Source organism: Cavia porcellus, unplaced genomic scaffold, assembly GCF_034190915.1.
Source record: "Cavia porcellus strain 051 isolate PalLab524CR breed Dunkin Hartley unplaced genomic scaffold, mCavPor4.1 scaffold_16, whole genome shotgun sequence".
NCBI classification, from domain to species: domain Eukaryota; kingdom Metazoa; phylum Chordata; class Mammalia; order Rodentia; family Caviidae; genus Cavia; species Cavia porcellus.
The window spans coordinates 57,637,525-57,781,703 of record NW_026947499.1 but is presented as its reverse complement, the minus strand read 5'-3'; the positions used below and the strand labels follow the sequence as shown (position 1 = coordinate 57,781,703).

The window sequence follows — 144,179 nt, the reverse complement described above, 5'->3', positions numbered from 1 at the left end:
ACAATATCTGGTACTGTTCAGACGATTGAATGCAGATTTCTTGTGCTCTGGGTGAACGACTTGGGGATGACAATGGGGCAATGTATGTACCATTGTTGTCCCCTGATTGATGTGTTTTTGAAATTTAGTTTTGAGTTTTTTTCTTCTTTTTCTCCTTGAAATAAAATGGATTTGGAAAACAAACAAATAACACAAGACAATAGGAAATCCTCAATAATTACTGCACATTGTTATTCCCAAAATAGATGCTCAGACTATAGGCTTTAGGTCTTCAAAGTCAATCAAAGAATACAAACATTGAGTTCTTTCTTTATATCAATTGCTATCATTTCAGATGGCATTCTTCCTAATCAGCCAGTGACTTGGGGTAGGGGCTGGGGTAGCTTCTCTCCCTGCCTGTGCACTGGCCAGCCCCAGCTGCTGCTGGTCTTATGGTAGGGTGCTGCTGCATTCTGGGTCCCTCCCTCCTGGCCAGCACAATCACTGTTGGAACATGGGAGGGTGCTGCTGCTTCCTGGCAGACTCATTAATCTTGCAGAAGAAATTTCAAGACAGACTGCTGTTGGGGTAGCAGTATGACTACTTATGTGGGCTTTTAGTCAGATAGGTATTGAGAATCAAGAGCAAAGAGTTCAGCAGTTATCAGGGACCTGGCCAAAGTCCCCAATCTCTCAAACAAGTTTATGGCAAAGGCTTAAATAAATGAGACAAGTGGTATGATTTTAGGGCTCTAGGATGATCAAAACCCTCTAGCAGAGTTTGAGACTCTGGGGCTGAGACAAAGAGCTTCTCTGGGTGGCCCATATTTATTAGGTTTTCAAACAAAGAGAAGGGATACTGAAGAAAGCATGGGAACTGAGCAGGACTTTGGGAGTCACTTTTCCAAATAGTAAGTCATGCCAATTTAGAAGAACAATCTAATATCATCATCTCAATGATGATATTTATGGTGGGAATGAGACAGCAGAAATCAGATGCCTGCAGCTATACAGTCTCTACTTAATTGGGGTTAGAGCCAGGTGTCCTCAGCTGTAGCCTTACCTTGCCCTGTGAGGTATCTCTGGCATCACAGCCCACTACAGGTCTCAGCCAGGACCAGTGACTCACAGAGGTTCATTTACTATGAATCAGCTTCTGTCACCAGGCAAGGGGCCGAGGCCTAGGACAGATTCACAAATAAACACAGAAAGCCAGTTAGTTAATTTTAAATCCTGCTCAGAGCCACTTTGTAATGGTCTCCAACACAGCAGGATGATTTAAAACATTTTGAGTTTGATCAGAAAGGCAGCTCCAGTAGAGCTGTGGACTGTAGAGATAGAACAGAGGAGACCTTGATTACTGAGAAGGAACAGGAGAATAAAAAAGATGGCCAGAGGGAATCACAAAAACAACAGGATGCTACCCTTTTCAGCCTCAAAACTGCAAACATGAAAGAATTTATTTCAAGAAGGGAGCCCAGAATGGCTGCAGGTAAGGGAGTTTGTTTCTTGGGATTTAATTCATAAACACTTGACCTTTTTAACCAAGAGAGAAGGAAGCTGGGTTACTGCTACAGCTGGCAGCAGACCTTGGCATCATCCATGTGGTGCTGGTTTTAGGTGCATGCACAATTCAAGAGTTGTGGAGTCAGGAAGGCTTCCATCCAGATTTTGGAAGGTTATCTAGAAGTACACCTGAGAGGGCAGTGTATGAAATTGTGAGGGTGAAACCAAAGGCACAGTGGAGACCGCCAGAAGGCTGGAGAAGCTAGGAACATGGATCATTCAAGGAAAACTGCAAGCAGTGAGCAAAGCCAAAGAAAGAAAGAAGTCATGGGAGCCACAACCATCATAAGTGCCATAGGGTAGAGCCACCCAAGCCCTTTGGAGTTCACAACTTGCCGTAAATTGCTGGAGATATTGAAAGTGAGACTGTGGAATTTAATATTTGCCCTACTGGATTTTGGCCTTGCTTTTTCCACATTCCTTGATATTCTTTTGTCTGTAACTTCAGAATGAAATGTCTGTCTTGTGCCATGGAACATCGAAAGTATTTAACTTTTTTTTTTTTTTTTTATCAGTACTGGGGATTGAACTCACGACCGCCTGCTTGCAAGGCAGGTGCTTATGTTGCTGAGCTAAATCCCCAGCTCTGGAAGTATTTAACTTTATTTTCATTTGTATAAGGGTTTGAAGCTAAGAATTTGCCTTAAATCTCAGAGGAGAATTTGGACTTGAACATTTTGGCAAAGCTGCAAGTGTTAGGATTTTGGCAATTCTTGGAGAAGAACTAAATGCCTTTTGCATAGAAGGACATGTATGAGTATTTGGGCAGCTGGGAACATATGTCATAGTTTGTATGTCTCCCCAAAGCCTCATGTGGTCATAGGTGGGGGTTTTTCAGAGATGACTGGATCTAGAGTGTGTGACCCTGGAATTGATTCATGGTGCAATACTAGGATCAAGGGCACTAGGATTAAGGGTGATAGTACTACCTGTCTTAATTAGTCTGGGTGAGATATAAGGGATAGAAGAGCTATGATTGTCCCTTGTTTCTTTTGCTATCTTCTGCCGGTAATGAGTCATTTCTCCTCTGTGATATCATCCTTCTTTGGAAACAGTCAATGATGAACTGAAACCTCTACAAACTGTGAGCTAAATAAACCTTTCCTCTTTTAACTTGGGGTGTTGAATATTTTGTCTTAGCAAGGAGACAAAAGTAACTAAGAGAGTCCTTATTCTCAGAATTAGCTTGGTCTACTAGCAAACAAGGACACTCAGGCTATAAAAGGACTGACCCCAGAGATGACTGCCCAAATTACCGTCCTGGGAAGCCCAAAGGCTAACAAAACTACAAAAAGAATACAGAGGGAGGAAGAGACTATAGAGCAAGAGGTGGAAATGAAATAACTCATGCAAATAATTGCAGGAGTCATCAGTGCTCAAGTGACAGGTGAAGCCAAACATGCGAATGAGATTGACTAGAGAAATAGTAAATTAACAGACAGGACCTACATCAGTTCATTTTCTTTTTGCAAATGTCTTTAATATCTGTTGATTTAAATTATTGCTGTGAATTGCTCAGGAGCAGCATGGATCAGTTTGTGTTAAGTGCATTTTGTAACAGCATCTCAGGAGGGAAACACGACTTCAGATGTGTTCTTGGAAACATTCATGTGGTTACTCAAGGGAAGACTTGTATATTTTTAATACTTATGGCTTCGGAGAATTTCCTAATAGGCTTATTATGCTCGCTGTCAAATGATATACAAGACTGAGTAAAATGCATGATCCCTGAGTATGAAAAAAAGTCAGTATAATATTGTTGACTAGTTGAGTGTAAGGAGATTGATAACACATTTATTTATTTGACATATGGTCATTAGTATTGCTTTGTCATGTTTTTATTTGAATGTTATACTTTTGTAAAATGTCAGATGTACCTCAGTATAACAACATACACCCTGTAAACTCAGAACTCAGGAGGCAAAGGCAGGAGAATAAAAAGTTCAAGGGTACATGCAAGGCTAAAGGCTGGGGATATAGCTCAGCTGTGTAAGCACCTGTCCAGCAAGCGCAAGGTTGTGAGTTCTGTCTCTGGTACAACAAAACAAAACATGCAAGGCTGGCCTGAACTATATAATGAGATCCTTTCTCAAGCAGGAAGTAAACCAAAAAAGTTTATTTATACTCATCAATGTTTTAAATTTAGCACGTGATTAAATGATGTTCCTTCTCAGTTTTTATGTCTTGTGCTATTAAATTTCTTTGTTTCTTCTTATCATCTTTTTGGCTTTTTGAGACAGGGTCTCAAAAAGTTCAGACTGATCTTGAACTCATTATGTAGCCCAGGCTGGTCTCGAACTTACACAGATTTTCTTGCCCCAGCATCCTGATTGCTAGGATCACAGGCATGCACCACCACACCCAACCTAAAATTTATCTTTGCATATGGTGTTTCTTGTCACATTTTCCTCAAATTGGCATCCAGGTATTACAAACAATTTCATTTTCCTGTACTGAGGATGGAACAGAGACAGAGAAATCTCTGTGTTGGGACAGTAATGGACAGAATAAGACTGTGATGCAGCAAACTCTCACCCTTTGTAGCATGGCCTGTTTCAATAGACCCATCTTGATAAATCACAAAGGCAGAATGTTTGCATGAAAGGAGAAACTGTTACTGAGAAAAAAGAAAGCTCTCTAACTTCACTTGCTGTTAGCTTACAATCACTAATTTTGGAGGTCACACAGCAGACCAGTAGTCATTAGTTTCCCACCAGCTTTGCTGTAGACAACACTGTAAGCACACGGATTCTGATGACAGCTGCCTGGATTACTTCCTAGGGACCTGAAGGCTGCTTCTGCTGAGAACTTGATCCTTCCCTCAGACTCCTGGATGCCTAATAAGTGCATAAAATGAGATGAAAAGCTTCACATTTCTGCCTTTCTACTGTGCCTGTCCTTTCTGCTGCCCATTCTTGAGTCAGATTCTGCTCTGCTCTGCATACAGAGCCATCAACCCTTTAAAAACGCTTTGTCCAAGACTCTGATACAGGATGAGTTTAGTCTGATTCCTGTCAGAGTTGGGCTGTGCTTCTTCAGTGCTCAAGCACTGAAACTCATTCAGCTCTATCATAAGACAGAATGTTTCTGCAAGATGATACTGTCAGATTACTGCAGCAGTGCCTGAGCACAGCCAGCCACCTGTTAGGGCTGGAAGTTTGTGCAGACAATGGCACCGGACACAGCAAAACTTGGCATTTTCTAGGACAAGGCAAGTGTGAGCACTCCCTGGTTCAAGTCCAGGAGGAAAAGGAAGAGGAGGAGCAGAAGGAGAAGGACAAAGAGAAGGAGAAGAGATATTTTGGACTATACTCCTGGCCAATGGAAATAAATGCCTGTCATCCCAGAGCTCTGAACCTGAGTCAGAAAGACCACAAGTTTGAGCCTGGACTAGGCAAGTTAGCAATAAGTTATCACCCGTTAAAAAGGAAAAAAAGTTTTAAAGGGCTGAGGAGGTAGCTCAGTGTTACAGTACTTGTCTATCATGTGGGAGGCCATGGATGAGATTCTCTGGCACCATAAATAATAAATGAAAAAATAAATTCAAATGATCCTTTGTGTTGTAGTCAGGAGTTGCAAGAACAATTACATAAAGGACACAGAATCAAAGTATTATTTTAAGATAGTAACCCAGAGTTAAACACAAAAAAGTACAAGAAATTTGTCCACAGCACTAAAGACCTAGAAAATCCAGCTAAGGGTCTGCATCCTATAGTAATGTCTTCTTGCAGGAATCCAGCTGAAGACCTAGGGTCCATTACAATGCCTTGCATGAGTGTGACTGGAAGCCTAAAGCCCACGACAATGACTCATGCAAGTCTGTTTTGTGGATCTGCACTGAGAAGGCCCAAAGGTCAGTGGTGGAAGCTAGAAAGTCTGTGCCAATGGGGTGGAGTTGTGCCAACAGGTTGAGGGTTCTACAGTGGAGTCAAGAAGCAGTGCTCAAAATAAGGACCATGGCTCCCCACAGCTATCTTTAGTGACAATGAGGTCCCGAGCTCCTCCGATGATAACAGTCGAATACATATCAAGAAGCCAGCATGACAAGCTTCTCCTGGAGATAAACAGCACACACCTTCCCCTCCAGAGCCAGAAAGTGATGCTCAATGTAAGAAGCAGAGCTCTCCCAAAGTGAATCTCAGCCATTCTCAGTGACAAGGTCCCAACCTCCTCTGATGATAATGGCAGAATCTGTACTGGGGAAGCTAGCCATGATGAGCTCCTCCAGGAAAACCAATGGCTTCAAAGAACAACACTCACGAGAACCCACAATGCCACACTCTTCCTCTCCATATCTCTTTCTATGCTGGCAAGTTTCCTCAGGTAGGCCATCTACACTCAACACCATGCTGACTTAATTCAGCTGGTGTTAAATTGATATGGATTTAAGTTTTAATCCATAACACTTTGGAATACAGTGAAGCATTTGTTCAAAGGACAGAAGGCAAGTGTGCAGGCACATTCCTGCCATCTTTGTTACTCGAGAGGGAGAGGCAGAGCAGCACAAGTTTACTGCCAGCCTGAGTAAACTATTGAGATCCTATTTCATAAAATAAAATAAACAGAGTGTCAGCTAAGAATAGATGTCCACAAAAAACATTCATGAATGTTTACGGCAGCATTATTCATAATGGACAAGTAGAAACACCCCAACATCCTCAAACTGAAGAACAGCTGTCCAGAATGTGATCCATTCAGACCCTGAAATATTATTCATCCATAGAAAGGCATGCTTTCCTGACAAAAGTCACCACAAGAATGGTCCTTGGAAATCAATGGAAAGTGAAAGACTGGACACAAAGATTCCTGCGACCTAAATACCCAGAGTGGCAAATGCAAAGAGATAGCAGTTCCCTGATTGCCAGGGCCAGGAGAAGGGAAGCAAGGGGATGGGATGTCTTAATGTTTGGGATTTCCTTCCAAGGTGATGAACATGCTCCGGTGTTAGTGTGATGGTTGTACAGGTCTGTGAATCAATTACAAATCAGTCAGGTATACACCTGAAAAGGTAAATTTTATATAAATCTTTCAGTTCACCCATTATGAGAAAGATTTATACCTGCAGCACCAACTTAGAATTTGTCACTTACAAATATAAAGTCATTGTATCTGCAGTTTTATATAAATCCAATATTTATTCTCTCTTAATACTGTACATATGTATTTTTATTTTTAATTTTATATTTTTTGAGACAAGGTCACACTGTATAGTCTAGGCTGGTCTTGAACTTACTATGTAGCCCAGGTTGACTTTGAGCTTGAAGTGATCCTCTTGTCTCAGCCTCCCAAGTAGTGGGATTATAGGTGTGCACCACCATGCTCTGCTCATAATATATTTAATTTTATCATAATTGTATATAAATAAGATGTCTTGAATGGTCCCAGAAATCTCACATGGAATGCCTCTATTACAAGTTTATACTCATGTAGCACAGAAAATTGAAATGTTTTTAAAAGGCCTGAACAGGGCTGGGGATTTAGCTCAGTGGCAGCACCTGCCTTGCAAGTGTGCAGTTGTGAGTTTGATCTCCGGTACTGATAAAAAAAAAAATTTTTTTTTAAAAAAAAGCCTGAATAGAGAGGTGTGGTAGCACACATGTGGAACTTTAGTACTATGGAGGCTGAGGCAGAAAGATCACCTCAAGTCTGAGGTCTCCATTAAGAAATCATACCTGTTTTTTGTGGTGCTGACAATTGAACTCAATGTTCACACAGGCTAGACCAGTGTGTGTGTGTGTGTGTGTGTGTGTGTGTGTGTGTGTGTGTGTATGTGGGCAGTTGACTAAGCTCTCATTATATTGCCCAGGCTGGCCTCAAACTCCTAGGCTCAAGCAATTCTCCACCTTAGCCTTCTGAAGAGCAGGGACCACAGGTGTGTGTCCCTATGCCTGGCTCTGCTGCTAAATACATTTTGAATATAATCTTCTCTGTTTAGTCTAAAAATTAGTAACTTATAACAGCTGTAGTCCTACCTTAATTAAACATAATCACAGTTAATATTTTATTTAATTAGCTATTTTTGTTATGCTGGAAATTGAATTCAGTAATCTCACACTAAACTATATACCTTAGTCTTTTTCCATTTTTTTTCTTTTAAGATAGTTTTGCTAAGTTGTCCAGGCAGGGCTGCACTTGCAATTCTCCTGTCTCAGCCTCCCAGGACTGGGATTTCAAGCATGCACCAGCAGCTTGGCTGCAGTGTTTTCATACAATATTTCATGCAGAACTTCTAGCCCACATTTTCTAAGATTCCTTTAATGAAATTATTTGACAATGAACAAATACCAGGCTTCACAAGAAGCACAGAAAATGTGCAGAAATCCAGGTTGGCGCAGGTGAAGTCCCTGAGCATTACACCCTCAGCTCCCACTGCAGACCAACTTGGCTGGAATCAGACTCAGGGACCTACAAATCTGTGCAAAAATTTAGCAAGAGCCCTGGTGTTTCTTCTGCTTTGGAGGATGGGGAAACATGGGTTACAGGGTATGGCAGCTATAAGTGACCTGCGTTCACGAGGGACATCTTCACCACATGTTCAGCAGGTGACCCACATGTGAGAGTCTTCAGGGTGCATAATATCTCTTATTCCTGTTTATTTGAATTTTTTAAAAACATAGGACATTGTCTTTAAACAGTCTTGTTGGCGTCCCTCCCCTAATTTGTAATTTTATAAGTAATGTAGATAATCATAAAGACTGAAAAAAATAGGACATTGTAGTGAATGTAATTGTGTACATAGACTCCCAATTTCTACTTATTACAGTATTTATGAAAGTCTATAACTGGACGGAGGTATTTACATTGGATGAATTAAGGAAAATCCTAATCCGAGGTGTGGAAATTCCTCTTGTGAGAATCCAGTTACCTTTCATTACTCAATCAAGAGCCTAATTCCTATAAATTCCACCTATACCTTTCCTGACTGCTTTTTTAGCAAGAACATTTCCTCTGAGAGAGCATCTTCCTGGTTTTTAGGGGAAACTGTTTCTGACATTTACTAAAAAGCTCCCTGTTGTACCAGGTGAGACAAAGAAACTTTTTTCTTACAAATGCAGTAGCTTGTTTTGTTTGTTTGTCTGTTTCTACAGGCGCTTAAAAATGCTGACATATGATAGGTGAGCTGCATGTGTCTTTGTGTATTTTATGTTATCCCCTGCATTTCTTCAGGCACAGGACTCTTCCTTGTAGCCCTTGACTATTGTTTTGTCCTTTGCTGAATTTTTCTTCTTAATTTGTAGAAGTATCTTACATTTGAAGGATCTTACCACTTTGTATTTTTGTCCACTGAAATATGACAGTTGTCTTAACTTACTGACATCTGTGCTAAAATTTTTTGCCTTTTCTGTTTCTGGGTTTCAACATAGCTGCCAACTTAAAATTCCATTCACTTGGGACTAAGTATTGGGTCTTGACTACCCTGTAATTGTGATTATTACATTCTAATTGGTCATTTGAGATATATTATGGATTCTATATATTGTATTTGTGTGTGTGTGTGTGTGTGTGTGTGTGTGTGTGTGTGTGTGTGTGTGTGTAATTGGGAGGATTGAACCCTGGGCCTTTGCACTGAGCTCCATCCCGTTCTTTTATTTTAAGAGGCTCTAAGTCACTAAATTATTCAGGCTGGAATCTATCAGATTTGTGCTACCAGGAGTGGGTAAGAAAATTGTACATGCATTTTGATAACATCTGTTATTCCAAAATACATAGCCGTCAGATGTGCCAGGGGTATTTCTCCTTGTGCATATTTCCATGACTGACTGACTTACTGCCTGATAGAAGGAGCCAGGATGCAGGCTCCATTCCTTTGGTTTTTTCTCTGGGGTGCCGGGAAAGGAGCCGGCTGCCCACACATCACTGAACCCTGGGCCACTGAGCCGCGCCCGCAGCCCCGGCCTCCATTTGCTCCCTCTGCATCTTTCACACAGATTTCAACACAGATTCCTCCCATCAGCAGACAAAAGAGGAAAGTGGCTCAGCACCACAGCGTGGCCGGTTGTGGTCACCCGCAGGCTCGGTGGCACAGTGCTGTGTCGCGGAGTTATTTCTGCCGAGCTGGAAACACCATGAGTTCCTGTGTTGCAGCTGGGGAAGCACAGAAAACGGGGAGGCAGGGGCAGGACCCCGCAGGACCTGGGGGTGAGGGCAGGGGAGCGCAGCACCGGGGCGGTCCCTTTCTCAGCACCGCTGCCCGGTGTGCCCAGGGCCTGCCCCTCCCCAAGGCCCCTGTGGACTGGGGATGCGGCTTTGATCCCCTGCTAGTCAGCTGGTCTAGTCCAGATCCAACAGAAACCCAAGCTCACATGGGTGCGCTGGGCTGGGGATGGCAGGGGGAAGTCAATTTGTGTTCGGGAAGTGGAAGTAGAGGTGGTGAAGCCTTTACCCGAAAGGCCCGGGACACACAGGATTTCAGAATTGGTTTTTTGGAATTTGAAACATTTGTGTGTCCTTAACGGAACAGCTCTAATCTGAAAATCTAACGTGAGATAATTGCAAGTGGTTTGAAGACAAACAATTTTCAAATCAGGCATGTGCAGCCTGTACGTGAAAACAGCCGGATAATCCCCCAAATGATGGGTGAGGACAGTGTTGCCAGCCACATCTGAAAACCTGCCACAGACCCTCTTATGTTGTACAGTAATAGTCATATGCAAAATAACCACAAGAATTAAATAGGACAAAAAGCAGCATAACAAAGAGATGCAAACATTTATGCACATTTAAGCCCATTTGGGGCCCACGCTGTAATTTTGGTAGCCTGAAGCAGGCGGATCACAAGTTCAAGCCCACTCTGGGCAATTTTGCAACTCAGTGAGACCTGGTCTTCATATAAAGCATAAAATGTTTAAGAAAATGAGTAAGGTGGCAGAGAGGCCACAATGAATGAAGCAGAAAGTGAAATGAAGAGGACAAACTGACAACTAAGGACAGAAAAAGAGCTCACCAGAAATGAGGCAGAGAAGGTTAGATGGTAGGAACAGCTATTTTGGAGAAAACAAGACGTTATAATAGCTAGTGCTGATTTAATATCATCTTGTTTTGAAGTCCCATCAAGCATTTGTTCTTCTGTCTCCATAGGTCTTAACATGTTGTATCTTATTGGATTTTATTATATGTGATAATATAAACAAAGACAAGGAGATTATACAGAAACCATTGCTCATTTTCTGTTAGTTGATTCTAAATACCCTGTAATAATGTCATTCCCTTGAACGGTTTTACATTGTTTTGATGTGTTTGATGCTACAGTATACGAAGTTATACCCAAAGATTTCAAGGAAAGAGACAACATGGTAACTACCTTTAAGTCGGGATTATCTTGTGGTGAAACACTATTTTGCTTAAATGGTTATGTTCTTTTTTTTTTTTATTTAAGAGGAAAAAGAGAAAAACACAAAACAAAACAAAGCAGTGTAAGGTTACACATAATACAGAACTACAAAAAAAAACATAACAGTAAGAAATCACCTGTTAATAGATTACATATTATCATCTTGGAAATAGTTGCTCAAATCACAGTATCAAAGAATACAAAGTAGACATTCAAACAGAGAGACTGCAAACCGCTGTGTTCAATGATCCAAAAACATTAATATAGTCAGCTATTTGACACCCCTAAACACACTTGCTGTTATATCCGTTAGAGCTCTTTTTTTTTTTCCTCCCTCTCTTTTTTACAACAAAATTTACACATTTTGGATTTTATTACTCCTTAGTTCTTATTACTTTTTTTGGGGGGGAGAGAATAAAGTCAAATATGGCAAAACAAAGCTGTCAGTCAAAACCAAGGATAGACATAGCACATGATGTAGAACAGAGTACAAGGTTATTAACAATGGTTATCAACGTTGTCTCTTGTTTCCTTAAAAAGAATTGTCTATCTCATTAGATATTATAAAGTTGGACAAAACAGTAGAGAACAAGACCAATAAAACTTAGGCATTGTAAACATTACAGGACTTCCAAAGGAGACAATAGTCAAACCAGAATGGGCATCTTTGTGAATCTTATTGCCTTCAAATTAGTTGCCTATACCCTCAGACTTGATACTATTGCACAGAATGGAACAGAGTCTAATCAATCAAAACAAGATCGTGGGCGTATTACAGGACTTCAAGTTAATAGGAAATCAAAAAGAGTTACTATTATATATCCTAATTTTTAAAATTTTTCCCTTAAATAAAATAAACATAAGAAATAACTAAATAATTTTTTTAAAGAATAGTAGTTACCATAGTGTCTGTCTTTTTCCTTGAAATATTTGGATAAAACTTCATATACTATAGCTTCAAATATTTCCATATCAAGAAGCCCAGAATAAAGCCTTTCTAATTAATAAGTGAAAATTTTATAAGGCTTCAAGGCCACATAATGGGGAATCATGATTACCACATATTTTTATATATTTGAATCATTACTTACATTAGGGAAACTGCGGTATTCATACATGCGAGATTGATTTATTTCACTTATGAGTATGGTCTCAAGCTGCGCCCATTTATTGATAAATATCTCAATGTGATCCTTCTTTATAGCTGAATAATACTCCATTGTATAGAAATACCACAACTTTTTTATCCATTCCTCAGTTGATGGACACTTGGGTTGTTTCCAAGATCTGGTGATTACAAATTGTGCTGCTATAAACATAGGTGCACATATATCACTGTGGTATGATGCTTTCAGTTCTTCTGGGAATATGCCTAGAAGTGGAATAGCTGGAATAAATGGGATTTCCAGTCCCAACTTTTTGAGAAACCTCCAGACAGACCTCCACAAAGGCTGTACCAGTCTACACTCCCACCAACAGTGCAGGAGAGTTCCTTTTTCCCCACAGCCTCTCCAGCATTTGTTGTTGTTGGTTTTCTTGATCTTGGCCATTCTTTCAGGAGTGAGATGGTATCTCAGTGTGGTTTTAATTTGCATTTCTCTAATGACCAATGATGATGAGCATTTTTTCATGTATTTATTTGCCATTTGCATTTCTTCATCTGAGAATTGCGTATTCATCTCAGATGCCCATTTTTGGATTGGATCTTTGAATTTTGGAGGTCTGAGTTTTTTTAATTCTTTATATGTTTTAGACAAGAGTCCCTTGTCTGAGAGAGAGTTCACTAAAATCCTTTCCCAGTTTGTGGGTTTTCTTTTCACTATGCTGGAGATTTCTTTTGACATGCAGAAACTTTTTAATAAGAAGTGGTCCCAGTTATTGATTCTGGGAAGTATTTCCCGTGCGGTTTGAGTCCTGTTCATGAATTCTCTACCTACTCCTATGTCTCCAAGGTTTCTACCCAATTTGTCTTCCAATAGATTTAGTGTTTCTGTTTTAATATTCAGATCTTTGACCCATTTAGATTTTAATTTAGTACATGGTGATAGACATGGGTCTAGCTTTAGTTTTCGGCAAATGGAGAGCCAGTTTTTCCAGCACCATTTATTAAAGAGACTGTCGTTCTTCCAGTGAACCTGCTTAGCTCCTTTATCAAAGATAAGGTGGTTGAGTGTGTTTGTAGTTGTGGTTGTATCTTCTAATCTATTCCATTGATCTTCAGCTCTGTTTTGATTCCAATACCATGTTGATTTTACTACTGTTGCTTTGTAGTATAATTTCAAGTCAGGGATTGTGATGCCTCCTGCTTTGTCTTTGCTGCTTAGAATTGCCTTTGCGATTCTAGGTCTCTTCTGGTTCCAGATGAAATTTAGGAGTGATTTCTCTAGATCTATAAGGTATGTTGATGGTATTTCTATTGGGATTGTATTGAATCTGTATAAGAGTTTTGGGAGAATGGCCATCTTCACAATGTTTGTTCTTCCTATCCATGAGCAAGGGATGTCTTTCCATTTTCTGAGATCATCTTCAATTTCCTTTTTCAGTGTATTATAGTTTTCACTGTATAAGTCTTTCACTTCTTTCATAAGAGTAATTCCTAAATATTTCATTTTTTTGCTTGCTAATGTGAATAGTCCAGTTTCCCTTATTTCCCTCTCTGTGATTTTGTTGTTTGTGTATAGGAATGCTATTGATTTCTGAGTATTGAGTTTGTATCCAGCCACATTACTGAATTTATTTATTGTATCTAAGAGTCTTTCAATGAAGCTTAGGGGGTCTTCATGTAGAGTATCATGTCATCTGCAAACAATGACAACTTAACTTCTTCTTTTCCTATCTTTACCCCTTTTATTTCTCTTTCTTGCCTAATTGCTCTGGCTAGTACTTCCAGTACTATATTAAATAGGAGTGGTGATAAAGGACATCCTTGTCTTGTGCCTCATTTTAAAGTAAAGGCTTTCAATTTTTGGCCATTTAGTATGATGCTGGCTGTTGGTTTGTTATAAATGGCCTTTATTATATTGAGGTAAAGACCATCTATTCCAATTTTCTGTAGAGTTTTTATCATGAATAAATGTTGGACCTTATCGAAGGCTTTTTCTGCATCTATAGAAATGATCATGTGATTCTTATTTTTGGCTTTATTGATATAGTGGATTACATTTATTGATTTGCGTATGTTGAACCATCCTTGCATTCCTGGGATGAATCCCACTTGGTCATGGTGTATAATCTTCTTGATGATTTGCTGGATCCTATTTGCCAATATTTTATTGAGGATTTTTGCATCTGTGTTCATTAGGGAGATCGGTCTATAGTTCTCTTTTTTAGTTGGGTCTTTCTCAGGTTTTGGTACTAGAGTAATATTTGCTTCCAGGAATGACTTAGGAAGGATTGCTTCCCTTTCAATTTCATTGAATAGTTTGAGGAGTGTCGGCATTAGGTCTTCTTTGTATTTCTTGTAGAATTCTGCAGTGAATCCATCTGGGCCTGGGCTCTTCTTGGTGGGTAAGGACTTAATTACATTTTCAATTTCAGTAACAGAGATTGGGTTATTCAACAGTTTTACATCCTCTTGATCTAGCTTTGGCACTTCATATGCTTCTAAGAATCTGTCTATTTCTTCTGTGTTATCAAACTTTTGAGAGTAGAGGTTTTCGAAATAGGTGTTGATGATCTTCTGTATTTCTATTGGGTCTGTAGTGATTTCTCCTTTTTCATTTCTTATTGCATGAATTTGAGCTTTTTCTTCCCTTTTTTAAATAAGGTTGGCTAGGGGCGTATCGATTTTATTTATTCTTTCAAAGAACCAACTCTTTGATTTGTTGATTCTTTGGATTGTTTTCTTAGTCTCTATTGCATTGATTTCTGCTCTGATTTTTATAATTTCCTCTCTTCTTTTGGCTTTGGGCTTGACTTGCTCTTCTTTTTCTAGCTGTTTGAGGTGTAGCATCAAGTTATTTATTTGTATTCGTTCTGTTTTCCTGATGTGGAACTCAGTGCAATAAATTTTCCTCTCAGGATGGCTTTCATTGCATCCCACAGATTCTGGTAAGTTGTATCTGCATTTTCATTTTCTTTTAGGTATTGTTTGATTTCTTCTTTAATTTCTTCTGTGACCCACTGATTACTCAAGAGTGTGTTATTCAGTTTCCATGTGTTTGTGGGATTTTTGCAGTATCTTTTATCATTAATTTCTAATTTCAGAGAGCTATGATCCGATAACATGCAAGGGATGATTTCAGCTCTTTTGCACTTGTTTAAATATGTTCTGTGAGCTAATATATGGTGTATTTTAGAAAATGATCCATGTACTGCTGAGAAGAATGTGTATTCTGATGTTGTTGGGTGGAACATTCTGTATATGTCTATCAAACCCATTTGTTCACAGGTATGATTCAGTTCTGTTATTTCTTTGCTCATTTTCTGTCTGGTTGATCTGTCCCTTGGTGTCAATGGCGTATTAAGGTCTCCTGTTACAATTGTGTTACTGATAATTTGAGTTTTCATTTCTGTTAATAATTGTTTTATATAACTGGGTGCTCTGGAGTTTGGTGCGTATATATTTAAGATAGTTATCTCTTCCTCTTAGAGTTTTCCCCTTACGAGTATGTAGTGACCTTCTTTATCCTTTATGGTCATTGTTGGTTTAAAGTTCACATTGTCTGCAAACAGAATGGCTACTCCTGCCTTTTTTTGGATTCCTGCTGCATGAAGAATTGTTTTCCATCCTTAGACTTTCAGTCTAACTCCTTCTGGGTTAGATGGGTTTCCTGTAAACAGCATATGGTTGGATTTTGTTTCTTGATCCATTCTGCTAGTCTGTTTCTTTTGGTTGGTGCATTGAGACCATTTACATTAATGGTTATTACTGTTAAATGCTGGTTAATTGTAGGAATCTTATCTCTCTGCTGTTGCATCTTTATCTTTCTGTTCTGTTTAATTATTTGCTTTGCTTAGTGGTTTTTTCCTTTGTGTATCTAAACTGTCTTTCATTATTTTTTGCAGGGTTGGTTTGGTGTTCATGAAGTTCTTCAGCTGTTCTTTGTCATGGAAGTATCATATTTCACCATCTATTTTAAATGATAGTTTTGCAGGATATATCAGTCTAGGTTGGAAATCATTTTGCTTTAGGATCTGGAATACTTCACTCCATGCTCTTCTTGACTTTATTGTTTGTGATGAGAAGTCTGCTGTGATTCTGATAGGTTTTCCTTTATAAGTGATCTGTCTTTTCTTTCTGACAGCTTTTAATAATCTATTCTTGTGTTGGATTTCTGGGATGGTGATTATTATATGTCTGGGTGTAGTTTTATTTTGGTTATGACTATTTGGAGTTCTATATGCTTCACTTATCCTGATGTCAGTTTCTGATCTCATGCTTGGGAAATTTTCAGCTATTACTTCTCTAAATATCCTCTTGATATCCTTTATGTTGTCTCCTTCTTTTTCATTAATCCCTATCATTCTTATGTTATTCTTCTTTGCATCGTCTTGCAGTTGTTGAATTGTTGTTTCCTGATTCCTTGTTATTTTTAACAGATCTTTCCTTTCCTGTTCACTAGCTGTGATCCTGTCTTCAAGGTCTGAAATTCTATCTTCACTTTCATTAAGGCGGTTTTTACAACTTTCAGTGGAGTTTTTTATTTCCTGTATATCTCTGTGCATCTGCATTATGTATTCTGTTTGTTTCTTATATTGCTCGTCTAGGGATTCTATCTTTTTGTTTAGTTCCTCCAATTTTTTATCTGTGTTTTCTTTAGATGTATTTAGAATCTCTTTCATTTCTTTTATCATTTCTTCTTTTATCTGGGATATTATTTCGAGTTTGAATTTCTTTAAAGCTTCCTGGAGTTGCTTGTCAACTTCAGTAGCTATTGTGTCTGATATATGAGGTGGATGGGATATATTTTCTTCTAAATACATCCCTCCTAGGGTTTCCTGAGATGGGCTGGAGGTTTGAGGTTGTAATTTGGTCTTTCGTTTTGTCATTTTCCTACATTTCTGTGTTTCAAGTGTCATTTGAAAGCTTCCTCAGGATCTGTTGAAAATCCCCTTCTATGTTTGCAGCTACTGAGACTCTGACACCACACTACCCCAAGCCATTGGGCCTGCAGAACCAATGGCCCTCCTCTGCTTGTTCAGAACTCCGGGGTTCCAGACAAGCTGGGCCTCAGGGACACTGTGTGCCCACCTGCCCCTTGGAAGATCCACAGCTCTTCAATTGCAGCCGGGTTAGGGTACTCACCACAGGCCGCAGTGCCTCAGGAGCCTGTGATCCCTCCCTGCTTGCAGAGATATCCACAGTCCTCCAGACAAAGGAAGGGGCTTCTGCAGGCACTCCAGATCCGCCCAGCTCCTCCTCTGCATGCCGATGGCTAGGCGTGGCTGGGCTCGGGGGATAGTGTAGGCCCGCCCACCCGTCGGGAGCTCAGCAGACCTCCAAGTGTAGTCGGGATGGGGAGGCGGCTGTAGTGGCCTCTAACCCACTGCTCCACTTCACTGCACCCAGAAACCTGGGGGGTCCGGAACAGTCTGAGATTTGGGCAGACTGTGCTGGGCACTCACCACAGGCCGAGGTGCCTCAGGAGCCTGCGATCCATCCCTGCTTGCAGAAATATTCAGTCCTTCAGACACAGGAAGGGGCTTCTGCAGTCACTCCGGATCCGCCCAGCTCCTCCTCTCTTAAATGGTTATGTTCTGACCTGTGCTGTTTTGTCATTATGTCCTCTTTTATCTCAATCTCCTTTATTATTTTTTTATTTTTATCTTTTTAATTAAGGGAAAAATAATAAAAATAGCAGGATATATTTTAGTAACCCACTTTGATTTCCTATTAACTTAATTGGAAACCCTGTATTGCTCTCACCATCTAGTTTTGACTGATTTTCCCCTATTCTGCTTAGCTTGATAGTACCAAGTTCGAAAGTATAGGCAACAACTATGAAGACAATAAGATTCATTATGACGCCCATTCTGGTTCACTATTATCTTCTTTTAAAGTCCTGTAATGTCTCCAATGTTTTGGGTTTTTTGGTTTTGTTCTTTACTGTTTTGTTCAATTTTATTATAACTGATGATATAGGCAATTGTTTTTAAGATAGCAAGAGGCATTATGGTAACCATTGTTGATAACTTTGTATTATGTTTTTACATTATCTGTTATGTCCATCCTTTTGATTCGACTGTTATGGCACAGTTTGTGCCATAACAGACTGTGTTCTGTTATGGCACATTTGGTTTTACTGTCTTCAAAAAAAAGTAATAAGAACTGTGGGAGTAATAAAACCCAAAATGTGTAATTGTCATTGTACAAAAGAAAGGAAAATAAAGTGCTCTAAACGATATAACTGCATGTATATTTAAGTGTATAAGATAGGTAACGATATTACTGAGTTTTGTTGTATCATTGAACAGAACTGTTCGCAGTCTCACTGTTTGAATGTCCACTTTATATGCTTTAATTTTGTAACTTGAACAAATATTTCTAAGATGATAATATGTAATCTATTAACTAGTGATTTCCCACTGTTTATTTTTTCTGAAATTCTGTATAACTTGTACCCTTTTTCTGCTTTTTTTTCCCTTTTTCTCCTTAAATAAAATTTTTAAAAAATGAGTAAGACATCCTAAATAGCATCAGCATTTTGGCGTTCTTACCTGCAATCCCAGCCCTCTGGGAGGCTGAGGCAGGAGGATCACAAACTGGAGCCCAACTTATCAATTAAGTTACTTGATGAAATACCGCCTCAAAAGAGAAAAAAGAAAAAACATTTCTATTAGTCCTTTTTTTCTACGTTTTTGTCTTTTTGAGATGGGGTCTTGTTATGCAGTTGAGGCTAGCTTTGAGTTCACTGTGTAGCCCAGGTTGGTCTTGAACTTGCAATGATGCTCCTGCCTCAGCCTCCTGAGCGCTAGGATTACAGGTGTGAGTCACCGTATCCGGTTTATTAGTACATGTTTTCAGTACATGAAGTTTACATTATACTGGGGAGTAGGCACATGTATATAACACACCTTGTCTCTTTTTAAACACCTTCATGGCTCCCTCATTCCCTCCATCTCTGAATACCCTGCCCCCGGTTATTATATGAGTTGTTTTTGTAGTAAATAAAATATTCAATATGGAACTCAGGGTGCTTGGTAATTCTTTTCAGGAAGAATATAGATCCACCTTTTAGGCATATAGCAAATAGTAGAAAAATATCTGATCATTTGGAGAGGGGAAGGACTTTTCCTCCTTTTGTTGAGGAGGGCAGGTCTTGTCTGTGTAATTCAGGCTGTACTTGAACTGAAGGCAGTCCTCTTGCCTCAGCCTCCCAAATGCCTGCAGTCAAGTGTGTGCCTCTCGGGCTTCTTTTCTCTCCTCGAAATGATAAAGAGCCATAGGGCAAGGCGTGCTCAGGTTTTCTCTCAGGAAAGGGATTTTTCTGTTTGTGTGAAGGAAAATGGCACATTTGTGAGCTTGCCTTTCCCTGCCTGTTCTAAGCCAAGCCTTTTTATGTGGCTTCTGATGGGTTGATAAAAAATGAAAACACCTGAGGTTGGAGTCCCACACCTGTCATCTTAGCTATCTGGAAAGATGAGGCAGGAAGGTCAGCAGTTGTGGCCAGCCCAGGCAAGTGGGAGATTCCCTGTGTCAAAAGAAAAAATCAAAACAGCTAGAGACGTAGCAAAGTGAGAAAGGGCAGAATTCAATTACTGGTATCTCTGGGAAAAAAAAATTATGAGCACAAAAACAACGTTTCCAGGCCTGGGTGTGATGCAACAAGAGTATAATCTTAGCACTTTGGGAGACTGAGGCAGGAGGATGGCAAGTTTAAGCCCAGCCTGGGCAATTTAATGAGACACTGTTTTTTTTTTTTTTTTTTTTTTTGGTCTTTTTCCTTTTTATCGGTACCAGGGATCGAACTCACGGCTGCCTGCTTGCAAGGCAGGTGCTCATGCCGCTGAGCTAAATCCCCAGCCCCGAGACACTGTTTTAAAATAAAAAATAAAACAGCAGGTTTAGTCTGCCTCTATCCAGGACCCCCAAAATCCTGGCAGATAAGTGAAGTCTGACATTCTGACCGAGTCAAACAGCACCAGACTCCTGATGGAATCCGAAAGCTCAATTCCAGAGGACAGTGGCTGGCCTAACATGAGAGAGAAAAGCCTCTAACAGGCCAAGGAGAGGAAAGAGCTGCTCGCCCTAGAGGAGCAGTGCAGGTACTCGATCCAGGTCTTCATGTCAGGATGCTGGAGGACAAGGCACTCGAAAATGCTGTGACCAGCTCCACCTCTTGGTACCTCAGCTCCAAGGTGGTAATTGTAGCCAGGCCTGCTCCTCAGGCTGCCACTTCATTCAGCGCTAAGACACCTGCCAGGTGCCAGCCACATGCCCCAGCAGCTCCTCCATGTATGCATACTTGTGACACAACTGCTGGACTCCTGGCAAGGCTGTCATAATCCAGTCCCAGATGTGTCCGGCATGGCTGACTTGGCAGTTTATCATTTCCATTTCTGCATGTTTCAGTCTGAGTGTGATATTTCCATAGTCTACACTGAAAGCACACTTGTATATGGATCACGCCCTTCGAATCTCCTTCAGACTTTCTTCCCACTGGGCATATGTTATCAGTTACTGATCACAGTTCTGTTTTTCTTCATGTTGTCTTTAACAATTTTCCTTTTCCTAAGCTCTAAAGCATTGGACTCTTTTGCATCTGTGGTCTTCTGCTGAGGTGGAGGCGGGGGAGCTGAAGTTCTTTCTTCAGCGTTCAGCAGTTACCCGTGTACTCCAGCCCGGCCTTCCTTTTTGGCCTGCTTGTGTGTGTGACCCTGCTGGTGTGTGTGCCTTTAGAGACGGTGTTTGAAAGTTTCTTTGTTGTTGCAGAACTCTAATCTTTGACTTGTAGAAGTTTCCTGAATGAACTAATCTTGGACCAAACAATTTGGGGCCGATAACATCCTAGCACAGGTTTGTTGAACATATTAGCATCTTGCTTTGGTTTTTCTGCTGTCATGTGTTTCTTTTTAAAATAAAATGCCTGGTTTAATGTCATATTTTGATTGTGAGGATCATTTTTAATTGGTAAGACCTAGAGAGTTTGATTATCATCCTCAAGACTATGTTTCAATTGCTATAGAATTGGTTAATTCATGCAAAGTTTTTAAGGGAATAAAATTCTTTTCCATTGTTGTATTTGTGCTTTCCGTATGTCTTCTGATAATTTCTTTATCAGCCATTTTTGTTTTAAGTTTCAGAAGCTTTGTCCCTTCTGGGATCTGATTTTCAGATGTCATCACTCTACTACTGGAGATGTGATTTTCCTATTTGTGTGTCAAAAGGGATTTTCATTTTAACAGATGTTCTTTAAAATTTTATAGTCTTTGCTCTTTGAACAAAGGCTGGGCTCTCTGACACAGGAGAGGGGCAGCTGGAGATCTTGGGGTTTGGCTGGGGTGTTCATAGCCGACTGTTGCTGGGGAACCCAGAAGGCTGGCAAGGTCACTCTGTGTCTTTCTTTGAACAGTGTGCACATTGGTCAAGGCCATTAGGTTCTGGGCTTCCTGCAGGATTCTGTTATCAGGATCCTGGTATCAGGAGGGGGGGGGCTTGATACTTCTTGATTCCTGGTATCAGGACTGATGGCAGGGAGAAGACCAGCAAAGCAAGGAACATCCAGAAAACAAGGTAGGAAATATACTTATGATGACAGAAAAACACAAAGCAGAATCCAGTAAGGGTTAGGATGAAAAATAAGTCATTGTGTGGAGGTCACTGGAGATCAACAATTCACAATTTTCCAAGCTTCTCAATAATGTCCTTGTGACCTTGTTTCTGTTTTTGTTTTAAAGAGAATAAAACCAAACAAAATAAAAAAGAATAAAGCCAATCAAAACAAAACAGTGAAAGTGGTACAGAACTTCAAAACAAGGTAATAGAAAATCAACAATAGTTACCATAAGGCCTCTTATTATCTTCAAAATATCTGCCAATACCATCAGACATAATCAAATGAAGCAAAACAGAACAGAATAGAACCAATCAAAACAAAACAGTGAAAGTGGTACAGCACTTCAAAACAAGATAATAGGAAATCAACAATGGCTGCCATAATGTCTCTTGATACCTGTGAAATAGCTGCCCATGCCATCAGACATAGCAAAATCAAACAAAATAAAACTGAATAAAACCAATCCAAACAAAACAATGAAAATGATATAGTACTTTAAAATAATAGGGAATTAATGATGGCTACTACCTTCAGTAGGAAATCCCCATAGTTACTATAGTGCATATTGTTATCCTCTCAATAGATGCTGAGACTACTGGCTTTGGGCCTGCAAAGTCAATTAAACAATACAGGCATTAAGTTGGTTGTTTACTTCAGTAGTTATCATCTCTGCCGGTGTTTCCCTGAATCAGCCAGCTGCTTGGGGAGTGGGGGCTTGATACTTCTTGTCTCCCAGCCTGTGTACAGGCTGGCTCACAGGAAGGGGTTGGCCTAGCCCACGACTGCTGCTGGCTCACAGGAGGGAGTTCTCTTCCCAGGTTCTCTTCCCAGGCCACATGGCTGCTGCTAGTTCACAGGAAGGGATGGGCCTGGCCCATGATTCGACCCTGTTTCTTACCATTGTGTCTACAGTGAAATCAAACAGACCAATACTCAATTTATAATTTCACATTTTATACATTTCTTTGTTTTTGATCTACAGAGGTTTGCATTTTAAAAAGATGTGGGTTTTTTTTGTTTTTTTTTTTTCCTTTTTATTGGTACCAAGGATTGAACTCACGACCGCCTGCTTGCACGGCAGGTGCTTATGCCACTGAGCTAAATCCCCAGCCCCAAAGATGTAGTTTTTTTTATGTGTTTTAAAGTCATACAGTTGTATCCCACTATGCATGTTCTCCTAGAATTTGCTTTCTGTTATGTAAATTTACTGCTCATTAAAAATAATTTCTTTGAGTACTGGAAATCAAACTCAAGACCTCATGCTTGCCAGACAGGCACTGTGCCACTGAGCTATGACCCCAGTCCCCAAAACAATTTTTAAATAGGACACAGGACCTCACTGTGTTGTCCAGCAGGAGAGGAGAGGCTGTGCATGGGCAATCTCTCCCCACTGACTGTCTGTGTAGCCATCGATTGACCGAGCCCACAACACCCCCAAACTCTGGGTCTCCAGGGTCCTCCAAGCTCCCTGCCCTAAGTACACAGTTGTGTACCACCACCACCAGTGCCTTGGCCTTTTTAAATTCTTTTCTCTTTTTTAATACTGGGGCTTCAGTATTTTCTCTTTTTAAGTACAGAGTCTTACATATGTTGAGCACATGTTTTATCACTGAGCTATGCCCTTAGCTTGCTCAATTTTTGAATGTACTTTCCGCATTTCTCTAATTTACTTGAAGGATTTCTCCCCATAGCCTCTGGATAATATTAAGTCATTAGTTGCATGTAATGGAAAGATTCTTATTCTGCTTTCTGCCTTTTTATCTTTTTAAGTTTTAAAAAAATGTCTAGAAGGCTATTATATATTATACATACATGTATTATACATAATAAATATGTATTATATGTAACATATTAATAATTATCATATGTTATATGTAGTATATAATTATATATATGTATATATACACTACATATATTATACATACGTAAATACTATGTATTATATGTATGTTATTGCCTTCTAGATGACATTTTATATATATAGTGGTTCTGGGGATTGAACGTAGAGCCTTGCCAATACTAGAAGTGCTTTGTCACTGAGGCACATCCTTAGCTTCAAAGGTTGGATGTTTTCTTTCCTTTTTTTTTTTTTTCTACTGGGGACTAAACAGAGGTCTTTCCACTGGGCCACATTCCCTGCCCTGCTTTTATTTTGAGCAGAGTCTCACTAAATCACTATATTGCCCAGAGTCTCACTAAATCACTATGTTGTGATCTCCTTGTCTCAGCTTCCCAGAGTAGCTGGGAGGCACACACCAGCAGTGGTAGCTCTTAGTATGCACAAGGTCTTGGCTTTGCTTTTTAAATTTTTTTTTTCGGTACTGGGGATCGAACTCATGATCTCGTGCTTGCCAGATAGGTGCTTATACCGCTGAGCTAAATCCTCAGCCCTTTGCTTTGTGATACACATATGCTCACCTGTGCAGACAACACACACACACACACACACACACACACACACACACACACACACACACAGAGAGACGTGTGTTAAAACCTGATACTGACACTGGGGAAGAAGAGCTTGCCTACTGAAATAGTTTCCTAGTTGATCAGCAAGTCATTCTAGAGACACAAGTGGTGTCTAGGACAGCAGTTGGTGTTTCAACATGCCCCAGATGATTTCCAGGCTCCTAACATTTACAGGACGAAGAGACTATTTTCCAATTAACTCCTTCGGTCTTCAACTATAAGTTGAACAACAACAACAACAACAAAATAAAGCATCAGATTCAACAAAAGATAACAATCAAGAGTTTAATAAATTCCTAAACAGGAACAATCATATTTACAAAAAGATACTCCAAGACAATTTCTAGCCAACAAGTGTGTTAATGCATGCCTATAATCCCACTGTTCTGGGAAGCAGAGCAGGGAGGATTTCAAACTGGAGCCCAACCTGAGCAATTTAGGGACTTTAGTGAGACTGTCTCAAAATGAAAGATAAAAGCTAGGAATATAGCTCAGCGTGAGGGACCTGGTTTCAGTCCTCACTGCGGCAATAACCAAATAAAGAAATAAATAGAGTTGAAGATATAGTTCAGTGGTAGGGCACTTGCCTAATATATGTAAGGCCCTATGTTCAATCCCCAGGATGGGAACAGCATTTAGACATCCAGAGTGCCAGTATATTTATCTCTGGAGAACAGGGTAGTATATTCCTCCAAAAATAAGTAAAGGGTTACAATGCTTGTTACACAGCCCATGTCTTCCAGTCACAGAAAGGAGCTATATTAAAAGATGCAGGCCTCCACGGGTAGCTATGCTTTTCCACATATTTATACTCATTCCCTCTGCATCTTGATTCCTTTTGAAGTTTTTACCACAGCTCCATAGGAGTGGTCGTCAGAAACCTACCACTCACTGCAGCCTTACCCTGGACTCAAGCCTGTCGTCATCTGAATGGTCTTTATCTCCTCACAAGGTAACGGTGAGTCAAAAACTATTAAAAGTATGTGATGCATACAGTAGGTGATCATTCATCTGTACTGGCCTTTGTAGTTTTGAATTTTTGAAATGTCCCACAAAAAGGATTTAAATACTTTTAAAATGTCAGTATCATCAAAGACTAAATCAACTAGGAATCAGTTTAGGTTAAGGGACGAGGGATGTAATATTGAAATGTGACAGGCTAGAAATTCACCTTAAAGAATGTTATTGGACACTGGAATACAGCATCATGAAGAAGATAAGAAGAAAATAAGTGGGTCTCCTGGACCGAAGAAGAATCTGAAGTACGAATTGAAGTTCACAAAGAGATTAGAAAGAAAAACAATGAAGAGGAAGGTGGTAACTAGAGGCACCTTCACCTTGAGACAAACTCATGGCACAAGAGGAGCCATTTGAACCTGCGACTGCACAGTCATGATGACGTGATGGCTGGCAACCCCAGCAGCCTCTGCAGAGATAAAGCAGTGAAAAGGAGCAGTGGGCATGGAGGACAGCACTGGGAGGCGGTGAGTGCAGAAGACTTTGTCCTCCCACAGGGAGAGAGCAATTAGAAGGGAACCATTTTGGAGATGGGCTGGATAAGCCCAGAACCCAGAATGACTGCTGGCTTCCTCTACCAGCTCCTAGCTGGGTGCAGATCTGTGGAAATTGCTTGGACTGTGCAAGGCCGATGAGTCTGATCTCAGGGCAGGCCTGCTGAGATTATACAGTACTCCTCCATAAAGCAACTGCTGGCTTGCTGGGATAGACTGGCACAACGTGGGACTCTGTCTCCACAAGTTGTCTGACAGTGAACCAAGAGAAAATCCTGGAAGTGGATTGTTTATTTTACTTTTTCATTTTTTCCCTCTTCTTCTTCATTGTTTTCATATGAATGTAAAAGTGGTTCTTAATCATTGTGGGTGTGGTTCTATTCTGCTCTTCTTTTTATCTTTTCCATTTCTCTTTTCCTTTAGTCTTCTGTACCAGTTTCCTAGAGTTGGCATAACCCCCCTTTGTCCTCCAATTTACTTCTAATATCTTTCTCTTCTTCTACTTCTCTATTTTCTCCTTTATCCATTTTGAATTTGAAGCCTCAAGGGCAAAATTGACACATTATGGACTTATAATTGCATATAATTATCTGGTTTGTTTTATATCTGGTTATATGAGCACAAATCTAGTTCACACCATTAAAAGTTGCAAATTAAGGGTTAGCTTAGTTTGTTGTTTTCTAGGCTATGTTTGGTGCTAATGGTACCACTACAGCCAAAACTGACATAATTGTTCTAAACAGCTGTTGGTCCTGGTATTCCGCTACTGAGATTACCTAAGGGTCACAGAAAACATTGTGACACAGTGCCGAAGAAACAGGGACTAGGCCAAAAAGCAAAAATTTTTCATCTCCAACAAACTGAAGAGGTAAGCTCTTCCAACAGACTCAAAACCCAAAAACCACCTATATATGGAAGATACCTCAGAGAAGTAATCATCACCTAACAGTCCCAAATGCTAGGAATCAAGAAACCCATGATAGGCAACTTACAAGCATCACCCCAAGAATTAAACTGAAAAAAAAAATAGAGAAAAGAAAATGAGAAGACATTCAACCAAATGCAACCTCAGACATCCAGTTCGCCCAAGGCAAATCCAGGGGACCATGAGGTGGGACAATCTGAAAGCCCCCCACCAGATCTCTCTGAACTGGAAACAACAAAGCAATTGAATGGGGCTCTGGGAAAAATGAAATGAGAAATAATCTCTCAGATAACTACAGAGATTACCAACACACACTCACCAGGCTTAGTGATGTTAGAGCAGACACAGATCAAAAGAGTTTAAGAAAATTACGGATCAGCACAGGAAAGAAGTGGAATCCATAAAGCAGATTCAAGCAAATATCCAGGAGAATAAAAGCTCCACTGAAAGTACTGGAAGCAGATTTGGCCAATGTGAGGATAAGATCTCAGATACTGAAGATAGGCTTGCAGTTAGTGACCAGAAAAAGAAAAATTTCTCAAAACCAGCAAGGGATCATGAGAAATCAATCCAGCAGCTGCAGATGAGACAAAGAAGAATAAATTAAGACTAGTTGGAGTCAATGAACAAGCAGGAGACATCACAAATGACATTAAAAAATGTTCACAGACATGACAGAAAACTTGCCTGGTAGAGAAAAAGAAGTTGACATTCAGATAAGCGAGGCCTGTAGAACTCCAATTAGTAATGATCAAAACAAATCTACAGCCAGGCATATCATAGTCAGGATTCCAGAAATTCAATACAAGAATAGAAATCTAAAAGCTGTTAGAGAAAAGAGACAAATCACCTATAAAGGAAAGCCCATCAAAAGTACAGCTAACTTCTCAGCACAAACTCGCAAGTCAAGGAGAACTTGGAGTGAAGAACTCCAGGTTCTAAAGTAAAACAACTTTTAATCCAGATTGATGTACACTGCAAAACTGTCAAAACTGATGGAGAAATAAGATACTTCCATGACAAAGAATATCTCAGAAAATTTATAACCACCAAACCAGCACTTCAAAATGTTGTGAAGGACATTCTAGAAATAGATAATAAGGACTACAGCTCCATGAACCCCAGCAGAAGAAATCCTTCAGGAAATGTAAACATTTAGAAGGGGGGGGGCAACAATAGGAAAATAACATGACAAGGATTAGTCAATACATTTCAGTTATAACCATCAATGTTAATGGTCTTAATTTACCAGTCAAAACCACATAGACTGGCATAATTGTTAAAAAAAAACACAAGATCCAACAGTATGCAGCATACAAGAAACACATTTAATTCAAAAAGAAATTCATAGACTGAAATTCAAAGGATGGAAAACGATACTCCATGTGATATGAACCAAGAAAAAGGAAGGAGTAGCTAATCTATTTGCAGACAAAGTGAATTTCAAGCCAAGGCTGACTAAAAGAGATAAAGAAGGTTACTATATCCTCAATATTCCACTGTCACAAAAGACAGGCCAACTAAATAAAAAAAATCAATAACCAAATATTATAACTAAATCAAATTTTAAAACAAATGAACTTACTAGATATCTATAGAGTGTTCTACTCCCACAACATCAGAATACACATTCTTCTCAGCTGCCTGTGAGACATTCTCCAAAACAGATCATATACTGGCTCATAAAACACGCTTAAGTAATTCAAAGGAATTGAAATTATCCCATGCATATCAGATCACAGTGCAATTCCACTGGAAATCCATGCCAAAGGAAACCACAAGAACTTCATAAACATGGAAATTAAACAGTACTCTACTGGACAGCCAATGGGTCAGAGATGAAATTAAAGAAGAAATTAGACAGTTTTCACAATTGAATGATAATAATGAAAACAGTCTTAAGGGGGAAATTTACAGCAGTAAATACCCATATCAGGAAAACAGAACAAGCACATATAAATAATGTAATATTGAACCTCAAACTTCTAGAAAAAGAAGAGCAGGCTAAGCAAAAGGCTTGTAAGACTGAGGAAATTACAAAGATCAGAGCAGAAATTTACACACTGGAGACTAAAAAGTAATACAAATAATCAATGAAGAGTTGGTTATTTGAAAGATTAAATAAACCCTTAACCAATCTTATCAAAAAAGGAAAGAAAAGTCTCAAATCCATGAAATTAGGATGAAATCACAACACACCTTACAGAAATCCAGAAAATCACCTATACTTAACTTTGAAAACTTGTATTCTAATAAGATGGAAAATACAGAAGAAATGGACAGATTCCTAGACACATATGAATTACCAAAGTGGAATCAAGAGGATATAAAAATTCTAAGTAACCCAATATAAATAAATGAAATTGAAGATGTAATTAAAAAACCTATCAGCAAAGAAAAGCCCAGTCCCTGACAGATTCACTGCTGAATTCTAAAGGAAATTTAGAGAAGACCTAACACCACTACTCCTCAAACTCTTTAATGAAATATAAAGGGAAGAAATACTTCCAAATTCATTCCTGGAAGCAAGCATTACCCTGATACCAAAACCAGAGAAGGATCTAACTAAGAAAGAGAACTGTTGGCTAATCTCCCTAATGAACATTGATGCAAAAATCCTCAGTAAAATACTGGTAAACAGACTGCAGCAAATCATCAAGATTATACACCATGACCAAGTGGGATTCATCCCAGGAATGCAGGGATGGTCCAACATACATAAATCCATAAATGTAATACACCACATTAACAGAGCCAAGGATAAAAATCATATGATCATCTCAATAGATGCAGAAAAAGCTTTTAACAAAGTCAAACACCAATTTATGATAAAAACTCCACAAAAATTGGAATAGATAGTCTTTATCTCAATCTGATAGAAGCCATATACAACTAAGCAATAGCCAACACCATACTAAATGAATGAAAACTGACAACTTTCTCTCTAAAATCAGGAACAAGACAAGGACATCCACTGTCTCCCCTCTTATTCAATATAGTCCTGGAGTCTTTAGCTGAAGCAATTAGACAAAGAAATAAAAGGAGTAAAGAAAGAAAACAAATTAAATTATCATAATTTGCAGGTGACATGATATCCCACTTAGAAGACCTGAAAAACTCCACCAAAAGGCTACTAAATTTTTTCTTTTTGCTATTAGGGATCGAATACACAACCTTGTGCTTGTCAGGCAGGTGCTTATGCAACTGAGCTAAACCCTCACCCAAGATTATTAGGTTTAATAGGCAAATTTAGTAGCATAGCTAGTTACAAAGTCAACATTCAAAAATCAATAGCTTTCCTATAAATAAAAACTCAGAGAGAAATCAAGGAAATGTTGCCTTTTACAAGAGCATCCCAAAAGTGAAATACCTAGGAATCAATCTAACAAAGGATATAAAAGACCTCTACATTGAAAACTATATAACTCTGAAAAAGGAGATTGAAAAGAGTATTAGCAAATGGATCAATAGCCCATGCTCTTGAGTAGTAAGAACCAATATAGTGAAAATAGTCATATTTCTAAAATTGTTATACAGAGTCAATGCAATCCCACTCAAAATTCCAATAGCATATCTCACAGATTTAGAGAAAACAATCCTAAAATTCATCTGGAATCAGAAGAGACCTGGAACAGCACAGGCAATACTGGGTAACAAAGACAAGACAGGAGGCATCACAATCCTTAACTTGAAATTATACTATAAATCTACTGTGATAAAAACAGTATGGTACTAGCAAAAAGATCCAAAGATCAATGGAACAGATTAGAAGATACAGAAAAAACTCCAGACACACTAAGCCACCTTATCTTTAACAAAGGTACCAAACACATTCATTGGAAGAAAGATAGCCTCTTTAATAAATGGTGCTGGAAAAACTGGCTCTACAAATGTCAAACACTAAAACTGGACACATATCTTTTATTATGTACTAAGCTAAAATCAGAATGGATCAAGGATCTTAATATTAATACAGAAACATTAAATCTTCTAGAAGATAGAGTAGACAAGACTCTTAAAGAAATTGTTGTAGGCAAAGAGCTTATGAACAAAACCCCAGTTGCATAGGAACTATCACAAAGAACCAATCACTAGAATCTCACTCTACCAAAAAGCTTTTGCATAGCAAGAGAAACCACAAACAGAGTGAATAGACAACCAACCACATGGGAGACAATGTTTGCCAGCTGTATCTCAGACAAAGGATTACTATTGAGAACATATGAAGAACTAAAAAAATCAGTCCTTCCAGATTTAAAGACCCAATTCAAAAATGGACATCTGAGATGAATATATACTTCCCAGGGGAAGAATTACAAACATCAAATAAATACGTGAGTAAATGTTCAACATCACTGGTCACTTGAGAGATGCAAATTAAAACAACACTGAGATTCCACTGCACTCCAGAAAGAATGGCTATTATCAAGACATCAACCAATAACAAATTCTGCAGAGGCTGGGGGGAAAAAGGAACGCTTTCTTCACTGTTGGTGGAAATTCAGACTGGTGTAACCTCTATGGAAATTGGTGTGGAGATTTCCCAGAAAACTAGGATTAAAGGTCCCATTCAACCCATTTCCCTTCTGGGTAGCTTCCCAAAAGAATTTAAAACATCATACCAGAATAATATATGTGCACCCATGTTTATGGCAGCACACTTTGTAATAGGCAGATCTTGGAAACAACCTAATTGCCCAATGACTGAGGAATGAATAAAAAACATGTGGTGGTTTTTTTTGGTGGTACCAAGGATTGAACTCATGACCTCATGCTTGCCACACAGGCGCTTAGGCCAGTGAGCTAAATCCCTGTCTCCAAGATGTAGTATTTTTACACAATGGAATATTACTCAGCCACAAAGAAGGATAAACTGGAGACTTTTATAGGTAAATGGATGCTTCTTGAGAACATAGTCATTAGTGAGATAAGCAAGATGTGTGTAAACATTGTATTGTTGCATTATTGTGAGAAGCGGAAAGAAAAAAACATGTTTATGTGTGTGTATATGCATATGAAAATAGTTAAGATAGTTATACTACTGATTTCTCTGAGTTCACCGAAGAGAAAGATTTGTGCTGACATTATTTGGATAATTGAATGCAGATGTCTTGTCCTCTGGGTGAATGATTTAGGGATGACAATGTGCAATGTATGTACCATTGTTGCCCCCTGATTGATATGTTTTGAAATTTAGTTTTAGTTTTCTTTTCTTCTTTCTTTCTTTCTTTCTTTCTTTCTTTCTTTTTTTTTTTTTTTTTTTTTTTTTTGATACTGAGACTTGAACTTACCACCTCGCTCTTTCCAGGCTTGAGTTGCTGAGCTAAATCCTCGGCTCTCTTTTTCTCTTTCTACTTGAAATAAAATGGACTTGGGAAAAAATAATGTTATTGGAATGACCAGGGAAACTGAAATGGGACTATACACTGGACAGCAGTGCTAGCTGAATGTTAAATTTCCTGAGTAAATAATTATGATGAGCTCCGTAGGAAAATGTCCTAAGGAGTTTAAAAAATGGCGACTTGCTAGGGGATTGGGCGGAGAGTCTCTCCGGAGAAATCATATTAGATGCTAGAATATGACAACAGGAGAGGGGCAGACGAATGGATGATTCTTATTAACCAAGACAGCACAGCTGGAGGATTTAAGGTCATGCTGAGACTGCGGCGGCTGCTAACAGAAGTCTGCAAATTCCGCACCTTTAATGCAGCACACTGACCAGTGGGTCCAAGAGGAAAAGCTGTAGTGGCTTTTGGTGACTGCTGGAAATTGAGACCCGGGACCCCGCGAAGCAGCCAGGATTGCCCAGCTGCACTGGAGGAGATTGTGAGAAGCTCTGGAGGTCCAAAGCCAAACACTGTGGGGTTTTCTGACCATTCCGTGCTGTGTCAGGAATACAGTGAAGGCAAGAGGCGCAGTGTGCAGTAGACAAAAGAGGAAGACCTGCACTGAGTCCTGGTGAGTACTAGGGACTGGGTCCCGCGGCTGCTGTGGCTGGCTGGAGGACGGGAATAGGAATTGGGCAGAGCCCGCCACCACAGCAACATCAGTAACACGGAGAGTCTGGTGGAAGACATCTTGGAGTTGGGCAGAGCCCACGGCTCAATGACATCAGACAGTCGCCCTTGGCTTAGAGAGGTCTGGTGGAGGACATTTTGAAATTGGGCAGAGCCTGGTGCCATGACAGCATCAGCAATATAGAGAGAACTAGTGGAGGACATCTTGGAATTGGGCAGACCTGGTGCCTCGGTGACATTAGATAGTCGCTCCTGGCACAGAGAGGTCTGGAAGAGGACAGCTGGGATTTGGGCAGAGCCCTGTGCCACGGTGACATTAGTCAGCCGCTTCTGGTGCAGAGAGAACCGGCAGGATCTGCTGAGGCTGAACCAGGCCTCTGGTTGCGACCCAATGAGCAGATACAAAATAGTTGCAACTCTGTGACATCCACAAAGTACAGCCTAACTTGCGGATTGACTGGCACAGAGGCTGGAGGCTAGCCTGCACCATCCCTGCATCCCTGCCTACCTCAGATAACAGCAAATTGGGGAGGACAGCAAAAACTCAAGTCTGCACGCTTCTGAAAGGCCATAGCAATATGGAGAGGATCAGAGACACCCAGGACACTCCAGTCTGAAAGAAACCAGAAACATGACAAGAGATAGAAATTTTAAAAAATCTCTAGCTGCCCAACATGAGAAAATAAGCCCAGGAGAAGTAAATACAGAAGAGAACCAGCACAGTAACCATTCAATACTGGACACAGCATCAGCCATAATAAAAAAAATACCTCCATGACCTCAAGATGAATTTAAAGCTGTACTCCTGATCCAAGTGAGGCAAGATATAAAGAGATTAATTAAAGAAATGATAAGCCCCACCCAAGAGAACACAGATGGAAGAACGGAGGAAATCAGAAAAGAACGAGAAACTTCTGAAGAAGAATTTAAAGATAACTTAGAATACATGAAACAGATCCAAAGAGATTACCAGGAAAATAAAAACTCCATCAAACACTGGCAAAATGCCTTGACAGAAACTAAAGTTAGCCTTTCGAAACTTGAAGAGAGATTTATGATATATGATCGTGAAAGAAAAGATCTCTTAAAAATAACAAGGAACCAGAAAGAAACAATTCAAAGGCTAGAAGATGACAAAAGGATACATAACTTAGGAATAAAGCATGTGAGTGAGGAAGCAGGAGCAACCAAAAGTGAAATACAAAGAATATTCACAGATATATTAAAGGAAAATTTTCCATGTATAGCAAAAAGAAATGATATCCAGATAAAAGAGGCATACAGAACACCAGCTACCTACAACCAAAACAGATCTACACCCAGACATATAATAATCAAGATTCCAGAAATCCACCAAAAGAACAGAATATTAAAAGCAGCCAGGGAAAAGAAGCAGATTACCTACAATGGGAAAATTATCAAAATAACAACAGACTTACCAACACAAACCCTTAAATCCATAAGGGAGTGGGGAGAAATATTCCAAGTCCTGAAAGAAAATAATATGCAACCAAGACTCATATACCCATCAAAACTCTCTCTCAAAATTAATGGAGAAATAAGATGCTTCCAAGACAAGGAGGAACTGTGGAAGTTTATGGCCACCAACCCCAACCCTACAGAGAGTGCTGAAGGACATTCCAGAGAAAGAGAGGAAGGGATACCAGGATTCCAGCAACAGTGGCAGAGAGGCCTCAATGAACGGGGCAGACAGTGGAATGAGGGAGTAAGGTGGACAAATTATAGCAGTAAAGTGGAGTAGCAGACATGAGGCAGAGATGGTAAGCTATAATCTTTAGCACAGATAGCTTTGATACACTATAAAAAAAGGCAGAGGTCATTGTTAATAGTGTATCAGGATTTAAAAGACACAGTAGTCTTATCGCCCTGTTTAGTTTGAATTTAATTTGTTCTGGTCTGTCCATTCATATCAGATTTGAGGACACAGACATCTGACCCAAAAATAGCAGGTTATACCATGGTAACTATCCTTAATTTCCTATTAACTTAAACTGAAATCCTGTATTACTTACATTGTCTTACTATGACTGATCTTATTTGAATCCGATTCATAAGACCGCGGTTTTGCCTTGGCTGATTTTATTTGAATTTGGTATGCTTGATAGTATCAACCCTGAAAGTAGAGGCAACTACTCTGAAGATGACAAGATGTAGAAGATATCCATACTGGCATTGATTATTAACAGCTCTCAAGTCCTACAGTTTTCAAAGTTGTGTTTTTATAAAAATAGCTAGGTAATACTATGCTTAACTATATTAAATCCGATGATGTGGACAAATCTATTGAAAATAACAAGAGAAAGCATAGTAACTATGGTAGATCACCTAATATTGTGGTCTGATGTGTCTTTTTCACTGCATGTTTTTCTAGGAATTTGTTTTGCTGTCTTGTTATGATTTGTTTTTCCCTATAATACAGAGAGGATAGATATACATGTAGGAATTCACACATGAGAAGATTTTTAAAAAACTATTTATGGGGGGGCTGGAGGTTTAGCTCAGCGGCATAAGTGCCTGCCTTTCAAGCAGGCAGTCATGAGTTCAATCCCCGGTAACGATAAAAAGGAAAAAGATAAAAAAAAATGCAAAAAACAAAAAGACTATTCATGGGAACAGATTATATAATGCAAGATGTAATGAACAGCTACTCTGAAGAAGAAGAGACACTAAGAAACCCAATGCTAACTTTGTAGCATTATGATATAAAATCTAGCAATACTATTATTTACTGATCAGAGTGATATTAGTCTAGACTCTTAAGTTCAATTTCAGCATACATAAAGATAAGGACAGCTACTATGAAGAGAATGAGAGATGCGATGGTAGTTATTGACTTCCCCAATGTCAAGTCTTGAAGACCTAAAAAGCCTTCATCATCCTGTAGTGATTTGATTAGTTCTATAATATGTAGTATGTATTCAATGTGTGTGAAGATGGGGACAATTATTTGGAAGAAACTAGAGACAATTAGATAAACAGTGAAGATCTCCAGTGGACTTGCTTTGAAATCTGTATTTCTTTAAATTGTTTTTTTTTAACTGTTTGGTTCTGTTTTGATATGTCTAATCTTACCCTCTTTAAGATAAAAAACAAGTGTGTAGGACTGATAACCATATTACTTTTTGTTAGATCATTGAACAGAACTGTTGGCAGTGTCCCTATTTGAATGTCATTTTACATACTTTAATTTTGTAACCTGAACAGCTATTTCTAAGATAATATGTAACTTATCAACTGGTGATTTCTTACTGTTTATTTTTCTGTATTCTTTCTACTCTCTTTTATCTCCATGTATTTTTTTGTTTCTTTCTCTTTAAATAAAAAAAAAAGAAAATGTCCTTATTTTTAGGGGACAGAGTCGAAGTGCTTGGGATAAGGTGTCATGATGTTTGCAAATAGTTCACAAAAAGGCCTAGGAAATACCTGAACAGATCACATAAAATGTAGCAAAATGTTAACAACTGGTGAAACTAAATGAAAGGTATAAAAAAAAGGTATTCCCCACAGGTTTAAGAATTTTCAAAATAGAAAGTTAGAAGTAAAGGAACGCAGTAAAATACATGTGATAGTATTTAAAATAAAAGCAAAAATCCCAGATTCCTAAGAATATATTTTAAAACTAATACTACTAAACTTTAGGTGAGAAGAGAGGATGGATAGAAAAGCAGTGACTGAAGAACTAGATTGTTCAGAACACACATCATGTGCAATCAAACACTTCGCAAATGCGATTTGTAAATTATTCTTATGTTGTAAATAGGTTGTCAGTCATGATTTTAATTTTTGGTTTCTCTAAGTATTATTGAGTAGTGTGACTTAATGCCTGTTTATTTACACACTGGCTCCCACCCATCGCGGAACAACTGTTGTGTGCTTCCTAGGGGTTTGGAGGAATGCTGCTCAGAACTCTTCTCAGAACTGTTCTTTTTCTGCATGATTGCTCTTGGCCTGACAGATTATTTTTCTTATTATAATCATTTTAAAGACAGTATTACGCTGATTAAAAACATGCTGTACTGCCACTACGCTTTGAGCGATTTCTCATTACATAGAAGTTTAGGCCAAGAAGTTACGAAGGATGGAGTTGCTCATCAAGAAATTATAGAAGCAATGCACCCAACTCCACTGGTTCCTCTAGGACTGAGCACACATAAGGGAAGCGTGTGCTCTTCTGGGCATCTTGTTCCCTTCAGAGTTGGCTTTGGTGGGGTGCGGAGGGCTTAGAACCCAGGGATTAAATCACGCAGAGAGCGTCACTGAAGTGAAGTGTCATCCTTACTTCCCCCTCTGTCACACTCAAGGACCCCTGCAGGTAACAGAATGACAAAATTGATTAATTTGGAAGATTCTGTGAAAATGCTAAAAACATTTAAAATCTGTTGGAAGCTGGCATGGAGCTAGCAAGTAAAATTTAAGGAATTTGCTAAATGTAGGAAGCACAATAAATACCCAAAGGACTCTATGGTATTTCCAAAATAAAACAAAATGGGAAACAACCTGTCACCTGGGGGAGCAGGACAAAGGAACTGACCTTGATCAGGCATCCAGACTATGAATTCCCACAAACTGGCCCTGCAAGCAACTCAGTTTCTGGCACAGAGTCTGAAAATGTCCAAGGCGAGCACCTGACGTGGCCTCAGATTGGAGCATCCTCAGGAGAACGGCTTTATAATACAGGAACAATTTGTGACAAGGAGAAATTATACGCTGCCTCACGCACAAGGTTAAAAAGATCCTTCAAGAATTTCAATTTTAAGACAGAAACTTCAACATTCTTAGTAGAAAGTAGAGTGGATTCCCTTAGGGCTAGGGGCAGGATTTCCTGAGACAAAGGGAAATATTATTTATATTAATTAAATTATATTTTTATATATTATATAATTATAATTAATATAGACTGATAAAGTCCTACAACATGAAGATTAAGAATGTTGTTCATGGGCTAGGGATTTAGCACAGCGGCATAAGCACCTGCCTTACAAGCAGGCAGTCGTGAGTTTGATCCCCGGTACCGATAAAAAGGAAAAAAGACCAAAAAAAATTTTTTAATAAAAAAGAATGTTGTTCATCACAAAACACCTTAAAGAAGATGAGAAGACAAATTACACTGGAAGATGTAATTCACAGTATATATAATTCAAAGAGGAGGAGAAAGGCAATGAGAGAATATGTGAAATTTTTCAGTGACTTTATATCTTCAAGATTTTATCTTTTACAATATTCGTCTGTCATGTTGATTTTAAAAATAAGATAGAAATATCCACTAAAATTAGATGCAGGATCCTCTTTACAAATCTATTTATTTTTGCAGTACTGTGGATTGAACCTTGAGATTAGCAAGTATGATGCATGGTGTGTCTGCTACTCAGCTGCATTCTGAGCCCTCCCATCATAGATATTACCCATGGAAAACTGAGCAAGCCTAGAGGATGTGGATGAGCAAATTCACTACAGTAATATCATTCCCTCTAGTCAAATGATTGAAATTTTCCACTGGGATCCTGTTGTGGTGCATGCCTGTAGTCCTAGCACTTGGGAGGCAGAGGCAGGAGGACTAAAGTGAGCTCAAGGTCAGCCCGGGTTATATAACAAGTTCAAGGGCAGCCTGAACTGCCTAGTGAGACCTTGTCTTGAAAAAGAAAAAAAAAAAAAAAAAAAAAAAGCAAAACAACCAAAAAGAAAAAATTTCCATTGCAAAGTTTTAACGCAAATGCATTATACCTAATCTGAAGCACAAAGTAATTTGTATAGCACATCCTATCTATCCTAAAATTATCACCAGTATTTCTAGAAATGTGGTAGAAAATGTATTAGAACTTGTAAAGTACAACACATACCAGCCAGTGGCAGGGGGATGGTGTGGAAATACCTATTTTGAAGAGATATTGGAAGCAAAGATTGGAAGTGCATTGTTACCCTGAAGGAGAGGACGTGAGTGTGTTACACAGTGTTTTCAGTGGGCAAAATCTCCCATGATTAAGTTTTTAATTAAAACTAAAATCATTGGGAGAAGTTGTGGGCTGCAGGGAGGAGAGACAAGAAGCCAGCCTCTTCCTGTGAGCTGGCTGGCGTGCAGGCTGGGAGACAAGAGGAGCTGAGTGCCCCATCCCCATCCCAGCATAAACCACCAGCCTATCCGGAGAAATACAGGGATGATAGTTACTGAGGTAGAAAAAACCCACTTAATGCTTGTGGTGTTTAGTATGTGATTGACTTTGCAGGCCTAAAGCCAGTGGCCTGAGCACCTATTTGGAGGATAACAATATGCAGTATAGCAACTGTGGGAGATTTCCTTTTGAAAGTGGTAGCCATTGTTAATTCCCAATAACCTTGTTTTAAAGTCCCGAATCATTTTCATTGTTTTTTTTGGTTTGGCTTTATTCTGTTCTGTTTTGTTTGATTTTATTATATCTGATGGCATGGGCAGCTATTTAAAAAATAACAAGAGGCATTATGGTAGCCATTGTTGATTTCCTGTTATCTGTTTTGAAGTCCTGTATCACCTTCACTGTTTTGTTTTGATTGCTTTATTGTGTCACTTTGTTTGAAGCATGATACAGTGGCTTGTGTGATTTTGAAGCAGTAATCTTCGGAGAATAGCAAGAGAACCGGAGCGGGAGGGAGGGAATTCACAGGTTCCTCGGTAGTGTAGTGTTATCCTGGCTCTTATCCTGACGCCCTCCTCATCCTTGGGCCTGTCGCCACCAGGGGGCACTCGCGGTCTTAGGACCCATCTGGGTTTAACCTATATTGGTGGGGAAAAAAGTTTTCCTGCCATTTGTTTTTCTTTGTACATCTTTTAAAAATTTAAAAACTTTTTAAAATTAATACAATGACAATTCACCTGAGAGTTTTATCAGAAATGTCCTAAAAATAACATTTGCCTAAGCAAGCACAGAAGCATTAAGACAACTTGAAAACAATTCAACATATAGTTCATGCTTAGATTTTCCCAGTTGCCCCTTGCAATACGGTCAAGGTTCACACATTTTATGTGGTTTCTCTCTTACGTCTTACTAGTTACCCTACTTTTTTATTTTTCCTTTATGAAAGTTTTAATGAAAAATTTCACTGAAATAAATGTGGATTCATCCAATTAAAAGACATAACATTTGTGCACTCAGTGTGTTCTATTAACATTTTTCAAAACTACAGTAAAATATTAGAACCAGGATATTGACATTGATACAACCCACCCATCCATTCATCATATTTACATTTCTCCAGTTTTGCTTACAGTTGTCAATGTGTTTTAAATTCTACATACATTTTATCATTCGTGTTGTCTGTATCTGCCACCAGTTAAAATCCTGAAGATTTTCCTGTGTTGCTCTTTACCACCCACATCTCCCTCCTGCACACTTCTTCCTGCCCTTCAAATGCTAACCCCTGAAAACCATTAATCTGCTTTTGGTATCTTTCCATTATACTGAATAAATTGAATCATACAGTGTATAATCTTTTGGGATTGGCTGCTTTTCTGCTTAGTGTAACTCCCTGGGATCCTCCCAGATTCATGCCTTTTTCTTCCTGAGTAGTATTCTAAGGTATTATATTGAGTTTGTTTTACCATCCATCTGTGGAAGGACATTCGGTTCAGTCCAGCTTTCATTATTTAAAATAAAACTCTCATAAACACTTGTGTACAAGTTGTTGTGTGAATATTAATTTCATTTCTCTGGAATAAACACCAAAGTATACAATTAATGACTTTATGGTATTTGCATGGAAAAGTGGCTGTATGTTTTACATTTCTATGATAATTTTATTTTTGGACTGCCTGATTTCCTTCATAGTTTTGTTCACTCTTTTTTCTCATTCTTTTGAATTTTCTGTACAGTGAAGCACAGGTAAAGATGGTCAATGAAAATGGATTAATTTTTAAACAAGATTATTTCCTCCATGCTATTGTATCCTTTATGTTGTGTAACACAAATCACAAAGAAATCACAGCAAGTCTCACTGGCACAGTGATTAAACAACACGTATGGAACACCCAAGATGAAAACAAATACCTATCTAGGGTCTTGAGATACTATATCATGCGTCCTGAAAAGTGAAAGGTGAGGATCAAGTACCTTGCCCCAAAGTACTGTCTTTTGAAAACTAATAGCGTGAGTCCACTAATAGGGAGGGGTGTGCCATGTAATGGGTTGGAGATGGCAGTTACTTTTGCCTTTGGCATTCATATATGTGAGGTTAAAAGTCTTAACTGAATCTGATTTTTGAGCTGACCCTTGAATAGATTAGACCTCATATAGAAGAGGAAAATAATGGTTTTGAGGTAGCAAAGTGCATTTAAAATTGAGACCAACAAAGAAATCCTGAAAGTTTCTGGGTTTGCTTTGTGAATATAGTAGTGGTAAAATTGCATTAACACCGAGACAGTGAAAGGGTTTGATAACAGAAGGCTGGGCACCCCCGCCAAGTAAACCATTGCAGTCATCTGAGATTCACATAGTTGGGTCAAAAATTTTATGACTTTTTACATGCAATATTACATCCTGTGCATTTGCGCATACTAGAGATTCGGAAGGAAAGATGACAATGGTTATACTACTGTTTTGTGCTATGTACCCGCGGAAGTGTAAGGTGAGGATGTCCTAGTAGGCTGTTACAGACATAACATGTGGAGGACAACTTGAAAGAAACGGAGAGGTTGCACCCGGCACTGGATTAAAGTGTTAACATCCACCTTTAGGACGCTTGCTGAACACTCACGTTCAGGATGACTATTTTCTCCTGAACAAGACTGTTAAGGTCTGGCAAGACCTTGCACCCAACCCCTCTAAACCCTGTGCCTCTGCTTGCGGTACAATAAGGAACAGGTGTGGGCAAAACTGTGGTTATGAAGGAAGCAGGTATGGTAATGGAGGGTAGGGCAGTCACGTGGGCTGTACGTCACAGTGGAAGTCAGAAGTCACGTGGTTGACGTCACAGAGGTCAGGGGAGTCACGTGGGCTGTACGTCACAGCGGAAGGCGGAAGTCACGTGGTTGACGTCACAGAGGTCAGGGGAGTCACATGGGCTGTGCGTCACAGCGGAAGGCGGAAGTCACGTGGTTGACGTCACAGAGGGCAGGGAGTCACATGGGCTGTAGGTAGCGGAAAGAGCGCGAGGGCAGGGGAGCATCGCCTTGCGCGGAAGTGGCCTACTCAGCCGACCCTTTGGGGAATGAAGGGATGGACCGAAGTCAGAAGGCCCACAGGCCTTCTGATTTCGCCACCAGACGTGTCCTGCCCGTTTTCGCGGCCTCGCAGAGCACCCGTGTCAGCCGGGAGAGCATGTCATCCTCTTTGGCTCGCAGTGCCCTGGACCGAAGCAGGGTCGAGTGGGCCCAGAGAAAGAGCAAAGACCAGGACCATGAGGGCTTCGGGTACCGGCTGCTGAACGTGAGCAGAGCCAGAGGGCATCCACTGGGTTGTGGTTCCGGTGCATGGGGACTGAATGTCGCCTTCTCTTGAAAGATGGTCATTCAAGAACAGGAGTTTCAGGGCCTGTAGTCAGTCAACTTCTTGAAGCTCATTTTATTAACTGCTAAATGAAGGTGGTAGTTACTACCTACCTTACTCAAGCAGGACTGAAGTGGGGATAATAAAAATTGTGCGAGCTGAGCATAGTGTAGAGACAAAGGATCAGCTGCTTTCATCACAGTCGCTTTTGAGATTGTATTTATATGGTGATAGGACTAAACTCCAGAAACTTTTCTTTGTTTTCATTCCTGAGGTACTTGCATAATGAACCTGTAGCAGCAGCTCTCCATCATAATCTGCAAAGTGAAAGCTCTTGAGTTTTTAGCCTATTTTTAATGCTACTATTGCATGGAGATCTAAATGGCAAAGGAGAATAAAATTGAAGTTCACCCTTTTGAAAGGCCTTAGGGATTGGTAGGACATTTTATATAACCTTTTCTTGGTTTTAAATTGATTGATAACTAATACAAATAAAAGTGGTTATTAAGAAATAGTTGATGTGCAAAGAGATGGAGTTTAAAGAGTTAAACTGCTTAAAGATACCCTCTTAACTCCAAGAATTTAGGAAACCCTTGAAGCATTGATATAAGTTGAGAGCATATTAGTACATAAGTGTAGAATAGTGTTGGGGAAAAATCTTACCAAGTTCGTATAAGAGATGTGCTTGGAAATGTAGGCCATGGAAGGTATTTGTTGTGCATCATGTTAAGGAATTTGGACTTTACTGTATACTATAGCATGGTGGCTTTCAATATTTTTTGAGTACTAGATACCCTTTTAATATAAAAATACGGTGTTTCCCCATATAAAAGTAACTGGATCATTATTATTCAGTGATTGGAAATTACAAAAGCTGCCAAGTAGGCATAGTATTATTAATTAAATTTGCTACAGACCAGTGTTTTGTTTTTTTAAGCGAGATCCTCTGAATTCAAGTCCATTGAGATACTTGTTAAAGTGTAAATTTCTGAACCTTCACTATAGACCTCAGATGGTAAAAAGGAATCATTTGTCTTGAGGAAAAGACTAGAAAATATCTTGAGTTAGTAATTCCATGTAACTGTAACCTACATAAATGAATGACAAGTTCTTGCCAATCAAATGTTAATGTTTTTCCCATGTAGAAAAGTTGGAGGAGGCGGGGCTGGGGATTTAGCTCAGCAGCATAAGCGCCTGCGTTGTAAGCAGGCAGTCGTGAGTTCGATCCCCGGTACCGATAAAAGACAAAACAAAAAAAAAATTTTGGAGGAGGGGAGAAGACAAAATATTCCTTTCTTGGCAACTATTTTTTATTATAATGAAACCGTAATTGTTGTTTACTTCTTTGCAGACAACAGTCTGAACCTCTTCAGGGATCTAACACTTAAAGGTCGTATTAGCCTGATGCCAGGCAGTGATTGTGCCAGTATATTAGTAAATGTTAAGTAATGTAAGGATAGTGAGGATTTAGTAGATTTAGTATATGTTTTTAATCCCATCCCTCCATGTCTCTCTGGTATCTGGTGAATTTGGAGCATTTACATTTAATGTAATCACTGCTATATTAAGACTTTGATTTATCATCTTAGTTCTTGTTTTACGTATTGTTTTTCTTTTTCCTTTCTATTGGCAATGTGTTTTTAGAATTCCATTTTTATTTCTTTATAGTGTCTTTTAATGTGTTTTTGAATATGTATGCATGCTTGCTGTAGGTATCATATAATTTGTTACATATATAGTTTATCAGTCTATTTACATCATTTTGCCAACTGAAATCAAATATAGAGACCTTATGTACCTTCACATCTCTTTACCCTGCTCCATTTATAGTATAATAAAAAATTTCCTTAGTATTCTTATAACCATATTGGACAATATTATAATTTTTTATGTGGTGCTGGGGATTGAACCCATGACCTTTGAAGTGCTGCCAATGCTTTACCAATGAGTTATGCTGTTTAAACTTTCAAACATAATTTAGAAAATTCAAGAGGAAAATAAAAATCCATTGCTTTTATACGTATTTTTGTTTTAATGTGTTCTATTTCCATATCTTCAAAGGGTCTTTCTTGTATTATTGCTTTTCTATTTAGGGTAGGGTTAATAAGGAAAATTCTTAATTTTACTTCATTTTATAGTATCCTGATTTCCTTTCATAGTTGATAAATATTTTCACTGAGTATAGAATCCTGGGTCTTCATGTCCAGATGCAGGTGGCTGCAAAGAAGCTGATCTCTGGGATAGCTGAGGAGTGCAGTTGAAGCCTCTGGTGTGATTGGCTTGATTCATCTAACCCAGGCTGGCCTGCATAGCTCAGCTTGAAGATGGGCCATGTTCATGATGGTGTATAGTAGCTTGTTATACAGAAGTTGGCAGCTGGTGCTTTCTGTTGGTAGCTGCTCCATTGTACATGCAAAACACAAGAGAGGAGGCTAAGATGAACTTGTTACAAACTTGAGAAACTTAGCATTCATGGACTGTGGGGGAAGAGAACAAGAAGTCACCAAGAAGCAAGCCCTCCCTGTTAATCAGTGCCATTAGTGGGCCAATGGGGGCCCAGCCAGACCTCAGTGTCTGGAGCACATGGGCTGGGAAATAAGAAGAGGCAACTCCCCCCACCCACACCCCATAAGCAACTGGCTGATCTGGAGAAACACAGGCAATAATGATAGGTATTGAGGTAAAGTACAGTTTGATGCCTGTGGTATTTGGTGTTTCACTGACTTTGCAGATCTAGAGCCAGTGATCTGATCATCTATTCAGAGGATAGTGGTATGCATTGTGGCATCTAGGGAGGATCTCCTGAAGATGGTAGCCATTGTTAATTTCCTACTATCTTGTTTTGAAATCTTGTATCATTTTCATTGTTTCATTGGGTTGGGTTTTATTCTGTTTTGTTTTGCTATATATATGATGGCATGGGCAGCTATTTCAATGATAGCAAGATACATTGTGATAGCCATTTTGGATTTATTGTTGTCTTGTTTTGAAGTCCTTTATTACATTCATTGTTTTGTTTTTATTGGTTCTATTCTGTTCTGTTGTTTGGTTTTTACTATGTCTGAAGGTATCTGCAGCTGTTTCGAAATGGCAAGAGGTTTTATGGGTAACCATTGTTGATTTACTATTGAAGTCCAGTGTCACTTACACTGGTTTGTTGTGATTGGCTTTGTTCTGTTTTATTTTGCTTGGTTTTATTCTCTTTAAAATAAAAAAAAATTGAGAAACTTGTGCTATTTTTCATCAGTGAAGTATTGTACAATTCTCCAAAAGTCGTGAATGACAGGATAATGGGCAGAATCACCTCTAGAATAGTTTGTAAAGGATTTTAGGTCCTCCAAATTAATGAGAACCTGTGCACCAGAAATTAAACATGACTTTGATGCTGATCAAATATCCACAGCCACTCCAGATAATGACACCCGCCAGACTCTGTCCGAAACTGACGGAGTTGGAAAATCTGCTTGTTCAGCCTGTGGTCGGCCACCAGGTGGATGTATGCAATGCAGTTGTTACTGGTGACAGGGACATCTTTTCCACCTAATTTTAGTTCAGGCCCCTGATCCTCCCTCAGATTGTTGTTCACCATGGTGAAGTTGAACCCCAGTTCTTTCACACATCCCCCTTGTAGCTTTTGAGAAACCCCAGGCTCTGATAAACTTCAAGATCCAAAGAAGCCAAGTGGTAGATGTCCACATCTGTACTCATATTCAGCAGCTTGGAGAGGAAGAAGCTGGCAAAGGAGAGCTCCACCAGCCTGTTTTCATAGCTTTTCTCAGCATTTTACTCAGGAGAAACAGTCTCTCACAAGTATCTGAAAAACAGGACTGGGCACAGAAATCTGGTACTAATAGTCGTGAAGAATGGTTTATATTATAATTTGTATTTGGATGTCCCCCCAAAACCTCATATGATTGTGGGGCAGTGAGCCTTTCAAAGGAGGCTGAGTCTAGTGTTTGTAATTGGTTTGTTGTCTGGCACTGGGATTGGCAGTGTGAGTGCTGCAACTGCCCAAGTGCAGGTAGCTGGTGTACGTGTAAGGGAGGAAAGGAAGTGTGTTCTTCCTTTTTTTCTCATGTCTCCTTGGTACCTGCTACCACCATGAAGAGCTGCCACTCAGTCATGCCACCCTTGCCTGGGAGCAGTTGAATATGGACTGAAACCTCCACAAATTGTGAGCTAAATTGACCTTTCTTTCCTTCATTTTGGGTATCAGGTATTTTTTCGGCAATGAGAGAAAAGTAGCGAAGACAGATGTACATGAGTCTTTGGGGGGTGCAAAGGCAGAATGTTATGATTTGGGTCTGGATGTCTCCCCAAAGCTTCATGCAGCCTGGGAGGCTTTTAGAGTTGTGAATGATTGATAGTCTAATCTGGAGTTGTGGGTATGAGTACTACATCCAGTTGGGTGTGACCTATATACAATATAAGGGATAGAAAGTCTTTTCTCTGTGTTTCCTTTTGCTTTTTTTGCATGTGCTATTTTCCGCTGCTGTGAACTGTTGCCCTTAGCTCTGTGCCGCTCTGCCTTGGAGCCAACTGATTATGGACTGAACCTCCACAAACTGTGAGCTAAATAAACCTTTCCTTTTTAAACTTTGACTATCAACTATTTTGTCTCAGCATCGAGGAAAAAGTAACCAAGACACCCGGCGTGGATTAAATCTCAATTTTAGGAGTTCATTTAAAAATTCTTTGAAAATTCTACCACCATTGATGCCATCTTTGTCCAGGCTGTGGGTTTTGAGCCTGGACATGTGGGAGTCACATATATCTCCTTTTTCAAATCAGGCTCATTTGAGGAAAGTTTGTTAGTATAGTTTCCTCTTATTGTGGTGTTGATTCCTTCCAGAAAGGGCCATCTTGAATTTCTTGCTTATCTGAATCAACCTTTGAAAGGTCTTCACACATTACTCTCCTCAGACAGGATCATGAAGGGCAGTTTCACCAGGATGGTGAGCTGCAGCTCCTCAGACAAGGGCAGCAGCAGAGCAGAGTGGGCTGCAGCAGACACGTGTGGAGGTTCTGGCACATGGTTCCTGCCTGCTGCTGGTTTGTTGTCTGGCACTGGGATTGGCAGTGTGAGTGCTGCAACTGCCCAAGAGCAGGTAGTTGGTATACAGTGTAAGAGAGGAAAGGAAGTGTGCTTTTTGAGTCTCCTCATCTGATCACTGGCAAGTGAGGCCAGTAACTGGGAAAGAAATGTCTGGAGCACACACATGTCTACCAGCAGACCATCCTTGGAGAGGATCACCAAATAATTTTTGCTAGCAGTTAAAGTAGAAAAGCCACAGTGCTCTACCATTTCTGTTTGAACGTCTAACACTCTGGTAACAATAGTGCATTGAGAAAAGGCACATCAGGGAAAGTGGTCTGCATAGTTCCAAATGCCAGCATGACAAAATGAAAAGTCTAATCTATAAAAGTTGTTTCCAGAAACTCCCCTGTGAACTTGCTACATTGCACCTTTGTATGTAGAGTGCAATGATTCTAGAACATTTTCCAACAAAATTTTTGCTATAGGAACTTAAGATAAATCAGAATGTTAAATACTTGAAGGAAGCTTGCTGTTAAGTAACAAATCCAGAAACGATAATACCCACTGTGAATCCTGTAGTGCAGAATCTGTTCTGACACCACATAGGTAGCATCCTACAAAACAGGCAAGTAAGTGTTCTCAGAGAACACCTCAAGCACTCACATGGGAAGTGCACCAAACTGTCATCAGTATAATTTTGTAACAACCTGCTGTACAACCTCTTTATCTGAAATAAACCTGCCAGTCTCTCGGATTCGTCCAGTTGTTTGACAGAGAGCTGTGTTTAATTAAGTGCTGATGCAGCAATGTCAAATGTTTTGAGTCTTCATTCTACTCAGAACAGAAGCTGCCTCATCAGGAGGGTTTTGTTGGGGCTGCCAGCAAGGGCAAAGGTGCCGCTGCCAGTGCTGTGATGGCACAGGGATTGAACGCACTTCTTTGGAGGAAGTGTGCTCTTTCCTTTCTCTGTAGTCTCAAACAAATGACTGGATAATTACTGCGTTTTTCATCTCTTCTCCTTCTTCTCTCTCCCTGAGTGAAAGGTTTAAATAGAATTTAGAACATAACCAAAAAAGCCTTTTCTTCAGGCCTGATCACACTGCTGAGGAACATTTTGGACCGCGTCTTGGAATCACCCTTGAAGCTGAACAGTATTACACGGTAACAGCTGTGGGTGCTCCCCTGAGCCAAAAATGGCGCCTGGACAAAGATGGCGGCTGCTGTGTCTCCTGCTCCTTTCAGATGTTGTGTCTTTAGTTTTCAGAAGTATGACTACTATATGTCTTGATGTGAATTTCTCTGAAATTAAGCTGTTAGAGCCCGCTTACCTTACTGTGTCTGTTATGGATTCTTTTGCCAAATTTAGAAACTTTCAGCCATTTTTTTCCTTTGAATTCTTTTTCAGCTATGAAATGTTTCTGTTTTCCAAGACTCTCTTAATGTGAATATTCATTTTTTTGTATCTCCTTTCTGTTTGTCCCTTAGATGATGAATTCTTTTGTTCTGTTTTGTAGTTTACTGGCTCTTTCCTCTGTTCTCATTATTTTTCTATTGAGTTTGCTCATTGAGCTTTTTACATCTATTGTATTTTTAAATTCTAAAATTTTTGTGTAGTTCTTTTCTTTTTTTGCTAGAATTTTCTAGTTTTTTAGTTTTAAGCATGTTGGCAACTGTTGGAACATTTTTTTATGGTTAAAAGCTTTGTGAAATAATCCTCATATCTATTTTCTCAATGTTGGCATCTTTTGTTTGAAATTATTTGAATTGGTTCTGTCACTATGACAAAATACCTTAGAAAATCAATTTAATAAAAGAAGAAATTTATTTTAAACTATGGTTTCAGAGATTTCAGACCACAACTACTTAACCCTGTGGTCTTGAGCTTTTGGCAGCTTGATATATCATGACAGGAGCATGTGTCAGAGAAGGTTGCTCACTTCATGGCAGCTGGGAAGTAAAAGAGACAGACAGGAAGTGTCAGGATCTCAATATCTTCTTCCCAGGCATGCATGTAATGATGTAGCTATCTTCCAATAGGCCACACTTCCTAAAGGTTTCATAACTTCCCCAGTTGGGCTACAGACTAGTAACTAAGTTTTTAACACATGGACCTTTGAAGGACACTGAACATATAATCTTTCTTGTTGTTGTTGTGATAGATTATTTCTTAAAATCTATATTTTTTGGTTATGTTCTAGATTCTATTTAAACCTTTGGTTTTTCAGACTTTCTCTAATATTGTTGCAGCAGAGGAAGGTGCTGGTACTCCCTCATTGATGCCAAGGAGAGGTACAAGTCTAAATTCCCTACTTGGCTTCTGTTGAACCAAAGTGGGTGTTACTTTTCACCAAGTAAGGATGAGAGATCTCGCTGTTTGTGTGGTCTTCAGTGACACTGCAGTAGAAGTAGACTTGTTACTGCTGGCTGATGGATAAAGTTCTTAACTGCACAGTAGACTTCCTATGATGACACCTTTGGAGGAGGAGAGTAATAACTTTATTACTGCTAAGTGTGAATAGAAACCCAAGGTCTCTTTATGGTGTCTGTTGACACTATTGATAGCAGAAGGTGGTGGCATTTTACCATGGAGATGAAGAAGAGTTCCTGGCTCCCTACTTGGTTTTTCTTGTACCACTCTAGCAAGAATATGTGGGCATCCTTTAGCCTCTTGTGGTAGGTTCATTGCTTCTGAAGAAATTTTAAGAGGGCCAAGGATGGTGGTGCATGCCAGTAATCCCAGCTCTGGAGAAGTACTGTGAGTTTGAGGCCAGCCTGGGCTACACAGTGAGTTCAAGGCCAGCCTGAACTGAAACTCTGTCTCATAAATAAAACCAAAACCCAAACCAGACCAAATCAAACCAAAACCAAAAACATATGTGTGTGTATGTATATATATATATATATATATATATATATATATATGAAATTATAGGAGGAATGCAAAAAAGGCCATCTATGACAGATCCATAATATGCTGCATGGGAAAAAGTCGAGTTTTCCTTCTAAGATTTGGAATAAAACAAAGTTGGTCCCTTTACTATTTCTACTTAAAATAGGATTGGAAGTTCTAGCCAGTGCAATTAGGTAAGAAAACAAAAGACATTCAAGCTGGAAAGGAGGAAGTCAAATTGTTTTTGTTGCATATGACAAAGGTAATTATTATAGCAAACCCCAAAGATTCCACCAAATAACTATAGAACTAATGAAATAATTCAGTAAAGTTAAGGGACACAAAATCAACTTAGAAAAGCCAGTAGCATTTCTATACACCAAAAGTGAACTGTCAGAAAAAGAAATCGAGAAAACGCTTCCATTAATAATAGTTATAAAAATAAAATACCTAGGGATAAATTTAACCAAGGTAAAATGTCTCTATACTAAAAACTACAAAATGTTAATGGAAGAAATTGAAGGGGTGCAAGTAAATGAAATGCAATCTCATATTTATGGATTAGAAAATTTAACACATTACCCAAACTGTTTACAGATCTTAATTTGAAAAAAGTTTTATAATAAAAACTTAGAGAATAAGAATAGTTAGTACACTATTTACTATAATCTTAGAAGAATGGCCAAAGTGTTTCTCAGAGTATAAGCCCTAGACAAAAAAGTCTCTTACAAAAAATAGATGATAGTCCAAAGTTTTCTTTTCAGTGAACTAAGAGAAACTAGTAGTGTGAATGAAACAATTTAGCATATATGTTGAAATATTTTAGAAACAGAATAGAAAATTTGGGGAATTTTTTAATTTCTTCCAATTTCTATCTTCTGATCTTGATCTCTCTCTCTCTGTCTCTATATATATGTATATAATTTGAATTTTTTACATGAGAAACTACAATATTTAAGCTTGTGTGACTGACTTATTTCACTTAACATTATATTCTCAAGTTGCATCCATTTACCTATGAATGTTTCAAGTTTGGTTCTTTATGGCAGAGTAGCACTTCATTGTGTATAAATACCACATTTTCTTTCTCCAGTCATCTATTGATGGACATATATGTTATTTCCAAGACCTAGATATTATAATTTGTTCTCCTGTAAATGTAAGTATACAGGAGTCTGGAAGAACATGGCAGATAGATAGCAGCAGCCTCAGAGGCTCTCTGAGAAACCGCACTTGAAATCTAGGAATCATGCTGGGCAGGAAGTCCTAGGCAATGGGGGATATTCTTTGCCGACCCAGGAACGAACTAAGTTAAGAGAAACCAACTAGAAACGCAATCCTGGTGATACAGCAGAAACAGATAAGGTCTCAGCATGGAAGCCGGACCTTGCGCCACTGGAAACTGCGATCTGAATTTCCTGCAGTTGCTGTTGCGTCCCGGTCGCACAGTGCGGGGAGAGGTACGAAAATTCGGAGAGTGGGAAGCGTTGAATGGAGTTGGGAGCGGGGCTGGCCGGGTGCCCTGCACTGACCTGCGGTAAGTGAGCAGATCAGGACCCTTCCATAGAGAAGGAGGCTTCAGCAGAGGACATACTCGGACTGGGCAGACTTCTCAGAACGAGATGCTGTAGTGACTTCAATCACATATCCCCCTCTCAAGCAGGATTGGTAGGGAGTGCCTGGCCTGCAAGACGCCGCTGGCTAAGATCCAGTAGGCCAGCCCAACCCAGGTCCCAGTGCCTGGAGGTGCACCCTAGTGGTGAAGCCTTTGGTAGGTTGACCTGGAGGGGTGGGCCCAGCATAGATTGCCCAGGTCTGTGTCTCCCTGGTGCGCTGTGGTGGGTGGGAACACCTAGTCGGCACAATTCAAACAGACTGTGGCCAACAGGGAAGGAAGCTGGGCCTCCTATATATGCTTATATATAAGGAACAAAGAATATGGGAAGAGGGAGCAACAAGAAAGGGTCCTTGGCCCCCAATCCTGAGAAACATGCAATAGCAGACATGGCACCAATAGACATAAAGTGCTATCTCCAGAGCCTCATAGACGAGTTCAGGAATGAAGTTATTAATGACCTGAAGCAAGACATAAGCAGAATAGTTAGAGAAATGCTAAGCACCACCCAAGAAAAAAACAGATGGTGGAATGGAAGAACAGAAAAAAAGGGGAGAATTGTTTGATGGAGAAAATAGAGAAAACATAGAATACGTGAAGCAGGTTCAAAGAGATTACCAGGAAACTAAAAACTCTATCGAAAACTGGCATAACAGCTTGAAAGAAACTAAGGATAGATTATCTGAACTGGAGGGCAGATTTGTAATATGGGAGCATGAAATGAAAAACTTCTTAAAAATAACAAATAAACAGCAATAATATAAAAGCTAGAAGATGATAAGAGGATCTATAACTTAAGAATTAAGAACATAAGAAGTGGGGACACAAACAAATGGACTATAAAAGCTATTCACATAAATAATCCAAGAGAATTTCCCTAATTTAGCAAATGGTAAAGATACTCAGATATATGAGGCATACAGGACTCCAGCCACCTACAACCCAAACAGAGCTACACCCAGGCATATTATAATCAGAATTCCAGAAATCCAATATAAGAACAATATTAAAAGCTGTCAGAGACAAGAAACAGATCACTTACAAGGGAACACCCGTCAGAATTACAGCAGACTTCTTAGCACAAACCATCAAATCATGAAGAGCATGGAGGGAAATAATTCAAGCTTTGAAAGATAATAACCTCCAGCCAAGATTGATATATCCTGCACAACTATCTCTAGAAATTGATGGAAAAACAAGGTGCTTCCAGGATAAAGAGGAACTAGTGGAATTTGCAACCACTAATTCAACTCTACAAAGAATACTGTAGGATAGTCTAAAAAGGAAAATACCAAGATTCGAGAAATAGTAGCAGAGAGGCCACAATGAATGGAGCAGAAAACGAAATGAAGAAGACAAACTGACAACAAATGACAGAAAAAGAGCTCAACAGAAATGAGGCAGAGAAGATCAGATGGTAGGAACAGCTATTTTGGAGAAAACAAGACATCATAATAGCTAGTGCTGATTTAGTATCATCTTGTTTTGAAGTCCTATCAAACTTGTATTCTGTCTCCATCGGTCTTAAAAGGTTGTATCTTATTGGATTTTATTATATATGATAATATAAGCAAAAACTTTTATAGACAAGGAGTTTATATAGAAACCATTGTTAATTTTCTGTTAATTGGTCCTAAATACCCTGTAATAATGTCATTCTCTTGAATGGTTTTATAGTGTCTTGATATGTTTGGTGCTGCAGTATACGAAGTTATAATCAAAGATTTCAAGGAAAGAGACACTATGGTAACTATTTTTGTGTCAGGATATCTTGTGGTGAAACACTATTTTGCTCAAATGGTTATGATTTGACCTGTGCTGTTCTGTTTTTATGCCCTCTTTTATCTCAATCCCCCTTTTTTTGAATTATTTATTTTTTCTTTGTTTTAAATTAAGGGAAAAATAAATAAAAAATAGCAGGGTACATTATAGTAACCTACTTTGATTTCCTGTTAACTTAATTTGAAACTCTGTATTGCCCTCACCATCTTGTTTTGACTGATTTTCCTTTATTCTGCTTTGCTTGATAGTACCAAGTCCGAAAGTATAGGCATAACTGTGAAGACAATAAGAATCATTATGACGCTCATTCCGGTTGACTATTATTTTGTTTTAAAATCTTGTAATGTCTCCAATGCTTTGGTTTTATTCTTTACTGTTTAATTCAATTTTATTATAACTGCCAATTCTTCTTAAAATAGCAAGACACAATATGGTAACCACTGTTGATCACCTTATATTTTGTTTTTACATTATCTATTATGTCCATCCTTTTGATTTGACTGACTCTCTTCTGATATGTCGCATTTGGTTTTACTCTCTTCAAAAAAAGTAATAAGAACTGTGGGAGTAATAAAACCCAAAATGGTAATTGTCATTGTACAAAAGAAAGTGCTGTAAAGGTTATAACTGCATATACGTTTAAGTGTATAAGATAGATAACCATATTACTGAGTGGTTTTTGGATCATTGAACAAAACTGTTTGCACTCTCACTGTTTGAAAGTCCACTTTATATGCTTCAATAATGTAACTTGAACAACTATTTCTAAGATGAGAATATGTACTCTATTAACTAGTGATTTACTGTTTTTTAAAAAAATTTTGTATTGTACCCTTTTTCTGTTTTTTTTCCTTTTTCTCCTTAAATTAAAAAAAACCAAAGGCAAAAAAATGTAAGTATACATGTATCCTTGTAATCTGATGACTTTAACTCTTTTGGGAAAGTATCTAGGAAAGGGATAGCTGGATCAAATAAAATAGGGTCTTGCTATGAAATTTAGGCTGGCCTTGAACTCACTATGTAGTCAAGGCTGGTCTTAAACTCTCAGCAGTCCTCCTGCCTCATCCTCCCAAGTGTTGGGATTACAGACATGCAGCATCATGCTTGGCATAATTTTTACTTTGAGTTATTTGAGAAATGTCCGCATTGCTTTCCATAGTAGTTGTACTAGTTTACATTTCAATCAACCATATAAAAGAGCTTCCCTTTCCTCACATTTTTTGCCAGCATTTTTGTTATTAGATCTTTTGAGAATAGCCATTCTTTTTGGAATAAGATGTTAACAAAGTGTAGTTTTATTTTGCATTTTTCTTATGGCCAGGATATTGAATATTTTTCATTGTTTATTGGCCATCTATACTTCTGAGAAGTCTGTTGTTTTGGGTGTCGAGTTTTGATTGGGTCCTTTGGGGGATCTGATTTCTTTATATATTCTAGATGTTAGTCCTCTGAGGAAATGCTGGCATAAATCTTTTTCTGTTTGTATATAGTATTTCTTCACTCTGTTGATTGTTTCCTTTGATGTGCACAAGTTTTTTTTTTTTTTTGATACCAGCAGTTGAACTCATGACTTCACACTTGTCAGGCAGGCACCTGTGCTGTTGAGCTAAATCCCTGGCCCAATGTGCAGAAGTTCATTAACTTTATATGATCTATTTATTGCTTCTCAGTATTATTTCTTGTGCCATCGGAGTTCTGTTCAGAAAATCCTTGCCTATGCCTCTACCTTCAAGTGGTTTATCTATTTTGTCATCCAGAAGGTTGTTTCTGTTTTAATACTTATATCTTTGATCCACTTTTAGCTTAGTAGATGGTAGTACATATGAGTCTAGACTCAATATTCTGCATGTGGATAGCCAAATTTTCCAGCACTATTTATTAAAGAGGCTGTCTTTCTTCCAGTGTGTTTTTGACCTCTTTGGCAAAGATCAAATAGTTAAATGTTTGAGGTTACTTTTGTTTCCTCTATTCTGTTCTGCTGATCCACATTTCTGTTTTTGTGTCAGTATCATGCTGTTTTTATTATTGTAGCTTTGTATTATAACTTCACATCTGGGATATGATGTATCCTACTTTGCTGCTGTTACCCAGATCTCTTTTGGTTCCATATGAGTTTTGTGGATTATTTTCTGTAGTTCTGTGAGGAATGCTGTTGGTATTTTAATTGGGATTGTGTTAAATCTATCAGTTTTGGAAGTCTAGTCATTTGACGGAATCATTTCTGCTTATCCAAGAACATGGGGTATCTTTACATTTTCTGATGACCTCTTCAATCTCCTTTTTCAAAATAATGTAAAAATTTTGTTGTAAAGTCTTTCACCACTTTAGTTGGGTTAATTCCTAAGTATTTACTTTTTCTTAGTGCTGTTGTGAATGGTATTGTTTTCCTGATTTGTTTTTTTAGTGTGTTCATTAATAGTGTATACAAATGCTATTGATTTTTGTGTGCTTATTGATATTCTGCTATATTGCTGAATTTGGTTATTAATTTCTTACTGCTTTAATTTCATTACCTATTAGATTATTCAAGTTTTATAAATCTTTTTTGGTCAGTTTTGGTAATTCATATATGTCTAGGAATTCCTTCTGAGTTCTCCAGGTTTTTGACATATGTTTATGAACTAGTTGCTAATGGTTTTCTGGATTTCACTGGTGCCTATTTTGATTCACCCTTTCTATTTTGATTTCGTTTTGGTTCTTGAGACAGGGTCTCAATATGTAGTTCAGACTGTCCTTTAATTCACTGTGTAACCCAGTGAACTTGTGGTGATTGTCCTGTCTTAGCCTCCCAAATGCTGGGATTACACTATGTACCAGTATGCTGGCTCACCCTTTTCATTTCTAATTGCATTGATTGCCTTTATTTTTGGGCAAAATTGGCTAAGGATTTGTCCATTTTATTTATTCTTTGAAAGAACCAGCTCTTCAACTCATTGATTTTTTTTTGTATATTGTTAGCCTTCATTTCATTTATTTCTATGCTGATCTTTATAATTTCCTTTCTTGTACAAGCTCTGGATTTGTATTGTTCTTTTTTTCCCAGGACTTTGAGATGCATCATTAGGTTATTTATTTGTGTTTATTCTGTTTTTCTGATGTGGGCATTCACAGCTATAAACTTTACTTGTAGGACTGCTTTAATGTGTCCCATAAGTTCTGGTATGTTGTTCTGACATGTCATTCCAGGAAGTGTTTTATTTCTTCTGTAATTTCTTCTGTGACTCATTGATTGTTATTTATTTATTTTTGGTACTGGGAATTGAACTTGGCCTCATGCTTGCTACACAGGTGTTGTGCTGCTGAGCTTTACCCCTAGCTGAGTCATTTTCCCCCAAAATTCATTCTATTTCAAACAGAAAGAAGTAGAAAAAAATTTCAAAACATGACAATCAGGGTACAACAATGGCGCATACATTGTACATTGCCATCCCCAAATCAGTCACCCAGATTGACTCATTGATTATTAAAGAGTGTATTAATTTCTATATGTTTGTAAGATTTCTGTGGTTTCTTTTGATATTGATGTATAGTTTTATTGCAGTGTGATTTGATAATATGCATGGAATGACTCTGATGCATTTGCATTTACTTAAGCATGCTTTATTAGCTAGTATTTGGTCTGTTTTGGAGAAAATAACACATGCTGCTGAAAAGAATATGTATTCTGTTGTAGTTGGGTAGAACACTACATATATTTTAAGTCCATTTGTTCAAAGGTTTAGTGCAACTGTCTTTGTTGACTTTTTGTTTATTTTAGTATTTATAATATTGTGGGGTATTGAAGTCTCCCACTAGAATTGTACTGATGTTTATCACATCTTTTATGTCCATTCGTATTTGTTTTATGAACTTGGGTGCACTGTGGTTTGGTGCATATATGTTTATACTTGTTATTTGTTCCTGTTGAATAGTTCTATTAACAAATATGTAATGTCCTTCTTTGCCTCTTTTGATCAGTTTTGGCTTCAAGTTCACTTTATATGAATATAGGATAGCTATTACTGCTTCTCTCTGGGTTCCCATTGTGTGGGATATTGCTTTCCATACTTTGAGTTTAAATCTATGAATTTCCTTTTGTGTTAAGTGTGTTTCTTACATACAGCACACCATTGGATTTTGTTTCCTGAGCCATTCTGGCAGTCTTTGTTTTTAGCTGGTGAGTTGAGTTCATTCACATTGGTATTTATAATTGATAGGGTATTGACTTATTTCACTCAGTGTATTATTTAGCTTTTACTTTTGCTTTCTTTCCCTTCTTACTTGATATCACTACATGATTGCTACTGGATCTTTGTATTGGATATTCTGGCATTGTTTGCTTCTTTGTCTCTTTCCAGGCTACCCTTAAGAATTCTTTGGAGTTCTGATTTGGTGGTTATGAATTTCTTTATGGGCTCCTTATCATGAGTGTATCTCATTCATCAGTTTATCATGACTCTATCTTATTTCTTCATCAATTGCAGGACACATCAGTCTGGGTTGAAAATTGTTTTCTTCTTGAAACACTTCATCCAAGCTATCCTTGTTTACTTTAAGGTTGATGTTGAGAAGTATGTTGTAATTCTGATGAATTTTTCTTTATAAGTGATTTGTTGCAATCCAGGGAGCTTTGCTGCCAGAGGAGGTGGGTTCCTGCACGCCATCCGAGCCCCAGGACAGTTTGAGATTGTTGCTTTCAGTGGTCAAGGACCCACCGGCTTGCAGCCTCACTAGACTGGGCTCTGCACGTTTCAGGCCTGCCTGGCCCAGCCCAGTGACCTTATTTCAATCTGGGGAGCTTTGCTGCTAGAGGAGGGAACTGCGCTGCCAGAAGAGTCCCAGGAGCCCAGGACATAGGAAACAATTTCCAACACTCCCAGGGGAAGCTTTGGAACAACACTTGAAACACAGAAATATAGGAAAATGACAAAATGAAAGACCAAAATGCAATCTCAAACATACAGCCCATCCCAAGAAAGCCTAGGAGCCATGTACATAGAAGAAAATATATACCATTATACCTGAAATACCTGAAATAATAGCAGCTGAAATAAAGGAGCAAGTCTGGAAAACTTTAAAGGAATTCAAACTACAAATAATCTCCCAAGTAAAAGAAGAAATGATAAAAGTAATGAAAGAGATGCTGAACACATCTAAAGAAGACACAGTTAAAAAATTAAAGGAACAAAACAAAAAGATAGAATCCCTGGATAAACAGTATAAGAAACAAACAGAATGCATAAAGCAGATTCAAAGAGATATACAGGAAATCAAAAATTCCATTGAAAGTTGTCAAAACCACCTCAACAAAAGTGAGGATAGAATTTCAAACCTCAAAGACAAGATTTCAGCTAGTGAACAGGAAAGGAAAGATCTTTTAAAAATAACACGAAACCAGGAAATAGTAATTCAACACCTGCAAGATGACGCAAAGAGGAACAACACTAAACTAAACCTAGCTTTTGTACTTCCTATGTATCTAGGAATCTATTTCTTCTGTGCTATCAAACCTTTGAGAGTAGAGGTTTTTGAAATAGGCATTGATGATCGTCTGTATTTCTATAGAGTCTGTAGTGATTTCGCCTTCTTCGTTTCTTATCGCATGAATTTGAGCTTTTTTCTTTTTAAAATAAGGTTGGCTAGGGGCTTATCAATTTTATTTATTCTTTCAAAGAACCAACTCTGATTCCTTGATTCATTGGATTGTTTTCTTAGTCTCTATTGCATTGATTTCTGCTCTGATTTTTATAATTTCCTCTCTCTTTTGGCTTTGGGCTTGACTTGCTCTTCTTTTTCTAGATGTTTGAGGTGTAACATCAGGTTGTTTATTTGTATTCATTCTGTTTTCCTGATGTGGGAATGCAGTGCAATAAATTTTCCTCTGAGGACAGCTTTCATTGCATCCCACAGATTCCGGTAAGTTGTATTTGTGTTTCCATTTGTTTGTAGGTATTGTTTAATTTCTTCTTTAATTTCCTCTGTGACCCACTGATTACTCAAGAGTGTATTATCCAGTTTCCATGTGTTTGTGGGATTTTTGCAGTATCTTTTACTGTTAATTTCTAATTTTATAGCGCTATGATCCAATAACATGCAAGGGATAATTTCAACTCTTTTGCATTTATTTAAATATGTTCTGTGAGTTGATATGTTGTCTGTTTTAGAGAATGACCCATGTACTGCTGAGAAGAGTGTGTATTCTGTTGGGTGTAATACTCTGTATATGCCTATCAAGTCCATTTGTTCACAGGTGTGATTCAGTTCTTTTATTTCTTTGCTGATTTTCTGTCTGGTTGATCTGTCCATTGGTGTCAATGGTGTGCTAAGATCTCCTGTTATAATTGTATTACTGCTAATTTGGTTTTTCATTTCTGTTAATACTTGTTTTATATAATGGGGTGCTCTGAAATTTGGTGTATATATATTTAAGATAGTTATTTCTTCCTCTTGAAGTTTTCCCCTAACCAGTATGTAGTGACCTTCTTTATATCTTCTGATCATTATTGGTTTGAAGTTCACATTGTCTGCAAACAGAATAGCTACCCCGCTTTTTTTGGGTTCCTGTTGCATGAAGTATTGTTTTCTATCCTTTGTCTTTCAGTCTGTGAGTATCCTTCAGATGGGTTTCTTGTAGATAGCATATGGTTGGATTTTGTTTCCTGATCCATTCTGCCAGTCTGTTTCTTTTAATTGGTGCATTGAGACCATTTACATTAATGGTTATTACTGTTATATGTTGGTTTATTGTTGACACATTATCTTTCTGCTGTTGCATCTTTATCTTTTTGTTCTGTTTAATTGTCTGCTTTGTTTAGTGTTTTTTCTTAAGTGTATCTAAACTGCCTTTCAGTATTCTTTGCAGGGTTGCCTTGGTGACCATGAAGTTCTTCAGCTGTTCTTTGTCATGGAAGTATCTTATTTCTCTGTCGATTTTGAAGGACAGTTTTACAGGGTACATCAGTCTAGGTTGGAAATCCTTTTGCTTTAGGATCTGAAATACTTCACTCCATGCTCTTCTTCTTTTTTTCCTTTTTATCAGTACCGGGGATTGAACTCACGACTGCCTGCTTGCAAGGCAGGCGCTTATGCCGCTGAGCTAAATCCCCAGCCCCACTCCATGCTCTTCTTGACTTTGTTTGTGCTGAGAAGTCTGCTGTGATTCTGATAGGTTTTCCTTTATAGGTGATCTGTGTTTTCTCTCTGACAGCTTTTAATATTCTATTCTTTTGTCCGATTTCTGGGATGGTGATTATTATATGTCTGGCTGTAGTTTTATTTTGGTTATGGCTATTTTGAGTTTTGTATGCTTCATTGATCTTTAAATCGGTTTCCAATCTCATGTTTGGAAAATTTTCAGTTATTCTCTAAATATCCTCTTGACATCCTTTATGTTGTCTCCTTTTTCATTTATCCCTATCAACCTTATGTTGTTTTTCTTTTCGTCATCTTGCAGGTGTTGAATTGTTATTTCCTGATTCCTTGTTATTTTTGAAAGATCTTTCCTTTCCTGTTCACTGGCTGCAATCTTGTCTTCGAGGTCTGAAATTCTATCTTCACATTTATTGAGGCCATTTTTACAACTTTCAATGGAATTTTTGATTTCCTATATATTTCTTTGCATCTGCTTTATATATTCTGTTTGTTTCTTATATTGTTCATCCAGGGATTCTATCTTTTTGTTTAGTTCCTCCAATTTTTAACTGTCTTCTTTAGATATGTTTAGCATCTCCTTCATTTCTTTTATCATTTCTTCTTTTACTTGGGAGATTATTTGTAGTTTGAATTCCTTTAAAGCTTCCCGGACGTGCTTCTTTATTTCGGTTACTATTATTTCAAGTATTTCAGGTATATGGCATATACTTTCTTCTATGTATATAGCTCCTAGGCTTTCTTGGGATGGGCTGTATGTTTGAGATTGCATTTTGGTCTTTCGTTTTGTCATTTTCCTGTATTTCCGTGTTCCAAAGGTTCCCCTGGGCCTGTTGGAAATTGTCTCTTATGTCCTGGGCTCCTGGGACTCCTCTGGTAGTGTAGCTCCCTCCTTGGGTAGCAAGGCCCTCGGATTAAAAGCAGGTTGCCAGGCTCCTCTCAGGTAGACCTAAAGCCTCCTCAAGCTACACAGCTCCCCCCTCTAGCAGCAAAGCTGCCTTGAGGGAAAGAAGGCCACCTGGTGTGGTTCAGGCAATCCCAAATCATGCTAAGCCCAATCTAGTGTGGCTGCAAGCCCAGCGGGCCCCCAGCCCCCTAGAGCTTGGATCTCATACTCTCCCAGGGATTGGATGTTGTGTAACCATCCAGCTCCTTGGATGGCAAAGCTCCCCAGGCTGATAGAAGGTCCCCCTATGGCCTAGGTAGGCCTCAAACCTCCTCAGCAGGGCTGCTCCCTCCTCCAGGCCATGGCAGTAGTGCTGGTGCTCTCCAGGTTGAAAGAAGGTAGCAGGCAATGCCGGAGCAGGTTCCCGCAGCTTGGCCCAGTTCCCTCCTTCAGGCGGGACAGCTGCCATGTGCCCTCCAGGTGAGAGAGGGCAGTGAGCAAGGCTGGAGCAGGGTCCCGTGACTCGGCCCAGCTCACTTCTCCCAGTGGGCAGCTGTGGTGTGCACTCCATGTGAGAGAGGGTGGTCAGCAAGCCGGAACGGGGTCCCGCGATTGGCCCAACTCACTCCTCCTGGCAGGCAGGCAGCCGCGGTGTGCCCTCCGGGTGAGAGAGGGCGGTCAGCAAGGCTGGAACGCTGTCCCACAGCTCCGCCCAACTCACTCCTCCTGGCGGGCAGCTGCCAGTTTGAAGCCTTATAATGATTGCATTCATTAGTTAGAATGGGTTTATCCTGGTTTGTGATTTTATTATCTGTGATGGTATGAATAGCTGTTTTGAAGAAAACAAGTCATTATAATTGCCAGTGCTGATTTAATGTCATCTTACTCTGAAGTCCTACAATGCTTTTGTTCTTCTGTTTCCATTGGTTCTATCATGTTGTAGCTTATTGGACTGTATTATGTGTGATAGTATAAACAATTTTCTATGGAAAATGAGGTAATAGAGTAGCCATTGTTCGTTTTCTGTTATTTGGTTCTTAATGCCCTGTAATACTTTCATTCTCTTTAATGGTTTTATACTATTTTGTTATGTTTGATACTATTCTATATGAAGTTATGCTCAACTATTTCAAAGAAAGAGCCATTATGGTAGTTACTGTTAATTATGGGTTGTCTTCTGGTGAAATACTGTGTTGCTTACATTGTTCTGTCCTGATCTGCTTTGTTATGTCCTGTTTGTCTTAATCTCTTTAAAATAAAAAATAAGTGATTTGTTGCTTTCTTTTGGCAGCCATTAAGGTTATGCTCTTTTGTTAGATTTTTAATGCTTAATTATAATGTGGCATGCAGTGTATTTTTCTGATCATAGCTGTTTGGAGTTCTATACGTCTCACTGAAAGGTTTTTGCCCCAGATGGGACACTGTAGCCCGTAAAGCTTGGAGGTGGAATGAAGGGGCTCTGTCTTTCCCCGTCCCTAGGAATTCACCTGTGGTGCAAAATGAATACCAATGGGCTACCTGTGCATCACTAATGCCCCTTAGGCACCACCACAAACCTAAGCTACATGTATTCCCCCACACCATGTGTCTGGAGGAGAGAATTCCAGACCACAGAGGGTCAGGGGGTCTCTCCCCACATTCTTAAAATAAAGGTCCATTTTAATTTCATACTTCCTATCTTTTCAGCCACACCAAAATCCTATCAGATGGTTGGTTCCCTTCCGCACTGAAAAACTCTTATCATTCACGTATTGTGTATTGTTACTTTTCCATGTCTGGAAAGTTTTCTGCTTTTACCTCTGTAAATAGCTGTTTTGTGCCCTCGTGGGATCTTCTGTTTCCCCCTTTATTCCAATTCTTATATTAGCCTCATTTGAGTCATTTTTATGGTTTTTTTTTAAATGTCCCCCCAAAGCCTCATGCAGTTATGGGGCAGGCTTTTGAAGGTGGCAGAATCTAGTGTTTGTAATTGGTTTTTGTCAAGCACTGGGATTGGCAGTGTGAGCGCTGTACCTGCCCAGGGGTGGAGAGCTGGCATACATTATAAGGGAGGGAAGGAAGCGTACTTTTCCCTTTTGCCTTTTTGCTCTGCTCACTTTTGGTGTCTGCCACAGCTACCATATTGTCCCTCAGCCATGCTACCCTCACTTGGATCCAACAGATTATGGACTGAAACCTCCATGAACTGTGAGCTGAATAAATCTTTCCTTACTGCATTTTGGGTGTCAGGTATTTTGTTTCAGCAATTAGAGAAGTAACCAAGTCAGTCATCTAGCTGTTGGATCCATTTTTCACTTTCTCTTGTTTTTAAGGTATCTGTCATTTTCTGAACACTCACCACAGCTCTGTTTTCTAAATCTGACACTCTGTCCTCACTTTGGTTGCTTTAGCTGCGTATTATTTTCAGTTGTATTTTTTTTTATTTTGAAGGTTGTAAAAATACAATAGAATAAGACAGAACAAAGGTAATCAAGACAGTGCAGTGAAATTGGTACAGAACTTCACAGCAGGTTACCGTGATAACAGTAATCATAGTGTATCTGTTATCTTCACAGTAGTTGTCCAGTCAGTTAGGTGTAGAGAAATCAAACCAAAAACAGAACACTATAAAACCATTCAAAAGAAAATACTAAATAGAGTAAAAATAGTCATAATGGAACAAAACAGTGAAAACAACATTTGCCTTCAAACAGAAGATGGAAGGAAATCCCCCATGTTCACTATACTGCATATGGTCATCCTCCTAAGTCATGTTTACACCTCTGTCCCCGGTTGCTAAGGGGGGTTGGGGGGTTGGGATGTTTGATTTCCAGCCCGTGTGCAGTAGGCTCGCGGGAGCTGCTGACTGGATCTCCTCCTGGCTTGTGCCTGAGGGTGGGGCTTATCAAGAGGGCAGGCGAGTTGCCTTCTCAGCTGCCTGGATTCCACCATGGCCAATTCTCAGCAGCTGCCGACTCTTTCACTTGTATTTTTAACACATTCATGACGGGGCCATAAGCTGTATATCTTGTTGCTGGGTGGCTGTGATTTGATTCAGTGCAGTTTGTTTGTTCATTTGTTTTGGAACCATGGATTGAACTCATGACCTTGCATTTGCCAAGCAGGCACTTATGCCACTGAACTAAACCTCTGGCCATGGCTCTAATTTGAATTCAATCATTTTTGCCAGTTTGAGTCACCAGTGGTGGCGCATGCACATGGGACAGCTTGTACTACTTCTCAGCAGGTCTTTAGTTACAATAGTGCAAAGAAAAGAATTGATTTAGAAGACCGTATATCATTACTTTACAGTTCCTTAAGGGAAACATTAAAATGGTATAAAAAATTATAATACAGCTAATTTGTGACACAGCAGTTGCGAATGTATAATATATGCCAGCAAGGGTATTTGTAAGATTAAAACTTAGAGAATTATTGATAAACTGTTCATAAATATAAATACTTTTAAATTTAATAAAATAATTTTTTGATTATTATATTTTAAAAATTAGTATGAATAGTGTTACTTGATAATTATATTTGAGAAGTAATTATTCACATTCAAGTAACTAATTGGATTCAATCCATTTAAGACTATATTAGTAAAAAGACCAGGGAAAGTGATTAGATACATTTGTACTATCAGTGTACAAGCAGCCTAATGCAGAAGTCATACATGTATCACCAGTGGTTGGTCATGCGTGTACCATCAAGAGATATGATATGGTATCTTTAAGTGAGTGGTCACTAGAATTATCTCTGTCTTCTAATTCTGACACTTTGCCTTCACTTTGGGCACATCTGTTGCCTATATTTTCAATAGAATTGTTATTTTGTAGATTTTTTTTTCATGGATTCTTATTTGCTAACCTCATTTGTGTTTTGTATCATTTTGTTTAGTGTCACTGGCCTCTGTCAGTATCTTCTCTAAAATAATAACTGTTTTATTAAGTCTGTTATATGTTTAGTGACATCATCTGTGAGTTCTTTGAACCAGAAACTAGTTACCGAAAGAAGGATAGAGAGTAAGATAAAACAGGGAATGATACTTCTTAGCATATACCTTGTATGGTTTAAGTTTTCAAAGTATGTTAATGTTCTGTGTACAAAAAAAAAATAAAATTTAGGTGGAGAGGTTAAAGTTTGCTCTTCTACATTATTTCAGGTACATGCATGCATTACTTCCTCTGCCCTCTAACACAAAAGGTTGTACTTTGTCTTTTCATTTAATATATCCTTTAAATTACCATTATAAAAATGTACCCTTTTATTTTTACAGCTGTATAGTATTCAGTTGTAAGTATATGCTGTAGTCTATTCAGCCAGGCTCCCATTGGCCTTTAGTTTGCTATATTTTGCAATTGCAAACCATACTGCAATAAAAACATTGTAATACATACTTTCCTTTGTGGGTGTGAATCCTCAAGGGAGATTTCTAGCTCTTACATCTTTATACCAGATTATGTCTTTTAGTATTAAAAGTATTCTTGTTTATCTCATGCAGTGGCTTTTGATGTGAAGTCTGTGCTAACATCAGCCTCTGCTTTTTTTTTTTTTTTTGGTACTGGAGTTGAACTCACAACCTTATACATGACCTTATACTTACCAAGCAAGCGCTTAAGACACTTAAGCTAAATCCCCAGCCTGCTTCTGCTTTCTTAATGTTTTCTTTGCATCCAAAACATCTTTACATATTCACTACTTTAGGTGACTAAATGTTACAATTTTCTAGGACTATTTTGATTGTGGCACTGAAAATTCAGATTCCTAGGATATCTCTCATTCTGGTATACTGAAATGGTTGGTCACCCAAGGTATTAAGCATAGGTATAGGTTTGGCTGTAGAGGGAAAAGATCAGAATTTTTTTTTCATAGGAAGTGTCCTTTGTGAATATAACAATGCCTTATTAGATCTATTTCAACATTCTTTTAATTTAGTGTATATTTTAAGCCTATACTGCTACTAATACTACCACTACTTTTTTTTAAGATAGGGTGTCCCTATTTCTCAGACTGACTTCAAAGTATGATCCTCCTGCTTCCTGTAGCTGATTTTACAGCTCTCTGTAATATCTGGTTCCCCATACATATTTATTGGTATTACTGATACATGTTATCTCAGTGTGTCATGCTTCTCTGTGTTGTTAAAGTATGTTATATTTATTTTTCTGCTATTTAAAAATTATTTGGTATTTAGCAAAGTTTACATTTTTGTTCCAATGTTTACCTTTGTATTTATACTTTGCAACTCTCAGTTTTCTTAGTCTTGTACTAATCTCATTGAGTTTATTAGTTTTAGCTGGAATTCTTTATCTTCCACTTGTTTACACATTGATCTATGATTCATTCTAACTTTCCATTTCTCTCATTTTTTGAGGATTACATTTTTCTTCATCACAATTTTAGCATTTATATTTTTCTTCCACTCATATTTACTCTCTGGTCTCATCTCTATAATTAGATATATTAGCTGCTTCCCATAAATATTATGTTCAAGGTTTCTTCCACTATCTTTTGATATGGGTGAAGCTCATCCTTTAGTAGATTGCTCAGGAAGAGCTCAAGAATAAAATATTCCCTGAGATGTTTCCTGTTTCATACATTCTTTTATAGCGTTGGTATTTGAAGACTGCTTGGTTGGATAAAGTTCCTTAACTTGACCTTTCTTGCTTTGAATTTCATGAAAATGCTGCTCTATGGTTGCGTTATGGAACTCTCAAAAGAATCTGAAACTAGTCTTAGTGCTTACCTTTTGCTATACCTAATTTTGCTATTTTACTTGTTTGAAAAATGTTCTAAAGTCTAGTAATTTTGCTAGGATGTATCTTGGAATTGATCATTATGTGTCAATTTTCACGATATGCAGTGCACCCTATAGATGTGTAGATTATTTTCATTGCCTAACAGTTTCTTGAATTGTAACTTTAAATGTTAGTGCTTTTGTATTTTTCTTTTTCAAGGATTTCTTGTTTATCTATTGTCTTGGTTACTTTTCTCTCATTGCTGAGACAAAATAACTGACACCTAAAATTAGGGAGGGAAAGGTTTATTTAGCTTACAGTTTTTGGAGGCTTAAGTCCATACTCAGCTGGCTCCAAAGTAGGCTGGTGTGGCTAAGAGGCAACTGTGCATGGTTGTCACAATACACAAAGGGCAAAGCATGCCTCCTTTCCTCTCTTAATAGTATGCTGGCTCCCGTGTGGGTGCAGTACTTACAAACGCCAATCCCAGAGCTAGACAACAAACCAATCACAAACACTAGATGCAGCTGCCTCCATGACTGCATGAGGCTTGGGGGGGGCATCCAAACATAAACCATAACACCTTTTTTCCTGTTGAATCTATTTTTCTTTGGCCCTTTATAATTCTTTATCTCATTTTCATTTTCATTCTCTTAGTTGGTTTCATATAATTTTAAATGGCCATTATTAATTTTCATTTGAATTCATGCTACTTTGAGTGCATTACAATTTAGTCTTTATTTCTGAGATGTTTTTGTCTTTCTTGAGTTGGTCAAAACTTGTTTCTTTTTCTTTCTAGTTTATCATTGAATTTGTGGTTACAGGTTTTTAAAAATTTCATTTTAAAGGGACTAAAACAACAGTAAAATGAAACAGTAATAAGATACTAGGAAATGTACAGTAGTTACTGTATTACATGTTGTTGTCTTCTAAATTGTTCAGACTACTGGCTTTAGGTTTGCAGAGCCAATCAAACAATACAGTTCCTTGGAATCAGCAGGTTACTCACAGGGCGGTTGGGGGATGGTGGGGAGGGGGAAGAGGACTGTTTGCTCTTCCCAGCCTGTGTGCCCGGCTTAGCTTCCTTCCTGGCTCTCCCCAGTTCATGCTGTGTGGTTGCAGGTTTTTAAAAAAATCTTCAAATGCTTGTTTGAAGATGTTTAATTCAGTTTAAAACTTTGTGTCACAGTTTACTTTTAATTTGTTAGTATTTTTAGGTGCAGTATCTTTAAATGGATGAACTTGATGAAAAGTGAAGAAATAAGATGAGCATAACCTGTAGATCTCTCTCTCTCTCTCTCTCTCTCTCTCTCTCTCCCTCCCTCCCCTCTTTCTTCCTTAAGTTTCCTTTCTCTTATTTTTCTCACACTTCTGAGGAAGCAACTTCTAGTCCTTTTCCTCTATAGCCATTGCTGTATCACCAAGTTCCACACCTCTGCCCAGAATTTTTGTACTTTTGTTGACCTTTCTTGCTCAGAATGATTTTGTTTTTTGAGAAATGGTCTCACTATACAGTCCAGGCTAGTCTCGCCCCAATACATAGCCCAGGCTGACCTCAAACTCATGGCAGTCCTCTTCCTTAGCCTACCAAATGCCAGGATTACAGATGTACACCATGATACCCTAAGTTGGGATAATTTTTGTCTATGCTTTGTTTATGCCCTACTTTTTTCTCTCTTCCATAAAGTTTCTTAAGGTTTCTGTTCCTTGCTCTCTGTATATATTTTAATGCATCTTGCGGTATGTTGAATTTATTAACAAACTGAATGGCTTCTCATACTGATGTGCACTTTTCTTGTCTTTCATGATTCCCTGTTTTTTATTTTTAACTGTATTATTGTTCCTCTACTTGATTATTGATAAATTTATTGGAAATAAATTTATTGGAGGGTTGAGTTCCTTCTTAATATTTAAATCTAACTGCCTATAGTCCTGACACTTGTTAGGTAGTCACAAAATGATTTTTGATTGGATTAATCTCTTATCTAGTTGTGTTCTCTCTTGCTCTCGCTCTCACTCTGTGTATGTGCCTGGTCTTGCAAGTCACTTAAGTTGCCCAGTCTGGGCTCAAACTTTTAATCCTCCTGCCTCAGTCTGCCAGACTGTTGGGATTATAGGTGTGTGCTATCATTGTTAAGTCTTAAATTTATTTATTTACATTATAGATGATGAGAAAAACTCTCATAGAGACTGAGAATAAAGAGCTGACTGCAACACCTGAGAAATCAACTTTGGTTCCATTTGGGGATGTGGTATGTAAGACTAGCCCTCAAACTTGTAAAATTGTTTAGAATTTGTTATGAAGCATAGTTGATGTTTATTATTTGCCAATCAAAAGGTACTATAGAAAATGACTTTTCTAGTAACATTCATGAATTTTTCCATTTGTGTGTGTCACATAAACATTGTATTAATACCAAATTTGTGGAAAACATCTTTCTTCAGTTTTAAAATTAGAGATTCCCTAGCTGTACAACTAGGAATTACTAAAGGAAGTTATATCAGAATCATGTGAAATACTTTTTTAAAGTGTTTATTTTGAGGCACTAACTTTGTCCAAAAGAGGGGCCTGGGAATCAGTATTTTATGGAACTCTTCAGGTGTCATTTATTGACAGATTGATTTACAGTTTGAAAATTGACTCCACTCTCCACCCCATGCAAAGAACTCTCCCATAGAAACAAAAGCAAACATACACATCATATCATTTATATACGTTTGTGCTCACATACAAGCACAGGTACATACATCACACTTAGGACCAGATATCTAGCCTGAGAGGCAGAAAAATCTGTTACTCTATTTTGGATGCTTTAATAGGGCATGAGGATCTAAACACATTTGCAATTGTCAAATATTATAGTGTGTTAACTTTCTGTTACTCTGACAAAATACTTGAGAATAATAGCATATTGGAGGAAAGGTTTACTTTGGCTCAGTTTCAGAGGTTTTACTCCTAGTCTGCTGGCTCTATTACAGTACTTTGGGCCTGGGGAAGGACAGAGCATTATGGCAGAAAGAAGGTATAGTGAAGCAAAGCTACTTACTATGCAGAGGCCAGGAAGTGGACAGAAAGAGCCTGTGCTGGCAGGCTTCCTCTTTCTGCTTTTGTTCCTTCCGGGTACCTAGCCTATTGGCCAGTAGCACCACATTCAGAGCTCCCACTTGGTGTAGTCTCCTGCATGGCAGTCATCTCTGGAAATATCCTCAGACACCCCCGAAAGTGTGCTTAATCATTTCCTAGGCTTTGTCTTAATCCAGTCACATTGAAAATCAAGATTAACCATTTTAATGGCATTCATTTTCAGTTACCTTTAGCATTATTTTTTTATATTAGAGCAGTCCATGAACTCCTACTAAGTGCAACCTTTAGTATTTAATGGATCTGCTAATTTGAGTTGGCTTTTAATATATTTGGCTTTAAACTATATTTGATTAATGTTTCACATTAGAATCTTAAGTGTTTAAAACGGGTATGATGGTGCACACCTCTGGTCTCAGCAGCACTTGGGAAGCTGAGGCAGGCAGACTGCTGTAAAAGTTTGAGGCCATGCTAGGGTATGTAGTGAGTTCAAGGCCAGCCTGAAATAGATAGTGAGACCCTGTCTTAAACAAAATAAGACAAAAAATAAAAGTTTTTATACTCATTTTTGTGTTTGATTTTATGGTTAAGCACAGTTACAGTTTTGTTTAATGCTTAAAAAAAAAAACCCCTAAGAATGATAATGTCCCAGCCCCTGGCATATTGTAATCAATGCCAGTGATTGATTGATTATTGAATGAAAGAAGTGGTTTTAGGATAAGGGATATGAGCTTAACTGAAACCAAACGTACTTATTTTCTTGTCCATAATGTTACATTTCATTAGTTTTCGTTCAATATAAAATAAAAGTGATTCAAACGGTGATGTTCAGAGTTAAGTGAATAATGAACCTATTTCTTTGCTTGTGTTATTATTCATTTTAGGTTTACTTTAAACTCACTCTGCCTTTTTTCTTTCATGTTTTTACTTTTTGATGCTTCCCATTAACTAGATTATTTTAAATAAGAAGCTATTTCTAATGAGAAAAAAAGTGACAAAATGGAGAGTTTTTACAAAATTAAGTATATTTCAGTGTTAAGTAGAAGAAAAGTGTTAACTTCTCAGTGTTTCAGTGTTAACTTAAAGAAAATGCATTTACCATCTGTGTTTCTGTTTTGATCATTGTAGGTTGGCTGCCTGGCTGTTCATATAAAGAATTGCAGACATTTTTTGCCTTTGAGTATCCTTTCTTTGTGTTGATAAATCATAGTATGATCATACCTTCCTGTGTCAGTTGTCCATTGCTAGCTACCTTACAGACCTCTCTACAATTTAGTGACCTCAAAGATTAACCATTTTATTATATATGCACCTGCTGGGTGGTTGTTAGGTTCACAGTATCACAGCTTGGGGTGCAGTTGTCTGGCAGTTTCAGTATATAGTCTGACACTTCAGAGCTTAAAAGACTGGACTTAGCTGATGATGCTGAAGTGGTTGAAACATTCGTTATTTCCATGTAATTTCATCATGGTTTTTTTCTTTTTGATGCACAGGTCCTAATTTTGAAAGTATATCATGTTAATACTATATATAATACATTTATACATACATATAATGTATATATTTATCACAATTATTGATCTTTTAATGTTCCCTTCGATTTTGCACCCCAGGTGAGCCCCTCTCACCCATCCTAGTCCTGGCTTTAGTCATGTGCATTGCATTTTATGGGTTAAGCACAAGGCCAGCTCAGATTCCAGAAGCGGGAAAATAAATACCACTTTTTGATGTGGAATTGACAAAAGGTGTTTGGCCATTGTAAATTTATCCCATCATGTAAGTTAAAGAAGCAAATATATATCTTTTTGGATATAACAGCTATTTATTTGTAAGTAATACTTTAAACATTTGAATATTTTAAAAGGTTTTGTTTTATATTGGCATCTTAAATAAGTGGAAGGCCATGTTAAGACTTAGTAGAAAACCAGTCTTATTATGGAGACTTGGTGTTTCCTTCCAAAAAAGTTTATATAGAAATTTTTGAAGATAATTAAATCATGAAAAAAATTGTCTTAATACTATGAAAGATAATAGTATAGGTTAATATAGTATATATAAAATATATAGTGAAGTAAACTAGAGAGTAGAACACTTTGCTCTAAATTCTATTGTCTTAAAATTTTCTCAGGTGACATATTTTTTAAGTTTCTATATAATTGCTTAGAATCTTAAAATTGTATATTATATAGTCATCTTAAAATTAATGTATAGAAAATTTGCAAAATGGTTATGGTTGAGGTGTGATGATAAAAATACAGTAAGTGATCCAAATAATAAACTACTTGCTATTATATGTGGCTAGGGATAAAAATATTTTTAAAACTTTTTTGTGTGGTTTAATAAACTATAATTATCTTCTATATCTACTTGATTGATTTTAGGTTTTGACCTGAATTATTTAATGGATTAATTTTATAATGTGTTACTTATTCATTTACAATGAGACTTGTTTCCTAAATACTCTGTTTTCAGTCTGTTTAAAGTATCACTCAAATTTATACATTCGCATTTCTGTAAATAACCTTGTAAAATATACAAAAAGTTTCAGCTTGCTCTTTGGAAACACTGAAAAGAACATTGTAATTAAATTTGATGAAATGAAGTTCTTTTCCATACAGGTAATGCTAGAATTCTATTCTAGATAGAATAAGCTTTAAGTTTGAAATATTACACCCTAATTATAATTTTTTAAAAGTAGGAAAAAAACAGTGTGTTTTCATTTGCTATTGTATGTTATTTCTATTCTATGGGCTGTAGCATTTTAATTATTTTTAATAGACTGCTTATTAGAAAATGTAAGCCTGGGATATAGCTCAGCAGTATAGCACCTGCCTGGCAAGCATGAGGGTCCTGAGTTTGATTTCTGATACCAAACCCCCCTCCCCCAAAACCCAAAAGTATAATCTTAGTGAACTTTTTTCTTGAGATGTTCTTGTCTGTGGTTTTGAGTATTTATCATGCATATATTGTTCTCTATCTCGTTTTTTAAAATCTATGTCTTCCATTTTTTTGGCCTCAATCCCTTTTTTCTTTCTCTGTATTATGTAAACTCCTTCTTATATAAACTGAACTTATTTCTACACAGATTAATATCCCCAAAGACATATATCTAGCGGGTGTATGGCATACGTTCTCTTATTATTATCATCCTTGTTTTACAGGTGAGGAAACTGAGGTCTTGTGTATTAAAGAGCTTCACTTCATAGCGTTAGTCTGCAGTGGAAGTGGGAATGTATGCGGTTTGCTTCAGGCCACTCTTCATCCAGCTGCCTTTCATGTCAGAGCTTCCTGTGTTTCTGTTTACAGCTGAACTTACTAGAATCTTATCTCAAAGCTTTCTTTAAATTCCTTAGAGTTGCAGGACTCACTGATGAGTCCAATTATTTTGTAATAGTTTTTACTGTATTTGAATTTTGGTTAAATTTTAGGTCATTTCCTCTATGCTCCAGATGTTTTTACAACTTTATTTAAATGTTGAATATGAAAGATAAGTCTTTAAGCATGGGTTAAATAAGCAAAAATAAAAACAAGGCATGGTTATGGTAGAGGTATTTTATACTGTTTTGCTTTTTGTTGTATTTGGCAGATAGTTTGGCTAGCTTTATGGTACGCTCTCAAAAGTTTGGGAGATACATGTCCATTCAAGTGGAACATTAAAACTTGAAAGTGTAGTAAATTAATAAGTACGTATCTTTTTTTTCTGTACTGGGAATTGAACTCAGGATTTCACGTTTTCCAGGCAGATGCTGTAAATTTTCTGTTCTAGTCCTTTGGTGAGTCTTGTTTTTATTCCAGAATCATTCTGTTTTTATTACAGGGGCTTTGTAGTATATTTTGAAATCAGGAATTGTGATGACTCAGCACTGTTCTGTTTCCTTAAGAGTGTTTTGTCTTTCCAGATCTTTTGTGCTTCCATACCGATTTTTGAATTATTTCTTCTAGTTCTGTGAAGAATGGCATTGGTGTTTTAGCAGGAATTGCATTTGAATCTGTAGAACTCTTTTGGTAGTATGAACATTTTAACAATATGAATCATTCCAAGCCATGAATATGTCAGTTCTTTCCATCCTCCATTGTCTTCAGTGCTTTTTCAGTGGTTTTATAACTTAGGGAAATCTTGGGAATGGGAGGAATGAAATTTGTTTCTAAATAGCAAAAGTGTGCATAAATTTTGGAAGTTATAATGACATTGTTCTACATTGCACAAGGTTGAAAGAAAGTTTCAAGTTTAGGTAATGAAATTCATTTTATCAAAAAATTAGAGACTAAAAAAGTTATTGGGTACTCTTTAATAATAGATACTATATTTCAATAATCTGTATTTGTATTACCTGGATTATTTGTTTTTTTGTGTTAGATACTAAATTATTTCTTTTTTTTTTTTTTTGTCTTTTTCCTTTTTATCAGTACCAGGGATCGAACTCACCACTGCCTGCTTGCAAGGCAGGTGCTTATGCCGCTGAGCTAAATCCCCAGCCCCTTTAAATTATTTTTTTTGCTAGTATAGTTTCAGTAGATTCTCAAGGTGAATTTTTGTAGACTTGAAAAGAGAATATATCCTAGTACGTGTAAGACCCTGTGTTTGTTCCCAGTGCTGAAGAGAAAGAAGAGAGATGCAATAGATGATTTTAAAAAGTCCTAATTAACAGTGGACAAACAAGATCTTGATTTTCATTAATATTAAGGTAGATGGAACTGTGAGACTAAAAAGTTATGAAGTCAAAACACATAATGTAGCTTGTAGATGCATTTGGAAGTTGTATCTGAAATTCAGACCACAAAATATAATGCTTCTTTTTATGTATATTTTCATATTGAGGTTCCCAGACATCAAGATGACAAGTGGAATAATATTTCCTTGGAACTAGTACAATATAACGAGACAGAAAATTATCTGCTTCTCTTAGGAAGTGCTACAGTACACCTTTATGAAGTAATTCAGGTATGTATAGAAACAGCGTTTTTCACCTTGGTGCCACGTTGTCCAGTTGATGTTTGTTGTGATTCTTTATACCCGATGGGCTCCTGTTGTTTATTTTCTGCCTTCAAATCCATGTGCTTAGGATTCAGAGTTCTTACTAAATAAGGATTAGTGACTCACGTGTCTGAAAAAATAATAGAATTATCAGCCAGCAGGAGGCTTAAAAGAGGAACTCTTTCTTAAATGCACATGAAATAATATGATTTGGAACTAACTAAGCATTGCTACGCAAGTCAGGTCTCAGGTAAAGCAGAAAGGTGGGAAGAAGGTTTAGTGAGGCGTGAGTAGGGGAAAATGCTAGGAAGAAAGGGGTTCCTGGGGTACTAGATTGGGTAGAAAAACTCACAGGACAGCAGAAATGACCAGAGATGGTCACCAGGTTCCAGAGTTTTACTGTTTTAATAGATGTCAGAAGTCCCCGGAAAATGAAGATGGTACTCTGTGCTGCCGGGGGTCGCCTACCCTGTAATTCTGTGTTTGTGTGACCCCTCAGGAGGAGCAGCAGCAAGGCTGTTGCTCTGAGAATTCTGACAGAGGGGAAGGAATTCTTAACTAGTGGAAACTTTTTTAGTCTAAAACAGGAATGCAAATGTTAACGTTCATTTCTGTTATTTTATATTTGGAGTGCTTTTCATCTTCTGAATATTCATTGTTTGTATTTTAGCTGTTTGATCTATATATGGATTTGAAAAATCAATATTTGATTTTTTTTACTGTTACATGGTTTAAATAATATGAAGGTAAATATGTGAGTAATTTTGTATTTAAATATTTTATTTATTGCTTTATTTCTAGAAAATGTGTTTTACTGAAGAATTACAAATGTTGAATGAAAACACAGTAAGAACTTTACTGAAATTTCCTAACTTTTGTACACATGTAATAATTTCTTGATATTTCATTGAACTTTACTCTGCTACTCTTTGTGTCTACATATCCTTTGTCATTTAACAGTTACTGTTTGAATTAATAAAAATGTACTAACTAGAAAGTAGTTTGCTCACAAAATCTTCATCCACTCAACCTTTTAAAAAAATCTGCTATATGGCCGGGGTTAGTGGCACATACCTGTAATCCCAGCACTCAGGATGCTGAGGCAGGAGGATTGGTGTAAATTCAAGGCCAACCTGGGCTACCTCGCTGAATTTAAGGCCAGCCTAAAGAACTCAGTGAGACCCTATTTCAAAAAACCAAAACCAGACAAATAAACATTGCTATCTTACTGCTGAATTGTGAAAGAGAACATTGGAAATCCTTGGGGAGGGAGTCCATTGCCTCCTGCCACTGTTTTGCCATGGAAGCTGTGTGGTGTCCCATCGGGCACCTCAGCACTGAATTCAGGGAGCAGTGCTTTCCTCACTGGGGAGTTTCATGAAGGGCTGTTTACAGTTCTTTTTTTTAAGTAGTTACAAATTAACTTGACTTGTTGATTTTTCTGTTTGGAGAGACTTGTGCTGTCTCATGGCTAAAACTGGGGCAAGAAGCATGAGGTCTTTATCTCCCAGCCTTGCCCTCACCTCACACACAAGCAGCCGGGTACAGAGAGGTGAGAGCATGTCAGATCAAAGCCTTACCTGAGAACAAGAGTGAGAAGATGTGAGTAAATAATGTAACAGTATACACATGCGTATGTGTATGTGTGTATATACGTGTCACTGTCCCAGTGTGACCATACTAACAGTTGTTTTGACAATTTTTACATTTTGACAATATAATAATACTTAATTTTAACATGAAACTTCTAATATTTCAGAAACTGACTGAATAGATTCTCCTATAATAGGAGCTCTGTGTGTAAATGTGTCTCTCTCGTTTTTTTTTTTTTTTTTTTTTTTTAACAATGAGGAGATTCAGATTCCTATTTTGGTATTCTAATATAGAGATTTGGGAAGTAAAAAATATCTCCTGCTATCACTGCTCCAGGAAAATTTCTTTCTGATCAAACAATAAGTAAGTTTACCCTGTGTTTAGTGTGTCTGCAGGTTGGATGTGGAGTTTATGTTTGCATATGGATCCTTTGGCTATGGATTTTCACATCAGGTTAGTTCTCTTTTAAAAAAATTACTCTCTTTTAGCTTTTCAGCCACATCATTCTATTTTGAGCTGTTTTTTACAATTTGGTAAATTCTTCAAAATAACTGTTTTTAAAAGAATTCTGATTTACCTTCTCACCTTAAAGCATGTGATGTTTTCTTCAGTCTAGAGTAAGGCTTTTACCATTACTTAATTGTACATTTTTACATGATGACCTTTCATTCAAAATGTTACCTTTGTGTTGTGTCTACATATATTTCTGTAACTAAAATTCTTTTGATCATTTCACTTCTGAAAGAATGACTAACATCAAGAAATCAACATATAACTAATGCTGGAGGGGCAGGGGGGTAAAAGGAATCTTTGTCCACTGTTGGTCAGAGTATAGACTGGTACAACCACTGTGGAAATCAATGTGGAGATTCCTCAAAAAATTAGAATTAGAGGTTCCATTCAATCCAGCTATTCCCCTCCTGGGTATTTTCCCAGAAGAATTGAAAACATCATACCACAGTGATACGTGTGTACCCAAGTTTATGGCAGCACAATTTGTAATAGCCAGATATTGAAAACAACCTAAAAGCCCACTGACTGAGGAATGGATAAAAAAGACGGGTATTTTGATACAGTGGAGTACTACTCACCTATAAAGAAGGATAAAGTAGAGGCTTTTATAGGTAAATGGATACAATCAGAGACCATCCTCATAAGTGAGATAAATCAGCCTCACATATGTAAACACCATATTGTCTCATTGGTGTAAACTTAAAGTAAATAAGATCCAAAATTATAGTAGATATAGTGAAAGGGAAAGAAACTGTTCAAGGGCAACTATATTGTTTGATGAACTTTGCATGCCTGTGTCTGGCAACTTGAGCAACTATTTGGAAGTAAAAAATACCCAATATAACACCCATTGTTAAATTCTTACCTTGTTTTGAAATCCTGCATAACTCTTTTTTTTTATGTTGTTGTTGATGTTGATTGGCTTTTTTTGGTTTTTTTAATTGCTTTTTTCTCTTTTAAAATAAAAAATTATTTTAAGTATTCAAAAAATGGCTTTTTACGTCTAAAAATACTTGTTAGAAGTGTAGTCCTAGATGTTGTTTAGATATTTGTACACTGATCTTTCCCACATGATCATTTTTAAGATGACATTTGAAACCTCTTTGATTTAATCAAGACAGCAAAACACTTGAAGAAAAGTTTTATTCCTGTTGGTTGCCCCTTTATTTTACTGCCAGTATATATTCTTGCTATCCATGAATTTTTTTTGTACTAATCTCTGTTGTTTTCATTGTCTTTAGGCTAGGCTTCTAGGGAAGAATAATGATCCTTTCAAGGATTTGTTTGATGATTGTATCAAAGAATAATGCTCATCAAGTGGTTGATATAATTCTCATAGCCCTGGGTATTATCATTGCTTTGGGACATATAAAAATTTAGTTTCATCAGTGCTGCTACAATATAGGGAAAATAATCTCTACATTTTGTATATAAACTTTCATTTTGAATTTTTGCTATTTTTATTAATAATCCTGGAATGTTTTTAAATGAGTAATCGAAGATGGGAACATTAGTTTTAGTAGATAACTCTACTGTTGTGTTAATTGAGAAATTCCTCTAATTTAAATTGTTCATTGATGCAGTTTAGATACATGTAATGATCACATAGGAAATTTCCACCTGTACATGATATATTTTGATTTGCTTTTTTCTTCATTCCCATCCCCTCATTTCTTTGACTTATCATACAGTAAAACTGGTTTGTGAGTGTAATTCACTCCAGAAATATGCTTGTAATCCCAAGCACTTGTGTATAAAAACAGATTTCCCCATAGGAAATAGTGGAAACTCAGATAAATCATTCCACGACCCAAAAATATTCCTATAAAATGATTACAATACTGTAACATAATATATAAAGAAAACTCAAATATAAAGAAAATTAACCTTCCCTCAGCTTTGAAAGCCTCTGTGGCAGTGTGAGGGAGATGAGAGAGAGAGAAAGGTTATTGTATAGAATCACTGAAGGAATAGCTGCTATCTGTTGACTCAATGGAATCTTTTTTAATGTGACTTTAACAAGGAATTTATTCAATGTCAGTTGTTTTTACCTCCTTTGAGGATTTCACTGAGTACAACATTTCATTCTTATTAAACAGATGAATTGCTTGCACAGCTATAGCCTTGTTCAGATGGTGCTTTTCTATGAAATCTTGCACTGTTTCCCACATTTTACATTCCCTCATCTCCCTAATCTCATTTAGAGGGAGGGTTTCCTATATCTTTTTCTCCTCCTTTGCTGACAAGATCTCCACAACCTCTTGCTGTTGCTTGTGATGCAGATTCATCAGTTTATTGGTGGTCAGCTGCTGGCCATGTTCCTCCAACAGCTCTTGAACATTATTCCTCAGTCACCTCCAGTCCCATGGTCTCACCCAGGACACAGTTTCATTGATGACTTGGTGGCTCCTATTTATGAGCAAGCTCCTCATATCCAAGAATTCAATCAAGCCACAGTTTTCTCCAAACAGAACTGAGGTTCTTTTGGTGAAGATTTATTGATGATCTTGGGGCAATTAACGTTGTGGAAATGACTTTTTCAGAACTCTCAGAAGGTAAGGTTTGATTCTTTTGTCACCTCAAAACATCACTAAAATAGTGCTTTGCTGTAAAGTTTTTCAAAATTCGAAATGGACCTAGTGATCTGAATACTTGAGTGGTGCTGAGAGGAAGGAATTTGACCTTAATGAACTTGCATTGCTTCAGTAAGTTGTCTTCAAAGCTTGGAGGTTGAGCAGGGGCACTATCCCAATCAGCAATGGCAGGTTTTCCTCTGCTGCTTCTTTCTTTCTTTCTTTCTTTTCTTTTTTTTTGATACCAGGTATTGAACTCATGACCTCTTTACCCAGGCAAATGCTTGAACTGCTGAGCTAAATCCCTAGCCAGTATGTTCTCTTCTAAAAGGTATTTCTTCACTGAAGAACTGCAGAACTTATGGATCCACTCAACAAATAAGATATGAATGACTTCCACATAATGTCGGTGGCACTTCTGTACCTTGCTTTCCTTGATGGCTCATGGGTTCTCAGGAGGATAAGTGAGCAGGGGCTTGACTTTGAAATCCCTGCTTGTACTAGCACAAGAGGCTGAGACGATCTTTTAGGGGCTTGTGAGTGAGTGTTGCATTCTCTTCATCTGTAAAGGAAGTCCTCTTTAGCATCTTTTTTCAAAAAAAGCTCCTCATCATGGTTAAAAATTTACTCGAACAGGTAACCCTTGGAAAGCATGAGCTTCTGGAACTCAGTAGTGTGTACGTCAACTTCCATGGTGCCTGAACTCAGCCTCTCACAGCCACGTCATGGACGCCACTTCTTCTCATGAAGCTATCACTGCTTGCCTTGCAGCCTTGTTTTCCATTGACATCCCTGGCAGTTTATTTTTGAAGTCAATGTATGAGACTTTTGCCTTCTTGCTGATAAAAGTTCTCAGGCATAGTATTACATGCTAGTTGCTTCTCATTTATCCGAACCAGAAGCAACTTCTCTAAATCTTCCAGAACTTATGGTGGTGGTTTTGATACTCTTGTGACATCTTTTGCTGTTTCTCGCTCCTTTATTTTTCCTCTCTTCTTTAATACTGTACAAGTGGTAGACTTCTCATAAAATCTTGAAATTTCTGATTGTACTGCTCAGTGATTTCCTTTTTAACTTCCACTGTAGTCATCTCCTTCTTACTGCCTTTCTTTTCAACCTTTTAAAATATGGAGGCCGTTGGATACATGCCTGAATGGATGTTGACTACAGGAAGTCCAGTATTAATAAACTTTTCATTTACTGTATTGGATATAACAGGCAACAAGGCAGCAGAGGAAAGGGTCTGTATCAGTGGGCAACCCGACCTACCGTGAAGCAGAGCCTTCGTAACCTAATTGTATGGAAAAGCAAAGCCCTGTCCGGAGGTGCTTTGAAGTAACAAAAATACATTAGTGCCAGTTGTGGGCTCCTTCCAGTGTTCTAAAAAATCATGATTTCTGCCAAATAACAACCTAAGACTGAGCATTGGAGCATGGGAAACACTTGTGGTCTCACGGTGAAGGGGGAGGGGAGGAAAAGGGGAGGGAAGGGAAGAAAGAGGAATCACTGACCTAGGTTTGATCATGTGACAGTTGGCATCACACACTACTTGTATTGCAAGACATCAGTTAAAGTTTAAATTTCTTAGAAATGTTTGCTCGTCTTGCAGAATACTTGCAGAACAAGTTACTGGCAATCCAAGGTTTTCCTGTAAAATGATTTTAATACATTTTGGATCAGAAATCAGTAATACATAGATGAAAGCATAAGGAACAAGCTTTTTATTTCTTTCACTTTTCTGGCTTGATTTTTTTGCTGTATATTTTTTTTATGATGAATTAGACCTTTTCAGAACCCTTTATTGTTCAGCCTTTTTTGTGGTAGTCATAGCAAATATTTAGTGCCCAATAAATTTAGTTCTCTCTTCATTCCTTTTCTTGTGTGTGTTATTTAAGGGCTAGCCATATCCTGGAGGATAAGTAATACCAGTTTAAATTGTAACCAAAATGTGTTAAAAATATGTTTGTATTTTTCTTTAGTTAAAACCTCTTCAAAGAAATATTGAGCCTACTATGTTTCTGAATGTTGCATCACATTCAAAAACTAAAGATCTCCCAATGTAAGTTTTTTAAGTCTTGTTTATATGGTGAAGTTGTGTGGCATCTAAAAAGTTGACAGAGCGTCTTAGTTACCACAAGTTCTGAGAACATGCCCCGGGTAGGCGAGATGCCAAGGCAAAGAGAGCACTGAATTAATTTGCTTAATAAGATAGAAGAAAGTTGAATTTCTGGGTACAGCCCTGGAGAAACAAGGTGACAAAGTCTGGAGAAGAGAAAAAAAAAAAAGAGGGAGTGCCTCGCTCAGGGCTGAAGGAGGGCTGGGGAAGACGGCTTCAAGAAGGGAGCTGGCCAGTGAGGTACTGCTTCTTTTGGGGAAAGAGATGTGAGGGTCTTTGAAGGTTCATGTCCTTTAGTAGTTATTTCTAAATCAGCATTAAAAAGTTCATGGCAAAGAAAATTATTAGCACATGATACATAATTTAAAATGTATGCTAATCAGTTTTGAAATTCAATTGTAAAAATAGACTAAAGAAAACTGAGCACCCAAGAAAGCAATTTAGTCAGTGGTGTATTGAAAGAACCTGAAATGGGATTCAAAGAAATTAGATAGTCAGGTATGGTGGTGCATACCTATAATCCTAGCATTTGGAAGGCTGAAGCAGGAGGATTGCTATTAGTCCAAGGTTGGGCTGCAAAGTGAATTGAAAGCCAACCTGAACTGCATAGCAAGACCCTGTCTCAAAAAGAACCAAAAAAAAAAAAAAAAAAAAGAAAGAAAAGAAAGAAGCCCCTCAAAACACAAAGAAATTAGGTATAGAATAGAAAACTGTGCCCTAAAGTGCTTATTGAGGAGAGGAGAGAGCCTTCAGACCCAGCAATTGCAGATTTTTAAATCACACAACCCACTTAAATCCCAACTATTGGCCAAATGCAGCGGAGACCAAGCGGCTTTCCACTACAACTCACCCAAAGCCTCAGTGCACACACAAAACAAAACAAAATCCTTAAAGGAAAAGCCACGAAAATGCCTATAAGAACTTCCAACTCCCATGGAGCTGATCCATGTGGCATCAAAGGGGAAAATCTCCAAAAGCCACATATCCTCATTATTTGAAAAAATGTTGGGAGGTAATAAAACAGAGTAACAAAACATTTGGTAAGCCCCCAAGAGATATAAATAAAATGATGTTGGACAAAATAAAATGATTGGAGAATTTAGAGAAGACACTAATAAAGATAGAAGAGCTAAAATAAGCAATGCAAAACATGCATGACCAGCATAGAAAAGAATTAGAGTCCATAAAAGCTTCATACAGATTCACATTAAAATTTCTATCAAAAGTATGGGCAACAGAAGTGACCAATGTGAGGACAGTATCAGAACCAGAAGACAGGGGTATTAGTTAGTTAATAGGAGATAACTGCAAAACAACAATGGAACATGGAAAACAGATTCGACTACTAAACAATTCAAAGAAGACAGATTAAGTGGAATTGGTGAAAATTCAGAAGATAGCACAAACAGCATAGAGAATCTCTGTTGAAAAAATACCAAAAGTACCTAACATACAGAAAAGTGAGGCATATAGAATTCCAAGTAGTGATAGTCATACCACACCATGACACATCATACCATAGCAAAATCTTAAGGAGTCCAGCACAAGGAAAATGTTAAAGGTGGTCATAGACAAGTGATGAGTCACTTATCAAGGCAGACCCATTAGAATTACAGCAAGCTTTTCAGCACAGAGCTCAATAGGCCAGGGTAACTAGAAGTGATTCAAGCCCTAAAGGAAAAATAATCTCCAATATAGGCTGATATATTGTATCAGTCAGTGTTTTAGTAGAGAAACAAGATATATAAATGTATAAGAATGTACAAGTTTGGCTTACAGCCACCACCCACAGAGTCGAATGAGGAAGAGTGCAGAGGGCATCTACACACTGGAGATGAAAAGAGTCTGTCCAAGGTCTGGAGCTCACTGCACTGACCCGTGTGAGTCAGTGTCAGGAGGCCAATGGGCCTGTGATGGAAGGCCTAAGAGTGTACCCTGGAGGCCAGGAGATGATGTCTGAGGTGAAGGCAAAGAAACAAACAGATGCATCCTTCCTCATTTTCCCTTTGTACCTACCATCCAGGTGATGAGCCACTTTAGAGTGGGTCGTCTATACCTTAGACATGTGTGTAATTGCTGAGCCATTTTGGTTAAGCTACTCTAAACTTCTCAAGTTGACACAATCAGCTATCACATATATCCTGCAAAACTATCCTTCAAAATTTTTGGAGAAATAAGATACATTCATGATAAACAGCACCTACAGAAACTCATAATTACAAAATCAGCACTCCAAAAAGTTCTCTAGGACATTCTAGAGAAAGACAAGCTACCAGTGATAAAAGGCCTAGTACAATGAGAACATCAGGGAGGGTAAGCTGTTAGGTAGGAGGAAAATGGAATCAGAAGTAGGAAAATGAGGCAATGACAGATATAAGTCAATACGTAATGGTAATAACTCAAAATGTAAGTGGTCTCAGTTTCCTTATCAAAGGACACAGACTGGAAAATGGATCAAGAAACAAAACCCAATTGATATGCTGTATAAAGGAACACATTAAATAAAAAAGAAACAGACTAAAAATCAAAGGGTAGAAAGAAACATTCTATTATGAAGGAACTTCCAGAAAAAGTAGGTGTAGCTATCCTGTATTTTCATACAAAGTGGACCTTAAGCTAAAAGAGGAAAAGAAGGTCACTACATATTGGTTAAGGCAACAGTCCAACAGGAAAACAAAACAATTGTTAATATATATGCACTAAACAGTGGTGCACTCAACTTTATAAACAAGTACCAGATAAGCATAAACAAAATTATAATGGGGAACCTCAATACTGCACTACCACAAATAGACAGATCAGGTAGACAAAAATCAAATATAAGACTTGAACAAAAACTTCAAACAAATAGAACATATATAGTATATATAATATTATATATATAAATGTAATGTATATATATATATAATTTTACCCAACAATAACAGAATGTATATTCTTTTTTTTTTTTTTTTTTTTTTTTTGGTGCTGGGAATTGAACCCATGACCTTGCGCTTGCCAGGCAGGTAGGTGCTTATGCCACTGATCTAAATCCCCAGCCCCCAGAATGTATATTCTTTTGAGCAGCAGAGAAGACTCTCCCAAAAGACCATATACTATCCAATAAATCATGCTTAAGTAAATGTAAAAGAATTAAAATTATACCATGCATATTATCAGATGATAGTGTAATAAAACTAGAAATCAATGACAAAACACAAATTATGAAAAAACCTAAACAATATATTATTAACCAATGGATTACAGAAGAAATCAAGGAGTAAATAAGAGTTTCTAGAACTAAATGATAATTCCAGAATGACATACTAGCTAGGGATACAGCTCAGCTGGATCACACCTGACTGGTAAGAGCAAGGTCCTAAGTTTGAGTCCCAGTACCCTGCCACCCTAAAAAAGATACCAGAAATTATGGAACATAAGGAAAGCAGTCTTAAGAGGGAAGCTTGGGGCTGGGGATTTAGCTCAGCGGCATAAGTGCCTACCTTGCAAGCAGGCAGTCGTGAGTTCGATCCCTGGTACCGATAAAAATGAAAAAGACAAAAAAAAAACAAAAACAAAAAAAGAAAACATATTTTAAAAAAGAGGGAAGCTTACAGCTTTGAGTGCACATTTCACATAAGCAGAGTGAGCCCAAATAAATAACCTAATAGCACACCTCAAGTCCTAGAAAAACAAGAAAAACCCAAATCCAAAGCTAGTACAAGGAAATAAATTCTAAATCAATGATTTTGGGATTTAGCTCAGCAGCATAAGTGCCTGCCTGGCAAGCATGAGGTCATGAGTTCAATCCCTGGTACCACCAAAAAATAAAATTAAATTTTGTGGCCGGGGATTTAGCTCAGCGGCATAAGTGCCTGCCTTGCAAGCACACAGTTGTGAGTTCGATCCCTGGTACAAAAATAAATAAATCAATGATGTTGAGACCAAGAAAAAAACTACAAAGAATTAATTAATTGAAGAGTTGGTTTTACCATTCCTTATGCAATCTAACCAAAAGGAAGGGAGACAAGATCCAAATCAAGTCCAGTTAGAATTGAAAAAATTTGAATCACAATAGACATTACTGAAATAAAAACTACTTCACAAATCTGTATGCCAGTGTCTAAGAATTCAGAAGAATTGGATAGATTCCTAGAACATATGAACTACCAAAACTGAACCAAGAAAATTTAAAAACCCTGAGTAATCCAATGAAATAGAAGCAGTAATTAAAAACCTACCAATTAATAAAAGCCTAGGTCTTATGGGGTCACAGATGAATCCTGCACTCCTCAAGCTTTTTAATGAAATTGAAAAGAAAGGAGTACTTCATAAGTCATTCCTGGAATCTACTGTTATCCTAATTCCAAAATCATAAAGATCCAAACAAAGAGAACTATAGGCCAATGTCTTTAATGAATATAGATGCAAAAATCCTCAACATGATACTGGCAAGCAGAATACAACAAATCACCAAAGAGATTATACATGATTGCTAAGTAAGCTTCATCCCAAGAATGCAAGGATGGCTCAACATATGCAAATCAATAAATAAATCATGAAAACAGAATTAAGGACAAAAGTCACATGATCAAAAAATCACAGTCATTTCAATAGGTACAGAAAAAGCCTTTTGGATTTTGTCAAATCCATAATAAAACCCTGAGGAAAATAGATAGAGAAGGACCTCATCTCAATCTGATCAGAGCCATTTATGACAAACCCATTGCCAACATCATATTAAATAGAGAAAAACTCGAAGCTTTCCCTTTAAAATCAGGAATAAGTAAAGGCAATCCACTATCACCATTCCTGTTCAATTTAGTATTCAAAACAAGAGTAACCAGTCAAGAAAAAAAATAAAGGAAATAATACAATTTAGGAGTAATAAAATTGTAATCATTTGTAGATAATATGATTCTCTACATAGCAGACCCTCCCAAAAATCCAAGAGAATCTTAGAATTAATTACCAAACTCAGTAACGTAGCAAGATACAAACAACAAAAACACCAGTAGCTTTTCTTTACATTAATAATGAACCCACTGAAAAATAAATAAGAAAAAGTACCATCATAATAATACTAAGAGAAAATACATACTTAGGAAAGAATCTAACTAAGGAACCTAACTAAGCATTGTAAAAAGCTACAGTGCTTTGAAAAAGAAGATTGAAGAGAGTATCAAAAAATGGAAAGGTACCCTTGTTCCTGAATAGGCAGACCAAATACAATGGTATACAGATTTAATGCAATTTCAATTTAAATTCTAATAGCATACTTCACAGAACTGGAGAAGACAATCCTACAAGTCATATGGAACCAGGAGAAATCCAGAGTAGCAAACTCAATCTTGGGTAAAAAGAGCAAAGGGGGAGATATCATTGTGCCAGGCCTGAAGTTATATTACAAAGTTACTATAATAAAAATAGCATGGTACTGTCACAAAAATTGCGGTGAGAGTCAATGGAACAGAGTAGAAGATGCAAACAACCTTAAGTACACTCAACTACCTGATCTTGGCCAAAGGGGCCAAAAAACTGAAGAAAACTTCTTTTTAAAAAACAGCATGGGAAGATTGATATCTATTTTGTAGAAGATTGAATCTAGACCCCTATTTCTCACCGTGTACTAAACTAAAATCAAATTGGATCAAAGATCTAAATGTTAAAACAGAAACATTTAACCTGCTGGAAGACTGCATAAGTAAAGCTCTTGAAGTAATAGGCATGGCAGTTTATAATAGCTAAATCTTGGAAGCAGCCTATATGCCCATCAAAAATGAATAGATGAAGAAAGCGTGGTTTTTACACATACTGGAGTATTAACCTGCCATAAAGAAAGATAAACTAAGTCATTTTTAGGGAAATGGATGTACTTTGAGATCATAGTATTAAATGAAATAAATCAGGCACACAAGCTTATATATAGTTTCTTTCATATGAGTAATCAAAAGTATAAATAACTTAATAAAAAGTAGATGATAGGGTCAGGCATTTACCTCAGTGGCGTAAGCGCCAGCCTGGCAAGTGCGAGGTCATGAGTTTGATCCCCAGCCCCCCCCCCAAAAAAGGTGATAGTAGGCAGGTAGATCTTTCTAAAAGGGAAAAGAGAACATGAGATGGAGGAAGGAGAAGGAAAAGGAGTGAAAATGAACTAAAAAGCATTATGTACTTGTATGTACCAGCTGCACACAAGTAATGTAAACATGTATTGCAAACATACAAAAAAAGAAAGATGAAAATCAAGAGATGGATGGAAGGGGGCAGGAGGAAATGGAATGGGGATTATAAAAAGGAATTAAGATGCGTTATGTGCATGTACAGTTACCCACAAGTAAACAGAATGTACTACAAACATGCACTAATAAAAAAATCAAATGGAAATGTGATTATGTAATTGAGATCAATGTTACTCTGGATGTAAATCTGCCTTCACTATACACAATGCTTCTGGCAAAATTACCTTCTGTGGACTTTAAAAAAGTGCCTTTCCCTCTATTATGGTATTCAGCTGAGCATGATTCTGATCAAGGAACTGACTTCACAAGAAATAAAGTGAGGCAGCCTAACAGTGAACTTAACACTTCCGTGCCACCTAGAAGCCACTGGCTTGTCAGAAGAGTAGAATGGCTTCTTCAGGACTCAGTTTTCAGGCGCGGTTCTGAATCAGAGTTCTCCAAAGGTTGCAGATACCCTGCACCAGTGATCAGTAGGTGGTGCTTTTTTTTCCGTGTTCAGGGTTTAGGGTTCCAAGAATCAAAATTAAAATGGGAGTCATGGTACTCATGACTACCCCTAGAGATTGTATTTTTCTTGTTGCTGTAGTCTTACCCTCTTCTGGCCTAGAGGTCTTAGTTTCTTAAGGAGGAATACTCCTACTAGGACTGGAAATCAGCTTAGATTCCTGATGCCTGTGACTCAACAATCAAGGAAGGCACTTAACTGCACCGGTGGTTGTTTGTTCTTGAAACCAAAGGGAAATCGGACTGCTGCTTCCCAATGGAGATGAAGAAGAACGTGTGTAAGAATACAGGAGACTCCGTAGGGCATCTTCTAATACACGACCGCACATGATGAAGGGTTTAATGGAAAACTGCAGGAGCCCAATTCAGACAGGACTCTTCGTGATCCAGATCCTTAAATTAAGGAATGAAAGTTCTGGTCACCACACCCCAGACAAAGGAATACAGAACAGATGGATAAGGGAGGTATAAACTCATGTGATAACCACAGAAACGAGGGCTGTAATTGTTATATTTCCTTGTTTTCTTATGAATATACTTGTTTATACATACATTTGTAAATATTTTCATTTTCCTCATTCTCTTTCCCTCTTATTATGCAATATCATAGTATTTAAGTTTGGGGACATTAAGGAGAAGCCTAAACATTATTCAGGGAATTTACTCTACCTTGTGGGAAAAGGCTTACTGTGATGTGCCTAGTTGAATGTAGGATAGTTGTATTACACTAGTTAGGACTATGGGCATGTGACTGTCCTAATCTGGAGGTTGGAATGATAAAAGGAAATAAACTTGAGGGCCAGAATGACAAGGGTTGGCCTTGTGATGGGCTATATGCCAACTTGACTCTACTAAGTGCCCAGATAATAGTGAAAAGTCATTCTGAGATCCAGGCATGGTGGAGCACCCCTGGAACTTGCCACTGGCTTTTTGGTCCCTATCACTTGTTGTCCGAGGAACACAAGAGATTTGGTAAAAAGGAAACCAACATTTATTAAATCCAGGTCTGAGGAGATAGAGGAGTCTCATTTGCCTCTAAGCTCCATTCTGGTTCAGGTGTGCAAATGTGTTTGTGTAGTGAGGAAGAGGGGAGAGGGAATACAGTGAGACAGTACACAATGAAATCTCCAGTCTCATCCCCTGGCCATTCTCAGCTTTTTCTTTTTCTGGCTCCTCTCTTTGTATTAAAGACACTGGACCTCTGGGGGCATCATCTTCATGTTCTGCCCATTAACCTAAGGTGTGTGTGTGTGTGTGTGTGTGTGTGTGTGAGAGAGAGAGAGAGAGAGAGAGAGAGAGAGAGAGAGAGAGTTTATGACCTTAGTATGAAGAAGTTTGGGAATGTATCTTGTTTCTAAAAGAAAAAAATTTAACTTCAAAAGATCCATTTTGCCTTCTTAGTTACAGTTCCACCTACTCTGCTAGCTGAGGCAGAAGGATTACAAATTCAAGGACAGTCTGTCAGCTTAGCAAGACCCTGTCTCAAAATAAAAAATAAAAAGGGTTTGTGATATAATTCAGTGGTACATAACTTACCTAGCATGTGAGAAACCCAGGGTTTAATCCTCACTACTTCCACCTCCCAGGAAAGTATCATTCTGAGAGAATTTTTGGATGAGTTTAACATTTAGGTCGATTCTCTCAATGATGCAGATTGCCTTCCCTAGTGTAGGTGGGCCTTTGTCTAATCGGTTGAATATAACAAAAGGACAAACGTTTTCCTAAAGAAGAATTCTTGCTGGCTGACTACTTTTGACCTGAAACATCAGTCTCTCTCTCTCTCTCTCTCTCTCTCTCTCTCTCTCTCTCTCTGTCTGTCTGTCTTTTTCTCAGACATTAGCTTTCCTTGCTCTTGAGCCTGCCTATCTTTGAACTGTGGCTCTGCTATTGGCTGTTCTGGTTCTAAGGCATTTGAATTGGGTTACACCATTGACTGTGCTGAGTCTTTACCTTGCCAGCTCACCCTGTGGATCTTGGGATTTGTTAATCTCCACAATTGCACGAACCAATTCTTTACAATAAATCTATTTCTTTGTATATACATACACCCTACTGGTCCTATCCCTCTGGACTATGACTAATACAATAGAACAGAGGAACAAAAGAACTTGTGAAATATTTAGAACATTTAAATCATATCTCCTCAATTAGGAAGCAACTAATTGGAAATGGAACAGGACTAGAAAAAAAGATTGTTCACATGTATTTGTTACTGCTATTTCCTGAACCAGGAAGCACTGGTGAGAAAACAGAATTAGAGAATGGGACGGTGACAAGTTGCAGTTTAGGCATGTTGAGTTTAAGGTGCTTGCCACTGTGCACAGTACAGGTTAGTGCTCAAGAACATGAGCTTTATCTACAAATGTTAGTTCTGCCACTTCTCAGCCATAAATTCTTGGGCGGGGGCTGTTGAATCCCTTCAATTCTTTCTTTCTTATTTGTGAAGTAAGAGTTAATAATTCTCATCTCATAGATGACTGTGAAAATGAAATGAAATAACATACATAACCATGTGAACACAGTACCTGGCACACAATGTATATCGTAGAATTAATACATTTTAAAAGGCAGAGGCACCTGGAAGACAGACATTGGCTATGAAGGTTGTGAGAGGTCTGGGTTCAAATACTTTTTCACTGTTGCTTGTTTGTTTGTTTTGTGTTTTGAGTCAGGATCTTATTCTGTAATTCAGGCTGGCCTTCAGCTCATAATGTAGCCTAAGCTGGTCTCAAACATGCTGTGATCCTCCTGCCTCAGTCTCCTGAGTACTGGGATTACAAGTGTGATCCGCCATGTCCAGCTTTTTATTCTCCTTTCTGCAGGTCCTCTCCTTTTCCCTCCCTGCTGCCCATGATCTTTGTAGAAAGAGTAACCAAGAAAGAACTCTCAGGATTTCTTACTCTAAAATCTTCTTTCTCAGTTCTGGCCTCTGTGATCTAAGGTGGATAGGTGAGCTAAAAGTATAAAGAGGATTTGAAAGTGATGATTACCACAGATTTTAGAAGACTACTTTTGCATAATAATAGCAATATTTATTATGATTTTTCAGAGATGTTATTGCACCACAGCCTGTTAGTGTTGGGAATTCATCTCTTGGACAACACTCCAGCCAGCCACCTCAGATGCAATTTGTAAAACCCAGGGAAAGGTAAGCAGCACAAAAGCTTTCATTTATTTATGTTCTTTGTATCACAGGTTAATTTCTGTTTTGGGTCATGGGCTTGCTTTTGGTCCAGCTCACTTCATTGTGGTGGTATTTCAAGGATTCATAAATTATTTCATACCAAATTGAGGTGTTTTGTCAGAAAAGATTAGTAGTATGGCAAGAAAATAGGTAAAATCCCATTTATAAAGGAAAAGGCATACTTGCTCCCATCACTGCAATGTATCTTATTGTCTCTTATGCTTTTTTAATGTATTTTGCCTCCTCTTTCGTATTTTCTGTGCCTCTGTCTAGAGATCTTATATCCCACTTCATTTGTTCTTGTTTCTAATCTGTTAAACAACTTAAAGCCTTGCTTTCCATTCTCTCATGGAATTTCCATTTATTTGTATAGTTTTTTTATTTCTCTGCCTAAAATACCCAGCATTATTCTCCAATTTCTTGAACATATTAAACATATTGACCATTGTGGCAGCTCAGTCTGCCAAACAAGTTAAATAAAATACCATAGACTAAATTATGTAAATTTATAAATTTATTTCTCATAGCTCTGGAAGCTACATTCAAACTCAGGATGCTGATGCTGACTGATTTAGTTCTTTCTCAGGGCCATTTTCCTGATCTGCAAATGGTGAACTTGCTGTATTTTCACAGGATGGAGAGAGAGCGAGTGAGAGAGAGAGACAGAGAGACAGAGACAGACAGAGACAGAGAGAAGGGATTATTCTCTTGTGTTTCTATATAAGCATTCATTCTGTTAATTAAGGGTCTACTTTCATGACTCAATTACCATCCAAAAGTCCTACCTACAAATATCATTAATAGGAGATTAGGGTTTTAACATGTGAACTTTTTGGGATACAAACGTTCCATTCATAGAAATCATTGCTATTTTATTTTTTTAAAATTTTATTTAAAGAGAATAACGCAAAACAGAAAAAAGTGTAGAAGTAATACAGAATTTCAAAAAAATAAACAGTAAGAAATCACTAGTTGATAGATTACATATTGTCATCTTAGAAATAGTTGTTCAAGATACAAAATTGAAGCATACAAAATGGACATTCAAACAGTGAGACTGTAAACAGTTCTGTTCAACGATCCAACAAAAACTCAGTAATATAGTTATATGTAACATACATGCAGTTATATCCTTTAGAGCGCTTTCTTCTCTCTTTTTTACAATAACAATTACACATTTTGGGTTTTATTACTCCTACAGTTCTTATTACTTTTTTTGAAGAGAATAAAACCAAATGTGACAAAACAAAATAGAGTCGTTAAAACAAGAGAACGGACATAGTACATGAGGTTAAAACAAAATGCGAGGTGATCAACGATGGCTACCATAAAGCCTCTTGCTATCTTCAAAAGAATTGCCCATAACATCAGGTATAGTAAAATTGAACAAAACAGTACAGAACAAAACCAATAAAAATGAAACACTGGAGACATTACAGGACTTCAAAAATATATATATATATATTTGGGCCAGAGAGAGAGAGAGAGAGAGAGAGAGAGAGAGAGAGAGAGAGAGAGAGAAAGACAGAGATAGAGACAGAGTATGGTCTCTAGTTGCCTTATTTTACCAATAAACACCTCATTTATTTTTTATGACTTAATAGTATTCCATTGTATAAAAATAGTAGATTTTTTGTCTATTCTTTGGTTGATGAACATTTAGGTTGTTTCCAAGACCTAGCTATTACAAACTATGCTGCTATAAACTTGGGTGCACATATATTGCTGTGGTTGATGGTTTTAATTCTTCTGAGAATACATCCAGAAGGGGAATAGCTGAGTCAAATGGGACTTGCAATCCTAGTTTTTTACTTTATTTTATTTTATTTTATTTTTGTTTTAATTTTATTTTAAAGTTTATCTTCAGCTTCTTTCAAGTGGTTTTGCCAACTTTCAATGAGTTTTTAATTTCCTGGATATCTCTGAATCTGATTCATGTATTCTAAATCTTTTTTATATTGTTCATTCAAGGTTTCCTTCATTTTCTTATGCTCCTCCATTTTTTTATCTGTGTCTTCTTTAGAGGTGATCAGAACTTCTTTTATTATATTTTTCCTTTCTTCTTTTACCTGAGATAGTATTTCTGTTCTAATTTCTTTTATAGCTTCATGAAGTTGTTTCTTTACTTCAGTTGCCGTCACTTTAGAAATTTCAGGTGTGTGACTTCTGATCTCTTCTGTATTTACCTCTTCTGGAATTGCTCTGCCTTTTGCTTCTGTATCTTGACATATTCCTGGGTTCTTCCAGACAAGCGTGTAGTGGGGTCCCAGGCACTTCTCACATTGGCTACAATTTCTCTGAAGTGAGACTGTTTGGTTCTTTGAGAAAGTGCTTGCTACAGGTATCTGATGGTGGCCATTGGGTGCACTGGTGCAGGGCTGTCTGCTGCTTTTCCCAGGCAGAGTGCACGTGGGGTGGGGGTGGCTGCCACCTCCTAGCTGGTTACCTGCAGGGATCTTCCACAATGCTTGCCGGAGTGTGTGCGAGGGTGGGGCCAGCCACTACCTCAGGACCAAGCTGATCCCTGGCAGAGAACCCCCACGATGGCTGCTGCAGTGTGTGTGGGGGCAGAACAAGCTGGCTAATGCCGGGAACCTCCTCTTTGACCTCTGGAATGTGTGTGGAGGCGAGGCTCAGTCCGAGGAATTTCCACTGGTCTACACCCAGCTAGAGCTCCTGGAGGAAGCCAGCAGCAGTTCTGGTTCTGGGCTTATCCAGCCCGACTCCAAAATGGCTCCTGGCCAGTTGTTCTCTGGTCAGTTGCGATGGGAGGCCTGAGTCCTCTGCGCTCACTGCCAGCCAGTACAGTCCTCTGTGCCCGCCACTCCTTTCCAGCACCGCATCTCTTTGTAGAGGCCTCTGGGGTTGCCAGCTGCACTGTCACCTTGACCATGCATCCCTAGATTCCAACAACAACTCTCAAGTCTGTCTTTAGATTCCTCCTCCTTGTCTTCCCCATGGTGCTGTATTCCAGCATCTGGACTGACTGTCTCAGAGAGGCTGTTCACTCTGTTGCTTACTGTTCTAACATCTTCCCCAAAGTTCCCTCTTCAAATAGTCTTTTTAGTTAATTTGCATTGACTCTTGCTTTTTGCTGACACCTGTTATTCTTAAATTATTTTTCTTTGCGTCATCTTGCAGCTGTTGTACTGTTGTTTCATAGTTCCTTGTTATTTTTAAGAGATCCTTCCTTTCACAATTGCTAGCTTCCAGCCTGTCTTCAAGGTCTAAAAGTCTATCTTTAGTCTCTTTCAAGTAGTTTTGTCAGCTTTTGATGGCGTTTTTAATTTCCTAAGTATCTCTTTGGGTCTGTTTCATACATTATAATTTCTTTCTACATTGTTCATTATATGTTTATGTCTTCCTTAGATATGTTTAACAATTATTTTATTATGTTTATGATTTCATTTACCTGAGATATTATTTCTGATCTGATTACTTTTATAGCCTCATGAAGTTACTTCTTCAGTTGCTATCCTTTCAGGTATTTCAGATGTGTGACTTTCATTTTTTCCCAGGACTGTAATTCCCAGACTTGTTCTGTGAGGGCTGGAGGTCTGAGATGCCTTTTGCTTCGTCATCTTCACATTTTCCTGTGTTCCTCCAGACAGACTGCTCGTGGGCTCCCAGGTGCTACCGTGTTGGGCCAGGCACCTGAATTCCTCTGATCCCAGGTTCCTGGGAGGCGGTAGGGCACAGGGTGGGCTTCTCCAGCCTTGTGCAGCTACGCTAAGGGCATCCCTATCACCATGTGTGCATGGTGGTGAGGCTGCTTCCTCTTCTGGCCTGCATGGCTACACTGGAACTATGCTGATGATGGCAGACACACAGGCACATGGGGTGTGTTTGTCTGCTTCTCCCAGCCCACACTGGCTGCCTGTAGGAAACAAACATCTTCAGTGGCATCTTGTGGGTGCACGGGGCATATCTGCCTGTTTCTGCCTGCACTGGTTACCTGACAGGAGCAGGTATGCTGATTCTGGTGGATGTGTAGGGGTGGGTCCGCCTGTTTCTCCCTGCCCTTGCTGGCCACTCACAGAAAGCAAACATCCCAGTGGTGGCCAGTACACAGCAGTGTGTCTGCTGTTTCTCTCTGCCCAGCACTGGTTACCTGAGGAAAGCAGGCATCTCAATAGTGGCAGGTGTGCAGGGGTATAACTGGCTGCTTCTCCTTGCCTGCACTGGCTGCCGAGTGGAAACAAGTGTCCCGGTGGTGGGTTTGTCAAATGTATTTTTTCTTTTAATAAATTATATTTTGTTTTAGTGTCCACATATCTTTGTATTCCTGAGATGAACAAATTTTTCTGTAATATTACTTTTATTCTTTATTGCTAGATTTTTTCATACTAAAAATGTATTTTTTCAATGTTTGCATCTGTTCACAAAAGAGATTAGACTATAATTTTGCTTTTTTGTAATGTCCTTGTCAGGTTTCATTGTCAAGACTATATCATCCTCATGAAATTATTTGGGAAACATTCCCCTTTGCATTTAATTCTTATGAATTATTCATTAGGTTACACAAGACTTTTGAGTTTTCTTGGATTAGAAACTTAATTCTTTTTAAACTTTTTCATTTTGTTTTATTTTTCTGTCTTTTTAAAACAGGGTCTTACTCTGCAGTTCAGGCTGGCCTTGAGCTCACTTTGTAGCCCAGGCTAGTTTCAAACTCACAACAATCCTCCTCCCTTAATTTTTTGAGGGTTGGGATTACAGGCGTGTGCCACTACACCTGACCTCTTAACCTTTTTTAAAATGCTGTGGATGGAATCCAAGTTTTCACACATGACATGCTAAGCAACAGATAGAGAATAATGGTATGAGCATTTTGCTCACTTTTTTAAAATTTATGTTTTAGTAGCACACAATTGTGATGATGCATGATGAATACATTTATCATGGGAAGTTGGTATATGGCCATCTCGCATCTTAATCCTTTTTACTTTTTCCCTTTCCCTCTGTCTCCATCCCTAGATTTTCTTCCTGTATTCAAAACTCCTTGTTTGCCTTCCATTTTAATAGCTTTTTAGAGGTGGGGGCCTTTGGGAGAAAATTAGGTTACATTTGAGGGTAGAACTGCTGTGAATGTATTAATGCCCTTATAAAATGAGGACACATGAAACCCATCTCTCTGTCTTATGTGGGGACATGAGATGTGTCAATCTGGACCCTGGTAGAGTGCCTTCCCGAGACAGTGGATTTGCTGGGACCTTGATATTGAACTTCTCATTCACTAGAACCATGAGAAATAGAGGTCTATTGTTTAAGCCACCAAATTATCAATGACATGTTGTTATAACAGCCATCACATATAATTGAAAATACTAAGAATATTATATATTGAATATGTTAGATAAATAGTGGTGACCTAATAAAAGAACACAGCCAGTTTTAATTTAGGAGTTCCAAGTGAGACCTTGTAGAGTGACTGCAAATTAGACTCTGAGTTGAGTTGAGTTGTGCTGGGATTTTATAGAGGGTTAGCAGAATGGGCTTGGGTGGGTGAGGCAAAGAGGAGTGTAAGACTGAGGGAGTGAGAATAGCTGAGTAAAAGTGGCACCATAGCAATGGCTGCCATAGCAACAGCTAATATTTTGTTGTGAAACAGGGTATCGGGTTCTCAGATGCTCTGGGTGGGAGTCAGGCTGTAATTGTTGCAGGAGCTCTGGTGCTTGGGAACAACCACTTTTGTGTGTTCTTGTAAGATTGCATTCCTTTCCCTAACCAAGCCCAGGTAACTAGTGTCATTATTTTTGTTCTAGTCACTTCCTCTCCTTTAACTATATCCCTTCTAGAATTTTTAATAAGAATATCATACTGTGTTCTATGAATTGTTTCACATTTATTTTGTCACTCAATTTTTCATCTAAACTGATTACTTTCTTTAGGTTGGAAAAAATGAAAAAAGAATATAGAAATCTGAGTACTTGGAAAGAAAAAGTTGATTATTTACAAAGTGTACTTAGCCCAGAATTGGAACATAAAAATTCCGAGGTAATTAACACAACACATTCTCCCACATTTAGCTTTCAATAATATTGCTTATTTTTTTCTTGATATGTATATAAAGAGTTATTCATGTTTATACATTTTCCTATTTTGATAATTGTCATTGTTTGTTGATAATTTGTAAGATTTAGTTAATTGATTTATTTAAAGTATTAAATTCAGTGACCTTTACTATATTTACTCCATTGTATATTCATTACCACAATCAATTTTAGACTACACCTCCCCCGAAAAAATCAGTCCCACACTTTATAAGCAGTACTCACTCAATCTATTCTTGGATACCTACTCTCTACTTTAAAATTGTTTCCTTTGTGTTGTTTTTCTAACCAGCTCAGCTCTTTATCTTTTGTGAATTTAGAAGAAAAAGTTTATTATATTAAAAAGATTTTAAAGCAGAGGAAAATTTTTTACTCTTTAAATGTTTCCCCCAATATATTTTCTTTTTTTTAATCCTAGGAAACTAATATAAACAAGATACCAGAAAGTCCAAACAGTAACCAATATGAAAAGAAGCCTGAAGAGATTGTAAGATTATGTAAGAAATTAATTTGATTTTAGGTTTTTCGTTAAAGCAATTAGAATCAAGGTGTTATATCACAAAAATTATTAGTTTTCTCTAGGTGAATAGCATTTTTGTTAGGGAATAAATATACATTTTCATCATGGATTTAGTATATAGTATTGTAACACTTTCAAGGGAAAATTTAGAACTTATTAAGAGCTTTTAAAAAGAGGTTTAATGTTTTGCTCTTCTAAAATTGTGAAATTTAAAGATGTGCTAAATCTTAACTCTCATCTGTAAAAAGGTATTTTTGTTATACATTGTGAGCTGTAGAGCTATTGACCTCTTGTGTGTAGAGGAGAGAGGAAGGAGGGGGACAGGGAGGCAGGAGCTAGAGAATAAAATACAAAGTATAGTTGGGAAAAAGGAAGAAATTAAATTTAAGAAATTATCAGTAAGGGATTTAATTAAAGAAAAAAATACATGCAAACCTTTGAAATATCTGTGTTTAAATACCTTCAAGTGCAAGTTAAAGTATACTTTGTACTTTAAAATGCATTATATCTATCTTTAAAATCAAGTTGTCACATATAGAAGAATAGTTATAAGACTTTTACCACACTTTAATAATTAATGTTTCCTCTCTATTTCTACTTCCCCAGCTACATCAGACTTTTAAGTATATTCATGACTGAACTTTAGGTAATTGACTAGCCTAGCAGATCTATTACATTGTTAGTCTATTTTTCATCTGAACCTTTCAAGTTTTAAGTGTAGGATGATCACTTACTTCCTTTACATTATCACTGGGAAGAAGTGTTATCTCTCACTAAACCAGAAGGTGCTCCCTGCCTCCCCTCTTATCCAAAGAGCTTATTCTGAGCCCCCTGGATTGTATAGTGACTACTTTCCTTTTGATTCCTATACTCATGTATTCCAGCTGATGTTTATTAATCACTACATTCCAGGTGTTTTACTTGGATTATATGTCAATCCTCACAATAATCAATTGAAGGAACTATTATTTATAGATAAGAAGCTCAAGATCAAACATTAAATAATCAGAGGTTACAAGTCACTAATTCATAGGAATTAAATGTGAACTAGTCATTTTGACCTGAGAGCTTAACTATTCAAACAGATTGACATTTACATCTTATATTGTAATTGTATTGTATCTATAAAATAAAGTAATATTATTTATTTTATATATGAGATAACACAGCTTGCAAAAACGAGCTGAGTTGGGGCACATAATTTTTTAAATTTAATTTAATTTTATTTTGGTGGGTGAGTCATAATTAAGATGCAAAATCAGAAGCCCTGTATCCTCCTTGTCCTCCACAGACACATTAATAACAGTGTACAAAACAGTTCCTTTTATGAGAATTTCAAAAAGGTTTTGAAAGGCTTCTGTATCCTGGGCCAACACAGGACTGGCTACATTTTAGCCAAAAGTAAAAATATTCAAGACACTTTGCTACTCAGCCTTCCCCTTAAATAGTTCCATAAAATCGGGAGAGGGTGGGCGGAAAGAAGGGAACTGAAATGTGTTGTATATATGAACCAATCCAATTACAGTGAATGTAATTATTATATACTGCATAAATGTACTAATAAAAGTCAAAAAGAAAACAAATGGTAATAATAAGTTCTTATCAATCATTCTTTAAATATGAATGCATTAAACTCTCTTCCCTAGTCACAAAACATAGCATAGTTTAATGAATATAAAAATAAGATCCAAGTATATCTTTTGTTCAAGAGTCTAAATATTCAAGGACACATGCAGGCTGAAAGTGAAGGAATGAACAAAGAGTAAATGGCAACCAAAAGAGATGCAGAGTGGGTATATTTACATCTGAAAAAAAAAAACAGACTTTAAATAAAAAAGTATTGTTACAGATCAAAAACTGGTGGTCAACTTAACACGGGGGAATTAAATCACCATGGTGCTGAGTGTAGATGTTCCACCTGAGGAAAGTTACCAGCATAGTTGGAAATGAGGAAAGTTGCCAGCATAGATAGAAATGTGGAGAAGGAGAAAAGAGACGAGGCATTGTGCTGCTGTTTGAGCCATTGGTTCTCCTGGAGGAGCTCATCATGACTAGCTTCCCCAGTGTGAGTTTGACCACTGTCATCAGAAGAGCTCAGAACCTCTTGGTGAGAGTGGCTGTGGTTCATTTTGGGGGAGCTCTGGTCTTTACATCAAGTATGGCTTCTGGCTCCTGGCGGGAGGGGGGGGGGTGGAAAGTGGCATGTGCCACTTAATCTCCAGGACAAATTTATCATGCTGGCTTTCTGGCATGTACTCCACTGTCAGAGGAGCCAGGACCTTTATGTTGCTGAGGAAGGGTGTGGTGCTTTTTAGGACAGCCCTGGTCTTTATTATGAGCATGACTTCTCAGCTCCAGTGTAGAACCTTAACCTACGAGCACAGCTCCTTCACCCCACTGGCATAGACTTTCTAGCTTCCACCACTGACCTTTGGGCCTTCCCAGCACAGATTCACAAAAGAGACTGATGTAAGTCATCGTTGTGGGCTCTAGACCTCTGGTGGACTTGTGGGAGGCATTGTCATGGGCTTTAGGTCTTCATCTGGCCTCATGCAGGACATTGCTGTGGGATTCAGGCCCTTGGCTGAATATTCTACGTCTTTAGTGTGGACAGATTTCCTGCACTTTCTTGCGTTAACTCTGGGTGACCATCATAAATAATATTATAAATTCTATGTCCTGATTCTAATTATTCTCCTCACAACCCTTGACTACAAGTGTAAAGAGATAAATAAGGTCATTATATAGTGGTAAAGGAGTGAATTCATCAAGATTTAATAATTGTAAGTATATATGTGCTATCATCAGACTACCTAAATAAACGCACATCAGAGTACCTAAATATGTATAAAAATAAATAAATGTGCAGTAGCGCACCTAAATATATGCGTATCAGAGTATCTAAATATGTATAAAAAGAACTGAAGAGAGAAGTGGATAACTATAATAATAGAGACTTAGGCAACCCATTTTCAATAATGAAGTAGAATAAAAAGTGAAGGGGAACCATTGAAGCTGAAAATTGACCACACTTGCAGGAGCCTGCCAGCTGGGTGTGAGAATAAAGACCGCCTGGTGTGAGCTGCAAAAACAAGTGACTCTGGGCTCCCAAAATCAGGCCCTTAGGTTGCCGTACATGCAGATTTCTAGACAACAGGGTGTCCTGTGACATTAAGTTGCTAAATGTATGAATAAATGCCCCTACAGTGAGAGGGGAAATTCCTTTTCTCCCATCTGGAGAATAAGGGCTCCACCTGACCCTCTTTTGTCTCTTCTCTATTTTCTCATCCTCTCGTGGTCCTTCACCCCAAAACCTCAAGAGCCACATCAGCAAACAAGTCAAAAATTAATAAACAGAAAAATTGAACTGTGTACCGTTGAACCATATGAATGTAACTATAGCCCAAATGGAGATCTGTAGATGATTCTACCTAACAGGAACAGAGTATCCATTGTTCTCAAGAGTACGTGGAACATTCTCCAAGCCAGATTGCACAATAAGTAAAAAAAAATTTTTTTTTGAGACAGGGTTTCATCAAATTTTTGAAGTTGTGCACTAAAATTTGTAGTCCCTCTCTTTCATCCTCCTAGAGCACTGGAACTACAGGTGTGTGCCATCATGTTTTGCTTGTAAATAGACATTTGTTAAAAGGAGATATACAAATGGCCAGCAGGTAAATGAAAAAATATTCAATGTGGATAATGATCAGAAAATGAAAATCAGAGCTACAATGAAATATTATTTCATCCCAGTAGAATGACTACTATCACAAAGACAAAAATCACAAGTCCTGGTGAGAACAAGGAGAAAGCACAAAATACATCAAAACCACACCACTTGTGTTTTTTAGCTACAAAGGAGTAGAAACAGAATTAATAGCAAAAGGAAAACTATAATTCACAAATTCAGCATGCACTTTTTAAGTAGCCAGTGAGTCAAATAAACTTAAAAGGAAATTAGAAAATACCACAAAGTACATGGAATGCATAAAAACCAGTAAGATTTTTGTAGCAGTAAAAGTCTTTATCAAAAAAGAATAAAGATGTAAACTAACATCCTAACTTCACACCTCAAAAAGCTAGAAAAAGAACAATGTAAGTTTAAAGTTATCAGAAGAGAAATAAAATGTAGAGCAGAAACAAAATAGGAGATACTAAAAAAAAGCCTATGTTTTTTTAAAGGAACAAAATTAGCAAACTGGGCTGCACTTAAGAGAGAAGATGCAAAATCAGAAGTGAAAGAGAAGACTGCAAATGATACCAAAGCAATAAAAAAAGAACATGATACTGTAATGAACAACTATATGCCACCAAATTGAATAATAAATGGATAATTCCTAGGAATTTCCAACCTGTGAAGACTGAACACTGAAGAAAGTCTCACATTCCTATGATTATGAAGGAGACTAAATCAGTAGTGGAAAACCTCCCAATAATAAGATCAGATGGCTTCATTAGTGAATTCCAACAAACATTTAAAGAATTAAAAGCATTTATTCTCAAATGATTCCTAAAAGGTGAACAGGATGAAGCAGCTCTAAACTTTTTATGTGTTTAGCATTATCGTGGCATCCAAGACAAGAGAAGACAAAAATGGCCAATATTCCTAAGGAATATAGTTGTAAACATCTTTAGTAAAACACTAGTAAACTGAATTCAACAGCACATTAAGATACACACCATATACATTAAAATATAGCTGGGGATATAGCTCAGTGGCGTAAGTGCCTGCCTGGCAAGTGCGAGATGATGAGTTGAATCCCTGCTACCAAAAAAAAAAAGAGATATGTGTATATATATAGTTTATCCCCAAGGGGATGCATGAATGTTTCATCATATAGAAATTGATTTGATATAACATATCATCTTAGTTACTTTTCTCATTTCTGAAACAAAATACCTGACAAAGAAGGAAAGGCTTATTTGGCTCACAGCTTGTAGAGGTCTCAGTTCATAGTTGACTGGCCCCAAGGCAAGGTGGCATTGCAGAGGAGAAACAGTTCATGGCAGGCAGAAGAAGCAAGTGACATGAAGCAACCAATGGCTTTCTGTCCAGGTTACCCCCACTGAGGGCGGGAAGTGCGCACACCTAGGGTGGGGCAGCCTTAATCTTAGTATTGTACCATGAATCAAACACAGTATCACATCCTTGTTCCCAGCAGCACACATCCTAGGTCCAGTCACCTCCAAAAAGACCCAACTATGACCAAGTGAGGCTTTCCGCAGACTTCTCCATACAAGCCACAGCACATATTAACAGAGCTAGTTATTAGAACACAGCTAGATAAATGTAAGGGGAAAAATCATTGGACAAAATTCCACACCCTTCAAGATAAACACACTGAATAAGCCAGGAATAATTAAAAAGTACTTCATTATAATAAAGATCATATAGGGAAAACCTACAACAAACATCATTCTCAATAGTGAAAAGGATATCTCCTCAATGTCTCCTCTAAGACCAAGAACAAAGGAAGGGTGTGCTCACTCATGCCACTTCTATTAAATATGGTATGAGAATTACTAGTAACAAACCTATGGCCCATTTTTGCAGCAGGCTGTTCGTGTCATTGAAGGCACTAAAAGGTTTGCCATAACTGTTCTAGATGGAAGAGTTAGTCAAGAAAAAATCAAAAGGCATCCTAGTCAGAAAGAAGAAGTAATATCTTTGAAAATGACATGCTCTTATATGTAGAAAATCCTAAACTCTCCACAAAGAACCTATGTTAAATCAATAAATGAATTCACTGAAGTTGATACAAATTGATACATAAAAATCAGTTGTGAACTATAATTCACAAACTATGAATTATTTGGAAAAAAAATTGTTTTAAGTACTTAAGCCTAAAACACTAAAGTAAAACTCCTACATGAAAATACAGAGGAAAAGTTCAATGATACAGAGATGAGGAATAATTTCTTGTATCGCAAGACACCAAAAGATATCATCTCACACTTGAGTTAAGATGGCTGTTGTCAGGGCTGGAAGATAGCAAGTGTGGGACAGAATGTGGAGAACTGGAACCCTTGCCTACTGTTGGTGGAAATATAAAATGGTGCAAGCACTTAGGAAAACAGTATATAGGTAACTCGGGGGAAAAAAACCCAACTTACCATTTCATGCATGTTCTACTTCAATCCCCCTTTGTGTTCATTTAACATTCTGCTGTTTCCCAAGGATTGATCAGCCTGTTTTTACTAAGCAGTCTTTACATTTGGATAGCTGTTTCATTTTATATTGCTTTTTGATTGTGGTGAGAAAAATTATAACATTTTATTAACATACATAAACATAAATGTGCCGTGTAGAATAAAACATGTCTTAATTTTTAAACAGATTTCCCAGTCAGAGGCAGTAAAGCTGAAACTACACCAGTTGAGGTAAGTGAAGTTGGAAGAGACATTCTAGTAGCCATTATTTAAAAAGGAATGAAACGTTTTGTTTTGTTTTTTGTGTGTGTGTTTTTCCTTTTTTATCGGTACCAGGGATCAAACCCACGGCTGCCTGCTTGCAAGGCAGGAGAAAAGGTACTGAACCTTCACACTTTTTTTTTTTTTTTTTGTCTTTTTCGTTTTTATCGGTACCGGGGATCAAACTCAGGACTGCCTGCTTGCAAGGCAGGCGCTTTATGCCGCTGAGCTAAAAATCCCCAGCCCCGGAATAAAACGTTTTTAACTAGAGAAATAATTATAGGTGGGAAGAAAGAAAAAACACTCAAGAAGTTAATTATTTCATAGTTATTCCTGTTAGAGAAAGAGCTATACTGTTACATAATTTTTAGAATTAAGTTACACTCAAGAAACAGAGGGTTCAGCATAGAACAGGAACACTTAAGAATACATGAAAAGACTTAAAAAGTATTGAGGAAAGAAGGAAAATAAAGTTTTGTATAAGATCTTAGAAATGGATAACATAGATGTAACTGTACCTTTGACTCTTTCTCATCAAAATCTTTTATCATTTTCTAAACTCGGCCCATGGACTATTATATATTTCATAGTAAAAATCAGTAAAATTGAAATTTGCTTAAAATAATTCACTTTTCAGATCGTTTTATAGGAGTTATTCATTCAGTTGAGCAGTTAACCCCCACGTAAACCATGAAAGAGTAGGTTTCTTTTCTACTTATTTTGACAAATAAGATTTCCATCCCTGGGTCACGGGCTACCAAATACCAGTTGAAGAATGAATACACACTGGTTGGTGAACCTATGGCGTGCGTGCTGTTAGTTATCCCTGAAAGCTCTGAAAAGTTCACCATTACCGGGTGTACTGATTTCCTCAGGAGAAGAAAAAGGCAGTGTAGAGAATTTTTATAATGCAAAATATATTTAGCTTTACAAGCTATCTTCTACTTTATGATACCTGTTTGTGCTATTTTGCCTTAAAATTTTCCTTCATATTATAGTTACATTGTTTGTGTTATTGTGCTAAAAGTTTCTCTTACTTCTTAATGTATTGATCATAGTGTAATGGTAAAATATCAGACCCCAGATTTTCTTTTCTCCAATGTTGCTGAAGCCAGGCATGGTGACTGAGGCATGCTTATAATTCCAGCACTCAGGTAGCTGAGGCAGGAGGATCATCATGAATTTGAGGTCAGCCTGGACCACACAGTGAGTTCAAGGCCAGCCTGAAATGGAAGCAAAACTGTGTCTCAAAAAAAGTGTTGCTCATTTGTAAAATCAAAAATACATGAATAAATAAATGCTAAAACAGTTCTTTGTTATTTTTGATAATCTATTGTCCATGATTTCAGGCAAGTAGAGAATTTCTTGTCTTTTATTAAAGAATGTAATAGTTTAATGGCAACTAATGATAAAGAATAGGGTACAATTGATTTTATTTTAAATACTTTCTAGATAATAATGATTAATTGATAGTTTTTATTGGTATGTTTTTTAGTTTCTGGAAAGTGATAAGAAAGAGCCAACTATACCCATTGTGAAACTTCAGGACCCTGATGATTTAATTGATGTTGCTCCGAGAACTGATGAATCAACACCTCCACCCACAGATATTCCACTGTCCATTATTCCCACCCTGACAGTGACAGAAGCAGAGGAAGCACCATGTATAGATGAACAGCAATCAAAAGCTGTGCCAGAGGACAAATTGAAAAACACACTGTTGCCACCAGTAGTAAGACTGAGAAATACACATGCAGGCATTTTAAAAAGAGAATCGTCTTCATCAAAGGTAAAGTTGACAAATATGCATGTAAATCCAGAGGAAGTAAGGAGGGTTACAGGTGCATCTCCAGCTGAAATTAGGTGGCAAAGCAACTATTTAAACTTAGCTGAGAGAAAAAGTACAAGCTTTCTTTCCCCAGATTTAAAATCAAAAGGTAGCTTTAGAAGATAAAATTCCAAAAGATGACTTTGAATTAAAAGATATTAGCAAATGAAATTCAAATAAATTGAAAATACATTTTAATGTCTTTCACTAGAAATATTTCTAAATGTATTAAATATTCCTACCCCATTTATACTGATCAATAAAGGAAAAAATCTCTGAAGAAATAATTTGATATGCCAGTTATAGAAACTAATATCCTGGAAGTATGAAAATTTGAGCTAAAGTATAACAATAACAAAAAGTAAATTGTAAGGCATTTTAAAAGCCTGGAAAGTTATTTTAGTGGAAATTTTTAATAAAAGTGTGATGCGAAATAACATAGATCCTTCCTGTTACAGATAATTTTGTAGTTTAAAATGAGACTGATTTCAATGTAAATTTAAAGGCACACAAAAATGAAGTTTCTGTCAAAATGATAGTTATTTAGACCTTTACATCTATCTGAATCATTATTAGAAATGATTTTTTAAAAAAAGAGCAGAGTAAAAGGGTGTACAGGTCAAAGAGTATTAAGATTCTACCTTGAAATACTTCAATTAGCTCAGGAACGGAAATCTGTCTTTATCCTATCGATGATACATTAGACTAGGTGTTTTCTAAATTCCCTTTCAAACTTCAAAAGATACAATGTTGCTAAATGTCGCTAGCTGAGCAACTGTTCCTTTTACTGAATGTGAAAACAATGCACAGTCAGAAAATTTAGAAAACTGTGAGAAGCATAAAGGAGAATGTAAATAAAAGCGGTTATACCACATTTAACAATTTTATGTTCTTATAGTTTTTGTTATGCATATATATACTTTGTTTCTAAAACATGATCAGATTATATATATTTTTATTATGCTATTTTTGAGCTAATGGCTTTTTGTTGTTGTTGTTTTTGTTTTTTTTTTTTTTTTTTTTTGGTACCAGAGATCAAATTCATGACCTCTTGCTTGCTAGGCGGGCACTTTGAGCTAACATTTTAAGAATGCTATCTGAATTTTCTAAAACATTTTCAAGATGCAGAATTCCTGAAATGTGAATGTCCCATCATGTAAAAAATTTCCCACACTGCTGGACCTTAAGTTTGAAATTGACGCTCTTACTTATTTGGGTATGTGATTACCTAATTATCTATGTAAGTGACATGTTGGCAAGTTGTTCTCCAAATAACTGTCTAACTTCACATTCTTACCAACAGTATTTGAATATTAATGGTCTTTAATAATTAAAACTTATGAATACTTTTAATCATTTTGATTTTCCCTCCAATGAGTAGATGGACAGATTATTTATTTATTTATTTATTTAGAAGATTTGGAGGTTTTGTTCAAGTTTTATAAGAGTGTTTTTTAAGGATAGTAACCACTTGTATAGGCATGTTATTTTTCCATAGTTTTTAGTTTGACTTTTATTTATTCAGTCTGATTTTCAAAAGACTCAGTTTTCATTTGATGTTTACTGGTGAATCACAATTCCAAAACTTAATGCCTTAAAAGTTATCTTATTGTCTCTCAAGTTTCTATGGGACTGACATAATGCTGGATTTTTGTTGGATTCATAGTCATCTAGGAGATCGACTGAACCAGACCACTTAGGATTTTTCACTTACATGATCTACACTTTGAAGGAAGCAGCTGTAAAGCTGAGCTCAGCTGGGCTGCTTGGACATGTGGTTTGATCTCCATGTCTGTCTTAGGAATTATCCCTTTCCCTTTTCTCATGTTCTTTTCATATACTTCCTGTATGCCAGGCAAACTTCTTATATTGTAATTTACGTCTCCCAAAATACAAAAACAAAGGCTTCAGGACTTAAGATTTTGGTTCATACCTGGCACATGTTCACTTTCACTGCATCTGTTGAATATGTTTAGAATCTCTGTATAGTCCAAAAAAGTAGGAGTTTCAAGCCTATTTTTTCTTTAAACTTTGTCCTTATTTCTTTCAGCTCAAAATGCTATGATTCTCTTAAAGATTTTGTGGGCTTCCTGTGTAACAAATTACTATGTTAATGAACATAGTAAGGATGTCTTCAAAAAAGGCCCCTGTTTCTTGGGGTCAGAGTCAGGTGCTGCAGACAGTACCCTTAATTTTAGAGGTGTCTAGCAAAGAAGAATTAAGATGCTAAGATTCTTACACTGAATTGTATCTGACTGAGGGGTCTCTGAAGTACTATCTTAAACCTTTTTGTAGCTTTGACAGCAAATCTTAGAGCCACATTGTGATCCTGAAGTAACATGTTACTGGCAATGGCACATATTTGAGTTTTGCCCTGAGGTCATTTCTTACTTTGGTAGTTGTTGACAAGGAGAAGTATAGATGATAAACAGTTTTATTTTTCAACACTAGAAAATTTTTGTTCAATTGTACTTGAAAACTGAACTGTTCTTTTTAAGTTCACCTCTGTTTCTTTATATCTCATAATACACACCTGAAAGATACCATTTAGCATTTTCAGTATTTTACCTAGAAATATCTGTAATCAAACCTTCAAATTTGTCATCCCATGTGCTTTCCAGTTTCCATGTTAACACAGGGGCAGTGTTCCCAGACGTTCCACCACTGTAAACAATTGATGGTCATTTTAACAGTCTCCCATTAAAAATTACCTTCATATTCTTCCAGCATCCCCTTAACAGGTTTTTTGAGACTCTAAACTTTTGACTACCATGAAGCTCCCAAACAAATTGCACATATTTTGAATTTTTATTATGGTAGCACACCTTATCTATCTCTTGGTATTAATTTTCTTATATTTGCCTAAAAATACTTCCCTAAACTTACTATATGAAAACATTTATATTTTTTCTTTCCCTTTTCCTCCACTCAATCTCTCACCCCCTTGCAATGATTATACTTATCTGGAAAGCTGTTTTACCCACTGTCAGCTGAGCTGTGTACTCTGGAGGATCTGCTGGGATGAATCAATTGCAAGATAGCCCACACTCATGTTTAGTGCCTTATGTGACATTTCAGCCAACCTGGGCCCATAGAAACTGCCAATCAGACAAAAAATGACCCCCAACTCCCTAAAGTGCCCAAAATAAAATGAGTATTCTAATACAGTTATATTCAAGCAACAATACATGAGGAAACAAAAAAAAAGAAAATGACTGGAAGCTCGATCTCAATTAGGACTGTGGGGTGGCTGAGTCATGGACTCCCATGTAGTTTTTCTTTTGAGACGAGTCTATTTCAATTGTCCGACTGGGTCATTTGTTCTGAGGGTATAATTTTTTAAATTTATTACATCATCTAGATATTAATCAAGAAGCAGTTGGGCTTTTTTTCCCTTTTTGTAGATTGTCTCTTCGTTTTGTTGGTGATTTCCTTTGCTGTGCAGAAGACTTTTATTTTGATATAATCCCATTTGTTGATTCTTGGTATTATTTCTTATGCAATTGAATACAATCTGAAAGTCCCTGCCTATGCGTATGTCTTTAAAGAGTTTTATCTAGCTTATCTTCCAGCAGATTGTTTTTGTCTTCACATCTAGATCTTTGATCCATTTTGATTTAATTTTAGTACAAGGTGAAAGATATATCTAGCTCCATTTTTCTACATGTGGATAACCAATTTGCCCAGCACCATTTTTTTAAAAATTTTATTTAAGGAGAAAAAAGAAAACAAAAAAAAGAAAAAAGAAAAAGGGTACAAGTTATACAGAATTTCAAAAAAAATAAACAGTAGGAAATCACTAGTTAATAGATTACAATTGTCATCTTAGAAATAGTTGTTCAAGTTAACAAAATTAAAGCATATAGAGTAGATATTCAAACAGTGAGACTGCAAACAGTTCTGTTCAGTGATCCAATAAAACTTGGTAATATGGTCATCTATCTTATACACTTAAATATACATGTAGTTACGTCCTTTAGAGCACTTTTTCCTCTGTTTTGTACAATGACAATTACACATTTTGGGTTTTATTACTCCCACTGTTCTTATTACTTTTTTTTGAAGAGAGTAAAACCAAATGTGCCATAACAGGACAGAGTCAGTCAAATCAAAAGGATGGACATAATAGATAATGTAAAAACAAAATACTAGGTGATCAACAATGGTTACCATAATGCCTCTTGCTATCTTAAAAAGAATTGCCTATATCATCAGTTATAATAAAATCCCAGCACCATTTGTTAAAAAGGCTGTTTTTTTCCAGCAAAGATCAGATGGCTGAAGTGCCTAGGGTTGTTTTGGCATCCTCTTGTCTGTTCTATTGATATGTGTCTGTTTTATGCCAGTACTATGCTCTTTTTATAGCTTTAGCTTTGTAGTATAACTTGAAATCTGAGGTTGGGATGGCTCCTGCTTTGCTTTTGTTACTCAGAATTGTTTTTTTTTTTTTTTGTCTCCTTTGAAATGGGGTCTCACTATGCAGTTCAGGCCGGCCTTGAGCTCACTTTGTAGTCCAGGCTGGTCTCGAACTCGAAACGACCCTCCCACCTCAGCCTTCCAAGTGCTGGGATTACAGGCGTGAGCTACCACACCCAGCTTATGTCTCTTTTTTGGTTGCATATAAATTTTAGTGTTGTTTTTCTAGTTCTGTGAAAAATTATGTTGGTATTTTCCTTTATTTCTTCCTTTAACAACTCTCCCATTTAGATGTTTGCTTTCCTTTGCGGGTCATTGGGCTGTTTGGTCCCTTTGTCTGCCTAGGATTCCCTCAAGTATTTTTCACAGCCATTCTTAGTGGGCATATATTTCTTTAGGGTTTATTGGTCATGAAAGGTCTTTACTTCTCTGTCACTTTGAACCCTAATTTTTCAAGATATGGAAATCTGATTTAACAATTATTTTCTTTTAGGGCTTGAAAAACTTTACTTCAAGCTGCCCTGCCTTCATGATTTGTGCTGGAAAATACATTGCTATTCTGATAGGCTTGCCTTTAAAGGTTAAATTGCTGTTTTTCTCTAACGGTTTTTGGAATTGTCTCTGTTGGAATTCTGGAATTTTTATTATGATGTCTCATGGATTTGTTTTTTTCTGGAAGTGGCTATTTGGGGTTTTGTATGCTTCCTTTTATTAAAGTTGAATTGTTTTCCTCAGTTTAGAAATTTTTCTGCTATGATCAGTGAATAATTTTTTTTTAAATTTTAAGAAAGACTAAACAAAACAGAAAACCGGCAGAAATAATACATACTTTCAAAGAAAAAAAATAAACAGTAAGAAATCATTAGTTGATGATTACAGATTGTCCTGTTACAAATAGTTATTCAAGATACTAAAGTGGAGCATATAAAGTGGGGATTCAAACAGTGAGGCTGCAACCAGTTCTGTTCAACTATCCAACAAAAACTTAGAAATATGGTTATCAATCCTATACACTTAAACATATGTGCAGTTATCCATATCTTCAATTATGTTGAGATGGAAACAAACCCAAGCAGGCTAATATCACTCTGAACAAAGAATAATATTATTGCTGGGTTTCACATTATGGCACTCCAGGATCAGCACTGGGTACTTTAGTATCTATTTTTCTTCAGAGTATTTATTCATTTCATCATGTGTCATAAGATCAGTTCTCATAAACTGTTCATAGGTTCTACACATGCATGAGTCTTAACATGTATTTCTATCTTTTCTATATTAGAGGGAGAAACAAAACAAAGCAAGACAAAACAAAACATACTCCTATAAACACATGAAATGAAAAAGACATACAAGACTGTTATACAAGGAGTTCTACCATACATAGGTCTTGTGTTGTCTCGTCATCTTCGATAGAATTGGCTATATCATCAAACATAGTATAATTGAATATATCAGTACATAACAGTATTAATAAAACGCAACTTTGCATATAGTATAAAATTTCAAAAACAGGCAGTAATCAAACCAGAATGTGTATCGTAGTGAGTCTTACCATCTTCAGTATAGTTGCCTATACTCTCAAGACTTGATACTGTCAATCATATCAAAATCTGTCGATACCAAACAGCAATCAAACAAACCAGAATTAACTAAGATTAGTCACGATAAAGCAGTGTAAGTCGTACAGGGCTTCAGATTAAGTTAACAGGAAATTAAAGATGATTACTGTGCTATATCCTGATATTTTTGGGATAGCTATCTGTGCCCTCAAATCTAACGCAAGTAGACAAACTGGGACAGAATAAAATCTATCTAAGCAGAGTGGTGCAAGTAATGTGGGTTTTAAATCCTGATACACTATTAACAATATCTTCTGCCGTCTTTTTTAAGACTCTTCCTCCCCTTTCACTTCCCCAGGGTACACTATGCATTTTTGGGTCTCACCAAGACCCTTGGTTTTAAATTGGGCGAGTTGGGGGAGCAACCTGCTATTTACCTAAGTGATTTCAAACCTTCTCTCTCCTGGGCTTGATCTCTAATTGTATTGCTTTACCTATTAAAGCCTGTCTTTCCCACCTATCCACAAATACTGATCTAATTGCCCCTATTACTCTCTGGTTCTCTGTCACATAGAGCATTGTTTTCTCAGGCCATGTACTCTTTTTCATGTTAATTATATTTCCTATAAATAGCATCTCGGTGGACCCTACCTCCTTATCTACTCAATGTGTGGTTCTTTTTTTTTTTTTAAATTTTGTGTATCAAGGCCATCTATATTAGAGATTATAACCAACCTTCTCTGCCTCATTTCTGTTATGCTCCTTTTTTGCCATCAGTTGTCTGCTTGTCTTATTCATTGTTTTCTGCTCCATTCATTGAGGCCTCTCTGCCACTGTTCCTGGAATCTTAGTACTTTTCTCTCTCTCTAGAATGCCCTGCAGTATTCTCTGTAGAGTTGGATTGGTGGTCGTGAAACTCCCAAGTTCCTCTTGGTCTTGGAAGCATCTTGTTTCTCCTTTAATTTCTAGAGACAGATTTGCAGAATATATCAATCTGGGCTGGAGGTTATCTTCTTTCAGGGCTTGAAATATTTCATTCCAGAGATCAGTGAATAAATTTTTATACCTCTGATAATCAGGTTTTAACTTTTCCTTTAGTCTTATAATTCTGAGATTGGCTTTTTGAGTCATGTAGAAACTGTTGGATATAACTTCCATGGCATCTAATTGTTTTTAGGGTGTCACTGATCTATCTTAACCTTGTCTTTGGTTTCTGATTCTTTGTCCTGACATTAATCTGAGAATTTCCATTGAATTTTTCATACCCCAAATTTGTACTTGATTTTTCATAATTTCTAATTAATTACTAAAATTTTATCTATATCTTATATTTTCCTATTTAACTCAATCAGCTTGTTGGTTTCTTTTTTCAGCTTAAGGAATATTTTATTAATTAAATCATTTATCTGTTTATTTAAATCTTCCTTAAGCTCACTAAATGTCTTATGAATTTGCTTATGTATTTCTTTTATCTTTGCAAATATTTTGACTATTTGGTTTTTGAGATTTTTACTATAGCTTCCTCTACTGCATTGCCTACTAGGTCAGTGTTTGAGGAGTTAAAATTTTTTTTCATGCATCCTGTTTTCTTGCATATATATGGTTTTGTGCTGCAGGTTAATGGTCCATTACAGTATAAAAACTGCCATTACCATGGAGATCCCTTTAGTTAAATTCTGTCTACTTCTGATATGCCCTTGGCATTCAGCAAAATTTAAGCCATTCAGCAAAATATTTGAGGTCTTAGCATACAACCTTTTCCTGGGGGCTCGATTCCCAGCATCACTCCAGATAAAATGAACCACAGTAATGTTGACAATACAAACACAAACCAAATATTGACATATGGTCAAAACCTATTAAAAGCATTATGCCACTATTAACAGTAGAAAAGAAAGCAATAATAATAGGTGAAAGGTAAACTAAGTATCTAAAGATTAATAATGCTTATTAGTAATAAAAATGGAAGGGATATGGAAAGAGAAAAATGAAAGAAGCAAATTTGGAAAAAAAAAAAAAAAAGAGAGAAAAGTGAAAGAAAATCCATTTAGAAAGCTGCCCTTGGTGGTGCATGCCTGTAATCCCAGCTGATGCAGGAGGATCATTGCAAGTTCAAGACCAGCCTGAGCTACAAAGTGAGCTCAAGGTCAGCCTGAACTGCGTAGTGAGACCCCGTCTCAAACAGGCAAAAAAAAAAAAACGGAAAAGAAAAAAATCCATTTACAGAATAAAAGAAAGTAAATAGAATTAGGTAAAAGTAACAAAAAATATGAGAAAAAAAGAAAGAAAACAAAAAGCAAAAGAATGAGAAAAAATAAAAGCCCCCTCCACTGCAAAAGTGAACCGTAAAAATACAGGCACTTTGCAGTGTTTGGGTGAGTATTTTCTTCTAGGGCCTTCTAGGACCTTCTAGAGTAGTATTAGAATCCTCCAGGTATGAGGGAGAGAGAGTGAACCACACTAGTGCATTTTGTATTTCCACACCCACTTCTTACTGTCTAAGTGCTGAGTACTTACCTACCTTTCCCTCTGGCAGGTAGATTCAGTCACTGGTGAATTGTCTTCCTCAATTTTCTTGTATTTACTTTAGTGGTTTTTAGTGTTTGTGCTCTTCCGTGTACCCCCAGCCACTGATACTCCTAATTTTTTGGCTTATGGGCTTGTGAGGTGTCCTACTTGATCCAGAAATCTCTCTGTCCACATACCACAGGATATGGCAAATGTCCAAGCTGAGTCATATCCCTGATTATGTTGGCAGATGGGGAAAGCAAACATGTGACTGAGTTCTTTCCTAGAGGGAGGCAATGTAATCAGTTTTCTGGACTCAGTCCCAGCACCCCTCAGAAAACCACACGAGGTTAGCCTAGCTTCCCACCACACAACACAGGACCAGTGTGTCCTTTACAGCCTGAACTTACCACAACTTAAATAACTCAGAGGTCTGTGCCTACCCCTCCTCATCTCTGCAACTGTTTCTTGTGGCTGCCTCTCACCCAGTTACTGCAGTAATGTGACCCCAAAATCTCTGACATGTGGTAGTTCTGTGACTTCTGACTCATAGAGTAGCTCAGTCTTAAACCCCTTCTCAAAATGCCTCCGGGTTATATCCCTCTAAAATACAGTGAGTATTGCAATAGGTTCCTTCTGCAACCCTGCAAAAAGGAATCACTTTCAGGGTAAAACTCCACCCTGAGTTTGCAGCTAACAAAAGCCATGATCTTTTTTGGATACAGTGCTGCCAGTCCATTGCTCACGACTGGGGCTGCTGATTCTCTCGGGGCTTACCTTGTGTTTGTGGAGGAGGACCCTCTCTTTAGGAACCAGGGATCGCATTTTCTGACTGGTTCATTCCTTTCTCTGTATTGTCGTGTTTCTCTAGTTTCTCTGTGATTTCTCATTTTTCCTGTTTGCTCTTTCTTGACTTCTGTAGTAGTTCTTTTTCTCTTTCGTAAGCTGTTTTCCAGGTGTCTTGATTCCAGATCCTCGATAAGCTGCCAGTTTTTACTCTTTTTTTGTTGCCAGTTTTAACTCTGCAATCTTTTTCCCTTCACATTCTTTTTTTTAATCACACAAATCTGATAAAGTTAAATGTTCGATTTTTCCCTTGTTTCTTCATTGCTATCTCTATAGCTGTGTTTTGTGTTAACTCTTTTACCCCTCGTCTCTGTGTTCCAACCTCATTTATCTTTCAGATGTCTCAGAGAACCAGATTCCTTTCTTACTCAGAATCCTTACACATACCATTTGTTTTTTTGTTTATTGTGGAATGCTGTGTTGTTGTTGCCTTTAGACATCACTTTAAATGTCACATTCTCTAGCATCTAGGTAAGATTTTATTGCAACAACTACAGAGAATGTTCTCCTGGGTATCTGTCTTAAATTTAGACTTTTGTGTTTACTAGTTTTTTAAAATTTCTTTCTTCCTCATACTAATGTACAGAAAACTGCAATACTGCATTGTATCTCTAGTGCCTAATACACTTGATCCATAATTAAATCCAAGAATGTGCTTTTTCATTTTTCCCATGATTACACAAATTATTTTATAATGCAGTTAACCCTCCATATTATGTTGCTCTGCACCTGTAGAATCAGTCAACCACCAATCAAAAATATACAAAAAAATTATGTCCATCTATTGAATGTCCCCATGACTTTTGAAAGGTAATATCATTAAATATTTAATTCTTGATTGGCAGGATATTTTCCTTGTATCGGTTTTAATAGTATTCCATTGCCCTCTAGCTTTTCTGATATTTTTATATTATTTTGATTTCTTTCATACTGAATCTTTTTATTTTGAAGAGACTAAAACCAAATGAAACAAAACAGAATAGAGTCACTCAAAACAAAAGGATGACCATGGTACACAGCTTAAAAACAAAATACAAGGAGATCAACAATGGCTACCATAATGCCTCTTGTTATCTTCAAACGAATTGCCTGTATCATCAGGCATAATAAAATAAAACAAAATAGTACAGAATAAAACCAATAAAAACAAAACAATGGAAACAGTATAAGACTTTAAGAGAAGATAATAATAAAGCCACAATGGGTATCATAATGCGTCTTACTGTCTTCAGAGTAGTTGCCTATACCATCAGACATGATACTATCAAACCAAACAAAAACAATGAAAGCAATACAGGGCTTCAAATCAAGCTAATAGGAAATCAAAAATGGTTACCATAATATATTTTGTTATCTTTGAAATAGCTGTCCATGTTATCAAATATGAAATGATTAGACAAACTGAAACAGAATAAAACCAAACTAAACAAAACAATGGAAACAATATTGGCTTCAAATCACAATAATAGATTAATAATGGCCACTGCCTTCCCTTTTTAGACACTTGTTCCCCTTTCACTTTCACCGGACGTATTGTACATTTTGGATCCCACTATATTTAGTTTTTATGTGAGGGAAGCAACACACTATTCACCTGTGTGATTCTGAACCTTTTTATCCCTGAGCATGATCTCAAGTTGTATCCATTTACCTACAAGAGCCCCAAGGTTTTCTTTTCTTATAGCTGAGTAGTTTTCCATTGTATAAAAGTGTCATGGCTTCCTAACAAGTCTGCAGCTGATATGCAAGCTACCCCCACTTTTTTCTGGTTCCCTGCCACATACAGCATTATTTCCTCATCTTTGACTTTCAGTCTGTAAACCCCCTTTCAGGTTAAATATGTTTCTTGTATAAAGCATATTGATGGACTCTATCAGCTGATCCACTCTGCCTGTGTTTCTTTTTATTGGTGAATCGAGGCCATCCTTATTAGTGATTACAGCCAACATTCTCTGCCTCATCTCTGCCATGCTATTTTTCTGCTGTTGGTTGCCTACTTTTCCTTCATTCCACTGTCTGCCCCGTTCATTGAGCCCCCTCTGGCACTGCTCCTGAAACCGTGGTGCTTTTTTTCTCTCTCTAGAATGTCCTTCAGTATTTTTTGTAGGGTTGGTTTGGTGGTCATGAATTCCTTCAGTAGTTCTCTATCATGGAAGCATCTTGTTTCTCCATTAATTTTGAAAGATAGTTTTGCAGGGTACATCAATCTTGGTTGAAAGTTGTTTTCTTTCAGGACTCGGAATACTTCACTCGAAGCTCTTCTTGATTTGATGGTTTGTGTTGAGAAGTCTGTCATTCTGATAAGTTTGATTTTTCTAGCCAGTGCTGGCTAAGGATATCTGATGGTGACCACTGGGTGCACTGGTGTAGGGCTGTCTGCTGCTTTTCCCAGCTTGATTTGGCTCACAGCGGCTGGTGGAGTGCAAGCAGGAGCCGGGCAGATTAACAGCTGGGAGCCTGGCCACATAGAGTAAGTGCTGGGGACGGAGCTGGTTGGGGATAGCTTTAGGGAAGCCTCAGAGATGGCTGTTGGAATGTGCACAGGGGCGGCACTCAGTCCAAGCAGTTTCCACCAGTCTGCTCCGAGCTAGGAGTGGCCAAAGGAAGCAGTTCTGGTTACAGGCTTATCCTGTCCCACTCAAAATGGTTCCCAGCCAGTCCTGCTCTCCTGCAGGAAGACTGAGTCCTCTACACTCACCGCCAGCCAGTGCAGTTCTCTGGTCCGCTGCTCCCGTCCGCCACTGTATCTCAGAGGCCTTCAGGCTTAAGCACCTTCACTGTGACATGCATCCCCGGGTTTCAACAGCTCTTCTCACATGGTGGGTCAGGCTCTGGGTGAAGGTACTTCCAGCTACTGCCTTCTTCTGATGTTTTCTTTTTTTACTCTCTCTATGGGCTTCAGTTCTCACTTTAGTTCTTCCTGGGTCAAGGGGACCCACTTCCTTCCTTCTTGTCTTCCCCACAATGCTGTATTCCAGCATCTGGACTGTTTCTGATAGGCTATTTTCTCTGCTTCTTACTGTTCTGCCATCTTCCCAGAAGTCCTTTTGTAATTACTGTCAAAATTTTCTCTTTGTTTCTGTCTTTTAATGGTTTTTTCCCAAGCTTTGTTAAGGTTTAAAGGACCCAGGAAAATGCATATACCTATGACACACAACAGAATGTTTTGATATATATGCCATGATACATTATGCCAGAATTAAGTACATTTTTCTTATTGTACACATTTGAAGTATACAGCATGATATTATGTGATACACATAGAAAGTAAAAATTTGCTCTCATTAAGCAATTAATGTATGTTTCATCTCACATAATAATGGTTTTTGTAGCAAGAGAAGCTAAGATCTCTACTCACTTAGCATAAAATTCATTATCTTTCTCAAATTATTGACCCTATATACCTGCTACTTTGTATCCTGAATTACATTTCCATTTTCATGTTTGCTCCCCCTTCCCTTTAAACTATTTTGTTCTCTATCTCTGAATGTTGTTATTTTCTAGATTCCACATTTGAGATCTTAAAATATTTTTCTTCTTGTATCTGGATATTACACATAGTATTATGTCTTCTAGGCTTATCCATGTTATGGAAAATAGTAAGATCTCATTCCATTTTTAATAATTGAATAATTCTCTTTGCCTCTCTCCCTCCTTCCCTTTCTCTCTGCCGGATGTGTGTTTACCCATTTGTCCACCATAATTCCTTAGTTCCTTAAAATTATGTCAAAAAAATTTTTAAAAATAAAATCATGTCATTTATTATCCCAATATTGGGATAAAAAATGAAAGGAGAAGGGGGAATCTATCACCTAATATTTAGAAGAGTGCCTGGTTTATAGTAATTGCTCTCTGTGTTTGAAAATAAGTAAATGGTGAAAGATTATAGAAAAATTAAGTAAGAAATACCTTTTAAGATACATTGAATATGATAGTAAAATTTTAAGGGTAAAAATAGTAACATTTGAAGTGAGAATTTACATACAGAATAACACCATTTGGAATTTCTGTTTGAATGCAAGTAAACATAGTTTTGGAATAGATGTCTTACCTTGTCATGCAAGAATTGATAAAGCTTTTATCCAGGATTAGGTTTAGAGATCTAAATTTCAGAACCTTAAAGCTAGCTGCAGAGTTTAGACAACTGAAGCTACCTTGACGTAAAACATCTGCATCAACAGAGTCAGCAGAGTGAAAAGGCAACCCATACAATGGGAAAGAATATTACAAACCGAACATTTGATGAGTAGTTACCATCCAGAACATACATGGAATTTGTAAAACTTGGCAAAACAACAGCAACAACAAATAAGGTAACCAAATTAAAGAATAGATTTTTTTTCAAAATGTAGTGGTGTCTAAACATGAAAATGTGCTCAATATCACTAATCATAAAAAAGGCAAAATAAAACCATAATGAGTTATCACCTCATACCCATTATCAAAATAAAGGGAAACACAAGTATTAATGAGGAAATGGAGATATTGAAACCCTTGTATACTGTTGGTATAAACACAATATAATGAGATCACTATGGAAAACCATTTCTAGGTTTCTCAAAAAATTAAAATATTAACATAAGATCCAGTGGCTGGGGATTTAGCTCAGCGGCATAAGCACCTGCCTTGCAAGCAGGCAGTTGTGAGTTCAATTCCTGGTACTGATAAAAATGAAAAAGACAAAACAAAACAAAAACAAAACATAAGATCCAGCAATCACACTTCTGGGTAGCTATCCAAAGTAAAATCTTTGCTCAGCTAGGTTCATTGTAGATTTATAATAGCCAAGCTTCAGAAACAACTCAGACGTCCTTTGACAGATGAATGGATATAGAGTAGAAATTTATCCACTTAAAAGATTATTAAATTACACATTAAAAAGAAACCAATCCAGTCATATGCTACAGCATGAGTGAATTTTGGGAATGTGTGGTAAGTGAAATAACTAGTCATAAAAGACAAATATTGAGCAAATTTATCACAGCATAGTGTTTTATGCAGTTTATTTTCTCCTTAGCTTTAGTTTCCATTTGAAATGTCTTTTTACAAAGTTGCTAAGGTCCTTCTTTCTCCTACCCCTTCCAGAGTGTTATGTTTTGTAAGACAGATTAAGCTGTTATGGTCTGCCTTACTTCTTGATTACCCAACATTTTGTTTTTTATTATTTTAGTTTTACTCCACATAATTTTTACTTGTGATACACTGTTCAGTGAACTTTGATAGTCATATATTTTGATTGCTTTAAAATGTTTTAAATTTTTTCTGTTTATTAGTGCTTTTTTGAACATAATGATTACACTCATCATAGAGAGTTGGTACATAGAACATTTAAATTCTTTTACTTCCCTTGGCCCTCCCCGTCCTGTCTCCTCCCTCCATCTTTAGTTCTCCTTCTTACTGCAGAGGATCTACTTTGTAATATTTTGTTTATGTATTTTTATTTTGCTCTTGTTATATATATTTTGGGCTTCTTATATAGATAAAACCATGCAATATTTGTGCTTGTGTGTCTGACTTATTTCACTTGCTATTATTGTCTTAAAGGCAGATTTGCTTTCCTACAAATGACTCAAAATTATCTTTATTGATAGCTGAGTAATACTCTAATATATATAATACATTAATATATTAATATAACCTATAATTATATATATTAATAAAGATAAATTTATATATAAAGATTATATATATTAGAGTATTATTCAGTCATCAATAAAGATACATATGTGTATATATACATTTTCTTTACCCATTCATCTTTTGGTAGATACAGTGGCTGCTTCCAAGATTTAGCTATTATAGATAGTGCAGCTATAAACCTTGGTGGGTGTGTATCACCAAACTCATGATCTTGCACTTGCCAGGCAGGTGCTTACGTCACTGAGATAAATTCCAGGCCCTTGATATCTGTAAGTCTTTTAGTAAGATATCTAAAAAGAGGAATGGCTATGTTGATGGAATTTCCATTTTTAGTTTTTTGAGGAATTTCCATACTGATTTCCATAGTGGTTGTACTAGTTTATATTCCCACCAAAAATGTGGAAAGGGTCTCTTTTCTTCACAGCCTGCCAGAATGTGTTCTTATTTGATTTCTTGATAGTAGCCATTCTTTCAGTGTTGTTTTAATTTGCATTTCTCTCATGGCCAATGATGTTGAACATTTTTTTAATGTATTAATTGACCCTTTGTACTTCTTTTTATTTTATTACAAAGATAATAAACCCCTTCCCCAAAAAACAAAACAGTAAAGCCAATCAAAACAAAGCAGTGAAAGTAGTTCAGAACTTTGAAGCAGGATAATAGGAAATCAGCAATGGCTACCATAGTATATCTTGTTATCTTCACAGTAGTTGTCCATTCCATCAGACATAGTAAAATTAAATAAAGCAAAACAGAATAAAGCCAATCAAAACAGTACATTGAATAAAGCAAAACAATAAATTAGAATAAAACAAAACAGTGAAAATAATGGATTTCAAAAACAAGACAGAAGGAAATTTCCCATATTTGCTATAATGCATACTGTAATCCTTCTAACAGTTGATTAGACTACTGGCCCCAGGCCTGCAAAGTCAAACAGTAGAAGCATTCAGTTGTTTTAAGCCTGTCCTCCAAACCCAGTTACTTTCTGGGTGTGGGGGTGGGGGGTTCTTGATTCTCAGCTGGCCTAGTGGTCAGCTCAATGGAGGGGCAATCTGGCTTCTCTCTTCCTGGGCCCCACGTGGCTTGCATGGCTTACTGGACAGGTGAATTGGCGTCTTCTTGATTTTGATATGCTCTTCCCAAACCCATCATGGCTTCTCTTTTTGTTCTTCTAATGATGAAAACTGTCTATTTTAATTGCCCAATATTAACGTAACACCTGCTTTATCTTCCAGAAGATTGTTTCTGTTTTGATATGTAGGTCTTTAATCCATTTTCATTTCATTTTAGTTTTCATGGTGAGAGATAAGTGTCCACTTTCTATCTCCTACCAGTTTCCAGCACCATTTGTTAAAGAGTCTCTTTCCTCCAGTACATGGTTTTTTTCCCCTTTTGTCAAATGTCAGATGACCAAATGTACCTGGGGTTGTTCTGCATCCTCTACTCTGTTGCACTGATTCAGTGTCATCTTGTATGCCAGAATTATGCTGTTTTTATTTTGAAGGTAGTAAAATACAACAAAACAAGACAAAACAAAGCCAATCAAGACAGTGCAGTGAAATAGGTACAGAACTTCAGAGCAGGATATCAGGATAACAATAATAGGTACCACAGTATATCTCGTCATCTTCACAGTAGTTGTCCATTCAATCAGGTATAGCAAAATCAAAACTTTATAAAACCTATCAGAACAGAATATTGAAGAGAGAAAAATAATTACTCAGAACAAAGCAAAACAGTGAAAACAATATTTGCCTTCAAATAGTAGAAGGAAATTCCCATATTTGCTATATTAATTATACTGTTTTTACTTAACAGTAGTTTTATAATATAACTTGAAATCCATGATTGTTATGCTTCTTGCTTTGTTCTTGTTACTCAGGATTACTTTGGGTATTCTGGGTGTTTTATGGTTCTGTGTAAATTATATTAGTACTTTCACCGAGATTGTATTAAATTCGTATATCAGTTTTGGTAGTATGACTATTTTGGATTAGCTCTGCCTATTTAGGAATTAAGGATAATCTTCCATATTCTGAAGTCCTCTTTGATTTCCTTTTTCAGAGAACTTTAGTTTTCATTGTAGATATCTTTCACTCCCTTGGTTAGGTTAATTCCTAAGTGTTTTTTCTGAGACTTTTTTTTTTTTTGAGACTTTTGGGGATAGTATCATTTTCCTCATTTCTTGCTTGGTGGGTTTATTGTTGGTATACAGGAATGCTGTTGATTTTTTGTGTTGACTTTGCATCCTGCTACATTGATGAGTTAGTAATTATTTTGATGGGGGTTTTTGGTGTTTATATATAAAGGATCATATCTTATGTGAATAATAATAGTTCACTTTTCCCTTGCCTGTATCCCTTTTATTTCTTTCTCTTGCCTAATTGCTCTGGCTAAAGTTTTTTTTTTCTTTTCTTTTTTTTGGTATTGAGGATCAAACTCATGACCTCACACTCACAGGAAGGTGCTTGAACTGTTGAGCTAAAGTTTTGAGTACATGTTGAACAGGAGTGGTGATGATAGACACATTTGTTTTGTTTAGAGGAAATGCTATCCCCTCCATTTTAGTATGACGTTGGTTGTATAGTTGCCATAAATAGCTTTTATTAGACTGAGATAAGATCTTTCTATACCAATTTTTTTCAGGTTTCATTAATCATGAGTGAATGTTTTTTGCCAAAGCCTTTTTTTTTTGCATCTATTGAGATGATCATTTTGTTCTTGCTTCTGTTTATGTGATTTATACTATATATTAATTTACATGTACTGAACCATCCTTGCATCCATGGGGTGAACCCAACTTGGTCATATGGTATGATCTCTTTAATGATTCCTTGCATTCTCTTTGCCAGTATCTTGTAGATTTTTGTATTTATATTCATTTCAGTGATTAGTCTATGGTTAGTGATTAGTGGTTAGTGGTTAGTGGTTAGTGGTTAGTCTTTGATTAGATCTTTGTCTGGTTTTGGTATCAGCATAATCCTAACTTACAAAAGGAAGTTTCATAGTGCTGTTTTCTTTCAATTTCGTGGAACAGTTTGAGGAATATTGGCACTAGATCTTCTATGAAGTTGTGATAAAATTCAGTAGACAATCCATCAGGCTCTGAACTTTTCTTAGTTGGTAGTTTTTGTTCTTTTTTCCCCAATGACTGCCTTAACTTAATTGCCCATTATTGGACCTTTCAGGATTTCTATCTTCTTGGTTCTATATATGCAAAAGTATTACATGTTAATCTAATCTACATTACAGAGGTAAACGAAGTAAAAACTAATAGGACCCTCCCTCCCTTCCTCAAAAATTATTCCCTTGATTTTGGAAACTAATGTTAGCATTTTAAATCTACTCACAGTGATTCCATACTTAAATCATGAGGGAGTTTTTTGTTTTACAACAATGAAATCATTTATTTCTACTATCTGTTCTTTTACTGTTTAATTATATATTGTGATCAGTAATCTTGATGGTCAATGTAATTGGCTTGAGAGATGTCTAGGAGATTAGTGAGTCACACATCTGGGTAAGTCAAGGAGACATACCTAGGGGACTGTAGTTGGACAGTGCTGCTTCTTTTGTGGCTCATCCCTGATTCTCTGCTTTCTGGTTGTCAAAAAATGAGCAGCTTTCCTCTGCCAGACCCTTCTACAGTGATGTTTCTATCTTGGAGCCAACCATCTGTGGACTGAAACCATTAGGCCCTCTTCTCATTTTTGTATATCAGACATTTTGTCCCAGCAGTGAAAAGTCTGCTAATACATACATGTTTCATTTATTTTTATTTTTAAACTTTCTGTTATATTCATTTAGAGAAAGTTTTCAGATGTTAGAAGCTAAACTTTTAAAGATGATTTGTGGAAACCCAAGCCAAAAAAAAAAAAAAAGAAAAGCCAATGAGCAAAAGCACAAGTGTAGAAAAGATGCATTTTAAAAATTCAGACTTAGACATGATTGGTTAGAGAGACAAGTTATTAATTGATTTGTTTTAATGAAACTTTAAAATATTCTCAAAGTACTTCATATGAAAATGTCATTCACTGAATTCTTTTTATTAGCTTACTATAAAAGGAGGTAACATATAGGACAGTGGTTCCTATATAAGGAGGGGGTGTCAGGATTCCTCTGGATGAGCTGGGACTGTGGCTGTGCATCAGGATCCTTTCAAAGCCACCCAGATGCCCTCACTGCTATCTCGAGTATGAGCAGAAGACAAAGCAGCCACGGAAGACTTGGGGTCCTCGAGTTTAGGTTACTAGTCATACTGGTGACTGAGGCAAGGAGCTGCAGCTTCAGATCCTGTGTAAATAAGGATCAGGACTGGCTTATCATTGAAGTGTCTCCATCTCTACAAATTTAATGGTTCTGTGACTCTAACAGATGGGTGTCCCAACAGTGTGGCTCATGTAGGCCACAGTGAATGAAGAGGAATTGTCTTGGGCTGCACATAAAACGTGTAATATACTTAATGCGTATAAGCAACAAACTTTTTAAATTTTTAAAATCTTAAATTTTTAAAATTTTGACTTCTTATGAAATAACACAAGCCCAAGATTAATAATTAAATAACAAAACTTGTATTTCTATTTAATAGCAGGATACACATGTGTAAATATGTTGAAATACCATTATTGTAATCACCGTATTACTCATCAGTTGCACAAATAGCTATTAGTTCGATCCCTGGTACCAGTAAAAACGAAAAAGACAAAAAAAAAAGAATAGGTTGGAGCCCTGCACCACCTTTGGAACTCTCAGACTTAAAAGCTGATGTTATGTGCTCCCAGGACACATTTGATGGGACATCTACTACTTACTTATATTTTTAAATAAGATTTTTCTATATTACTGCTTAAATGGTAAATGTTTATGTGATAAGAGTTAGAGCTTAGTGTTAGCCACTTTCTGTTTAAGGAAACAAAACTAACATTGGAAAATCAATCATTAAAAGAAACTATAGGTGGTTTTTAAGTGTTTAAAAGTATTTCAGAACCCAGCATGGTGGTGTGTGCCTATAATCACTACTACTTGGGAGGCTGAAGTAGGATGATCCCTGGGCACCACAGTGAGAACTCGTGTCAAAAAAGAAAGAGAGTAAACCACCCTCTTGATAAAACAAATGGACACAATGGTGCCATAATTAAGAATTAGAAATTTTCACTTTAAAACCTTATTTTATTCTAATTTTGAATATTTTAAAATAATTGAAGTTCATTTTCTCCATTTGTAGAAGAGTAAGAATATGTAAATTGACTGATTGCTCAAAAAATTGACTAGAAAATTCATGATAAATGCTACCAAATTACTTTTTTATTATTGCAGATTCCAAAATTTATAAACAAGGCAAGTTTTGATCCTTTTTTAAGGACTATAGACAACAAAATACCAGCCAGAAGTGGCAAAGAACAAGATATATACAAAAATAGAAACATTCTATTTGCAGAGGATATAGAATATGAAGACCAAGATCCTCCTTACCTGGGATTTTCAAAAACTGCAGGATATTCCAGTAGTACCTGGGCCTCTGATCCTAGTACCACCCCAAAAATGATGTCAGACAGAAAGAGTAAGTTGTCTTGTGATTATACTGTTGACACAGTGAACACAGCGTTAGCCCGTGATGCTACTCTCAGAATAAGCACACAGTCCCGGCACACAGTGAAAACTTCATACTCTGAAGGATAACGTGATTTTATTAATGAATTTTAAAAATACATAATTGCTTTGTTTTGGAGAATTAGAACATACAAATATAAAATCTTGGGGTCATTTTTAGTCCCGGTTTCCCCAGTCCTTCCCTATCTTCCATCACCCGGTCCGGTTCCCAAGTCTGGTGTCTCCCTTCCAGTTTCTTTATCCTCCATCTTCTGTTCACTATTTATATAATACTAGAAAAACCATGTGATATTTAACTTTACATGTCTGATTTATTTCCTTTAGGGTTATGGTTTAAAGCTCCATCAAATTTCTTAAAACTGACCCAGATTTACCTTGTAGGGCTGTGTATGTATACCACATTTTCCTTCCCATTCATCTGGGGGGAGGCATTTGACCTGATTACATGACTTAGCTTTTGTGAGTTTTGCTGCTATCAACAGGGCTATGCATGTGTCACTGTAAGGTAATGACTTTAACTCATGGGAACATACCCAAAAGAGATACAGACTGGCTCACATGGTTTCTTTGAGGAATCTCCATACTGATTTCCACAGTGGCTGTGCCAGTTACGTTCCCACCGAGAATGTAGCTTCCCTTTTCCTTCACAACTTTGCCAGTATTTGCTGTTCTTCATTCTTGGTAATAACCATTCTTACTGGAATAAAGGGGAATCTTGGTGGTGTTTTGATCTGCATTTTTATAATGGCCAAAGATGCTGAGCATTTTTCGGTACTTATTGACCATTTTAACTCCTTTTTTTAAAAAAAATGTCTATTTCAGTTGCTCATTTTTTATGGGCCTTTTATTTTGGGGTGTCTAATTTTTTCCAATTTATTATATATTACAGATATTTCCCTCCCTTGTTTAGTTTAATTTCTAGGTATCTTTTGGATTCTATTATGTTATTTTCCTGATTTCTTTCTCAATGGGTTTATTATTGGTATATAGCAGTGCCTTTGATTTTGTGTGTTTGTTTTGTATCATATCACATTGCTGAACTTTTATTAGTTTTAATTGTTTTCTGGTAGACGTTTTTGGATTTTCTATGTAAAGGATCATGTCAAAGGGAAGTAAGGATAGTTTGACTTCATTCTTGCCCATTTGAATATCTTTTGTTTCTTTCCCTGACTGACTGTTCTGGCTAGTTTTGAGTACTATATTGAATAGGAGTGGTAAGAGTGGACACACTTGTTCCTGATTTTAGAGGGAATACTTCAAGTTTTTCTCCCATTTAGTACGATTTTATAGTGGGTTTGTCACAAGTGGCTTTTAGCACTTTAAATTTAGGTACATCTACACATATTTTCTACGGGGTTTTATCATAAATAGATGTTTAGGGATACATGGGGTTTTTTCAGATGCTTTTTCTGCATTTGTTGAGATAAACATGGATTTTTTTCTTTTTCTTTTTCTTTTTTGTCTTTTTTTGTTTTTATCAGTACCAGGGATCGAACTCACGACTGCACACTTGCAAGGAATGCGCTTATGCCGCTGAGCTAAATCCCCAGCCCCCCTTTTTTTTTGAGACAGACTCTCACTGTGCAATTCAGGCTGGCCTTGAGCTCACTTTGCAGTCCTGGCTGGTCTTGAACTCACAAGGTGAGTGCATCAGCCTTCAAGTGCTGGAATTTCAGGTATGAGCCACCACCCCTGGCTAGACATGTGATTTTTATTCCTTTGTTTTTGTGGCGTATTACATTTTTTGTCTTACATATGTTGAATCATCCTTCTATCTGTGGGATGGAACTGACTTAGTCATGATATATGATCTTTGTAATGATTTATTGGGTCCTGTTTGTAATTATCTTATTGAGAATTTTTGCATCCATGTTCAGGAAAAAAATTGACATATGGTTTTTTTGTTATTGTTGATTCCTTGTCCAATTTTGGTGTCAGGGTAATTCTGGTCTCCAGGAAAGAATTCCACAGTATTTCTTCAGTTTCACAAGAAAGTTTGAGTGTTAGTGTTAGTTCTTTCCTAAAGTTTTGGTAAGATTCAATAGTGAATCCATTGATTCAGTTTTTATTACTGCCTGTTTTTAATTGCTTATTATTGCCTATTCATTACTTGTGAAGGGTTTTTATATCTCCTTGGTTCATTTTTTGGTAATTCATAAGTGTAATTTATCCATTTCTTCTATATTCTCTAATCTACTGAAATATAAATTTTTGAAGTAGTTTCTTATGATTCTTTAGATTTTGATAGCATCTGTTGTGATTTCACCTTTTTCACGTCTAATTGCATTAATATGAGTGTTTCCTATTTGATAAGTTTGACTAAGAATTTTTCAATTGTGTTTATCCTTTCAAAGAACCAATGCTGATTCATTGATCATTTATATTTTTATGATCTCAATTTTATTGATGATATTGTATATAATTTCTCTCTTTTTACAAATTTTGGCATTCTATGGCCTAATATCTGGTCTATTTTGAGAAAGCTTTGTGTGCTGCTGATGAAAATGTTTATTCTGTTGGATAAAACACTCTGTAGACATCTTGTAACTCCATTGTTTGGTGGTGTGGTACAACCATGATTTTGTTTTTGTGATTTTGTTTAGTGACAACTCTATTTATGAGAGGGTGGTACTTGAAGTCCTCTACTCTGATTGCATTAATATTTACCTGACCTTTAATGTCCATTAGTATTTCTTTTATGAAGTTGAATGCATTACCTTTTCCTGTTGAATTCTTCCCTTTACCAATATGCCATAACTTTCTCTGTCTTTTCTAATCAGTGTTGGCTTGAAGTCCACTTTGTCTGAAAATAGGATAGCTACTTCTGGCTTTTGGGTTCCTAATGCATGCTGTATTGTTTTTCATTCTTTCACTTGCAGTCTATATATATTTTTGTGGGTGAGGTAACACACAGAGGGTCTTTTGGACCCAGTTTACCAATCTGTGTCTTTTGATTGGTTGGGGATTAAGACAATTTACTTTGAGAATTATTGATAAAAGATATGTACTGAATCCTGCTAGTTCATTATTTTCTTGCTCATTTTTAAATTTTTCCCCCCTTTAACAACTGTCTTAGTCATATATTTTCTTCCTATGGGCTTTTTGGTGATGTTAATATCATTGTCTTTCTGTAGGAATCCTTTGAATACTTTCTGGATGCTGATTTGGTGGTTATGAATTTAAGTACTGTTTGTCATGGAAAATTTTATTTCACCATGAATTTTGAAGATTATTTTGCAAGACATATTAATCTGAGCTTTCTTTTAAGGCTTGAAAAACTTTCCTTGAGGTTCGTCTGGCCTTTAAAGTTTGTGTTAAGAAATCTGCTGTTATTCAGATAGGCTTGCCTTTATAAGTCGCTTGATGTTTTTCTCAGCTTTTAGTTAGTATTCTCTCCTTTTGTTGAATTTCTGGAATTTTGATTGTAATGTATCATGGAGAGGGTTTTTTTTTGTCATGGTTATTTAGGGTCTATATTCTTTATTTTTCCTTGAACTTGAATTCTTTCCATAAGCTTGGGTCTTTGGCTATGGTTTCAATGAATAATTTTTATACTTTTTGTGGCATTCTCTTAATTTTTTAAAGTTGCAAATTAATTTTAATATACAGATACAAAATAAATATAGTCATAACATTTACAAGAAATTACTCAAATAACATCATAAAACTTTTTTTATAAAGAAAGCATTCAACAAAAATACATACAAATTTATAGCAATCTTATGGACCATTTTTCAGCTGACAAAACAAAGACATCAGTCCAGAAATATCACCTGATTTACACAGATGACCTCATCTTTATATAGACAAGTTAAAAGGTTACTAAAAGCCTTGCAAGGTAGATGAAAAATCACATTGGGTGCTAATATGTCCCAAAAAGAAATAATGATTATTAAATTAAAGAATTCATTCAAATTATTTTCTAAGTACAAATGTTAATGCCTACGACACTACTTAAAGCAGCAATGGAAAGTATATTGGAGCTAAATAAGTTAACATAAAATACCGAAGCATTTGGGATTTTCTTTTTCCTTCAAGACCAACTAGGAGAAAGTTTCCATTTATTGTTTCCCAAAATCTGAACTCCAAGTTCATTAAACCCTAAAAACAAACAGCACTAGCCAAGTGCATTTTAGCAGAGAGCTATTTGTAGATTCAACTTATTTGGAAAACATATTTAGCTGCTTAACCCAAAAGCCATGTCCAGCATGCAAACCACTAAAAAGACATTTGTGCATACTTGTTGGCACTGCCCACTTAAGTACACTTCACTTCTCTCCTCTCCTTAATGGAATAACAAGCAGAAATCCTCTCCACAGCACTGGGCAATCAGGATAATTTATTCTGTCGAGAACACATGACTGAGGAATGTCAATTCAGGCACCCAAAGATTTCTACCTGATAAGTTGCTGGATCACCTGGCATCTTTTTACAGAAGATTTCTATTTTCAACTGAATTTTGAATTAAGTGTAGTTTTGCTTTGTATAAAAATAACAGAAAAGCACAATGTGGCATACAGCCTTTGACTAGAATAGGCATAAAAAGGCACAGTATTTACAAATATGGCTTTAGATGGTGGTGGTCTGTTTTCAGCTATAGAATCAGAAAAAAAACGAGCAGGTACAAAAATCAGACCTAAGGAAAATAACCCATGTTGATAGTATCCCATGAAAGCTGTGGCAAATTGCTTGTCTCTCTCTTTCTAGAGTCCAGGGACAAGGAATGTCACTTCTCTAGGATTTGTCAAATATTATTTATGATTGCTTATGGCCTACTTGAGGGCTAGGGATGCAGCTCAGCAGAAAGCATGAGGTCCTGAGTTCACTTCCTGGTACCAAAAAAAAAAAAAAAAATTGAAATAGGTGCATTTGACTCACAACCATTCCAAGTGTCTCAACAGGACTGGCAAAATCTGAAACATTAAAGAACAGATGAAGTTCATCAAAATGTTATGTCACTTTTTTGTGTGGCCCAAGGGAGGACAAGGTGGCAATTCCCAATGAAATTTAAACACAATATAAGTGGAAGGCTGTTGCTTCTTTCCAAGTGGAAAATGTGATTTAAGTCAGGAAGGAACTTTGGCAAACTGAAAATGAGAATACTTAAGGACTTTCATCTTTGTAAAACCTCTGTACCTGGTAATAAAAGACATGCCAGACAACAGATTTCCAAGAAGTCAAAGTCCTTTTAAAAAATGTATCAGCAGTTTTAAAATTACTTGAAAAATCCAGTAGTATCTACCCAGGACAGATTATTCAATCGACTGACTCTCACACTGTACAAATCTGACTGGAGCAACTGTGGGTCTTGAACTAAGCTTAATAAAAACATATCTTTGTGTTTGATTCTCTGTTAAGAAGTCCATGGAGGTAGGTGGGAATCAAAAGTAAGGGCTCAGCTGAAAAATTCATTAGGACTGGTCACAAAGTTTAACTTGTTTCTTCATTATCCATTAGTAACTAATATGTGGAAGCTCTGTGACTCTTCACTGGAGGTGAATCTCTAATATTAACACCTATAACTCTTAAGTCTATTTTTTTTTAGTTAAGCAGCTGTTGGATCCAGGTTTTATGGTTTCTTGTTTCAGAATATCCCTAAGTACATGATTCACCCCATCTGTTATGACACACTTTCCTCACATTGGTTGTTTCTGCTGTTCATACATTCAATAGACTTTTTTGTACTCTGGATTTCTGTGTGATCTCTTTAAACAGTCCCCAATTTTATACTAAAATGGCTGTTTATGTGTTGTCCTGTTTAGTTGAAACAGCTTTTGTATGTTCTTTAAATTCATTTGACAAGCGGCTGTTTATTTACAGCCTCGTTGAGATTGCTAAGCATCTTATGGATTTTTTTGTTTCTTCTTTAAACATTTTAAGCATTCATTTTTTTAATTTCTCAACTTCAGTGACTATGAGAGCAGCTTTTGGGGAATTAAGAGTTTTTGGAGGCATGTTACCCCTTTTTATTCACGTGTTTGTATTATTTTGTGATTAAAGATCCATTAAGTTCGAAAATTTTTCACTGCTACTGTGGAGACCTTCATGGAGATCTCTTTAGTTCACATATGTTTCCTTGTCATTTGATCTTGGATCTGGTTATGCTTTGGTGTTAGTATATATCTTTAGTCTTCTCTGAGGATGAACCCCAGTAATTTATTTTGTAGATAGAACCATTATCAGTTTTATGATCATGTACAGAGCCAAATATACATCAATCACGTAATTTAAAATTTGTATTAACAACTTTATCCTTTTTACTATCACCCAGAAACTCTGATACAGTATTGATGACAATTAGGCTACGATGTAGACGACGAAGGAAGAAAATAGTCCAGAAAGAAGGAAAAGAGAAAAAGATAACAGAAAATAAAAGAAAAATATATAGAACTTTGTTGATACTATTTTTATATCTCAAGTAGATAGAGGGATGGCAGGGAGAGTTTTTGAGATATTATTTGTAAGGACTGGAACAAGAACCAAGAGGGTGTGGGAGTATAATTTGAGATAAAAGGAAACTGTGAGAAGGTTGGAACTTAATTAATATGCTGATAGTTTGTGTTTAAAGACTCTGTGCACAATTTTTGGTGACTGTGACAGACACTACTTAAAGCACTTACTAATTTGTATTTTTCTTTTCACCTATATAAAAGCCTCTCATTTACACACCAGATTAAGGGGAAAAAAAGGAAAAAGACCTCAACTGTACTCAAAAAAAACCCCACTAAGTAGAGTTTTCTCAGTCCTATTTATACTACAGTAAGAATGTGATAAGTGTGCTGTTGCCTTTAAGTTCCCAAGTTGAGGAACTTTGACTTGTGGGGATGGGGCTGGATGGACTGATGGACCTTGCCTTGTACCTCTGCAAATAGTACTCCTGTTCATTTTGGTTGTGCTCTTGTGCTCCTGTGTGCATGGCTTGCTGCAGGTGTTTTGCCTCTGTCTTATGACCAGATACTTCAATTATATTCAGGGGAGCACATTGTGGCTGATCAAATACCCAGTCTTCCACTGATTTCAAAAGAGCTGTTGTTGAACTTTGCTCCCTTCCCTCCATGACACCCACTTTGTGACAACACCTGAGGTGTAAGCAGTGCCAAAATTCAGGGGCAGATCAACCCCCCTTCTTAAATACCCCAAAAAGTGGATTTAAGCTGGTACTCTGGTCCTTCAGGTTGCCTTCCTATGTTTGAATATTGGTTCACGCCATTTCTAAGAACCTTTGTGTGCTTGCATATTTCACCAAGACTGCTATGGGCCTCACTGTCTCAAGTCACCAGTGATGTGAAAACTAAGTTAAAAGATCACCAGATGCATTTTTTATCAACCTGTCCAGAAATACAAAGAAAAAAAAAAAAGAATGAAAAGCATCTTTAATATTTTTTTTCAAATCTAATCAGTCTAAAAGAAGGCAACCAGGAAAACAATTAGAAACACTAATTCAGCATTCTTATCCAAGTGATACAGAGCATTTTGGAGAAATTCAAGAGAACTTTAATAAAGCAGACCAAAAAAGTCCTATTTTGAGTACAAAGCTGCATGTGTTTCTAGAAGAACTCTGAGAATCAGAAATAAAAGGTTTTCATGCTCACTTCAGCAATACATATGCATAAATAAAAGGTTTAAAATTTAAATTAAGTAAACATATCCCACATTATCTTGTAGAAAGACTTTCAGAAGTGGGACATATCACCAAGGAATACTTAGCAATAGTCTACCAGAATTATGTACATGTACAAATTCCCTATGATAAATGTAATGATTATGTTCTGCAAACATGTAGTGGTAAAAAAATTAAAACCAAAAGTTTGTATTTGACGAACATGAAAGCAAAACAGAAAGGCAAAGTATTTTTTGAGACAATTATTCAGAAACTGGAAGTTATGGTTTTTATGAATAATTTAAAAAATAATTTTGTAGATATATATTTAGAAATAAATTTGATTATTTAAATGAAAGTCCCCAAAACTATTTCCTTAAAGTCTTTTCAGAGCATTTTATTTAATGAGTCAATCTGCACCAATGATGCACTCAAATATATCTTCTGTAAGAGTTAAAAGTAACTCCAAGTTGTTTTTTTGTTTTTGTTTTTGTTTTGTTTTACCTCCAAGTCTTTTTGTGGAGTTAGGATAAGACATTTCAAGGAAGCATTTTGGTAGAAAGCTTGAAGAAAACATAAAATATCTTTTAGGTAAATCTCTTAAGAAAATTATCTTACAACTTCTAACAGAAATGTAATTATTAAATCTAAAAGAGAATTTAAGCAAATACTACTCAGAGCATTTTTATAGAAAAACTTTTAAAATCAGAATTAATGGCAGAGAAGCAATTAAAAAGTATCAACCAGCATACAAGTTTGCTTAATTCCAGTTCTAGCCTATCAAAATAAATTATAAAGACAGATTTACCTTTTAAAATCAAGGTGCAAATGGCTTTATAGAGGAACATTCAGAAAAGCAAGTGTTCAAAAGCTGGTCAAAACACCATCTTAACAAAATATTTAAGATGCACATATAGAAATATAATCTATTAGGAAAGGGATATTTTTCTGTAGATAATTTAAAAGAAAACCCATCAAAAATTCTGCAACAGAAAAATGATTGCTCTAACGAAAGATCTAAAGTAGCCAATTTAATAAAAGTACAGCCTTAGTCCACCATCATCCAGGCAAATCCATTAGATAAATCATTGGAAAAATAGGTATATTGCCTAAGAAATAATGTGATTCTGTAACTTCCTCAAGCAAAAACTATATAAAACAGAGACTTAAGACTCATACAGTAGAAATAGTAAATCAAAAACAATTTTCTTGAAAAGCAAACTTGGCTCATTGTGAAATACATTAGGACAAGAAGAGAGATGTGAAATGAGAAGTGACAGTAAAGACACTGCAAATGATGCCAAAGAAATAACATGAGATTACTAAGACTAAATATATACCAGAAGATTGGATAATGTAGAATAAATGTATAATTTCTTAGAAATGTACAGCCTTGAAGACTTAATACTGAAGAAATAGAACATAGGTGTAATTAGTAAAGAGTTTAAGTTAGGATCAAAAACCTCCCCAAACTGAGAAGCCTAAGCCCAAATGGATTCACTAATGAATTCTATCAAATATTTAAAGAATTTAAACCATTTATACTAAAATATGTTCCAAAATGACCAATACAGAACACTTCCATACTCATTATGTGTTTACCATTATCCTGATTCCAAAGCTACACAAAGATAAAGGACACTGCTGGCCAATATTCCTAATTAATATAGATCTAAAAATCCTCAGTAAATACTAATAGACTCAATTCAGCCAAACATTAAGCTATCATACACCATGACCAAGTAGAATTTATCCCTAGGAACTATAAACATGTTACATCACATATAAATCAGTTAAAGTGATGCAGCATATTAACAGAACTAATTATATATATAATTAAGATATAGAAGAAAAGTCATTTTACAAAATTCAACACACTTTCAAGGTAAAGATTCTCAACTATCAAGGAACAGTAGGAAAGTACCTCAACATAAACACTGTATATGAAAAGCCCACAGTAAACATCATTCTCAATAATGAAAGACTGGAAGCTATTTTTCTAATGGCAGTAACAAAGGAAAAATACTCATTCATGCCACTACTATTGAACACAGTACCAAATATTTTAGCAGAGCAGGAATTCAAGGAAAAAAAGGCACCCAAATCAAGAAGGAAGAAGTAAAATTACATTTGCAAATGACATGGAGAAAGTCCTAGACTACACCCAAAAAACTTTTGTTAAACTAGTAAGTGAATTCAGTGAAGTAAAAGAATACAAAACCAGCATTTAAAAAATCAGTCATAAAGCCAGCCATGGTGGTGGCCTGTTCCGGCATTTGGAGGTTGAAGCAAGAGGATCACCATGAGTTTGAAAGCAACCTAGGCTACTTAGTGAGTTGAAGGTCAGCCTGAATTATGTATGAAGACTTCGTGTCAAAAGGAAAAAAAATTCATGTTTTTCTATATACAAACCATGAAATATTTGAAAAAGAAAATCAATTAAAGACTTTTTTTTTTTTGTCTTTTTCGTTTTTATCAGTAGCAGGGATCGAACTCACAACCTCACACTTGCAAGGAAGGCACTTATGCCGCTGGGCTAAATCCCCACCCCCAATTAAAGATTTAAACTAAAAATTAAGAACTGAAACTAAAATTCTTAGAAAAAAATATCAGGAAATGTTTAATGACATTGAGATAAGCAACAATTCTTGAATAAGACTGCAAAAGACAGACAACAAAAGCAAAAACAGACAAGTGGAATTACCTCGAACTAAAAAACTTCTGCGCCATAAAGCAAACAATTTGTAGTGAAGAGAGCCAAAGCAAATATTTGCAAACCATGTATCTGGTAATGGATTAATATTCAAAACATAAGGAGCTTTTTCAACTCATTAGGAACAATAGTAACAATAGCAACCACAACTCAGCTTTAACAAGCCAGTTAAAAAATGGGCTAAGAACTTGAATACTCATGCTTCAAAGAAAATAGATATACATATGACTAAGAGGAAGATGAAAAGATGCTGAACATCACTAATCAGGGAAATGCATATCAAAATCATATCATCTCACACCTAAGTTAAAATGAGTGTTATCAGGGCCAAAAGATGACAAGTTGGCCAGATTATGGAAAATTTGAAACTCTTGTACACTGCTGGTGAAAACATGAAATGGTACAGGCACTTAGGAAATTAGCACCAAGGTTACTGAAGAAAGAAATGAGTGCTATCACCCACCATGAGAGACAGCAGACTAAAACTGGCAGAATGGTGCCCGACCTCTGTGCCATAGAGCCAACCCAGAGCAACACCCCATCCCTACTCCAGAGGAGTGGTGCCCTGCCCAGGGGAGCACAGCAAAGACTGACCCAATCCTGGAAGGGAACAACACCAGGGGAAAGAGCAGAGCAACCAGGCCCTATGACTGCTGACATTAACCAACAGCCCCCCCAAACCCCTCACCACCACCCTGCAGCCTACATGCAGCAGGGAACGGGATTGATCGTGTTCCCCATCTACCAACAGGAGTAAGGACACACCATGCCTTGAATGGTAACCACATTCTGGGGTGAACAAGGAAAAGGGCCTCTTGTGCAAGAAGAGTCCCTCAAAAACACAGAGACCCTAAAGGTAGGCATAGAAAATCACTACTGGATGGATTCCAAGGTTGCAAATTTTGGGAAAAAAATCACTCATTCAATAACATATGAATTTTTTCTTTGACTCTTTCATTTTTCTATTATTATTTTATCTTAATCAGGTTTTTTTGGGGGGAAGGGTAGAGATTTTCTTTCAATTTTTTTTTCTTCTAGTTTTTTTTTTGTTGTTGTTGTTTTACCTTTTTGCCTCCCAACTTTAACTTTCTATTCTTATCTTTTATTTCCCATTTTTGCTCTTTATCTCTTTGATGCTTTGTTTTTTTAATCATTGTCTCCAGCAGCTGTTTTCCATTAAATTCCTTTAACTCTTCTGTAGGACTCCCTGTCTTATTTTTCTTTCCCCCTTCTCATATCCAGTTAACTTTCCAAATTTTGCTTTGTTCATTCTCCAGTCCCTCCCTCCTTTGTCTTTACTAGCGTAACTACTAAGGTTTATGAATCTCTAGGTAACTTTACATTATTGTTGATGAATTCTGTGTGATTGATAGTAGAGGTAAATTTGTTCCATTTAGTAGACATTAACTGTAGGTCAATAGTAGATCAGTCATTGTTTTGTCGTAGTATTCATGCTTTAATTAAAGATCTATTTTCTATCGGCAAGCATGGTATTTCATTGGTCCTTAGGGTTTGTTGATATTTAGATTGTATTGAATGCCATAGTTAATGCTAATTTTGTTATTACAGGCAAGGTGACATAGCTGTTGGTATTAATTGGCTTTTGGGGGAGTTCCTCAGAATCCCGTGGGGTCATTAACAATACTATGGTCTAGTCTGGAGAACTGGATCAAATACACTCAGTCAAATATACAACAACCTTCTATCTCAAGTATATAGAGGTGGTTGGCTCCTGGGACAGAAGCAAAGGCCAGGAAAACACACCCACAACTGAAAAGTCGACAACACCTACACATTTCATGTACAACAGAATGTGTATTCTGTAACTCCGTACATGTTTATTTAGTCCATTTGTTGAAGGTGTTGTACAACTCTGATATTTCTTTGTTGATTTGTTTGCCATTGATCTATTTGTTATGGTGGAGTACTGAGGCCCCTGATGATTGTGTTTATGTTGATATGATCTCTTATGTCCATTTGTACTTTTTACAAATTGGATGCAACGTAATTGGTGTATATTGGTTAATAACTGTGGCCTCTTCCTGTTGGACTGTTCCTTTGAGCAATATGTAATGTACTTCTTTGCCTCCAAGCACAGTATCCATACTAGAAACAAAGCCTTCCACTACAGCCGACCCTCATGCCTCTACCCAAACAAACAAAAATAGAAACGTGAAAAGACAAGTCAACAAAATGTCTCCAGAAACTCCCAACTCTCACAAAGCTGATCTATGGGGCATCAAGAAAAGAAACCCAAACTTCATACCCAAATTATCCAAAATGGTATCAGAGGAGATAAGAAAACAGATCAGTAAGGAAAGTGGCAAGCTCACAGAGGTTATAAACAGTAAACTAATGGGCCAACTATATAAAATCAGTAAATTCGAAGAAGATTCTTCATAGAGATTTAGGAGCTAAACAGAACAATGCAAAACATGCATGGCCAGCACAGAAAAGAATTCCAGTAAAAAGACAAAACAAACCTCCAAAAGATAACTCAGCATGGTGGCACACACCTGTAATCCCAGCACTTGGGAGAGTGAGGAAAGAGGATTATTGCAAGCTTGAGGCCAGCCTGAGCATATTTCAAGCCCAGCCTGAACTATGTAATAAGACTCTGTCTCAAAAGACAAACCTCTGAAAGGAAATTGAGGAGATTAAAACTTTTACTAAAAATATAGACAGCAGAAGTGACCAATGTGAGGACAGAGTCAGGACTAAAAGACAGAGTTCCTCATTGCTGGCCAATTGCTGAGACAGATCTTCAAAAAAACAAGAGACCAATAATGCCTGACTGGCAAGTGCAAGGTCATGAGTTCAATCCCAGTACAAAAAAAAAAAAAAAAAGAACAGGGGAACGTAAAAAAAATGAATCCAGCACCTCCTAATTGATTTAAAGACTAATCAAAGGTTAATTGGAATTAGTGAAAAATCAGAATATAGCACAAATGGCATAAAAACTCTTTATAATCCCAGAACTTGGGAAGCTGAGGCAGGAATATCACTGTGAGTTCAAGACCAGCCTGGGCAACAAAGTGAGTTCAAGGCTATCCCGAACTTTATAGTGAAACATCGTCTTGAAAAAAGACTGGGAAAAAATGTATGCCTTTGTAGATGTGAAGACTTATTTAGATATCCTGGAACTAGGCCACTAGGAAGCTACAATTACTTGATTTTAAAACCAGACAAAAATCCAACCAAAAAAGAACTATAATCAGTTTAATGAATGTAGATACAAAAATCCTTAACAAGATACTGGCAAAAACAGAATGCAATACATCATCAAAAGGAACATACATTGTGATCAAGAGGGCTTCATCACAGGAATACAAAATTGTTCAACATCTGCAAGTCAATAAATATAATCACATAAACAGAATCAAGGACAAAACCCACATAATCATCTTAATACATGCAGAAAAAGACCTTGACAAAATCCAACATCCTTTCATGATAAAAACACTGAGGAAAACAGATACAGAAGGAACTTATTTATGACAAATCTACTGCCAACATCATATTAAACAGGGAAAAACTGAAAGGTTTTCCCCTAACATTAGGAACAAAACAAAGATTTACACTGTTGATGCAACTGTTCAATATATACTTGAAACATTATATAGACAAGTAGGGCACAAAAAGAAAAGGGATATGCATAGGAAAATATGAAGTTAAAAATATCATAATTAACAGATGACATAAGCCTTCCAAAGAAGATCCAGAAAAATCTACCAAGACATTCTTAGAATTAATAATCAAATTCAATAATCTAACAGGATGTAAAGACTTTCTAAACTATCCCAGTTATGTAGGAAGTAGTTCTCAAAATCAACCCACTGGATCATATCAAATTTTAAAAGCTTTTGTACACACAAAGAAACAACCAACAGGGTAAACAGATAGCCTACAGGATGAGAAAAGATTTTTGCCATCAATTCCTTAGAAGACTTCTATCTAGCATACGTAATTAACTCAAAAAATTAGACACACCTAAAATAAAAGACAATCAAAAAATGAGCAATTGAAATGAATAAAACTTCATAGAAGATGTACAAATGGCCAATAAATACATGAAGAAATGTTCATCACTGACTTTAGAGAAATGCAAATTACAACAACACTTAGATTCCATCTTACCCCAGAAAGAATGGCCGTCATCAAGAAATCAAATAAGAACAAAGTTTGGCAAGGCTTTGGGGAAATGCAGCCCTTCTATGGTTGACAGGAATGCAAACTAGTACAACTACTATGGAAATTAGTGTGAAGATTTTTCAAAAAACTGAAACTAGAAATTCCATTTGATCCAGCTACTTAGATACCTTTCTACCGGAGTTAAACACATCACAGTACAATGGCAAATGCATACCCATATTTATAGTAGCACACAGCATAGTAGCTAAACCTTGGAAGTAGCTTGTATGTCCATCAGTAGAAGATTGGATAAAGAAAATGTATTTAAACAGTCTCAACTCTGCCACAAGGAAAGATAAATTTGATTCATTTGTAGGAAAATGGATGCACCTTGAGACCATAATGTTAAGTGAAATAAATTGGACACACAAACTTAAGTATCACATGGTTTCTGTAAAAGAAAAAGCAGAGAACAAAACAAAAATAGCAAGTAGGGAGATAGATCTTTCTCAGAGATGGAGAGGATTACGAGATGAAAGGGGAGGGAAGTAAGAAAAAGCATTGCGATGTAGTGTGTACATATACCAACTCTCACAAGAAATGTAAACATTGTGTACAACAACCATGTACCAAAAACAGGTGGGGGAGGGGATCAAGAGATGGATGTTGGGGGAAGGGAAGGGAAAGAGGATGAAAAAATTAAGATGTGTCATGTACATGAACAAGCATCCCACAAGGACTGTAAATGGCACGTACTGCACAAATAAAAAAGCAAATAGAAATCTTATCACTTCGTGTGTCCTCACTTCATTTTCTTTGTGTTCGTTTACCTCTCTCGTATCTTCCCAATCATTCACCAGCCTGTTTTCACTAAGCAGTCTTTCATTTGTGTCTAACTGCTTTGGCTTCCATTGGTTTTTGAATGTGGTAAGAAAAAAAGTTGTGTTTTATTAATGTTCATACATGCAAATACTACTTTTATTGTTTATGTAGAATAAAACATGTCTATTTTTAACAGATATCCCGCTCAGAAGGGTTGAAATTGACACTACACCAACTGAGGTAAGGGAAGTTGGAAGAGAACTTCTAGTAGTAATTATTTTATAAAGGGATAAAATATTTGTAACTAGAGAAATAATTGCAGAAGGCAAGAAAAAAAAAAACACCAAAGGAGTTACTCAGTTGTTTCATTGTTATTTCTGTGATGGCACTATCTGGACTGTCTCACAATTTTTAAAAGTTAAATAACACTCTAGAAAGGGAAGTTTCAGCATAAACAGCAAAATGTAAAAATGCATATGGCGGCAGGAAACAAAGTATCAAGGAAAGAGAAGGGAAAATAAGAAAAGGGCATGAAGTTTTATGTAAGATAGTAGAAATGGATGGCATAGACCTAACTGTACTTTGACTCACCAGACTCTTTTATCATTTTGTAAACTTTGTCCATGGGATAATATTACATATTTTATATTAAAAATCAGTAAGAAATGGAACTCAACTAATACACTTTGCTACTCACCTAATTTAATAGGAGGTATTCATTCTGTTGACTACTGAATCCTCATGAAACTAACAACAAATGACAGGCTTTTCTGTAGTGCTTGACAGATACAGTGATTTCCATGCTTCAGTCAATTGCTCCCAAATAACAATTGAAGAACAAGTATTTAATCTATTCCTAAAAGAGAAAAAATAATATAGATTTGTCATATCATTAAGTTTACATTTGCTGTGAAACAGGCAGCTTTTCTCTGCCACATCCTACCACCATGATGTTTCAGCCATGAAGCCAGACAACAAAGGACTGAAACCATGATCCAAACAACCCCCTCCTCCATGACGTTGTGTATGTCAGATATTTTGCCACTGTAATTTAAAGCCAACTAATACATACATTTTTCACTTATCTTTAATGTAAAATTTTTCTGTTAAATTCATTTAAAGCAATGGTCTTTCAAATGTTAGAAGTCAAACTGTTTTAAAGGAGATTTGGGGCATTTCAAGCAAAAGAAAAGCAAATAAGCAAACGTACAGGTTTAGAAAAACAAGTATATATTTAAACAATTCAGACAGATGTGATTGGTTAGAGGAGGTGAGATATGTTAGAGAATATTGAGGGAACTCTACATAGTTTCAAGTCCCTATGCAAGGGCAATGAACAACAGTCAAAATAGAAAGTCCCTGGAGATTTAAGAACAGATCATGTTAGCTGCTTAATTTTAATGAAACTTTAAAGTAAAATCCCAAAGTACTTCATATGAAAATGTCATTCACTGAATTCTTTTAATTAGCTTACTATAAAAGGAGGTAACATATAGGACAGTGGCTCCTATAAGGAGGGGGTGTCAGGTTTCCTCTGGATGAGCTGGGACTGTGGCTGTGCATCAGGATCCTTTCAAAGCCACCCAGATGCCCTCACTGCTATCTCGAGTGTGATCAGAAGACAAAGCAGCCACGGAAGACTTGGGGTCCTCTGAGTTTAGGTTACTAGTCATCCTGGTGACTGAGGCAAGGAGCTGCAGCTTCAGATCCT

At 37.1% G+C, this 144,179-nt stretch overlaps 2 protein-coding genes and 1 pseudogene across 2 annotated transcripts in view; 2 read left to right on the top strand and 1 right to left on the bottom strand.

Moving 5' to 3' along the window:
• Positions 1 to 41,145: 41,145 nt before the first annotated feature.
• On the top strand, positions 41,146 to 107,486 carry LOC100713147 (C2 calcium dependent domain containing 6). Its single transcript, XM_063227089.1, has 14 exons — positions 41,146 to 41,931; positions 69,216 to 69,302; positions 71,261 to 71,312; positions 72,605 to 72,750; positions 74,952 to 75,074; positions 75,909 to 75,953; positions 77,085 to 77,233; positions 81,005 to 81,083; positions 81,766 to 81,845; positions 91,674 to 91,772; positions 97,697 to 97,802; positions 98,277 to 98,355; positions 104,716 to 104,759; positions 106,285 to 107,486. The coding sequence occupies exons 1-14, from the start codon at positions 41,722 to 41,724 to the stop codon at positions 106,741 to 106,743; spliced, it is 1,758 nt and encodes a 585-aa protein (XP_063083159.1). The 5' UTR covers positions 41,146 to 41,721; the 3' UTR covers positions 106,744 to 107,486.
• LOC100713421 (ubiquitin-protein ligase E3C-like) lies at positions 44,277 to 61,901 on the bottom strand (annotated as a pseudogene).
• Positions 107,487 to 142,682: 35,196 nt separating the features above from the next.
• Positions 142,683 to 144,179, top strand: part of C2cd6 (C2 calcium dependent domain containing 6) — an 11,612-nt gene continuing 10,115 nt past the window's right edge. Inside the window, exon 1 of the mRNA XM_063226887.1 lies at positions 142,683 to 142,708. The gene's annotated coding sequence lies outside the window, so the exon portion shown is untranslated. The remainder of the gene's footprint in view (positions 142,709 to 144,179) is intronic.

Bases quoted from the DNA above. Each gene is read 5' to 3' on its own strand.
- LOC100713147 (XM_063227089.1), top strand. From the start codon at position 41,722: ATGGACCGAAGTCAGAAGGCCCACAGGCCTTCTGATTTCGCCACCAGA. The intron at 41,932-69,215 runs GTGAGCAGAGCC...TTTACATTATAG, and splicing joins TCGGGTACCGGCTGCTGAAC to ATGATGAGAAAAACTCTCAT. The intron at 71,313-72,604 runs GTATCCTTTCTT...CTCTGTTTTCAG, and splicing joins CAGACATTTTTTGCCTTTGA to TCTGTTTAAAGTATCACTCA.